This window comes from Astyanax mexicanus, chromosome 2 (assembly GCF_023375975.1).
Source record: "Astyanax mexicanus isolate ESR-SI-001 chromosome 2, AstMex3_surface, whole genome shotgun sequence".
Taxonomy (NCBI): Eukaryota; Metazoa; Chordata; class Actinopteri; order Characiformes; family Acestrorhamphidae; genus Astyanax; species Astyanax mexicanus.
In genome coordinates, this window is record NC_064409.1 from 14,979,754 (window position 1) to 15,123,932 (window position 144,179).

Sequence of the window (144,179 nt, forward strand, 5' to 3'; positions counted from 1 at the left end):
AACTGTTCATAGTTAATTAAAATACTTACTCTGAATTACATAAGAGTGCTAGTAAAATATAAAATAAAATAAAAATATATATATAAACATTTCGGGCACCGTAGCCCCCACACCTAGTTTTGAATGGTCGTGTCTCCCCTGATTCAGTCAGTAAGAACAAGACGGTCGCCCTTTTCTTCGGGGATCTTCAGGGAGTTTGCAGGAGGTGTAATTTATGGGGAACAATCATTAATGTTGGGTTAAATAATCTAGTGTTTTTTCACTCTGGTGCTGAAGGTCCGCTGCGCTGCTTTTTTACTGTGTTTCCCCTTTACTCTGTTTTCATTAAAAGCCCCTCATTCTTAAAACAGCGGCAGTAAAACAGGCGGAGCGGTGGGCCTCCAGCAGTATACAGTATACAGTGATAACCCTGCCGGTGTAGAGTGGAGCAGCGCGAAGGGAGCTCTTTCAGTCCCGGTGAGTAATTTAGCTAGCTGGCTGTTTAAGCTCTCGGTGAAGCGCGGTCTTATTATAATACTAAACTACAGCGTGGTGAGACTATTTAAACTGAAGCGTGTTAATGGCGAATAACGCTGTAAGATAGCTATGGTGCAAACCGAGCTACGGTGGAGCTGGCTAAGCTAATTAGCTTAGCCAGCTCCACCGTAGCTCGCTAGCCTTAGCTTCAGTTAGCTCGATTACCTGCAGCAGCTGCCCGTTCAGAAAAAAAAACACAACCAGCGCTGTTTAAGAGCCGCTTTACGAGCTTGTCTCCCAGCATAGGGTGTGTTTTTCTCAATCAGCAGCTGCTTTTAAACCACGCTGTAGTTTAGTAATAAGATCGCGCTTCACCGAGAGCTGAAACAGCCAGTTAAATTACCTAACAGGACTGAAAGAGCTCCTCCTCGGTTCTCCGGTCTAAATAAACCAAAACACCTTTGGTTTATTTAGATTTAAGTTAGCAGTTTGTTCTCTTTAGACAAAAAACGAAAATAAGAATAAAAAAAAAAAAAATGAAAAAAAAAAAAATAATAATAAATAAAATAATAATAAAATAAGGGGGCGCAGTCTGCGCATGCGCCAGATTTTGCGGCCGCGCGTGCGCAGTAGACCGATTTTTTGCGGTCTTCTGCGCATGCGCGGCCGCGAAATCTGGCGCATGCGCAGAAGACCGCAAAAAAATCGGTCTACTGCGCATGCGCCAGATTTTGCGGCCGCGCATGCGCAGAAGACCGCAAAAAATCGGTCTACTGCGCATGCGCGGCCGCGAAATCTGGCGCATGCGCAGAAGACCGCAAAAAAATCGGTCTTCTGCGCATGCGCGGCCGCGAAATCTGGCGCATGCGCAGAAGACCGCAAAAAAATCGGTCTACTGCGCATGCGCCAGATTTCGCGGCCACGCATGCGCAGACGACCGCAAAAAATCGGTCTACTGCGCACGCGCGGCCGCAAAATCTGGCGCATGCGCAGACTGCGCCCCCTTATTTTATTATTTTTTTTTTTTTTTCATTTTTTTTTTTTTTTATTCTTATTTTCGTTTTTTGTCTAAAGAGAACAAACTGCTAACTTAAATCTAAATAAACCAAAGGTGTTTTGGTTTATTTAGACCGAATTAGACCGGAGAACCGAGGAGGAGCTCTTTCAGTCCTGTTAGGTAATTTAACTGGCTGTTTCAGCTCTCGGTGAAGCGCGATCTTATTACTAAACTACAGCGTGGTTTAAAAGCAGCTGCTGATTGAGAAAAACACACCCTATGCTGGGAGACAAGCTCGTAAAGCGGCTCTTAAACAGCGCTGGTTGTGTTTTTTTTTCTGAACGGGCAGCTGCTGCAGGTAATCGAGCTAACTGAAGCTAAGGCTAGCGAGCTACGGTGGAGCTGGCTAAGCTAATTAGCTTAGCCAGCTCCACCGTAGCTCGGTTTGCACCATAGCTATCTTACAGCGTTATTCGCCATTAACACGCTTCAGTTTAAATAGTCTCACCACGCTGTAGTTTAGTATTATAATAAGACCGCGCTTCACCGAGAGCTTAAACAGCCAGCTAGCTAAATTACTCACCGGGACTGAAAGAGCTCCCTTCGCGCTGCTCCACTCTACACCGGCAGGGTTATCACTGTATACTGTATACTGCTGGAGGCCCACCGCTCCGCCTGTTTTACTGCCGCTGTTTTAAGAATGAGGGGCTTTTAATGAAAACAGAGTAAAGGGGAAACACAGTAAAAAAGCAGCGCAGCGGACCTTCAGCACCAGAGTGAAAAAACACTAGATTATTTAACCCAACATTAATGATTGTTCCCCATAAATTACACCTCCTGCAAACTCCCTGAAGATCCCCGAAGAAAAGGGCGACCGTCTTGTTCTTACTGACTGAATCAGGGGAGACACGACCATTCAAAACTAGGTGTGGGGGCTACGGTGCCCGAAATGTTTATATATATATTTTTATTTTATTTTATATTTTACTAGCACTCTTATGTAATTCAGAGTAAGTATTTTAATTAACTATGAACAGTTATATTAAAATAATATTGTTATATTAAATCTCAGACACCCTCCCCCCCCTCTTTTCCATTGACTTTGGTTTCTTCCAAAAGTCACAGCTGAACTGCTGTGACTGAGATGATGGATGGTAAAGCTTGTCTAACCCATTTCTTAACGTTGGAAATTGAACAGCACACTTAATTTTCTCTCAGCTCAATGAAAGGCTGGGTTTAATGGTTTAAACTATTAGTCTGCTGTATTTTAGATATTTTAGTTATTTTGAGATTATTTATTGCTAACGTTTATTAAAACAACATTTATGTTTTGTTATATTTAAATTTATAAATAAAATTATGCTTAACATTATAATGTTTAAAGCAACTGATATATAAAGATAGTGAGACAAATAAAGCCAAGTTTCTAAAAACACATTTCTACTGCAGTACAAATAAAAACAAAAAAAAAAAATCTCAAGGGCAGTAAAAAAAAAAATACATACAGTATACTGTGAGGCTATCTTGTTAACCAGCTATTGATCAGCAAAGGGACGTCTTAGCAGGACTAACATTACTGGCTTTTAGTATCCTAGTCTTTCAATACTTTATAGTTCAACTATTTTTTTTTTTTTGTTTTTTGTTTTTTTAACCTATGTCTGGATAACTTTTACAAGAAGAGTGTTTATAATTGGGCAAAAAAGGCTGTTGTCCCTGAAATGTCCAATGGAGTACGATGGTGAATAATGGGCTCTGAATGCCAGTGCTGAGACACTGATGTGAAGGCTTAAGAAAACATTAGGAAAATAAAAAAAACAGAGTCAAACCAAGCACTGAAATGTGAGTGTATCATAAAGGTATATATATTATTATTCCATTTTTGGAATTTTTGGTACAAAATAAACATTAAGAAAAATAACCAAAACAGACCTCTTAAGTTAAGTATAAACTTAAGAACTTAAGAAAAAGCATTTTTGTGAATCCCCAGTTTAATATTTTCCCTCTGATTTTTGATCCAGCCATCCATTTGTACTGACAGCAGCAGATAGTGTATATCAATTCTAGAATTAAAGTTTGTGTTTATACAGTTTGTGTTCTACACAATTACATAGTACATTATTTTATTTACTATTATAAGCTGCACATTTGAGATTTGATTGTAAGCCTTTTATATGAGAATGGCACTGACAGCGCCTCTGAAAAAGGTCACCTCTAAAACTGCTGATTCTAAAGAGTTTAGAGTTGCATGCCCACCTGTAAGACCAGACTTTTGGTGACTTTCAAAACAAACAAGTCAATCAGATCTATCCTTAAAACAATTGCAGAAATTCAGCAACCCAGATCAGTTGTTAATTCAAAAAAGTGACAGACAAGTGTTACAGAGACATTAGTATTTATTTCAATACATGTGTACTACAAAAACATGTTTCTGCACACATAACCATTGACCATTTCACAGTGGCAGCCTCGATTGCTTTATTTGATGTACACTCAAGCTTAAAGAGTAAGATTTACATTTTGGAGGCTTAATATGCTAAACTGACACAAACATTTGTCTTCATTTAAAGACAAAAAAATATTTGACAAACAAATGCATAATATTGTGGTGTATGCACGGCTCAGTAAAAAGCTCTTACAGTGAAGATGGGGGATGGACATAAAGTTGAGGTTATATAGCTATAGCTATAGCTTTAGGGGCACAATATGCCCGAATCCAATCCCTAAACATCACTCGCCTTTTATAAGTGTGTGAAAACCTACATTAGAGCAAAGATTTAGACCTTGTGCAGGGCTTAAGGGTTTTAGTTGAGATACACAAGCAAGTGTCGTCTGCTACATAAATGCAGGGTCACTGAAAGACACGGTCACAGCAAAGTCCTCCTTGTAGATGTCCCAGGTTTTGGACTTACGTGGGTTGTCCAGTTCCTCCCTTGACAGATAGAGCCTGTTTTGGGACCAAAGCATTATAGATTGCATTCAAGCAGCAGTCCATATGATTTTTCGTTTTACATTGAAAGCAGTAATGTTACTAAACTGAGAGGGGACAAAATATCAAAATATTCTAATTAATGAATTAAGTGGCCTGGCATTTTTATATATAAAATCTAAAACCTGGTAGGTAAACAAAGCCAGTGTCTGCTTCTGAGGACAATGGACAGCAAAAACCTCACCTGTTGTTCTCTACAAATGAAGTGTTGAACCAGAAATAGAAAGGATAGTCCTCATACCCCTTTGGAAGACCCTGGGCATAGAGAACAATAGAGAAAAAACATTTTGCCAAACAACTGGAAAAAACGATGTCCATAAAATCATTCTTACGTTACAATAGATTGGGAACTTACAGCCCTGGATTCAAACATGACCTTAACATCACCACAAACCACTGGCCCTTCCTGAAAGCTGATCACCACGGCATTGTTTTCAGTATCTGGGAACAGCTGGTAAAATATGAGAACACAGTATATGAGCGAACAGTAAAATAAACACAAAGGAACATAAGACAAACATCTGAAAGACCTTTCCCAACAATTACAATGTGATTTATGTTTTTAGTGGGCTGCTACTGTCTTTAAAGGTTCAATATTATGAGCTTATTGAATATTTAAAAGTTGTTCTTTAGTACATATTTAAAATATGATTTGGGGTTAAGATGATACCGATTCACAAACACTTTCACTAGTGTATGTATGTACAAAATCTTTTAATAGTGTATGTAAGGCTGTTTTTTCACACTATAGTTTGTTTGCTCTGGTCCAAGTCAGGTAATTAATTGATTCTCTTGGAGCATTTCCCTCATGGTTTGTTGTTTTAACAGAGGATAAAATTCAAGCTCACCAAAATGAGTCACAACAATCTTTGTAATCTCTTTGGTTGTTGGTCAGAGCTGTCTTGGCTGGGAGCAAGAAAGTAAACAGATTTCTGTGCAGTTTAACATGGAACAACAGCAGAGGTGGCATGTGTTCATTTGACTGACTCCACATCTTAAAACTGACAGAGTATGCTTGACAGATGGGTTGGATCAAGTTCAGATCATGTTCACATCACAAACCAACCAATTCAGAGTTCAGACCAACAGTTCTCAGCAGTCTCATTGCAGTTGTGATTACTGTACTCATCCATGTCCAAACAAACAGCACTACACGTAAATATGAACAGTTTATTTTGACAAATAAAAAAAAGTAGGTGTGAAATCACCCTAAACTACTAAATCATTTAGGGGTTGTGGGATTAGCCCACTTCACATGTCTGTTCTGGATATGCCATATAGCTCTGGTTTTAATTAGGAAACCACTGTGTTTAAGGTTCACAGTTTTTCACTTTTTTGTACTGAAACTACTCTTGTCATTTGACTATGAGGAAGTAAATACAGTTTTATACTGTAGAAAACCTTTAAAAGTTAGCTTACCCTACAGTTCGTCTGCGTGGCACAGACACACTGGAACACCTGCTCTCTTTTCACTATGATCCGCACCTTCAGATCACTGCCATTGCCCTTTCCCACACCTGCACAACAAACACAGCAATGCCCAGGAGCATTAAATTACATAACCAATATACATAACAGTGCAGTCACTCTGAAAGGAGCAGACTGACTGCAGATTTTAATTGGAACTACACAGGAAACAGCCCCTAAACATACACTGCCCCCCAAAAGTACTTGATAAGTCAGTCTCATTTCTTTATTTCTGCTTTAGACTGAAAACAAATTGGGTTTGACATTAAAAGATGAATAGGAGACAAAAGGTCAACAATTCAGCTTTTGTCCGAACTTACCAATTTGTCTTCAATATTCATCTTTAAATTATATTTTTGTTACACCAAAATGTTTTCACTAGAGCAGAAGAAAAAAAATCAATTGGCCTCAGTGTTTCAATACTTTTGTAGGAGAGTGCAGACATATAGCTCTGGAAAAAAAAAACACTTAAAAATCTCATTGAAAACCTCTGGAATATAATCAAGAGGAAGATGGATAATCTCAAGCCATCAAACCAAACTGAACTGCTTGAATTTTTGCACCAGGAATGGCATAAACTTATCCAAAAGCAGTGTGTAAGACTGGTGGAGGAGAACATGCCATTTTTTCCCCAGAGCTGTATGTTTAACTACTTGGTCTCAGTCTTCAACTGAGCACAGCAGAAACTAAAGGAGCAGTTCTGACACACTGAATATATACATACACATTCACCTCACCTCAGGAGAAATACAGTACCTGCGCACTCTCAAACTAAACGCTGTCAATCAACCATGTACACACCATCGTACCCGTGCGCCCTGTTGCAACAGAAAAAAACAGTTCTCAAGCTGACTTGATTCGAAATGCTCAAGGGCCCTTATCAAATATTACATTATAAACACATTTTCTTTTAACTTAAATTCAGCTGGTCAGCCATTGTGTGTTTGTTTCTTTAGTCTGGCACCCCTGCCGTCTATGAGACTACATACGTAAGAAGAAGAGGACAGCCGGGCATAAGCATAAACAGTGTACAATATGAAAAATAAAATACAGCGTCTACTGTCGAAATTTACTAAACCTCATGCGATTATTAAAAGATCTTAAAATTGTACAACATTCTACATCTATATTTGGTACAAAATATATTTGGCTCATTGTTAAACGGGTTACCAGAGTAACCACTCGACAACCACCTTAAAGACCCTAGCAACCATCTGGAATACAACTGCACAGAAATCAGCTAGGAACACAACACAGTAGCCATGTAGCAGCACCTTAGCAGGAAGTGGGAACCATTTCAGCAGTGAATATTATTAGTACTGTATCTTTAACATTGAATTCCATTTAATTAACTGTGTTCTGTGTCCATGGTTTGGTTTCCCAAACAGAGATTAAGCCTTTCATTTGTAGCAGAGATGGAGAGACAATAAAAACAGAAAGACAGTAAAATTAATCAAAATCTTGATTAAATACTTTTGCTAGTTTTAGTTTCCTCACTGTTTCCCCTGATTGTTGCAGTCACCAGGACAGTCATGTGTGAACTGTATACCTAAAGTCTTACACACCTGCCTAAAACAACTCTCTCAAACAGAATTGCTTTAGGTTTCTTCAGGTTTATGACCCCCCGTGTAACACTTCTCTATAAAAAGTACAGAAGTACAAACTGTAGCTATGCAACAAACCTTTTTCTGCTTTTATGGAGAGTAAAATATTGGTCACACAATTCAAGTCAAGTCAATTCGTAAGCAAATCTATTTGAGACAACTAACTGCAGTTAGAAGTGACTGCATATTGATTTTTGCCCAGGACTAACAAAGTGGCTATAAGTGTCCAGCAGATTTTGGCTGGATCACCCACGGAGTTAAGCTGCAGAGCAAACTTCAGACACCCAACATAAACCCTATTGTGAAGCGATTAGCTTTATCTATGGAGTAATGCATTTTTTCTTCATGACATCAGGAAAATACAGTATTCTTTGCTTAAATGACTCAGGTGGGAGCAGCTAATCATTTTACGTATTGCATTCCCCATCAAAAACATGTGATAAGAATATTATAACCAACTTACAATAAATACAGAAATACAGTAACATGTTCATAACAAACAGCTCTAGAAAAAAATAAAGAGACCACTTTAGTTTCTGAATCAAGTTTCTCAGATTTTGCAATTTATAGGTATATGTTTAAGTAAAATGAATATTGCCGTTTTATTTTATAAACTATGGACAACATTTCTCCCAAATTCCAAATAAAAATATTTTAATTTAGAGCATTTATTTGCAGAAAATTATAAACAGCTGAAATACCAAAAAAAGATGCAGTTCAGCTTTGTTTGTTGTTTGATGGCTTGTGATCATCCATCTTCCTCTTGATTATATTCAATTTGGTAAAAATTGGAAAAATCAAAGAAATTGATCATTTTTAAGTGGTCTCTATTTTTTTCAGAGCTGTATGTAGGCAACAGGCTATGCTACACAATCACTTGCCTTAAGCTGAGAGAAGCTCTGCACCTCTGAGGAGTCATGTGGTTCACCTTCTGAATTTGACTGCTGTATAAAGCATGCACCTGAGATTTGCTATACCCTGACATATCCGTGCCATGAAGGAAGAAAAAAAAAAAAACCTCCTCAGCTAAAATGAATAAGTGAATCCAGTTTGGATATGGCTTTAGACATTCAGCTGAACAATTATGGTGATGGGTTAACCTAAAAATCAAATCAAATACATATAGAAAACATTGATGATGTCTTTAAATCAGTGAAAACGTCAGCATCACCTTTGCCTCCTTTGCAGTGGATGGCAATGACATTCCCTCAAACTGGCAGTGTAGTTCAACATGTCACTGAGAACACAATAACACAAAGTTCAATATGTGAATAAGAGCTTAGGTTCTCTGCCCAAACCCAACCCAAGGTCTGACCTGGCTCGAGATTTCCCACCACTTTCCTCAGGTTCCTCGGGCTAAAGAAAATAATATAGTTATAAGTTATTTTCATTTTATATAAAGCTATGAATCAAAATATAGCAGAAACAAATCAAACTGTTTTTAAAAAAAAGTTGCACAAGTGCAAAGTGCACACTGTCCATATTACGCACTTCACCTGCCGCTGCGCTTTCCTCCAAATGTGCTGGCTGCTTGGCAATGCTGCATCAGCAGCAGCTCGAAAAGAAGCGGTGGCTGACTTCACATGTATCGGAGAAAGAGTGTGCTAGTCTTCATCCTCCTGGTGTGTTGGGGCATTACTAGTGATAGGGGGAGTCCTAACGAGTGGGTTGGCTGTGTAAATTGGGGAGAAAATGGGAAAAAAATATAAATAAAATTATAAAAGAATTTATTTTATTTTCTTTAACCATGTTATATTATACTAGATTAGAGGAAAGTCATTCAGACATTGTTGTAGCCTAATGTTTAGGCCTTTGGATCATTGTTTGCATTGTTCATGTTATAATCTTTTGGAGATCTGTTCCTAATAATTAATAATATTTTTCTTAAATAATAGGTCTTATTCATTCTTCACTCATTCTAAACAGAACGAAAATGTTTTTTAAAAGCTCAGTTTTAATGCTCTACTTACTCAAAAAATGTCAGGTTTAATTCGGGCTTTGGCTCAAAATGACAGTGTATGGGGCAGGTTGGGTCGAGCTCTAATGTGAATCCTTATACTGCATTCCATCTGAAGTAGGAATTCAGAACTGGAAATTTCCAAGTTCTAAGTAGAACATTTTAACTGGAATAAACCCACAAGTTCAGAACGCAAGATGGCTACACCAAACATCAACAGTAGTAAAAGCAGTAGTATTTTACGTTTCATTAGCACGTCTAGCTGTTCATGTTTCCATTGTGTGTGTGAATGTGCGTCTGGTATCGCTGACAATGCAAAAAATTATAACCTGGGACATATAATGTGGGACATTTTTTGGTTACATTTGCTATAAAACACTGGTACATGATTAATAATTAAGTTGTAGTAAACATGAAAGTCTTTAGCTTATTTTATAATTCCCTCTGGAAAAAAAGAAAACAAGGGTAAAATATGTATACACATGTAGATTACAAATAGTGTTAACCTATAAATTTAAATTATTTTCTGTGCCTTTTCTATGCTTTCGCAGCACATTTTAATGACCATAGCGTGTTTAAAACATCAGAGTAGACAAGAATGTATATCAAAACTGATTATAGTAGGCCTATATTTACATTAAATATATTTAAATAATTAAAAAAAACATTTATTTAAGCAATGCTAAGACACAATCTTCAATAATAAAATGTGTCAAATTCTGAGCGCTCCATAATGTAGGGCTAAATTACTTCACTCTGCACTGATGTATTAATCAGCTCAGGCCCATTTTAAACACTGATAAACATTTCTAATGTTTAACCTGTAAACAGTATTTCACACTTTCATCAAACATGATATAGAATCTTCTGTTTAAAACTTTGAACAGAATCAATTTTTAAATAAACTAATTTGGCATATATCTGGCTGTCAGGGAATATGTTTAGGTTGTGTCTATATTGTGTAGATTCTTTATTTTTTAACAGCTTTTAAATGCATCTGTTTAAATGTTGCCTTCTTGTCACCATTACTGGTAATTTACTTGCATATATAACCAATATGCTTCCCAAAGAGTGGAAGAGAGCAAGTGCTTAATTACAGCCTAAACACCTAGATTTTTCTCTGTGAATTTACAGTTATATTCCATCTGAAACTCCAATCAAGTTATCAAATTATTTTTTAAATAGCTTTTCTCAGTCGATAAACAGAGTCGATAAACGGAGTCGATAAACAGAGTCAATAAATGGAAACACAAAGTTCACAAAGAGTAAATTTGACTTTGACTTTGTTTTTTTTTGTTGTTTTTTTTCAAAACTTATCCAGGCCTGAAAATGACTATTTTCAAGTTCCTTTACTTTTCCAGGTTTTTCATGACCCTGTTCCACAGTGCTTCATATACACCTCAATAATAGCTAGTTATGTACAGGTGCAAGTTTCACTTATAGGGTAAGACATTTTTTCGACATATTTTGTACAGTTATTTTAACAGAACGTTGTCGACTCAGGTGTGAAGTTATTCCCAGCTCCAACATCCAACATAAAAGCTAAATGGAACACAACGTTAACGGCAGAAGAAGCATTTGAGTAAAGTGCTGCTCATTACTTACTCTAATGACGGTACGTTATGGTCGTCAATCATCACTCGTTGCACTCTGTAATGGAAGAACAGTGGATCGTAGCCTTTTTGACCTGAAACAAGACCAAAGCTATGCTCAGCACCACTCATTTATTGAGTGTCTCCAGCAATATAATATAATATTATATGATCTAACTTACTGCAGAGATTGTAAACTCTGTAATGATCGGGATGCTTTGTGTCCAGAAATATGGCAGCTTCCTAAATACAGCAAATTGTAACATTGTTACATAAAAATCTGTTTAAATCAATAATTCAGCTAAAATAATTGCCTTCTACAGACTTTTCAGGTTTATTTTATTTTCTTAATTGTTAAGCTTACTTTTATGGGATTTCTGTAGAGTGCCTGCTTTCCAGGTGAGGGAAAAGACACGGCAACAAACATTAACTATTGGATCCCAAACCAAAAGCAGAAAATCTAGATTCAAATAAGATTACATAATTAGGTAAAGCATCCCAACCTGTGACATAGGTGAGATCCAAATCAAATCCATCCTTTTTGTTACCGCCTTTTGTTCTCAGATACCTGCAAGATTCACAAATGCCACATATCAGCATACAAACAGTAACTTGGGTGTATTTTAAAAGGTTTTGATGGATTTTAATAATTTTCCAACCTATTTCTAAATACATCAAAATGTTTAATTTTTTTATTTAATTCTCTCTGAATCATGATGAAATAATCAAACTGTAATTAAGTTTAACATTTCATTAGAATCTATATGAATAATTGATATAATTTAATTAAAATAAAAGAATGATGGCCAGCACCCATTTAGATCCTCACCTTTCTTCTAGTGACCTTCTCCAGATCTTTCTTCTGAGAGGCCAGACGAAAGACACGCACCAGGATAACTATCCTCAAAGCCCTCAGGAAGCTCACCACCCTGTTAATGATAGAGAAAATCACATGAATAGCTAAGAAAGAACAACATGTAGATGAATAGTTTACCACATCATCTGAACACAGCATTTGTTCTTTGCACTGTATGATAATTTAATGATGAATGGACTAATCTGCCTCATGAAGTAGCTCCGTAAGTTAGCAAACTAACTTACATAGCTAAGCTGTTTTGGTTCTACTGTCCCCAAACGCCCATAAACTCGAGCCACGAGACTCATATAGCTTTCATTGCCAAGATTTTACCTGCTATCACTAAAGATTAATAAGATAAATACACGTTAGCCCTGTAAATCCACCTAACGTGCAAATGATCTTAACGCCAGCACAAACGAGTAACGGATTAGTGAACACGCAGGTAACCCTCGCTGTTTCTGAAAGAAAACTTCTCCTCTGTCTCTGTTTATACAGCGATGGTTTGGGTTTAAAGCTGGGTTTGTTGGGCTGGATATTTGCTGCAATATTATGAACTGAGATCAACCAGTGCTAACCAGTGACTTTAAAAAACAAATAAACACAGCTGTTACTGGACTGAAGGGGTTTTAAATATATTGTAGCGTCCGCCTGGACTCTGAAAGAAGGACCAAGTAGGCAGTTTAAGTCGCTTTATTGACTTAACTTAGAACACAGGTTGCTGTAGGCCGCAACCACGCCGAAAAATTAGTGTTGTGTCGTTCATGAACGATTCGTTCGAATGAACGAATCATTTGAGTGAACGAACTGAATCCAATCACTTCCCCGGCTGATTCGTTCATTTCTCAGTTCAGTAGTTAAGCTCAGCAGCGACCCCACAGGCCGGCAGGGGAACTGCTGTGTGGTCTGTGAATCACCGGCGAATCTGGTGGCGGAGACTCTCACTGCGAGGAAACTTGCTCAATGCTCAGTGATTCGGTCACTCACTGAACTGTTATCAGGGCTGGTGCTCTCGTTCACTCAGTGATTCGGTCACTCACTGAACCGTTATCAGGGCTGGCGCTCTCGAGAAAGAAAAACAAGGTTGAGGCCTGGTAATAGTAATAATAACGTATATTGTTATCGTGGTTATTTTTTTATAATATTATTACTATTAGTAATAATAGTTGTATAACAAGCATATTCATAACCAATAGACAAAGTTTCTGAAGTAAAGGGCATAAGGCCACCTTTAGCATGATGATCCTTGGATTTAATTTGTTCTGCACCCACAACAGTGAGCGTATGGATGTGTCTTTGTTTTATTTATATGTATTTATTTTAGTTTCTTGACCTTTTGTTTTGCACTACAGTTACGCTATTTATTTTCAATTTGATTGCACATTGAAGTTGATACTTTCTTCTGAATGTAATTTTTTTTAATGTTAATTTTGCTCTTAATGTAATATCTATGTTGCAGAAGTTCATACTTATTTTTTGTATTATGTTATTTGTAATGTGATTTATATATATAAATCACATTACAAATAGCATAATAAGAAAAGTCTCCCGTTTTTTTTACAAGTGTTGTAAAAATATATATAAATAACAAATATTGAAATATGTAACTAAATGTTGGGTTTATTATACGATATCGACCTTTCCGTCTCCCATCTTTTTAGTGAACTTATTCTAATGGTTCAGTTCATCTAAAAGAGCTGTTATGCACATCACTACGAAAAATAACAAAAGGCTAGTGCTAACTGGTTAACTCTAGCTCTCACTCTCAGCACACACTCACGGGCAGCTCTTCTCTCTCTCTCTCTCTCTCTCTCTCTCCCTTCACACACACACACACACACACACACACACACGCGCTTTCCTGCTCTGCCCCTCCCCCTACCCCAATCACAAGCCCAGCACAGAACAGAACAGTGAATTCACAGTGAACAGAATATAAAAGCAGCTTCGCTACAATATAGCTAATTGTTAAGAATTTAAAGATTAGGCTCCTGAAAGCCAGTAATGTTGACCCTGCTAAAAAGTCCAGCTCAAAATCAGAAGAAAACATTCCCTATACTCCCGATATTTAACGATCTAGCCTCCCAGTATAAAGTAAGTTTTTCTGCTTTTGAGATGGATTATTTAGTAGAGTGTGTAAATCTGTACTGCAGTAAAAGTGTGTAGTTTCATAAACTTGGCTCGACCTAAATTTGGCTCACTATCTTTATAGGTCAGTTGCTTTAAAACAAAGTAATGTTAGCATAATGTAATGGAAGTGTGACTATTTTCACCGGGTAAAAGAAGCTTTTTTTTAACACAGGGGGACTAATTTCATCCCTTAATTTAAAACTTTACAGTGCAGTTTACACTACACTGCAAAAAAAAAAAAAAACTAGACATAAAATATATGCAAATTAAGACAAATATATGTATTATTATCAGAGAAGAAAATAAGATTTATTGCCTTAAATTTAGATAATTTCACTTGCTAAGATTTAGTTTTTTGCAATGTAATGACTGTGAACAACTTATTACAATATAGATAACTAACTACCTATGTAGTTATGTATGCATTAGTATGGTACCTAAGCTGTCAGTCCTCTGCTATTCTGAGCACTTCAGAATAAAGATGAATCATATTTGTCAGCAAGTTCTTAGATTTTAAAATGTTATTTTATTATATACACACACACACACACATATATATATATATCATATACATATATATAATGAGAGTACACCAATTTAGCTGTGAGTAAAGGAGAGATTCTAGTTGAGAAACTGTTAAAATGAAATGTAGTTTTAAGAATGTCAATTAGCAGTATTGCCATTTTATCTCAGTTTTGGTTGTCTTTCATTTTTGCATCATCTGAACCTGGGAGTTGTTCTTTAAATTGTCAATATGTCCATACATACACCTTGTTTTAAATAGCTTGTGCTTAATTTAAATGAAAAAAAAAACTTAAAAGCTGGTGTTTTAATAAATATTAGCAATAAATAATACACATCTAAAACAGTAAAACCATAAATGTAATACATACTTTTTATTTGACTAGACTAGGCTAAAATGTTTTGTTGACTAAATGACTAAAGTGTGACAAACTATTATACGTTTTAGTCAAAGACTAAAACTAAATTAAAGTCACCTGTCAGAATGAATGCTGGACTGTATCTGTACTTAATTTTAAATACTTGTCATTCTTAATTCTCTGTTCTGAACATTTTCATCCAGGCTTGCTTGTTAAAAAAAAATAGTTGTTTTACTAATTCTATTATTTCATCATGATAGTGTGTATCCTGCAGTAAAGTTATTTATTTGGTTACTTTTTTGACATTTCTAGTTTAGTAAATTAATTACAAATACAGGCAGTGTATAAAATGGTATGAGAGAAGTGCTGAATCAGGGGTTTGCCCAGGATCCCATACAAGCTAAAAGCAGTGTATGTTAATGAGACAAATGTATGAAATATGGAGAACTGTAGATCTTCTTATTTGGATAAACTATTACAGGACTACAGTAACTATGTGAAAGTAAATCTACAGATATTTCTCTTCTGTAAATTCAGGCCCAGTCCCCAAAGACCCAGCATCTTCAGTGTCCTGGAGCTCAAGCAGCAGCACTTGCCACTCCACCGTCTCCATCCCCACCCGAAAGAGGAAGATCAGCAGAAGGAGGCTTCCAGGATGTAAAGAGGAGGAGAGGAGAGGGAGAGCAGATCAAAGCTTTGTAAATTGCTTTCTAAATAAGTGTTTTTTTTTCATTGTTATTGCTTGTGTCTGTGTTTTCTATTTATTTGTTACAAAAAATGTAAATGTGGGTTTGAGGGCCTGATTTAAGTGTCTCCCTATTTCTTCCTTTTTTTCTTCTTTCTTTTCCCTTTTCCCCAAGATCTCGTGACCTCTCGCCACAGAAATAACTTTCTGGTCTCAAAAAAGTAAACAGGCACAGTAACATATTTTGATAGTTTGAGGTGCTACACATTTGGTACCTACAGCACATGTGAACCTACAGAAACTCCATGCACAAACAATAAAATAATCCCTGTCAATCATCTTGCATTACTGTTACAGAAATTAAACATCCACAGGGTCTAAAAGTCTAACATTGCCCTCTACTGGAAACTGAAAATACTGGTAGTGCCCTATGATAGTGAATATTAAAGTTGCAATAAAAGAGCAATACATAGAACAATAAAAAGCAAAGAAAACTAAAATTGTTAAAAGTTTTTTATCCAATAGCTTTGATAAATACATTTTATTGAATGAGAAGATAGCAGCGTTTTTGAGTTGTGGTGATGCGTGGCTTTGCATGTTACAGTGTTCACAGATTTATTTCTCTAAGCGTTCCTGAGTCCATACATTGAATTAGTACAGGCTCGTGCTCATGATGTTTTTAATGTAAGGGCATCTGAGGGCAAGAATTTCACCAGCTTCCAATATTGACTGTCAGCTGTTCCACTTGGACACAGGGATTATGTTAAACATCTTTGCACATTTTTTTTTTTAGTTCACAGGCTAGTGAACATCTGCCTCTGTAAAATGCTTTTTTAAGGTATTGCTGCTGTATATATTTTTATTAGTACCACTTACTTTTACAGCTTTTTGTACCTCATCCTAACTTTTTAAGATACATGCCTGCCATCTAATTCTGAATAAGACAATGAAATGAATTGTCATGAAATGGTTATGAAAACGTTCTTACATTCATTAACAAATGCCCAAAGTGTGGCCTTCATGTTCATGTAAAAAAAAAAAAAAAAAAAAAAAAAAAAATTATATATATATATATATATATATATATATATATATATATATATATATATATATATATATATATATATATATATATATATATATATATATATTTTTTTTTTTAATTAAAGACAAAAGTTGTACATTCCTTTTCTCCAGAAATAAAAGTGTCGAAAGCCCAGCATTCCCTTGTAAAAGAAAAGCGCATTCAAGTATATTTTTTTAAAGCATACTTAACATGGAAAAGTTCATACTTTTAACATTAAAATTAATACGTACTTAAATACATACTAAATGTACAATTTTGGAACAACTCCAGACAACTTGAGTATATTTGAATTTGAAACTGTAATTGAGCTATATTTAAAAATACAACATAAACACATTTGATTGTACTTTTGAATGTTTTTTTCATATAACTTGAGTAAACTTTAGTAGATTCAAGTATGTGTTTTTAAACATAATTTTAAATACACTTGAAGGATATTGTAAATTTAGTAATTTGAATATTCATGCAAATATTTTGTACACACTAATGCTACTGGGAAAAAAATATTGTTAAAAATGTATATTCAATTAAAAATGTAATTTTTGTTTCATTTACCTAATTTAAGTATTCTTCCTTTTCACAAGGACTGTCGTGATATTCATGTCTGTAGATCAGACCAGCTGGACTCTAAAAATATATAGCCTGTCCAGTGAAGAGATGTAGGTGGCACTTTCACTGAGGGAGGAACGGACACTGCAGATGAAACTTAATCAGTCTGATAAGAAACTAAAGCTTGAGAGAAGCTTAAAAAGACCATAATCCTGAGTCACCAGGCCAAAGCAGCACTGGAGCTGCTGCAAATCTGCTCCATATATTTTACTCTCAGCATGAAAATGCTGCTCTCAGAGGGGGAGCTGCGGCATATTTACTCCGAAAGACTCTCAGCTGTTTCTGCAAAGCAAGGTGGATATACCAAATACTAATATGTGGAGTTGAATAATTGATTTTTTATATACAAATTTAGCAAAATAATACTAACTGGAAAAAACATTGGCTGCATTCCAAGAGCTGGATTAGGCTTAAACCCAGACTAAGAAAGATGTTTCAGTGCTAAATCAGCATCACTTTGTGTTTCTCAGGAACCATACAAGTTATCAAGCTTTGGATTGGCAAATATCATCTTGGCTTTTGACAGGCTAAACAATTTCCAATCAGGACGTAACTTGTACCCTACATGTATATGAGGGCCAAAACTCTGTCAAAGTTTTTGGCTTGTCAAAAATATTTAAGACACTCATTAAAAGTTACATTTCAAGCACATCTACCAAGTATTAATCAAGTGAGCATTCAGGAGGCTCTACAGTGAAAATTTAACTATTGTGCATTTACAGAATTTATCGCTATTTTTAAACCTAAATGGACACAAGACAGGAACCTTTGACCCTATCAACACAAAAATTTACATACACATATATACAGGCAACATGATCTTGATGGTTGGAAATGTACTGACAGGCATATTTATGCCTTACTACTAGGCTCTCAGCAGGATTTATGTGCTGTATTGCTGCACTCTAAATGTCATTTGGTGAAAAAACTCCGACCCTTAGGTTCTGCTTGATCATGCTGGTCATCCAGCTTGCTCTTAATGGTCATGCTAGTCATCCAAGTAGCTCATTATAGTCATGCTGGTCAACATGTTTTAAGCCTAACTGGCCTCGGATCCCGTAAATCGCCGCTTGCGGCTATATTTATTATTATTATTATTGTAACAATGTAAGAAACAAACCTGCCGCAATGTGTCCAGCAGTGACCTCCATGACATCATCGTAGATCTCCAGCATGTTTTCTAACAAAAATAAAGTGAACATGACTTTTATTAGGGAAGTTTTAGTTGTTAAGATTAGAACTTGCTCACTCATACATTCTCAATTCTCAATGACTGATATTGGTCATTTCATCTGATATCTTTCTCTTTTATATTGCTAGCTTTATACATGGGAAAGTTGAAGAAATATATATATATATTTTTCTGCAGAGATGCAAATAGGCATTAGTGATAGATAAAAAAAAGACAGATAAAAAAAAAGACAGATAAAAAAAAACAGAAGCACACCTGCTGCACTGTCAGGTGTTTGTCCAGCAAAAATGACATCATAACTTAACTGCATTTCCTCAATATCTGCTTTACCTAAAACATATTAGAATAAACTGATAGTACTAATATGTATTTTCAGTTGGCTTTTTATTTCATTTACATATATTTTATTCCTAAAAACATAATTTTATCTTCACATGTGTAAGTGTGTAACATTATTCAGTGGGAAGAAAAGATAAATTGGTGTAATTTATTAACAAAGGAAGAAAATCTACAAAAAAAACACTACTAAAATATAACAATATGAAAAGAGAGTTATCTGACAAGTATTTGATTAACTGCTACATTATTTCTGTAAAGACCAGACATTTCTGCTTTGAGAGAAAAAAAAAACATTTTACTCTTACTTTCAGTTGAGACAGTAATTCTTTTAGGGATGAGCCTGGTGTCAATCTCCTCATAGACAGGCTCAGCTGAAGTCTTCCTCCTCTTAGAGATCACTGTGAGAGAGACAGAGAGAAACATGGAGTCAGTTCAGTAGAAGAGAAGACTGATGACAGATTGAAGTACTAATGATGATTAGAGAAAGTACAGAAAGTGGATTGTAGATGATCTCTGAATCCCCCTACCTCTCCTGAGCACTCTGTTCTGATAAAACAGCACAACCAGAAGCACTAAGGCCAGGAAGAGCACAGATCCCAGAACCAGGAGAGACACTGGATAGATGGAGGGAACAGCTGGTGGAGGAGTTTGTGGAAGTATGATTCTTCTTGTCTGTGGTTGAGAATCTAAAAAACAAATACACAAAATGTATAGACAATTTATACATGAACACAGTCCTTTTATTGGATGTGAATAATTTTGTGATGAATATTATGGAAGATGACATATGAAATGTCTATAAACACAGAATGATCTAGACAGACTGGTGCAAAGCACATACAGACTCTCACTATTGTTACTTTCTATCCTTCCCAAAAACATTACAATTATTAAATGATGGAAACCAAATGTGTGTGACCAACATTATGATCAACAATAGTTACCGAAGTTGCTATCAAGCCTGTTTACAATGGAGAAAAGTGGTCCCTGACCTTGCAAGACAAAATGTCCCATCTGTCCTCTTTTATTATTTAAAGGCAAAGTATGATACAGGAAGCCTAGTGAGTGAGCATAAAATAACAATGTGATGTAAGTATTTTTCTCAAGCATGTGTAAAGTTTCTGTAACAGTTAGGAGGCAAATATATTCAGTTGTGTCTGTTCCTCTGACCTCCACAAGTGACTCCAGCACTGTGGGAGCAGTCAGTGTGGTTCTTCAGGGAATGAGGACAGTCCCACAGGTGAATCTCATTCCCTCTACACTTCACTCCAGATAGTTCCTCCACCAGAACCATCAGCAGCTCTTCTATTAGCACCCAGCGCCGGCCCACAACCCAGCTGCCTGCAGATCACCTGAGCATCCCTGATGTCCCAGAGATCACCACATACATTATTATGATACACCTGCAGCCATCCAGAACAGCTTCCTACTCCTCCCCTCAGCCTCAGAGGAATGTGCTCTACAAACACACCACAGAGGGAAAAAAATGATTATCCATCAAAGTCTTACAAACATTTACAACAGTCGTATATACTGTATGATGAAATATGTTCTTATAGAGATGTGGTAAACCACAAAAAAGCATTGTAAGATGAAAAATATATACAAGCAGAAGAGAGCAGGAGAAAAAAAAACAGAAGTAGCCATAGTAAAAAAAAAAAAGCACTAAAAACTAATATTTTTTTTAAATAAGATATTGCTTCTAATAGAGTGTAGTTTGTCTGTCTTCAGCAAGCTGTCTGTTACACCTGTTATTTCCACCACTAGGGCTGTGCCATATCGTATCAAACGCAAAAAACGATACTATACCGTGAAATATCGTGCCATATCACCCACCCCTAATTATCACTGCAGGGCACCACTGGGGTTGCTGTTTTTATCTGTCCAATATTATTCATTTTACTTTATTATTAATTATATAGATTATATAGAGTGCATTAATAGTATCATGACTTTCTTGATCACTGATGTCTGTTACCATCTGATAAAAAGTCTTGTATTTTTTTATATCGTAGTTTGGGGGGGGGTGCCATATCATATGCAAAAACAGAATGTAATTTTTATTTTGTTTCAGTAGTGCATTTTTAAAATAATATCTTTAATTCAGTGTTTTGTCATATCACCAAGAGTACTGTTATCGCGATAAATGCCATGAAATATCGTGATAGTTTTAGGGCCATATTACCCACCCCCATCCACCACACCTGTCCTGTCTACACCTGAATTCCTCAGACTTACATAGACACTCTGATGGACTCCATTACCCAGAATTCCTCTCTAAACCTTTGTTAAAACTATCACTGTAGAAGTGTTATCTAAAATATGTTAAAGTGCAAAAAAATATGCAAACTACAAATTAAACAGTGCGAGCAAAGACAGTAATTGCTTATTAGTGAAAGCATGCTAGCAGAACATGCAGTCAAAAAGAAAGAAAATGTAGTTTATCAAAGACATGATCATTTTGATAATGATAAGTTTTCTTACTTGAGCACGGTCTCTCATGAGGAGATGAATCACACAGCCAATTTGTCAAATCTAGTGTATTTCCATTCTCTGTGGTAGGACAAAAAATCAAATATGAAATTCCAATTACAAACTACATTAGTTCTAGCATTCTTTAAAGTCTTTAACACCTCATCATATCTGCCTACCTGAGCAGGTAATGCAAGCAACCTCATTGCGATTATCACACCTGTTCTCCCCCCAGGAAGAAGATGGACAGTGCCACAGAATGGAGTCATGTTTCCTACATTTTACATTATCCAGCCAGTTAGGAGCTGATTCCACTCTTGCTTTAGACCAAGACTCACTGCCAGTTCTTCCACAGTTCAGCTCTCGACAGATCAATTTTGCCGTTTCATCAGTCATCCCATTTACACACACATTCCCCCAGGTTCCATTATACAGGTGCTGGTCAACGAATTAGAATAATTTGAAATAGTGCAATCATGAAATTCTTTGAATGCATTTTTTGTGCAGAAAGCAAATCAGGTGTTCACCGCACCTGTCCTACTCGTTAGACTAATCACAGAACTCGTTACCTGGAAAAAAATTTGCTCAGCTGAGCTTTCCAAAAGGCCCATTTAGGCCATATAACTGTGACACTGTTGTTTTATTGAATTAGAATAATGGAGAAACCGTTTCATTGAATTAGAATAATTTTTATTATAATGACAATCATCACTTTCTCAGTATTTTGTGGCTGCCCCCTTGGCTTGTATGACTGCCTGAAGTCTCCGCGGCATCACAGCTTCCCAGGCAGTGGCGATGTTCTGCTTCAGTTGGTCCAGCGTAGTAGGCTTTCTGTCGCGAATTTTCCGCTTGACGATGGCCCAAAGGTTTTCAATGACATTGAGGTCAGGCGAGTTGGCCGGCCATGCCAAAACTTCAAGCTGTTTTTTAGTGAACCAATCTTTGGTCGACTTTGCCGCATGAGCCGGTGCAAGATCCTGTTGAAATATGAAGTCTTCTTCGCCGAACTGTTCCTCAACAGCCGGAATCAGGAACGTTTCCAGAACATCTTGATACACGGCAGCATTGACAGTCTTCTTGAGGAAGCAGAGTTTCCCTACACCTCGAGCGGACATGCATCCCCAGACCATAACGCTCTGGGAAAACTTGACGGATCTTTTCACGCACTCGTGGTTGTAGGTTTCGCCACCACAACGCCAGACACGAGGACCTTGGTCACCGTAGGAGATGCAGATGCGTGATTCGTCACTGAAGACCACTTTCTGCCAGTCTTCAGCAGTCCACTCGCCGTATTCTTTGGCCCACTTCAGCCGCTTCTCCATTTGTTTCTTGTTCAGCATCGGTTTTACTGCTGGAACGCGAGATTTGAAGCCGAGTTCGCGCAGACAACGGTAAGTGGTTGATCTGGAGACGTCAGCGCCGGTCTGCTTGTTCCACAAGTCGGTGAGCTCGGAAGTGGACTTGAACCGGTTGCTGACTGCGATCTTTCTCAGCTGCTTGTTGTCGCGAGCAGAAGTTTTTCGGACGCCGGAACAGTTGGTGCGCTTGCTGCAGTTTTTCTTGAGAGCTTTGCAGACGGAAGACTGGCTGATGCCGAGCTGCTCAGCAATTTTAGTTTGGGTCAAGCCTTGTTGGCGAAGGGCTTGAATTTGAGCCACTATTCCGGTTGAGAGGTCGCGCTGCTTACCCATGATTGATTTTACAACTTAGAAATTCTACTCAACCCTGACTTTATACTGCACAGTGAACACTTCACAGAAAACAAAAATTCGAGCATTTATTCTAATTCAATGAAACGGTTTCTCCATTATTCTAATTCAATAAAACAACAGTGTCACAGTTAAATGGCCTAAATGGGCCTTTTGGAAAGCTCAGCTGAGCAAATTTTTCCAGGTAACGAGTTCTGTGATTAGTCTAATGAGTAGGACCGGTGCGGTGAACACCTGATTTGCTTTCTGCACAAAAAATGCATTCAAAGAATTTCATGATAGCACTATTTCAAATTATTCTAATTCGTTGACCAGCACCTGTAGTACACCTCCAGATTCCCCTCACAGCCCTCAGTCAGTCTGATCTCTTTATACTCTGGCGGGAGAAAGATAGCTAGCTAGTTATGCACATTGATTTAAACGTGCAAAAGTTTCTTCTTTAATTATTCAAAATGTACCTCCAGTTGTACATAGATAGGGCATTGGCACTTGATTACAAGATCATTACAAACTGAGCAATTCAGGATACGAAGTACCTGAGCACACGACTCCTACATCATCCTTGTGTCCACATTCATCCTCTCCACACAGCTGATATCTGCAGTTCCACAGAGACACCTCGTTCCCCTCACACTCCACCTCATTCAGCCAAATGGGTCCAGTTCCAGATCCAAACCGGGCTGGTACTGGTACTGGAGCACTGAGGGCGACTCCACACTGCAGCTGTCTGCAGACCACCTGCGCATCCTCAATATCCCACAATTCATCACTCACTGTCCCCCATGATCCACTGTGGAAAACCTCCAGCCTTCCTGCACAGTCTCCCCCAGAACCAACCAGCCTGATGGAGCTGTGGACTGTGTTAGATGTACCTAAAATTTACACAAATACAAAAGATGTTTTCAAACTCCTTTCACAAGATATGTGTTGTGTATATGTACTCATATTTGCCAAATAATTATTCTCAAATGTTCAAAAATATGGATAATAGAGGCACTTTTGCATGTTATCATACATACAAATAAAATTATACATATATTAACTGTGCAATGCTTACCAGAGCAGGTGATGTAGAGCTGTACTGTGGAGCTGCAGTTAACTGCTTGTGAGCTGCTGCAGTTCCTCAGATGAGCTTCACTCCCAGAGCAGTTGAAACCCGTCACACACATGTAGCTGTGTTCAGGACTGGATGAAGAGGAGCTGGAGATGTTGAGTACAGAACCACAGCCCAGCTGTCTGCAGACCACAGAGGCCTCAGACTCACTCCAGGAGTCCAGCAGAACTCTCCTCCAGTCCTGCCTGAAGAACACCTCCACCTCCCCCTCACACTCCATTCCTCCAGACAACCGCACTCCTCCCTCATGAGACGCCAGAGAAGAACCTGAAGAGAAAAAAATATATTACTTGGCTTAAAATGAGGGAGTAATAAACTTTCAGTTAGTTATTATACATTGATCATCAAAAAACACTGCACCCAGAAGAAAGCATCAGATTACAAGGCTAGTCAGAAGAAAGATGTGCTATGCCATGGCTAAACACATTGACAGGTCAATCCACTAATCCACTAAAAAGTGCTGGATACTGTTGGACCCACGATCAGCACTCTACCACATCGCAAAATCACATTAGTGAAAGCACATTAGGAATGCCACACATCTGACATGTGTGTGTATGTGTAGTTCCTTAAATATTACTCATCTTAGTCTAAATGAAATAATTTATTATTCCTCACACTGCCTGTAAATCAATGGTAGACATTAAAAAAAAACAACAACATACTTGTAGTTTTAAATAAAAAAATAAGACTTTGTAAGTTTCTTTTAAAATGGTCACCAAAAACAATTCAACATAGTCAAAGTCTAAACATTTTTTCATATGTATAAAACTTTTGCTTTTTGACTTCTCTGCAGCACTCCTTGTAAACTTAAAAAGTCTGGTTAGCCCTCAAGGACATAAATGACAAATCAAATTAAAGGTTTCTTAATGTTTTAATGTCTTAATATCTTTTTTCATAATATTGTCTGTTATCTGAATTTGGTGGATGTGTGTTTTTGTCAGTGTTTTGTGTGAAATTGACAAAAGGAAGTGAAATACCTACCAGAACATGCCAGTCCCACATCATTTTCATGGGAGCAGTTGTGTTTGAGTGAAGATGATTTTGGACAGAAGTGAATCTGTGATTCGCTGCCTCTACACTGAAGCTCCTCTGACCACACCTGACCCTCCCCTCTACCAAAAGCAGCTGCTCCCAGAACCTCCACAGGAGAACCACAGCCCAGCTCTCGACACACAACCTCTGCACCCTGCTGGTCAAAGTCAGCATCACACACTGTGACCCAGCTCTCTCCATGAAGAACCTCCACTCTCCCAGAGCAGCGAGATCTGCCCACCAATCTGACCCCTAAATTAGTTTAAGAGAAAGAGAACATGTACATTAACATTAACACACAGCATTAAGTACTTGGAAACCTTAAGAAGTTCCACAGGGTTCTACTGTAGGACCGATGAAACTAATATTAGTGAAGAACTGATGACAGTGAAAAACTGCAGTGTGGGCTTACACATGGAGTCAATTAACAGTTTAAGCACTAAACACAAACAAATGTACTAATTAACTGCTTAAAATATATAAAGATAAAAACTCTGGCCATGTACCACTGAACTAAGGTGTAACTGTAATTAACTAAAAAATATTAACGCCTGTTTCTTTGTGAATGGGACTTCTGCATGGAAATCCATTATTTTCTACCAGAAAGGAAAGATTACAAAAATGTATTTCTCCATCATGCCTACAGCAATAGTCCTTCTATAATTAAGTATTGTCTTATAGTGAAAATCACTTTTCATCTCCATATAATAATTTGACTTAGTATATCAAGTTATTACCTACATTTAAGTACTAGTAAGACCCGGTAAGTATTTTGAATGTGCTAGTTCATACAGAGAAATCACACTGTAAGTTATGGGAACTTAAGCTCTAAAACACAGGCTGTATTATAAGTGTTAACTAGGTTTATTACAGCTTATAGTTTTCTTCTATACAGTAATTTGCCACATTATTTTTTAAACGCAAAACCAGGTCTGAGATTGAGCAAACAGTGACTGATCTAGTGGTCTTAACCAAATAAAAGTGGGTTAATATAGGTGAAAGTAGGTCATGATTATGGCAGATTAGGAAGAAATGCTATAATAAATAAATTGTGCACAACTGATATACATTCCAACGACAAGTATTTTAGGATTTAGGAGAGCTCACCTGAACAGATGACTCCAGCAAGTCGATTACAAATTTGTTCCACCCATCCAGCTGATCTACAGTGCTTCACTGAAGACTCTGATCCACTACAGTTCACATCATCCATCCAGGCTGATCTTGGTCCAAACTGAACATTTTTAAATACAGCCTGCCCACAGCCCAGCTCTCTACACACCACTGCAGCATCTCTTATATCCCAGTTTTTACCACACACTGATCTCCATGTTCTGTTATAAAAAACCTCCACTCTCCCAGCACAGCGATGGCCACCATCCACCAACCTCACACTGTCTGTACAACAGAGAGAGAAAGAGAGAGAGGAAAAGATGTAGAAATCTGAAAAATCAGACTGAATCTCAAAATTAATACATAAGCCATTTAGCTCTTACCAGCACACACCAGTCCCACATCATTATCATGGGAGCAGTTGTGTTTGAGTGAAGATGATTATGGACAGAAGTGAATCTGTGATTCGCTGCCTCTACACTGAAGCTCCTCTGACCACACCTGACCCTCCCCTCTACCAAAAGCAGCTGCTCCCAGAACCTCCACAGGAGAACCACAGCCCAGCTCTCGACACACAACCTCTGCATCCTGCTGGTCAAAGTCAGCATCACACACTGTGACCCAGCTCTCTCCATGAAGAACCTCCACTCTCCCTGAGCAGTGAGATCTGCCCACCAGTCTGACTTCTACAATGTGTTTATAAGAGCAAAGAGAACATGTACGTTAATATTAACACACAGCATTGGGAGGGCTGGGAGGTTAATTTGAATAGAAGGGAATTAAATTATATGGGGCAGTGATTTTTATATTTTGCACTTTTCATTAACTGAAATACAAGGATTTTAAATATATATATATATATATATTATTTCTTAGTTGCTAATTCTAAACCAAAGCATTCAAAACCACCTCTGTAATAATCCATTTATTAAGTGTATGAAAGTGAATTTAGGTTCAGGCTTAAACTTTTCATGTTACAAAGACGTTTTTTTTTACAGGGGTGTATATAAAACAATAATAATTAATTCAGTACATTCCAACACAGGCCTCATCACATTTGTTTACATCTCTGTGTAATATGTTTTATTTTTTTGCATCTTACCTGCACAAACAGCACCAGCGTCTTCATCATGATTAGGTACATCTCTGTCTACCCCAATCATACGACCTACAGTTCTTCAGTGAAGACTCTGATCCAGCACAGTTAGCATATTCCACCCAGATCGGTCCTGATCCTGATCCAAAGCGAGCTCTCCGTGGTGCCTCTATGGCTTCCCCACAGCCCAGCTCTCTACACACCACTGCAGCATCTCTCATATCCCAGTAATCATCACACACTGTTCCCCAATGTCCTCTATGAAGAACTTCCACTCTCCCAGCACAGCGGCTCCCACCATCCACCAACCTCATACTGTCTGTGTGGAGAAAAAAACAAACACACTGATAATCAGAGAATAATTACACTTATACTCAAATAATAATACTCAAACAAGGCTGAAATACATTTAAACCAAATCATGGACATCAAAAGCTCCCATTTAGAGATCATAAGAAATCAGTTCACTAATTTATACTTCTATAGCAATACTAAAATGGGTTGACTGGATGATAGCAAAGTGTAAATCACATGAATGTAAGATCAAAAAGTAAATATATACCCCCCCCCGGTCTCTCCTGAAGTTCTGCGCCAGCAACACACCACCCACCCCCCCCAGTCTCTCCTGAAGTTCTGCGCCAGCACCCCCCCCCCCCCGTTCTCAACCTGAAGTACTGCGCCAGCACCCCCCCACCCCTGTTCTCACCTGAAGTAATGCGCCAGCGCCCCCTCCCCCTTAACTGGGGTGACGTGACATCTCGCATATATTTAAAGGGTGTCGTGATAGAAAAAAGGTTGAGAAACGCTGTGTTAGACAATAGTACCCTGCCTGCTCTTATGTATTGAGATGAAATCCTTGAACCCATTGTAAAACCCTACGCTGGCGCAGTGAGTCCGTGGTTTCTCACGGTGCACGACAATCCCCGGCCCGATGTGGAGAAAGTAGTTAAGTTCTTCGAGGATAAAGGAATTTATACCATTCACTGCCTTTCCAAGAACATCCTAACAGAAAAAGAGGCCAGTATACATACAGTCCACAAAGTTAGTTTAAACATGCTGTGTATATATATATATATAAAAAAAACTCCCACACACCAAAGGATATTAACTCACCTCAACATGCCTTTTGCAATCCTTTAGTTACCCCTGGGCAATCCTAAAATCACTATTACAAACTGTACAGTAGGCAAGACATTGTTTTTAACTTGTGCCAGACATGGATATACTGGAGTAGTCAAAGATAAATTGAATTTAGCATTAGCATTACCCGCTAACCACGCTCACTATTTTCCCGTTCAGGGGTGAGTCTTATCGGCCTGAAGCCTGATGCTAACTGCTAAAACACTTCAGAACCCTACACATATTGCATGGAACTTTTTTCTGTAAAACAAAATATATATATATGTTTTTTCTTCTGCATTAAAAATTCTAACACACATTCAGTATATGTCAACTTACCTGAGAGAAGCTCCTCATCTACGTCCTCATATCCTGAATGCTGATCTTCAGAGATAAAACTTCCTGTTAAAGGAGATCAGAACAGTCAGAATGCCAAAGTTCAATTATTTAATCAAAATCTACAGCAAAAAAAATGTATTTGTAAGTCTGAAAATGAGATGAGGCTTTAAGCCCAATCCCATTTCACTCCATGGCCCTACCACTTACCCCAACCATTCTTTGAGTGTAAAGGGTGAAATCCTCCCCATAAGAATTGGGACAACACTTCATGCACCAGATACGTCATCAGAAGCACTAAGGTTCAGTAACCTAGCTAATTTTATGGCATTGTATGTCTTCAGAAAGGTTGGTGATTAAGGAACAATTGTCAATTTCTTAATTCCTGTTATGGGGAGCTTGGATTAGCTTTCATTTTATTTAATTGTTCTGTTCCGCCTTAAATGATGCAGCCTCTGCTGTCTCTTGCACCATTTAAGGTGAAATGGGAAAGTTGGCTAACAAACCCCATCCCTTTCCTCTGCTTTTTAACAGCAGTACAGGCCTGAATTGATAGTAACAGATATGTAATTCTTCCTATTATAGTCAGTGGAGTAACACATATTATTTTGAACCTGTAAGATAAGGTAACAATGCTACAATTGATTTACTGCATGTAGTTTTTTCATTTATAGTCATTTAAACACTCAGAATTGCTATTTGATATCTGACCTTAGATCCACTTTACATACTGTGTGAAACTATAGACTGCCTTCAGTGAAACTCTCTACATATAATTTACCTCTTTCAGTATATCTGTTAGTGACACATTTATGGTTAACCTCTTCATAGACTGCCTCAAGCAGAGTCTTCCTCCTCGCCTTAGAAATCACTGTGAGAGAGAAAGAAAGAAACATGGAGTCAGTTCAGTAGAAGAGAAGACTGATGACAGATTGAAGGACTAATGATGATTATAGAAAGTACAGAAAGTGGATTTTAGATGATCTCTAAATCTCCCTACCTCTCCTGAGCACTCTGTTCTGATAAAACAGCACAACCAGAAGCACTAAGGCCAGGAAGAGCACAGATCCCAGAACCAGGAGAGACACTGGATAGATTTATGGAAAATTAGATGATGGATTTTTTGAAGGAGGGACTGTCTTTTTCTCTGTTAGCTGTGCTGGTACTGAAAACACAGAATAAAAACACTGTTGAACACTGCATAGTGTTGTTTAAACTTAAAAAAAAATCACACAGGAACTAATTAAAAGAGTACCTGTGGTGTAAGTTGTAGTTGTTTCAGATGAAAAAGGTAATGTGACAAATATGTCTGAAAGAAATATCATAAAAATGGTCAAGAAAAAGAGGTTACAGAAGGAGAAAGAGATTAGAGCAGCATTATTTAAGAAATGGTATTTATTGTTTTTGTGTTTATTGTCTTTGAAACAAAAGAAGTATATGGCTGACATGGTAATATTGTAGGTATTTTCAAAAATATTGTTGCATTATTGTCTGCCAATGTTACTTAGTGTATTTATCAGTGTTGTGAGCCTAAATCAGCCATAATATAAATGCTATTCTCCCTTTTACAGGTCAGAGGAGCACAATAATAATAATATTGAACCTGACTGAAATACAGAGTACACTGCTTAACATAACCATAGTTATCTTAAGAGAAGTTAATACTAGATTAAAAAATGTTCTCGCACACCTGCACAGGTGACTCCAGCACTGTGGGAGCAGCCAGTGTGGATCTTCAGGGAATGAGGACAGTCCCACAGGTGAATCTCATTCCCTCTACACTTCACTCTGTCCACCAGAACCATCAACAGCTCTTCTATTAGCACTCAGCGCCGGCCCACAACCCAGCTGCCTGCAGACCACCTGAGCATCCCTGATGTCCCACAGATCAGCACATATAGACCCCCACTCAGCATTATGATACACCTCCAACCTCCCAGAACAGATTTCCTCTCCTCCTCTCAACCTAATAGGCATGTAATCTACATCACACATGAACAGACACATGAATAATATTACATTTTTATAACAAAACTACAGCAAACTGCATTAGTGTTTTTATTTAATCAGTTTTCACTCAAATCAAAGATCAACTGATGAAAAGGGAAGTTTAGAATTATTTGACAAAACAAGTTAGAATGTAGGCACGAACAAATCTGATTAATATGTATACTTATTCAAGTAGTGAATGGAGTGGTAGTCAAATATTCGTACTTGAGCACTGACCCTGGTTTGGAAATAAGAAGAATTTTTGAAGGTTTTCAAATGCAAGCTGTTTCTTCTCTCCTAGAAATGGAGACACATGCTATAAATACTACAAAAATCAAATCAATACTACTAAACTCATTACTAAAATAATGATCTCAGCAATAACAAATGAGAGTTTCAATTGAGCGGCAAACCCCCTCATTTCACACCAACGCACAGAATTAAAAGTCAGTCTGGTTGTGCTGATTCTCAAATAACACCAGGCATTCTAACAGGGCGCACAGGAAACTTCAAGCTGCACCAGACTGCTCTTTTTCTCTAACCCCACCGAACTATTCCAGCAATGACAAAAACAATTTTTCAGTGCGATTTTCGGACAGAACAGGCTCCTATTAGTAATTTGTAAGTCACTTTGGACAAAAGCATCTGCCAAATGTAATGTAATTCAATGGAAAATATCTTATTATTTCACTCACAAATGTAATTTTTTCTGATACACTTTACACTTTTTATTAAAATGTGTTCCCAGCATGACCAGATGAGTGTAAAAAGCACAGCAAGGTGTAGCTTGTAGTCCCAAAAAAACTCAAGCAATGCTGCACACATACATTGCCATGAAGAAGTATTTGCCGCCTACAGATATACTGATATTTTTCTGATTATTAAAATAACTTTAACATCAGACAAAGATAACCCGAGTAAACATAAAAAAGCTAATTTTAAATGATCAGGAATAAAGGAATTTAAAGAATTTCTTGATTCTACAGGTCTGGCAGTAATCAGGCCTGGTTGAGTTAAGTGAAATTGAATACTCATCTATCCAAAAAGTGTAATTAATCACATTTTATTTTTTAGGGGGTGTTTGGATATTTTTTTTTCCCTTAATAAATAAAATTATTATTTTTTATATTTACTCAGGTTGTATACACTTACACAGGGAAAGAGGATGAGGAAAAGTGAGGGTGATCTGGTCACCACAACACTTTCTTTCAACACAACTTTCCATGAAAAACTGTTTTTACTCATGCTCATCTACTACAAAGAAAAACAACATACCGGAGCAGGTAATGTGAGTCACCTCACTGCTTCTATCACAATTGTTCTGACTCCAGGATGAAGATGGACAGTGAAACAGAGTAGAGTCATGTTTCCTACATTTTACATCATCCAGCCAGTTAGGAGCTGATTCCACTCGTGCTTTGGTAGCTCTCTCAGTCTTAAATCTTCCACAGTTCAGCTCCCGACAGATGAGACCCATTGTTTCTACATCCATCCCATTGTTACACACATTCCCCCAGGTTCCATTATAGAACACCTCCAGATTCCCCTCACAGCCCTCAGTCAGTCTGATCTCTTTATACTCTGATGAGAGAAAATGCTGTATGTTAGACCCTGGAGTTTTCATGTAGTTTAAAACAAACTTAATGAATCTACACTATTAGTTAAAAGTTTTAGAACACCCCCATTTTTTGCCATTTAAGCTCTCCAGTGCAGTTAATAAACTGAAATGGTACAAAATCCAGTGTGCTCAAATGGTACAAAAGTTAGCAGTGCCAGGGCCTTTAAACAGAAAAGGACCCCCAAAAAGTGTATATTGTATAAAAAAAAAAAAAAAAAAAAAAAAAAAAAAAAACTGAATATATTTGTTTTAAAGAAAGCTTTGGAAATTGGCGCAAAAATAAGAATAAATTAAGTCTTAGTCTGTAGTAAAGTTAGAAGAGAATGTGTTACTGCACTCTACTGCTGACTTTGTAGTAAACTGCACTTTTATCATAATACCTAAAAAAAGACACCAAAATACAGATCAATTTGAAACAATTTAGTTTGCCCTTTAGATACCGTACATTCTGACACATTCAAAAAAACAAGAAAAAAAAAGGTACAGGAAGAGGTCTGGCTGACCCACATGGCAACAACTTTAGATTGGTTTAACAAGTCTTATTTTAACAGTTTAACTAAGTCTCACTTTCAGCACTGAAGAGAAAATTTAGAGGTCTGACAGGTGAAGTGTTCAATGTAAGAACACCAGCAATCAGCACACTGTACCTGAGCAGACGACTCCTACATCATCCTTGTGTCCACATTCATCCTCTCCACACAGCTGATATCTGCAGTTCCACAGAGATGCCTCGTTCCCCTCACACTCCACCTCATTCAGCCATATGGGTCCAGTTCCAGATCCAAACCGGGCTGGTACTGGTACTGGAGCACTGAGGGCGACTCCACACTGCAGCTGTCTGCAGACCACCTGCGCATCCTCAATATCCCAAAATTCATCACTCACTGTCCCCCATGATCCACTGTGGAAAACCTCCAGCCTTCCTGCACAGTCTCCCCCAGAACCAACCAGCCTGATGAAGCTGTAGCCTAAAATTAAGAGAAACCAGTTCAAAGTATGATTTCTTAGTTCACCCGTAGTCACATGATGATTGGTTCAGTTCAGATTCATAATAATTATAATAACCCTTACAATAAAACAAAATAAAAAAATTCCCCCTAACAACAGGCATTATTCACTACAACTCCAAATAATTTGAATTAATGTACCAGAGCAGGTGATGTAGAGCTGTTCTGTGGAGCTGCAGTTAACTGCTTGTGAGCTGCTGCAGTTCCTCAGATGAGCTTCACTCCCAGAGCAGTTGAAACCCATCAGGACTGGATGAAGAGGAGCTGGAGGTGTTGAGTACAGAACCACAGCCCAGCTGTCTGCAGACCACAGAGGCCTCAGACTCACTCCAGGAGTCCAGCAGAACTCTCCTCCACTCCTGCCTGAAGAAAACCTCTACCTCCCCCTCACACTCCATCCCTCCAGTCAATCTCAATACACCCACACGAGACGCCAGAGAAGAACCTGAAAGTACCACAAATATATTTTAGATTTTACAGGCTTAATAAGATTGTTTTTACAGCACTTGAAATAAATCAGATTTAGAAATTAAACACATTGTTTTTTTACAGGTACTGCTGCATTAGCTGAGCTATATATGGAGCAAAATTAGAAATTGATTTTCAGAAATCAAAATTGTCTATGGAAATGTATATTCATGTTCAAAACTGAGATACATTAGTAAATTAATTGAAGTGAAGTAAAAAAAATATATATATATAAGAACATTATAAGGGCACTTCCTCCTAAAATCACTTTACAGCCCATTGATAAGAATGTTTAAGATTCTTAAAAGCTTACCACTGCAGATGAGTCCAACATCCTGTTTATGAGAGCATGCAGTTCGACTCCATGATGAAATGGGACATTTTAACAGGCGTGTTTCGTTCCCCTGACAATCAAACACATCCGCCCAGATCCGGCCACTCCCCTCCCCAAACCAGTCTGACCCCAACACAGCCACAGCACTCCCACACTTCAGCTGAGCACAGAGGACACTGGCAGCTCTCATATCCCAGCTTACATCACACACTGTACCCCACTCACTGAGGTACTGGAGCTCCACTTGACCAGAACAGGAGTCTGAGCCGTTCATCAGCCGAGCCTGAGTATGACCTGAATTTACAACCAAGAGACTCGTAAAAAAGCAAGTTCTCTCCTATACTGTATATTACATAAAGAAATGTTAGACAACAATATCACATATTATACTGTACCAGAACATACAAGTACCACATCATTACCATGAGAGCAGTTGTATTTGTGTGAAGAGGTTATTGGACAGAGAGTAATCTCAGATTCATCTCCTCTACACTGAAGCTCCTCGGACCACACCTGACCCTTCCCTTTAGCAAAAGCAGCGGCTCCCAGAACCTCCACAGGAGAACCACAGCCCAGCTCTCGACACACAACCTCTGCATCCTGCTGGTCAAAGTCAGCATCACACACTGTGAACCAAGACGCTCCATGAAAAACCTCCACTCCCCCAGAGCAAACATGAGGACCATCAGCAAGTCTGGATGTCCTGTGATCTGTGTGTAATGCAAAAATGTTTAATCTCTCTCTCTCACAATCAGATTAAATAAAGACTTGTATAATAGACAAATGCTAAACAAAACAGAAGGCTAGTAATGAGATGAAAAAATACTAGAGTTGTCAAATTAACATGTTCACTTCATTAATGAATAAAAAAAATGAACACAAATAACAAAAATACTGCTCATTAATTACCCTACTTTGTGCCCTCTGATCTCCGACGCTAGATCCCAGTTCACAGATCAAACCACATAATCTATCCAATTCATCCATGTTAATAATACAGATTAATTTAGCTAGGAAAACAGTTGGCATCGCCAAATAGCCATAGTGGCTAATCCGCCATTTTGAAAATCATAACAAAAGATTTATAGAAAAACAATAAAAAAAAAATAAAAAAAAAAAAAAACATTTTTTTTTATTCTGACTTTTTTTGTTGGTCAAAATATAATTAAATATCTAAATTCTGTCCATATTTGCATATTATTCTTAATCATTTTAAGCAGGGCTGGTATATTTTATTATTACACAGCAAAGCATTTAAACTGTTATTGTATATGTTTATACGAATAAAGGAGCATCAATTTATAACATTTTTTTAAAGATATGTACAGTATTTACAGCATCTTTACTGACTAATTTTTTTTAAGTGAAACAGCAGAGTAGTCTGGCAATCTCAGTGTGTGATAATGTACACATCAGGAAGTTGTTCAGTTGAGCTGTACACATTTATATCAAAACGATAACACATCGACTAAAATTAATATATTGTGACATAAGTTTTGTCATATCGTCCAGCACTAAATTGTTAAGCTGGAAATGGCACTATGTTTCTAATTACAGTGTGTTGACTGGTTTTGTTTTGGCACATAAAGTGTTTGAGAAGTTGTCTGGAAGTGGAAAGGACTAATGCATTTTGTTTCATTCAGGTTATAATTTTGAAAACAAATGTTGTGCTCTAGCAAATCAGTACTGCAGACCCTTTTTTATTAAATTAAATTTTATCAAACAAAATGAAACTGACTAGACAATATCTTGGGTTAATATTTTCAGCAATTAAATAAAAGTCAAAGCAAATGTTAAAAAAAACATCACTGCTTCTCACATTAGCTGTAACTGTCAGAATTTACTATGTAATAGAATATTTAATACGGAATAGGTATACAAAACAGTGACATTCCATCATATGATCTCTGATTTGATTTTGTCTATGATGTGTCGAAACATTCTCAGGAAGTTCACAAATGTAATACATGTAATACGTACGTATTACAGTTTTTGTCTAATTAAAACATACCTGAACAGGTAAGCTCAATATCCATATTATGATTACAGCTGTGTTCACCCCACCCTAATGATCCACAGTGTTTCAGTGTAGACTCTGATCCAGTACACTTCACGTGACTCATCCAGATCGGTGCAGATCCTGGAACAGCTGCATCAGTCCTAAACGGCTCTCCACAGCCCAACTCTTTACACATGACAAAACCCGCTATGAAATTTGCACCAGCACCACAAATTGTTCCCCACTGTCCTCTGTGAAAAACCTCTGCTCTTCCAGCACAGCGACTGCCACCATCCGCCAACCTCACACTGTCTGTGTAAGAGAAAATAAGAACAAGAAAAATTTACCGAATTATGAACTAGTAAGAGTAAAAATGGGAAACATTTTTTTGAAAAACACTTACCTGCACACACCAGTCCCACATCATTATCATGGGAGCAGTTGTGTTTGAGTGAAGATGATTTTGGCAGAAGTGAATCTGAGATTCAGTTCCTCTACACCGAAGCTTCTCTGACCACACCTGACCCTCCACTCTACCAAAAGCAGCTGCTCCCAGAACCTCCACAAGAGAACCACAGCCCAGCTCTCGACACACAACCTCTGCATCCTGCTGGTTAAAGTCAGCATCACACACTGTGACCCAGCTCTCTCCATGAAGAACCTCCACTCTCCCAGAACAGTGAGAACCACCAACCACCCGGACTCCTAAAAATTGTGAACATAAAGCTGAATTTAAACATATGTGAGTCACTGCTTCAACATGAAAATGTCTTTCCATGTCATTGAATCTCTGACATGAACACAGCAAGAATGGTCAAAATAGATATGGCATTTAACCTTCAGTGGAAAAGTTGACTAAATGAACGCTATCTGTTTCCTTACAAACAGTACTACTACGCTTAAATGGACCCTAAGCCTCTAAAATGGGTCCTTTCCCACCACTTACAAGACTTTGTTTTACATGTATGATATATTATGAACAGTTTCCTGTTCCTAGTTAACAGAAGGGAACATAAAATAATTTACTGATACAATTTACCTGAACAGATGACTCCAGCATCTTTAGAATGATCACAGTTATGTTTACCCCATCCTGCTGATTCACAGTTCCTCAGTGTAGACTCAGAGCCGCTGCAGTGCACATTATCCATCCAGATTGGTCCTGATCCTGATCCAAAGTAAGACTCATGATATGTATCTACAGCTTCTCCACAGCCCAGCTCTCTACACACCACTGCAGCATCTCTCATATCCCAGTTATTACCACACACTGATCCCCACTGTCCTCTATAAAGAACCTCCACTCTCCCAGCACAGCGACTGTCACCATCTACCAACCTTACACTGCCTGTACAACAGTGAGTAAGACAGACCAAGACATTGAGAAAGAATGGAAAAAAACATGTATTTTCACCACTATAAATGATGTAAAGTAGAATTGTGGCTGAAAACTGAAATAATAGCAAGACATTTGCATTTTTGACAGAATTACAAAAAGTTTACATAAACATTGAGCTAATCTTAATGACATTAATCACAAACATGCAGCTCTTACCAGAACACACCAGTCCCACATCATTATCATGGGAGCAGTTGTGTTTGAGTGAAGATGATTTTGGACAGAAGTGAATCTGCGATTCGTTTCCTCTACACTGAAGCTCCTCTGACCACACCGGACCCTCCCCTCTACCAAACGCAGCTGCTCCCAGAACCTTCACAGGAGAACCACAGCCCAGCTCTCGACACACAACCTCTGCATCCTGCTGGTTAAAGTCAGCATCACACACTGTGGCCCAGCTCTCTCCATGAAGAACCTCCACTCTCCCAGAGCAGTGAGAACCTAAAACCAGCCTGGCTCCTAAAATATCACAAGAGCATAAACAATGAGATAACAACAGGGTTTAATAAATGAAAGTCAGACAGCACAGACACACAATGTAACTATTCAATACAGTGCACATATTATATGAACATAGTGTAGCTTGCCTGAACAGATGACTCCAGAATTGTGGGTTTCATTGCAGTCATGTTTACCCCATACTGGTGATCTACAGTTCTTCAGTCTAGACTCTGATCCACTACAGTTCACATCGTCCATCCAGATTGGTCCTGATCCTGATCCAAAATGAGATTTGCCCAGTGCATCTACAGCTTCTCCACAGCCCAGCTCTCTACACACCACTGCAGCATCACTCATATCCCAGTCATCACCACACACTGTTCCCCACTGCCCTCTATGAAGAACCTCCACTCTCCCAGCACAGCGACTGCCACCATCCACCAACCTCACACTGCCTGTACAACAGACAAGGAATAAAGAAAGAAAGAAGCGAATAAAAAAAGAAATAATAATAGGTCTATGCTTCTTCAGCGTCGCAAGGTTATTTAACATAATTCTTAACAGATTTCGCTAATTCAAACAGCCCGAAAATGTTTTAAATAGCTCAATTTTAACGCTCTAATTACTAAAAAATGGCTCGGGTTCAGAATGACAGTTTATGGGTCAGGTCGGGTCTGGCTCGGGCAGAAAGTGCATGGATTTGGGCCGGGTCGGGCTGGATTTTTGGGCCCGATCTAAGCTCTAACGTTACCGCTCCACACACTGCAGGCTTTTTGCAGCGGGGGAGCCATACACTTTTACAAAAACACAGTTAACTCTGGACTGGAAATATTCCGCTGTTTTAATCTTTCCAGACCTTGTCTCACCCCTAGGCTATTTTAATTAAGTTTTTCCAATAGCAAACTATTTAAAGTTGGCTTATTTAACGTTATATAATATTTACATTCTTCATGCTGATGCTAAGCTAATGGTGGGAATACACATTCATTGAACTCTAGACGAGAAATATGTGCAGTTTTAATCTTGCAAGGTTTTTTTTTAATCGCTAGGCTTTTTTATTGAATTTTTCCAACAACAAACTATTTAAAATTGGCTTATTTACATAATATTTACATGTAAGTTACTTAACGTTACTTCTAATGCTAATATAATGCGAGGATACACTTTTAACCCCTGACCAGAAATATGTGCAGTATTTTAACAAAACAATTTCAACAACAAGTTGGCTTATTTATATGAAATTTACATATAACGTTAACTTTATTCTTCACACGAACACTGAGCTAATGCTAAGCTAACAGCGCTAAGCTTACACCTGAGGAAAAATATTGTGCTGTTTTAATTTTCTCACACTTCGTCATTAAGCTATTTTATCTAGGTTTTTCCCACAAAAAAACTATTTCAAATTAGCTTATTCATAAGACAAGTTTTAAAAATCTGCTCATTTTCAAATGCAATTCATATTACATTTAAACTATGGCAATGTTTAGCTATCCTTAGACAAACTAACGTTAGCTAACTACCTAGAAAGAGAGGCAAGGCCAGCACGTGCAGGTGGTGTAAGACACTACAAATACATACATGATCATAAAATAAAGGACCTGGTCGAACTTACCTTATATCTTAGTAGCACAACAAGTCCTGAGGTGAGCTGAGCTGAGCCTAAATGAGCTGTGCTTCCGCAGCAACTAAAAATGTGCTGCTTGGCGCGTTGTGGAGTTTGGGTTGTGATTATTGACTGTATAAAAGTATGGACTGGACGGTCCCAATTTACTCTCATTAAGGCGTTTTAAAGCCAAAATATGGCCGAAATGGAAGCTGCCATCTTGCCTGCGCTTGCAGAGGCAGTAGAGGCTAGAGGTGTTCGGATCGATCCAAATATCGATAATATCGATACCAACGCTGGTATTGGTATTGAGCAATACTCGTGTAAAAATATCGATATTCAAGCTTTTTTTCTCTGCCGCACGCACTGACTGCTTCGCACGAGATTCACCACAGTCTACTCTCTGGTCTCTTGTTGTTGCACATGCGTCACATGGCTCAGCAAAGCCAGCCAAACCGCCATGCAGGTAGGCTCAGCCTGGCCCCGCCCACTCAGCGCTCTCCTCGAGTCGACACGCCTCTACCTCAGGAGATTTGTGTTGAGTGATATTTTTTTACACTCTGTTTATTTAAGAAAAACTTGCATTTGAATTGCACTGAAAGGAAGACAATTCCTTATTTTTTATTGTTTTTCCAAATGACAATTCTATTAAAAAAAGAAACAAAGAACTAGAAAAGATGTCTAGTGAGGGGAGAATTTTTATTTTATTTTTTTATTTTATATTTAAACTTTGTTTTGTTACTGTTCCATTGTTTCTAAACAAAAAATGTTGATTGTGATACTAAAGTATTTTGTTATCACTTACAATGTTTGGTGAAATTATATCCTAGGTTTTTGGATCATTTGGATCTATAAAGCTTAAATATTAAAAAGTATTGGTATCAGTATCGATATCGGCAATACTGGCCCTGCGTTTACTTGGTATCGGATCGATACCAAAATTCCCGGTATCGCCCACCTCTAGTAGTAGTAGCAGTAGTATTCTGAATTTTCTGGGCTTACACCATTTCCTGTTTTTTGTGCGTAGAGTTTTATAAATGCGGCACTACACCAAGTGTTTATGCAGTACACAGAGTTTTAAAAATGTACTCTGTACACAGAGTTTTATAATGAGGCCCCTGGACCTGACCACTAAAAAAAAAATCCTGTATGGTGAACCTGGCATTAGAAACACTCAATGGTTTGGCACTTAGGGGGGCGGGTTCCAGCAGGAATGTGAAACTCTATTCCAGCTGCTTGACCGAGTACAGAACAATGAATCATCATAAAACCTAAAGTCCACACTAAAAGTCAACACCACTGAGCCAAATATTGAAGTTTCACACAAGACAACAGAACAGTGTTAAAATACCAACCAGTGCTCTTCTCTAGGCAGGGGCCTCATAGCAGCATATAGCCCTGGTCCTACATCCTATTGTTTGTGCTTATCTTCAATATTCTTCATTCTAGTGTTCGTTCTGTAGCTGCAATTCAGTCCTTTTATTACATGCATCACCGAGTATACGGTGCAGTGTCATATTCCAGTGTCAGTTGAAAAATGGACATCTCATAACATTCCCAGTATTCCCGAGATTTTCACCAGCAGTAGAACGCTTCACTCCAGTATCAGCTCCACTGATCCAGGACTGCCAGGAAGGGAAGGTCAGTGTTGCCCAGATAGTAGATCCCCCTCTGCTGGAAGACGTCACTAATAGCCCAGGTCAGAGTGCCTGTGGGGTCGTGCAGGCTGTCCAGCAGCTGTCCGTCGGGCCCCAGCTCCAGAACCAGGCCATAGGAGGGCAGCAGAGCATCATACCAGCCCAGAGGAATTACCTAACAGTTTTTAATAGATACAAAAATTATAGATTTCACATCAAGTTAAATTAAAAATGAACACTATGGAGAAATATACTTTTTTAAAGGATTTTGTGCAACAAATCGGGTATTACACAAGCTTAGTTAAGAAAAAGCTACAGGCCTTATTCACCAAATGCTCATAAAACCTCCCTACACAGTTTTCAGCAAGATTCTGACATTTTCCAGTGTTTCTTATTTGGGATTTGTTCAATTTACAAGGACAGTGGAATCCATTAGAATAAGAGCAGAGCTGTGCCTAATTCTGTGCCTAAAAACACATTACAAATCTGAGATAGACAATTTGTTCAGATTTACCTTAAGTTCCTCAAATATTCTTACATTTAAGAAAATTCCTAGAAAGATATTGGTAAAAAAGGCCCAGTCCAAATCTTGGCAGACACCTGGTTCTAAAACTAAAAAGGAATACACAGCTCTGGAAAAAATTGAGAGACCACTTCAGTTTCTAAATCAGTTTCTCTGATTTTGCTATTTATAGGTTTATATTTGAGTAAAATGAACATTGTTGTTTTATTCTATAAACTATGGACAACATTTCTTCCAAATTCATTTAGAGCATTTATTTGCAGAAAATGAGAAATGGCTGAAATAACATAAAAAATGCAAAGCTTTCAGACCTCAAATAGTGCAAAGAAAACAAATTCATTTTTATCATTATTTGGTGGAATAACTCTGGTTTTTAATCACAATTGTCATGCATCTTGGCATGTTCTCCTCCACCAGTCTTACACACTGCTTTTGGATAAATTCAAGCGGTTCAGCTTGATTTGATGGCTTGTGATCATCAATTTTCCTCTTGATTATATTCCAGAGGTTTTCAACTGGGTAAAATCAAAGAAACTCATTTTTAAGTGGTCTCATTTGTTCTAGAAAGGTAAGTATAATAATGTAAAAAGGTACTGTTTGGAGCTCCATCACTCCATAGGACAACTGTTCCATATCACAGTTTGATACTGGGAGCTTTGTACCCCTGTAACTGATATTTGGTACTGGGTATAATGACCTTAGGCTCAACTTTGTCTCCTATGGAGCATTCTATTAGAAAGATGTTACTACAGAGATCATAAGAAACAGTTAGTGCACACTGAGTATCTCTACATAAGATGACATAGCTGACCTTGACCACAAAGCGCTTGAGAGCTGGATAGGGTGCGAGCAGGTCCAGGAAAGGTGGGAGGAGTCGACCACGGAAACGGACAGTGTTAATGCCCACTAGAAATGTGCCATGGTCACTGATGCGGATGTTGTCCGGATAGCCAACCATATTGTTCATGGCAGTCTCCTTTGTTCCAGCTTTATGTCCTTTTAGCCAGAACCTAGTTGAAAAAAAAAACATTTAATTTAATAATAAATGTAATTAAACCACAACTGATTTCTTGAAGCAATTTTCTAAAAATAAATATAAAAAGTAAACAATAAAACCAGTGAAAAACCTACTTTGTTTTAAAATCTGCTTGATGCTCCATCAAAGGAGTGAAAAGTATTCACATTCATTACTCAGGAACTCAATTATTGATACTAGGTTTTAAAATACTTCTATAGAAGTTAAAGTATCAACTCAAGCTTTTCACTCTTTAAGTAAAAGTGCAAAAGTACTGCTTTCAAAACTACTTAAAGTATAAAAGTAAAAGTAATGTAAGGGGAAAAATTACTTTAAGTACAAAAGCTTAGGCCACACCACAGGAGCCTATTGTGCACTACCAACTCTTACCATCTGGGTTTGGTAAAGATTTTAAGTTTGGTCAGGTGGTCAGGACAATGCTCAAGAAACCTGTATAACGCTCTGTAGCTTGAGCAATATTAATGTAAAATCCTGTAATATTACTCTACCATCTCAGACCACAGGCTTCATTCACTTTGAGTTATTTTTCTGTATCTCTCAGCTTGTCCAGAAATGCATGATTTAGAAATGGCCCAACTTATGAATTACACTTTCTGACCAATTCTCATCCAGAACAATGCTGCTTTAAGCATATAATATATGTGGCGCATACATTACAGCTCTTATTTACAGCTCTGACTCGTTACCTGCTGATATGGCCGATGCTGGTCTCAGCCAGCAGCAGAAAGTCTTCATCAGCTGAGAAGGCAAAGCCGTTAGGCATGTAGAGAGAGTCCAGCAGGGTCCGAACGCTCCCAGACTCAGGATCATAAGACAGCAGGCGACCCAGACGGTTAGTCTCCAGGACCTAGTGGAGATACTGGGCATCAATAAAAAATTGTGCTCTTTGTGTTTGTTTTTCCATAATTTAAATATCTAAAATTGCATTAAATAAAAAAAAAACAAATATTTATATCCCAATAAAAAACTAAAAAAATGGAACAAAAAAAAAAGAAATAGGAAAATTAAATTTGGGAGAAATAAAATAACGTTTTATTTTTTCTTGCCAAGTGAATCAAATGGCTGAAATGTGTTTTATTAACCACTGTGTGGTGCTGTACTACTTTGTACACCACTTTGTATTCAAAGCAGCATTTAAAATTTAGTCTACAGCATAGCACTAATGTCAAAAAATGCTTTTTCTTTTATGTTTGCCATAAAATACTGGATTTGAGATTACAATCTACACTCATAGCAGAAAGGGTTCTAGACAGCACTAAACAGTGTGAAATTGCTATAGCAGTCTAAAAACATTGTGGTTAAATCAATCCAGAAACACTACACTATTCTCATAATGCAAGGTACAATTTTTGGTTGTCAAATTCGTCATTTTTTCTCACCATACTGGGGTAGTTTCTAAATTAACCAAAAAGATTTGATTACAGACTGTAGAAAATTAAAATGTGAGGTCGCATTAGTGAGTATTGATTCTGGTGGTAATGATCTGGCAAACTAATGACAGAGAGGTGCATATAATGTCAAAGAATGAAACTGGAAATTTGAAAGGCATCTTAAGGAAGACCCATTTTTAGGACTGTTTGCACTAAGTGGAACAAAACATTACAATTATATCTAATGAACCACATAAAGAGAGGTGTCAGTGTTGTCAGTGTTTATCAGGGATGGGTGATTTGGCTCAAAAAAAAAATCACAATATTTCAGTTTTTTTTCTTTTTTTACCTACTTTTAAATTTTTTTTCTTGACCTGCTCTCTCTACCCTTTTTACTCTTTCTTACTTACCTCATAACGAACGTGCCGCCGACCCCATCTACTGCTGGAGTCCGTAAAGAACACAGTTCCATTTTTAGAGATCTCCAGCCCATTCAGAAAGCCAAAAGGGATTCCATCAGCACCTTGTCAAATAATAAAAAAAGAATACATTGTCAAATTTCATTATCATTAAAAAACAGAAAAGGTTGGCAAATTTAAACAGTTTAAAGTTTAGACCCTTTGCAATACTTGAACATGCCCAAATTTTACACAGGCTACTCTGATAATTTTTATGTTTTATATATTTTAACATAATGACAAAATTTGTAAATAATAAATCTAAAAAAAAAAAATCAAAATGGGCTCTGAGTGCTGCCACTATGATCAGGAGATCGCCGATTTGAATCCTGTTCATGTAGCTTGCCATCAGCTGCCGGAGCCCTGAGAGAGCACAGTTGGTCTTGTTCTCTCTGGGTGGGTACAGTAGATGGCACTCTCTCCCCACCCACAACGTGTGATGTCGATCAGCACAAGGCATCTGTGAGCTGACGTATCAGAACAAAGCCTCTGCGTTTTCCTCTAAACGCGATGTGATGCTACTCGGCAATGCTCCATCAGCAGCAGTTGGAAAAGAGGTGGTGGATCACTTCACATGTATCGGAGGAGGCATGTGCTAATCTTCACCCTCCTGGTGTGTTGGGGCATCACTAGTGATAGGGGGAGTCCTAATGAGTGGGTTGGGTAAATGGCCGTGTAAATTGGGGAGAAAATGGGAAAAAATTATAAATAAAATTATATATAAAACAAATCTCAAAATGTGACCTTGTAATATCAGACCAATAGTAAATTACAAAGATATGTTCCCAAATATTTTAAGTCACATTTTGGGAACGTTTATTATATTTATGCATTACTCATTTTGTTCATAATATTTCCTATAGTCTCTAAAGTGCAGGGTGGTAGAATTGTGCCTCAATCATAGTCAAATATAATCATACAATGGTTCAGTTCTGTGAAATAAAAGCTCAGTTCAGTAAAGATGGTGGTTATACGTAGTTTATAGTCGTATAGTCATCATCACTCTTGTGACTTCCACACACTATGTTTTTATATTCTTAAACCAACTAACTGTAACATTATGATTAGCTAAAATTATAGTGTTAATCTGGGTCTGTGTTTTTTACTACATTTTCTTCAAGGCTTGGCTGACTTTGTGTGACTTAGAGGAAGCATCTGGTAACATTGTGTGATTTGGTCGCCCTGACTGCTGTGTGGAAAAAAATGTATACAAATCTAATAAGAAAATGAAAGAAAAACAAAAAATAAAGCAAACCTTCTTTGCTGGAATGAAGCAGCGTCTTCTGTCCTGTCCAGGGATCCACCTTAAACAGGCCGAAGTACGAGTCGGCCACTATAAGCTGTCCGTGACGGTCCAGCCGCAGCCCATGAGGTCGACCACACACAGGCTCGTAGTCTGTACTGGTGCCTGCAGGAGTCAGCATGCAACAGAGAGGAGTAACTATTTTATATACAGCTACACACACTTAACAAGCTGGTGAAAAAAATATTCAACCAAAAAGGTGTAGGTCTGAGTGTGTGTGTGTGTGTGTGTGTGTGTGGTCACTTCTTCAAAGTGCATGTAAAAAGTTATCCTGGAAAAATAAACTTAAAGGCTGATAAATCTGAATAGTTCAAAATCAGAGACAACACCACCCTTTAATGAACTACCAAAATTAATTGTAAATAAAAGATGCTGTAAACAATATTTTATTTATATATTTTTATTAAAACATTATGTAAAGATTATCATATAACATGTAAGACTCTATTTTAGACATAACACTATTCATCTGCATAAAAAGAGAAGAATTAATGCAAACAAGTGAAATAAATAGTTTGAAATAGATAGAAAAATAAAAATGGGATCCCTAACAACCATACACGACCCTATAAACTACACTTTCACTAATAATTAAGGCAAAGATACAGACACAGCAGAACTCACATTTCGAGCTCTGCATTTGGTGGACAAGCACCCTGTTCTCTACAGAGAGCTGAGAAGTGATACTACAGTTGTTATAGGTATCGAAATCAATTTTTTTCTTTTTTTTTTTAATAATTTTATTTCAATTTTTTTTCCCATTTTCTCCCTAATTTACATGGCCAATTACCCAACCCACTCATTAGGACTCCCCCTATCACTAGTAATGCCCCAACCCACCAGGAGGGTGAAGACTAACACATTCTTCCACCGATACATGTGAATCCAGCCACCGCTCCTTTTCAAGCTGCTGCTGATGCAGCATTGCTGAGCAGCCTCACAGCGCACTCGGAGGAAAGCGCAGCGACCCGGTTCCAATACAACAGCTCACAGACGCCCTGTGTTGTGGACATCACCCTAGGAGTGATGTGGGGAGAGAGCACCATCTACCCACCCGGAGGGAGCAGGGCCAATTGTGCTCCCTCTGAGCGCCGGCAGCTTGATGGCAAAGCTGCATGAGTGGGGATTCGAACCAAAAAGTCAAAATTGTGGTATTGTGACAACCCTACACCTGACAGGGTTGCTCCCTTTCGTCTTCTTATTAGCAGGTAATATATTCGTATCAAATGTTTCAGTTTACAGTAGAAATAGACTAAACTCACTGCTGATTGGTTTGTTGTGAGTTTTAAGTTTGCATGTCTTCGGTTCTTTTCTATTCACAGAGAATCAAAAATAATTAAAACTGAGATCAGTTTAAAAATGCAGGAGTATTACTTTAAGCTGTAGTAAAGACATCCCCACTGGAGTCTCTATTCCGCCGCCAAGCCTCTCAAATAACAACTGAATCTTTGTGAATCACATGGCCATGTCTAATGTACTTTGGCAGGGGCACACAGAGGCTTTCGCGATTTAATACACGACACTCCTTTACCCTGGATCCAGCACACACCCTGACGACAAAACAAGCAGCGCTGCACACAAAAGAGCAGCTAAACCCAGTCCTAGCTCCAGCTCCAGCTCAGATCCTCTGTCTCTTAATGTAAAGACTCTATTAAGATTACAGCGAGTGAGGGTTGTGTGGTAGAGGGATTGTTCTGCCGGAGAACTTGATTTCTCACCACATTCTGGAAGATTCTGGCCCATCTGAGTGATGAACGTCAGGGTTTCATTATTGATCCTCCAAAGCTTCCCATCCACTGTGCCCGTGTACACGTTCCCTGAAGAAAGAGATAAGTAGGCCAAATAGAGAAGTATAATGTATCACATGTTTATGCTTTTCAGTTTTCATTGACAACAATGTAATTAAAACAAATATTTTGCTATTTATAGGTATTTGTTAAGAGTAAAATGAACATTGTTGTTTTATTCTAAAAACCACGGACAACTTTTCTCCCAAATTCCAAAAAAAAAAAAAAAAATGTCATTTAGATCATTTATTTGCAGAAAATAAGAAATGACTGATTTAACAAAAAAGATGCAGAGCTACTTTCAGACCTCAAATAATGCAAAGAAAACAATTTCATATTCATAAAGTTTTAAGAGTTCAGAAATCAATATTTGGTTAAATAAACCTGTTTTTTAATCCCAGTTGTTATGCATCTTGGCATGTTTTCCTCCACCAGTCTTACACACTGATTTTGAATAACTTTATGCCTGCACTCCTGGTGCAAAAATTCAAGCAGTTCAGTTTGGTTTGATGGCTTGTGATCATCCATCTTCCTCTTGATTATATCCAGAGGTTTTCAATTTGGTAAAATCAAAGTAAAATTAAATTAAATTAAATTCAGTGTGATGAAAGTTATATTAACTCTTTTTATCTGACTGTTCAGATTGTTTCATAGGATTTAGAAGATGCTTTTGTATTTAATAAATGACTGAAGCTGAGCACCACAAGCTGAGCATCTCTGTCTGTGTGTGTGTATGTCTTTCTCTGTCTCTCTGTATCTCTTACACACACACACATTAATTACCATTCTGATCTGCAGTAAAAGACTCCGGGCCTTTGAGCTGTCCAGCAAACAGTCTTCGTCCTCTCTGTAACCTCGTGTTGACCGCCAGAGGACCTTCCAGAGCCGGCGGTGGCCCCTCAAATCTAAAGAGAAAACATACAGAGCACGACAAAGGAATTCACCACACCAAGCACACTAAACTGGGGTCAGTAATTCAGATCTGTTTGGACATACAGAGTGTATATGTGTACATATGTATATGTTGCGTTGTGTAAGACTGGTGGAGGAGAATATACCAAGATGCATGAAAACAGGATAAATAAAATTATGATGTGATGTAAATTTGAAATATTTGAAATATTGATTTCTGAACTCTTAAAACTTGATGAGTATTAACTTGTTTTCTTTTTGTCTGAAGTCTGAAAGCTTTTTTTTTTCCTTTTTTTGTTATTTTAGCAATTTCTCATTTTCTGCAAATAAATGCTCTAAATGATAATATTTTATTTAGAATTTGGAATAAATGTTGTCCGAATTTATAAAATAAAACAACAATGTTCATTTTGCTTGAACATATACCTATAAATAGCAAAATCAGAAAAATATCAGTTTAAAGGCACTGTAACAAAATGCTCTGTCTAATTGTATGTAATATTAAGAAATGTACTAAAAAAATAAAATAATAAAATAAATAAAATCCGGATGAATCAACTTTTAAATGAATTTTAAAATATCATATTTCACATTACTTACATAAATGGTTCAGGGTCTATTGGTGAGGGGATAAAATAGACCCCCACTGCAACAGCCAGTACCAGGACCCACACACACTGCTGTACAGTCCTGAGCAAAAACACACCGAAATTAGTGGCATTAAAACGTGATTTACACCACAAACCTGTAAAATATCAATTAAATATCACTGTAACTATTAACTAGTCGACAAAGTGAACCACTGGAGGTGATTAAATTACTGTCCCACGCTGTCTGTCTGCCTGCCTGTCTGTCTGCCTGCCTGTCTGTCACTCCTAACACTAATACTGTACTTCTGCTGCAGCTCCATAAATATATAATAATAACACGCATTAATTCAGCTCCTAATTCAGAGTTTACGGAGCTCCGGTACTCACATGGCGGGAGCCGCGGAGATCAGAGCCGAGCTGCGGAGCTGCAGAGCGGTGGAAACTCCAGACGCTTCCCGTCGCCTCAACCACAGAGCGGATCTACACCAGCGGGGGCGCTGTGGAGTAAATACACACGCTTCCACCAAACTCACCCCACTTCAGATTTTAATTCTGTTTTATGTTATAAAACATTTTATTTCACTAAAATTACATTTATTTTTGTATACTGTTTATATTCGAATTATACGTATAAATATACATCTTTATTTTTTTTCCTTTTCATATTAATATCTAAGCATTTAAAGCCGAATTTACATTGTTATTTTTTATTTATTTATTTTTTTTATGTTTATCGTAAATTTGAATTTAAGAATTAACGATAGAAAAGCATTTTAAAATCTCAATTTCACTAAAGAAAATTTTTCTTCTGTAAAGTTACAAAGGTTTTTTGTTGTTTCTTTTTTGTGGCAGCAAATATAAATATGCTGTATAATTAACGATTTTTTTCATTAATTGCATATTTTTTTATTATAATCTTTATTAGTTGTATATATTTTATATGAATATACTGTTATTCTACAGTTCTATAGTACTATACTGATCACTCCTTATTTTTAAAGTTTGCTAATAAAACTTAAACTTATAAGTGTCTTGCGGTCAGAGGCGGTGCAGGTCCCAAATCACTGGCTGGTTTGGGACCTGCACCGTCTCTGACCGCAAGACCCTCCAGCGTATTGTGAGGACAGCTGAGAGGATCTCGGCGTCTCTCTCCCCTCCATCACGGACATTTTCACCACGCGCAGCATCCGCAAAGCAACCAGCATTGTGAATGACCGCACCCATCCTTCACACAAACTGTTCTCCCTCCTGCCTTCGGGAAGAAGGTACCGCAGCATCCGGTCCAGCACGACCAGATTCTGCAACAGCTTCTACCCCCAAGCCATCAGACTCCTCAACTTCAGAGACTGAACTGATGGTTTTTCTGTACATGCACACACACTCTTACCCCACTTACCCCAGAAAATGGAAAGCACTAAAAACCCTACTACCTCACTGGACTCTATTGCACACTGTGTAATAGAGGTAATTACTACACCACTGGTCTTTTTTGCATACTTTTTGCACACTGTCTTGTTATTTATTATTCTTTGTCTGTATTGTGTTGTATTGTCTGTCTGCACTTTTGTACTGTTGCACTATTGTTCTGTCTACACTGTGTTTATGTGCACCATGGTCCCTGGAGGAACGTTGTTTCGTTTCACTGTGTACTCTGTATATAGCTGAAATGACAATAAAAAACACTTTGACTTTGACTTTGTATTTTTTTTATCCTATGAAAGTAAACAAGCTATTACAGCACCTGACCAGAAGGTGTCCCCACATGACCACACAGTTTTAAAATTTTAGTGGAGAGGTTATTTATGTCTTGCAAAATTGAAAACTGAAAGCCATCAAGCTTTTCAGCTGGTAGACATTTTAGTTTAATTGCAAAAGCCCTAATTGTGGGCTCATTCATTTATTGGACTGCCGTGCTCATAATAAAGTATACAGTATGTATACAGCACTGAGGTGTGCCATATTGTATTGCACTCAATATATTGTGGCACAGTAATTGTGTAACAGTTATAAAGGGAGACCTTTTTAATGAATTGATTGTTTGCAGTTCATATGCATGCACTCGATATTCTGTTCTTTTTTCAATCTTGGTAAGTTATTGTTTACAAAATGGACAAAAGATTACAGTTTTTTTTTGTTTCTGTTGAATGTTATATCCTGCAACAGTACTATCCTGAAATTGATAAAATATTATTATTTTTTTTTTTCATATCACCAAGAATATGGTTACTGCAAAAATACCCTAAAATTTTGTAATATTATTATTATTATTTCAGGGCCATGTTGCCCACTCCTCAAGTATATCACAATCAGAAACAGACCACACACCAGAACACGTGAGAGACGGTGAAAAATGACAAACACATTTGACAAAATTGAGAAACAATTTCAACTTTATTCAATGAAACCAAATCTTTCACCAGAAAGGCCTCGAATGGTAACAATTTAATGCTGAAACAGTTCCTGACAACAATTAACCTGCATAAGACAACATAACACAGACACAAAGAGCACAGTGTCTATGAGACTTGCTGCATGAGGGGACAGTGTACTTTTCTGTTCTTTATAATAATAAAAAAACTGTCCACTTCACAGTACTGACCCTTCTGAGCAATCCAGCAAAACATCATCTCTGCAAAGCTCCCAGCACACCCAGGGTCATGGACAGACGAGTGCAGGCCACAGGCCAGATTTAATCAGATGTAAGATTTTAGACTGAATGAAATCCTGAAATGACAAATGTGAAACGATAAATAGTCCAGATTTCTGGATTTAGAGCCCTGACGACGCATAAAGTTAATCAGTAATTGGCAAGTAGACGCCAGTATCCCAGTTAACCCTTATGGTCCATCACATGGGCATGTTATCTGTCATGTTCTAGCACAGTCTGTATGAGGGGGAAACCCTGTAAACACAGAATGAAGCTCTGCTGAGATCTGCTTACTGTTTAAAAAGAATATTCTTTTTTTTTGGCAACTTAAGAGTATGTAGGTTAATGATAAAGATAAAGATCAGTCGTGTGCTGCTAAAACACAAAATCATATAAATCATTTTAACAGCACTGGCCAGTGACGTCCTTCACAGCCAAGAGGAATATGCATGGATTAATATAATGCATGCATTTACGTAAGAAATCACGTTAAGTAAAGAACTTCCTTTAGTAGTAGTACTCACACAAACATAGCCATAGCCTTTAAAGGAGACTTGAATAACAGGCTAATAAAACGTGATGCAGTTGGAACATTCACAGTCTTGCTTTTAAAACAAATGGGCTATGGAAGCTTTTTTTGCTCTTAAAAAAAAAATCAAGTTTAGGATAAAATCCTCTTAAATCCTCAGAACATGCCTAAGATTTATTTTACTAAATAAAATATATATTTACTGTTATAGAATAAAGAAAGATAATATTTAAGAGACAAAAATAAAGAAAAAAAGATATTCCCTGAATTACAATGTGTAAAGTGCCCAAAATGCTTTTCAACTCTTATCTAAATTCTCATGTCTAAAACTACTGCCCTGTGTGACCCCTCAGTCATAAGCTAATAATACTGGAGTAACAGAGCGTTTAAAGGGACTGTCATATATATAAATGGCTTATCGATAAAACAACCAATTCTAAATCATACTCAACCCAGTGTTCACAAGTAAATGTTGCCCTAGTGAAGTTTCTAGATTTCTAACAGGTTATAGACATCGTTTAACCCAAGTGAGGTGTATAAGCTGATTGCACCAGGCAAACTTCTACTTCCTAAACTTACTAAATTTCAAATTAAATTATAAACTTTTTAATTAAATCTTTGGTTATAAAAGACACAAAAAAGACCAAAAATGAGCTTCAGGACTCAAAAGTAACAAAGTAACGATGTAAAGGCGCTATTACAGCAGATAACAACAGGTGTCTCCCCGTCACACACAAATCTGCTTCAATCGCCAAAAAACAACATTATGCAGTACCCATCAGAAAACCATCATGCAGTACTAGCAAAAACATGAAATGATAAAATATGCATACATATAAACCAAAATAAAATAAAACACAATCAACCACTGATACACAAGTATCATTAAACAAACGTATTTAACATGGTGTAAATGTTAACCTTAACACGACAGCACAGGACGATAGCTCAGCGACAGTGCATCCGCTTACAAGACACTGCTAAATTCTGCATAGACAAACTACACCATGTTTAACAGCATTAGAAACAAGGTGTTGTGTTTGGAGCTCCACATATGCGAGATACGGGTATATATATATATATATATATCATAAGATCTGTCTGTTCAGATTAAGAAAGAAAGGTATTGGTGAACATTCTGGATGTCTGTGCTCACATCATTTCAAAGCGGTCACTTCTTCAAAGCAGGATTTCTCAGATCAGATGGTTAACTCAACCCTTTACGCTCCTAGACTGTTATCACACCCTGGAGATCACTAATCAGATTACTCGTGAATGCAAAGAAATGCAGAACAAAATGTCTGAGATGCTCTTAAGTTTTAACAATGAGAAAAAGCCAGAAAAAGCAAGTGGTGTTGAGAAGTTTAAGAGGTTGAAGTAGAAGTAGTAGTTGTCCAGCATTCATTAATTCATTAAGCTGTATCTACAGATTTGTCAAGTTCAGGTCTTGGGGGAGATTAGTACTGTCTGGACCCAGATTTGATATAGTTGTCAATCTGTGAATCTTTTAAATTAGCTTAAAAAGTAACAGAAATACTGTAACTAATAACTAAAGGTGGGTAATAGGCCTGTCACGATAATTTATGTCCGCGATTTATCGTACAATATATGGACATGACTATATTGATTTTTTCTAACCTCAATGTTGTCTATTTTTTTTTTTTGTAAGCAAAACCGAGTAAAATCTAATGTGATTGATCTGGTATGTTCACTGTTTAAAATCAGTGCTTTTATTGGACATATGTTTTACTCATTAGACATTTATTCCAGAAAATTCTCAACAATGTACGTGTCATTGCTGTTTAAAAATGTAGTATGCTATTACATTATCATTCTAATGTGGAATGAAATGGCCATAAAGTGACAAGAATATCAATTATCGCAATTATTTCTGGGATTATATATTGTCCAAACTAAAGTAGCTATACTAACAGGCCAAGTATTTGAAGAGCAGTTTTTAAGAATCAGCATGTATCATAAAAAAGAAATGCCAAACAATTTATTTTTATGATATCACCAACCCCTACTACTAATACATTTTTAATAAAAGCTAATGGGCTGATTTATTTTTAAGCACATTTTTTGTTTTTAGTGGTAGACAACCATAAGCTTAAAATTAACAAACATACAAATTAATACAACTTTTGGCCCCAAATATCTCTCTAACTGAGAAATACTGCTTTGTGAAGTCCCTCAAATGTGGTATATATAATGTATAATACCAGATACAGTTTAGACAGCCAGCACACATGTACAGTACTGAACAGACAGCTCTGAACAGACAGCTCTGAACAGACAGCTGCTTATGAAATGTAAGCCAAACTGCCCAAACTTTCATCCCCACTTCCTCAGCCTATACCTTTCCACAGTCATAGATCCTCCACCAAACAACTTAAAGTCCATTTTCTCTTTCTCTCTGTAGTGTCTTTTATTCTTTAGAGCTCCACTAATTAAGTCCCTCCCTGAAGCCAGTGGCCAACAACAGTGCTGGCTTTGTTTCAAATGCTTATCTCTGCTAAAGGCTCCGATCACAAGAGGATATTTAACTTAACGACCCGCAGTGGAAGCAGTCTGTCATTAGTTTTAAACGGACGCCTGCAGCTAACAAAGACGAGTGCAGGCCTGGAGATAGCAGTGGTCAGCTCCAACACAGCTTGTGTGTGAGACATTTCCTCTAAATGGGTTTCAGACTTCCTCAATACCAACATGTCAACTTCCTGCAATCATTTCTGCTCCAGTGACAATGTTCCCCATGTTCCCTACTTTATTGTTCTCTCTCTCTTTCGCTTTCTCTGTTCTGAAAGCTTCTCAAAAAAGCTCCAGAGTTAAAGTCTGATCAACATACTTCTGATCCTTCTCTCTTAAAGCAAAAGCTATTGCCAAGCTTTGCATTTAATAGTCGCCTCAGGCATGTTCTCATGCTTCTGACTGGGCTTTCACCTACACATTACATTCATATCCATATCCCGTCTTCCTTCTCTATCACTTTTCTACATGTCGCAATTTCCGTTAAGAGCTTTACTGGTACTTAAAATGGAAAATATTCAGTTTAGTCCTCTGTATGTTCCTCTGAATTGGGCATAACTTGGAGCTTCAGTTCTGTAGCTCTTAGTTCCAGCTCTAGAACCAGATCTACAACTTCTCTACGCCTAAACAGACATTAGACCACTCACTTAACCACGTCCAACTTGGTCTCAGACCAACAGCTAAAGCTCTTTTCCCTCCAACAAGATCTGGGCCAGCCTTGCCGACTGCACATCAAAGGCCAGCTCTTGTTTTTCTCTTTGGTACATTGCATCTCCATTCATCCGGCCATCAATTTGGGCTGTCGCTATGCCTTTAACAAAATAAAATAAGACTCTTAATCTCTCAAATAAAGATTCATAAAAATAAAAAACTAAAAGAACAAAAGAAGCTTCACCCACATAAATTAAAAACAATGAACAAAAATATGTACAAACCATAGTTTCCACCAATTAAATAAAATTAAACAAAAAAAAAAACAGATAAGATTCTCAAGCTTGCATCATTCACAAGTTCAAGAGGTAACTAGACTGAAAAAATAAAATATATACTACAATAAACCACAGATCAATCTGTGAAAACAAACATATCTGTGAGAAAAAAAAAGCGCAAAAGCGCAGAGTTGGGATCTTGGCACTAAGGGTGCATCCTGGAAAAGCGTGTAAGTGAGAGTCCTGTGTGCTCTCTGGAGGTCTTTTTGAGAGAGTTTTTGAGAGAGATCTGCTGCCTCTTTCTGGAGTCCGCTGTTGAATGCGTGTGTGTGTGTGTGTGTGTGCGTCTCTAGAGGGAGGAGTATTCCTGCAGTCCTCTAAAGCAAAACGAGTTTTCTCTCTCTCTGTTAGAGGATGGTGTTAATCAGGGCTGCTGACTGCTCGAATCGCCGCCTCCAGCTTCTCTCTGTAGATGTTGTAGCGGGTGGTTATCACATGGACCTGATCCTGCTCCTCTTTATCCAGGATGCGCAGGAAGTTGTGCAGCTCGGGGATGGAGAATGCGTCCCACTAGAAAGAGAGGAGAGATGGAAGGGGGAGTTGATTATAAGGGGGGTGTATTATATTCTTATATAGCAATCTGTAAGAAAAAGGGCTTGTGTGGTGGTGTAAAATCAATAAGCTTGATATAGTATTGCATATTTTTCCCATTGTGCATGTGATCAGGAACAGAACTGTCCATCATTAAAATAGTCGTTCATTGATCATAATCCAGGTAAAATCTTTATTTTAATTTGGGATTCAATGTATCATGATGTATTGCAATACTGTAAGCAAGGCGATATATTTTTTTTATTTAAAAGTCATAGTATAATAAGACACCATTATATTTATAAAATCTAAACTACAACACAAAATGAACCTCTGTCTGCCACCAATCTTGCATCTGAACCTGAAGTCATTTGAAATCGATGCAATGTTTTAAGAATACAAACATAATATCTTAATACCTTGATATATATGTTTTTATTTATATTTTCTTATACCCATATTTGTCTATGTGCTTTGCCAATTTAGAGCGAGAGTGAAGAGGAAAAGCTGGCAAAACAAAACAATTCTAGGACGTTAGTTTTTTGCAGTAAAGTTTTCAGTATTCATAAGGACAAATGTAGGGGAGTGACGGTAGTAGGGGCGGGGCCAGAGGGGCAAAGCAAGTCTGACTGACCCCTGAAGTGCCTCTGTCCTGTTGCTCATCTGTCCTTTGCCCAGGAGTGATTTTCAGAATATAGGTGCAATTGCATGTCCAAACACTAGTAGCGCTAATGAGACAAATAGGAATGTCCAGAATGATTAAAGCTTGTTTTGATTGGACAGTGTTTGTGAAAAAGATAAACGTTTTAAAAATGAATAAAATGCTGGATTTTCTCACATGCTGTGTGTTTCAGAGGTTAATTTTGTGTCAAACATTTTACACAAACATATAAAATCTGCAATCAAAATTGATTATTGATTATTATACAGATCATAGACATATAGAAGCAAAACAGTTAAGCAGAATCTATGATTCCAGAAGCAAAATTGATTAAAGCAAAAACTGGCAAAATCCAAACACACAATTTTCAATTAACTGCAAAAAAAAATATATATATATATATATTTTATATATTTTTGGTTCTGTTTTAAATTTGCAACATATACCTTTCCTTTTGATTCTAAAAATGTTTACTGCTGATTACATTTTTTTGTGTAAAACTTTTGGCTAAAAATTAAATCCATATATTTTACTGTGTAAGTTTTTAAACATGGTGTGACTGGTAAAATAATACTCTTTATGAATACTGTGCCCCTTTGATGCTCCCATCACCACTGTGCTGGTTGCATATTCCTTTGTTTACTGAAACTTTCATGGTAAGTATGAACACTTTTACTACTATTTAAGGGCTGCATGTGTGAATGGCACAAGCCACAATTTTACTGTCTGAAGCATCGTGATAACGACTGCTAAAAGGGCTTCACAAGTAATACATCTGTATGAGAAATGGTCACATAACCAGGTCATTACTATATACAATTCCACAGCTTGAAACATTTTTTAATGACTCACCATGACTTCCCCAGTCTGCTGCTCTCTCAGTACGAAGCTGAGCGTGTCAGTGCTGGGCCCGGCCAGCAGACGCAGGAGCAGAGGGTGCTCTCCTTCTGCCAGCTTACAGATACACACTGCAGGAGACACACACAAACACAAACACTCATTAGGCACAATCAACTCTGATGAAATGAAAGGACACTTTCACACAGATACACAGAGAGGCAACTCTGGGGGTACATGACTCAATAAGAAAACAAGGCAGTTATGAAATCCTGACAGAAAAGCGTGTTGAAACAGTGAGTGTGAGAGAGAGATAAAAACAGTAAATCATCATGGGAATATGGATGTACGAAAATGACTCCAATACATTGCACAAGCTCAAAGTAACACTTCAGTGGTAGAATTCTGTGGCACTGAGAACTTTAAGAGTGCACAGGTAGTTTACTAGAAAGGACTTCGCCCTCCTGGTGTTGGGGCATTACTAGTGATAGGGGAGTCCTAATGAGTGGGTTGGGCAATTGGCCGTGTAAATTGGGGAGAAAATTGGAAAAATTTGAAATAAAATTATAAAAAAAAAAAAAAAAAGGACTGTTACAAAACACAGGTAGTTCAGGTAGTTTTCCGGGCACCATCTTGGAATTAAGTCACGATAGGCTGACTGATGAGCATGAATGAATAGGTTAGATAAAAAAAACAGATTGCAAAATGAATTCTTTTTAAATTAATGAATACTATAGAGATATAATCAGCAGAATTTCCACATAATTAATTTTGCCCTGTCCTACCTACTTTTAAAATAATTTGCTGCTTTTGGTGGAAACCACAATCAGTGATAAAGTGATAAAAATATATATATATATATCCGTCTGGGTTCATCCTATTTTAGGGTAAAGTGGGTGGCAGACAGGGAGGGGCTATAGCTATGCATACACCTACATTTTTTTTTTATTTCCTCTAAGTTGCTTATACATTATTTTTAAGGGTGAAATAATACAGACATTCTGGGCAGATGCTGATATTTACCTTTTTTGTGTGAATATCTGTATGGATTACTATTACAGAGAATATTTATTTACTACATACACTAAATACATTGAAGCAATAATACACAAGAGGGAGTGCAGCCTTGTGCCTTAGCATGAACCCTGAGTGTAATATTGCAATGATACCACAGTTCCATTATCGCTGTTTATTGAAAGAGTGAAGTTAGTTTTTAGTTAAAGAGGATGAGAAAATATATCAAATAGTTCAATCCATTGCTGCTCTGTTTGTAGCTGTGCTGTTTGGCTTGTAAGCGCTGCATTGTTGGTAGGTTACCTGAATGTGGCGGAGTAATACAAGGAGAGCTTCGGTTACAGTGCATTACCGACTGATACTGGCACGCATAGAACGCCTCTCAGCCAATCACATTGCAGGGTTGGAACTAACTGTGGTATAATTGTTTTTTACTGTTTTTTTTTTTTTTTTCACCTTATAACAATATTCCGATAGCATCATGCATCTCTGATTATTTTTGATAGAGGGAAGGTATCTAATTTTATTTATGAGCCAAACAAATCAGTGTAGCATTTAATTTTACATAGAAAAATAGAAAATCAATTACATTTCTGACCTCGGATTTGAAAAGACTGAAAATGTGGTGTATTTCTACAAGCCTAACATAGTAGTTAAAAAAACAGCTGATGGTTCACAAGAGAAAAAAGGAATAGCTCAGTGTTTTTCAACCTAGTCTTTATCTGTAGCATCTGTATAGTTTATGCTCAATTACAGCAGAAGTTTCAGTTCATTTCTCTGAACAGAAAACCTGTTCTCTTAGAAAACTCTCACAACCCAAGCCAGTTGTGTTACCAGCATAATGGAGCCAGTTTGGTGTTCAACAGCACAACAAGTTGCTGTTGCGTCTCCAGCAGCACGTCTCGGGTGTGTTATGAATGATGTGGACTGAAACGAGCGCTCCTCTGGTCTCTGTAATGAGCTCTGCAGCAGCATTTTATCAGCATTTAATAGTTATCACTCCACACGAAGCTGATCATCAGGTCTAGACGGGTCATTTAATTAGAAGATCTCAAAGCCTCACTATACCATGTTTAACAACAGTAAACGCGTTCACGTGGATGAGGGGGGGATTCAGGCATGTGATTTCCCCACATACTATATAACACACATTCTGTGTGCTTGGATCGGAACACAGTGGGGATTTTGCCCAGCAGTGAGACGTATGGAGGCAGGTCTGTCTCGTTCCTGTCTCTGTGGGAGAGAAACGTCTGAGATATCCAGACAGCAGCGTCAGCACATTCTCCCCTTTCTGGCAACACCTCGTTAGCTCAGGCTCCCCTTTACTCATTTCAATTTACTTTGAGAGCATAATCCCTTTCCCATGTGGGACAGCACAAGATAAATGGTTCATCTGCTGAGACTGAGATATACAGACCCTTTTTACATCCAGTTGTATCCAACCAGACAGCACAAGATCAGAATACCAAGTGACTACTTTAAGTGTGCTGAGGGATCCGAGTACTTAGAAAAGCATTATGTAGCATTTTTACCATAAAACAATGGCTTCAAACTCATTGATAGAATAGCATTTCTGAGTTCCAAGTGGTCCAGCAGACTAAGGCGCTGCCACTATGATCGGGAGATTGCTGGTTTAAATCCCGTTTACGTAGCTTGCCATCAGCTGCCGGAGCCCTGAGAGGGCACAGTTGTCCTTGTTCTTTCTAGGTGGGTAAGTGCCGCTCTCTCCCCTCATCACTCCAAAGGGTGATGTCACTCATAACAAGGCGTCTGTGAGCTGATGTATTGAAATGAGTCGTTGCGTTTCCTCAAAGAGCGCTGTGATGCTACTCGGCCATGCTACATCAGCAGCAGTTCGAAAAGAGGCGATGGCTGACTTCACATGTATCAGAGGAGGCATGAGCTAGTCTTCACCCTCCTGGTGTTGGGGCTTTACTTGTAATAGGGGGAGTCCTAATAAGTGGGTTGGGTATTTGGCTTTGTAAATTGTGGAGAAAACTGGGGGATACAAATCTGGGAAAAAAATTAAAAAAAGAATAGCATTTCTATTGTTGCATGACAACACTTTTAGAGACGTCTGAGCTTGTCCAAAACTGTGTGTCCATCAATAGTGGCAATAATGCTGCTTGTAATGTGCTTGGGAGCAAATGTTTGTATTAGAGTGAATTGTGAGCTGGCTTAGTGGGTGAGAGGATAGATGCATGGATGAATATGTAACAAACCAGGGATTTAGTGTGATTCACGTCTATTAACCAAGTTGATTTCTATTCCAACCAAAAAACAATCAATAGGGGGTTGCAGAAAGAGGGAACAATAAGTGCTGATGTTAAAACATATGATGACTACAATAATGAAGTCTAACTGTCTTACAGTTAAAAATTTAAGCAACATTATGTAGAAATATTTTTTACTATTTTTTTACTATTTGTGCCGGTCATTGCCACTTGGGAGCTTCTAAAGTGTACCTTAGCATGCTTCTCTTTTTTAGCTACCACTTCTGTATCACTCAATTTATCATCAAATGCCTGTGTATTAGGGGTGGGTGATATAGACCTAAAATAATATTAGGATATTTCATGGTATTTTCGCAATAACGATACTTTTGACAATAAGACAAAACACTGAATTGAAAAAAAATGTAAAGAATACACTACTGCAACTACATAAATAAAATTTTACTACTGCATATGATATGATATTGCACACCCTAACTGAGTTATTAAAATATACAAGAATTTCATCAGATTTGTTACAGAAGTCAATGATCCAGAATTTCATGATATTAATAATGCTCTCCAAATATCTGCTTATATCCAGGATTAAAGTAAAATGAATGACACTGGACAGTTTTAATCTGTATACATGAAATGAGAACAGTGTGATTTTTTTTCTTTTGCTAAAAACAGCAAAAAAGTAGTACCCTGATGTGATAATTAGGGGTGGGTGATATGGCACGATATTTCAGGGTATAATATCATTCTCGATATTTAAAAATTTTGCCGATATTATTGAGTACGATACGATATGGCACACCCCTACTGTGTTTAGCTTTCTATAACGCTATATAGTTCAAAGCATCATTTGTATTTATGACAGTGGAGTCAAAGTGTGTGCAAAAAAACAAAAACAAATATATATATATATATATATATATATATATATATATATATATATATATATATATATATATATATATATATATAAATATAAATATAACACTCCCCACCTATAGGAGGCACTCCTATACAATACCAATAATACCAATAATACCAATTCTTGCATAATGCTGCTTTAAACCTATTTGCTTTTTTCAATTCTGCGTGTTACACTGTTGCAGCACTGCAGTCCAAACAGCCTTAGTGCATTCCAGCCAAGAGCTGGAAAAGCAGGTACTAAACTACTGGCCATATGTGCGGTCTGGCACCCCACTGAGCCTGTGACATCAGGAATACCTCCAGCAGCCAAAGATCTGAGCGATATGTGGGGAAAGACGGATGGGATGGTCCCCGAAGGAGGAGGGAATTGTTCCAATGCATGTTTCCACTGGATGAGGAAAATAATACTTCACACTGCAGTCTGGAGGCCTGTAAACTGAGCCAGACAGTGTATGAGTGTGTGTGTGTGTGTGTGTGTCAGTGTGTGTGGTGTGGAGGGTGATCCCTGTGTGCATATCTGTGTTTGTAGGGAAAGAGGCTGACTGGCATCAGCCAGCGTACCAGCTGTCAACAAGCTGGCGTGGACAGCAGCTGGTCTAACTGTGCTGAGTCTAAATGTGTGTGTGTTAATGTGTGTGTACGTGCGTGCACTGGCATGGAAAACTCTTGGCTCAGTAGTAGAAATGGTATACAGGCGTAGTAGCAGAACTATCTACTGACACTGGGAGGCAGGAGGGCAGCGAGTCCATAAATACTCGAGCGTGTTCACCAAGATAATCTCACTGCAGCGTGCCTGAGATCTTCACACCCACATACATACACTGCATTCACTGACTACTGTAAACTACTACACTCCCCTTTCACCCTGTTCTTTAATGATCACCACCCCAAAGGCCCTCCACAGAGCAGGTATTATTTGAGAGATAGCGTCATTGCTATGCAGAAAATGAATTGTGGTGGCACGTTACTCTGCATACAAAATGGCAGACATTTCATTGACAAATTCTATACATGTTTACAATATTTTATTGACATTATTAAGTAACATTCTTGCATTGTGTTTTTCGCACTATAAGGCACACTTAAAATCCTTTCATTTTTCCCAAAATTTTCAGTACGCCTTTTAATCAGGTGCGCCTTATACATAAATTTTACCAGTCAGGTTGTAAGGAGCAGTAAAGCCAATCCACTGAAGTGCAGCGTAACAGGAGTTTCATTTTAGTTCAGCACCAGGGCTGGAGTAGCATTAGCCGCTTACCGCTATTTCCCTGTTCAGAGGTGAGCATTATTGGCCTGTAGCCTGCTGCTAACCCAGGCTTGCACTGCTGGAGCAGCATTAGCATTACCCGCTAACTGCGCTAGCACTTCCACTGTTCAAAGGTGAGCATTATAGGACTGTAGCCTGCATGTTTACTGTGTTAAAACAAGCTACGTGGGACAAACCGCTAGCTTAAATCACCCTGGCTTACTAGAGTAGCGTTATCGGGCAGCATTATCAGCTAACCAATTGTTAGCCGCTAAAAAATCTGTGTAGATTAACATTCAGCGCTCGTTTGAGAAAGTCTTTTTTAAATACAGTTTTGTTTACTTAGTCTAGCTTTACTTAATTTAGTTAACCTAGCTACCCCCCACCACCACCCAGCGACGAGACCTGCTAAATTAGAAGTTCTTTATAGTGTCTCTTAAAATGCGTAAATAGACCAGAAAAATAAACATTCATTGACAGTGCGCCTTATAATCGGCTGTATAATCTGCATATATAAAAGTATGTAGAAAATATGTAGAAAAATTACAAAGATGCATTAAACAAAACAGGAACAAACTGTGATTATTATCCGCTTTTCTAGGTTTAGCACTGCACTATTTTATTAATTAAATGCTGGTAGAAACAAAAAGGGGTCTGGGGACCTGTTGCACAGTAAAAGAGATTACAAAAGAGATGGAATAGTAATGCTACCCTCTGTCTATAAACCAAAATATAGCTGTAGAAATTATCATGATGTGCAACCGTATCAAAAAAACAGTTCCACTCACCATGGTCTTCACGGCGGGAGCGTTTGTAGAGGGCGAACTTGGCCGGGTTGTCAGCCACGGTGAACTTGCGCAGCAAAGCCTCAATCACCTGCCGGACAGTGTTGGAGCTGCTGATGTGCAGAGTGTTGACACAGCCGCGCGGCAAATAAAACGCTTCCTGGCCTCCACCTCCTCCACCTGTCACAGTGATGGGCCGTCGCAGCTCCAGCTGCACCTTTATGAAGCCCGTGTAGAGGCCATCAGCATTCTAACATCAGAGCGAGAGAGAGAGAGAGAGAGAGAGAGAGAAGCAGTCAATTTCATGTTAACTGCTAGAAAAACTTTTTTCTGCTTGCTCTGCATGTCTTATTCTATACAAATATGTTGCTGTTCTCATGTCAACTCAAAAAGGTGTATAACCCTGGATTCTCTCCATGTATAATAGGATAAGTGATGGGGTGACTGAAAGAGTAAAAGTGTGCATCTGCCAAAGCAGTGCCAGGTGTCCAGATGGGCCACCGATTGGAGGCAACACAATCTCTCTAAGCTTGTTAGCCCAAATGTCAGTGCTGAGTGTAGAGCAGGCTAAAGGGAAGACCCCGTGGGTGTAATTATAGGTCAGAAAGCAGGACTGAAACGCTACACTCCATGCGTTCACTGACTGAAAGGTAAGAATAGCGCTGTAATACGGACTTACACACAATAAGCCAAAACCCAGACGCCTAACAGTGACCCCCATCTCATAAACACTCACACAGAATGTAATACACCTTTCTCTTTTTCAAACGATGAGACCAGTTACAATTAAACAATTACAAAATGACACAGAGCTTAATCAAAACATCTATAAATATAAATGTGTATAGTTACACACAAACTAAACACAGTTTATAAACAAAGTTTTTATTACTGCACTTATGTGTCTGGAATTTTTTTTCTGGAGTTTAAACACTAGCTTTGGGAAGAAAAGTGATCAAATAATAATGCAACAATTTAAATTTGTACAATTTGTTCTCAATGATTTTGGTTGGTTGCAATGTTCTTTTTATCAAGACACCCATAGGCAATTGAGAGAGTTGAACACCTTTTTGTAAGAGCATGAAATTTACAGATTAAAAATCATTCAGATATGTATCTGTATCAAACAAGATTGGTTAATTAATTATCCGATCCTGTATAATCCTTGGTTTGTCAGATGCTGCAGCGTGGCATGAAGACACAACATGCTGCAGTTTCTTATTCCAACACTAAATGGCAACATGGACTGAAGAACATCATAAACGTTAGTGTGGAAATTGGAATCGGCCCTAAAAACTGATCAGTCCATCATTTTTTACTCCAATATTGTGGAGCCCTAGTTAGAACTAGGAACTCAATACAAATAAAAATGATCCTTTTTTATATAAATAAAAAAATTACACAATTACAACATTCATTATTTAAAATTTCCATCTTTCCCCTCCTGATATACATCAGATTATTAAATCAGCTGGCTGCAGCCTGTGAGAAAAAGCCTGACTGCAATGAATGGAAGACGCTGTAGGTCTCACATGGGGTGCTTTGCATTCGGTAATTCTGCAGACAATAATTATTTGTCTAAATTGACCTTATCAGGCAAGCCTGCTGCACACTGAAGTCATTTAAAATGTAATAAGATGGACCGTTATTGAGACAAGTGGAAGCGTATGACTGCCTCCGGCTAAAAGAGACAAAGAACAAGAACACGACTGTTTGATAGAAATATCTAGAAAAGAAGACAAAGGGAGATCCTTTGAGTGTTTTACTAAACTGTACCGTATACACTGCGAGTGCACTGGTTATCTCACAGCAGATGCTGCGTTGAAAGCAGCGCATTCCTCTCTGGCCTATTCATAGCTCACTGTCACACACAGGGCCTGCTCTGAGATAACAGCCCCCATCCACATGTGAACCCAGTGGCAGCCCAAACAAATGTGCCTCATCTGACATCATGGGCCTTATCATCATGAAACAAAGGGTTAAGGTTGAATGGCAATCCAAGGCTGGCAGTATGAGTAATGTCTCTCTGAAGAAGAAAGACAAAGATGCCACCACAAAAAAAGCTGTGTGCACAGCCAGTGCAGTTCAGCTACATTACGAGTCTTCCATTACACAGAGCAATATACAGCAAGAAAGGGGCTTTATTAGGTGGTGCTGAATATACCTGTCAACACACACACACACACATGCACACACACTGGGCTGTCACAAATCCAGAATGTTGATTTCAATAGTCATTCCAAAGAAACATAGTTCTCAAAACTAAGGGATACTACTGCAATACATTTAAAGTGGCAGTCTGTATTATTTTGTTTCTTAACTGAAAGCAGAAGCATTTCTCAGTGGAGAAGAGACAAAACATTGTGTTTAATGGTACCAGTGTGCTGGAACGAACATCCCTGCTAAGCCTAATATATTTATTCTAAAACCTGGAGTGTCGGGTCGCTTTTCGCAGGAGTTCCTCTGGCCACGTCACAAGTTTTTACGTACTTAGGTCACATGTGCAGCCTCTAAAAGAGGATCCGATTCAGTTTTACTGAACGTGAGTGGCTGGTGGAGCAATGGAGACTTCAGAAGGTGAAACTCAGAGCTCAGTAGCTTATTCACTCATAGTGAAACCAAAGTGTGTAGTTGAAGTAATGTTTCTGACTGAGCTCTCTATCTCTCTGTCTCTCTCTCTGACTGAACATAACCTGGAATCAGATTAATCTGCTCTGAAAGGAGAACACATCACACCCGCCCAGTTTAAAATGATTCTTCCACATGCTCGCCAGAGAGGGCCCTAAATCACAAAACTTACAGACATTAGCTTTAAAATACACTCAGCACAGACCTTTTCACATTATTTTAATCTCTCAGATTTGTCTTGACATAGTATCAAAATGTTATGATAAATGGAACAATGGAAATGCAGCAAAATATATTGGAATACAATGTTTTTACACTGACTTTCACTGAAAGTTTTTTTCTCTCCCTAAAATTGTTTATAGTAAAGAAAAAAAAATACAAACTACAAAACTCTTGTTAACAAAGAAGCAAATAAGAGCATTACAGTTTTTGCTGAACACTGTGACTTTAAAAAAAAGAATGATTTAAAAAGTGCATTATACGTACTGTACAGTTAGGACTGCACAATTTAAGGAAAAACTGACATTTTAACAGTGAATCTTCTCAACTTTGCTAAAAGAAAGTAGTTGGAATTCTCACCAGTGTCATTTTGAGGTGATCTCGACTGGCAGAGTTGTACAGCTCGACCTTCTGCCTGATCTCCTCGTAACTGAGATGAGTGCGCAGTTCTCTCTCCTTCTCCACATCCTGTACAGAAAGAAAGAGAGAGAGAGTTAGCCACAGAAAATAAACACCTACAAGTTAAAAAAAAAGGGAAAACTGGAACAGTTAGAGGGTACAGAACGTCACTTCAGGACAGCTGCACTCAGTGTCCAAAACCCCCTCAAACACAGTACTTACTACATGTAAAGCCACAGACCTGGCAACCTCTTAAATTAATTAAGGGTATGGTACATGAGACAAAGCCCAACATTGCATCTAAGTACAGCTCACCTAGTGGAAGTGTCTAAGCTTTATGAAAAATTAAATTTAAACCTTACAGCAGTTAGAAAGAAGTCATTCTTGAAATGTTAAGGCGAACTTATTTTACTCAGCCACACCAGCTGATGATCTTAAAGGTTGCAGAAAACAATACAGGCTAGGAACACACAGTACACACTGTACAGGATGATGATCAAGATTATTATGAGGCAGAACAATGGTTAACCTCATGCAGTAATGAACAGGAGAGCCGCTGTGCCCAAGGCCATGCGTAACTGAAACATTATAACCTCCACAAAATTAAAGGTTTTCTTTCGCAGCTGAAATTACCAAGACTAATTTATTTATTTAGTCTAATTTAAGACTACCGTATTTTTTGCAATATAAGGTGCACCTAAAATCCTTTAATTTTCCCCAAATTTTGAGTGTGCCTTTTAATCCAGTGCGTCTTATGTATGAGTTTTAACAGTCAGGTTGTAAAGAGCAGTAAAGCCACTTGCTAAAGTACAGCGTTACACAGGAGTTTCAGTTTAGTTCTTCAGCACCAGGGCTGGAGCAGAATTAGCATTAGCCACTTACCGCACTAGCTCTTTTGCCATTTAGAGGTGAGTATTGTCAGACTGTAGTTTGAGCATTTACCGTGGTTAAACAAGCTACGTGGGATGAACTGCTAGCCAACATCGCCCTGGCTTACCGGAGTACTCAGGGTTCCTCAGTGTAACTCTGTCGGGCGTAAATATCCACTAACCTCTAGTGGTTAGCTGTTAATGCTAATGCTCCAGCCTTAGTGCTGGAGAAATTTTGGAATCTAAACTTAATGTACACAAATAGAAGCACTTTACTCACCCAAATAAATGGTTTTCAGGAGAGAAATCTGTGTAGATTAACATCCAGCGCTCATTTGACATATAGTGTGAAAAACACATATAGGTATTCCTTAAATTGATTTTAATTTAAGACTCAAGTATGTGCTGGTATGTCTGATTGGATGTTGGATAAATATTTTTAGATTTTAATTTTTTATGGGTTTATTTGTTTGTCCTTTTTTATTGAGATCCAAGGCACAAGTTTAGGCTATTTAGACTAATTAATGCAATATTAAAATAATTTTTTACAATTATCAAAAAGCTGCAAAAAAAAAAAAAAAATTGACAAAAATACTTTTTTTAGTGCATCCTAATCAGCATTGAACATTTTTGTTTTATTTATATGAACGATATCTAAAAATGTATTCAAACAGAATAAATAATAAGAACAAATAATTACTGTAACACCTAAACATTGTATCTTTAAATGTATGTGAATAGATGAATAGATTTTTTAGCTTTTTTACACTGTACCCACTGCTGACCCAGATGTGGAAATGCCACAAACAGCTTGTCTGGTCCCTGTAGAGACATACTGCCATTATAATAGGAGCCTCCAGAGCAGATACAAACGTGTAGATGTGGATTGTGTTCTCTGCTATGATGGCGCTCCATACAGTACTTTTGGGATGGGTTGCAAAGCTGGGGATAAAGTGACATATTGAACATCCAACATTATGCTGAACTATTTAGACCAACATTTTTTTCTACACTTAATAAATAAAGGATTCCCCAAAACTTTAGATTAACAGGCATCAGCATCAACCAATAATTCCCAAAGAGGTGTATCCCTAGAATAGATCCTATCTACACTTATCTACAGGCCTTTCTAAGTTCTAGCAGTAACTCTCAGCAGCCTTAAGTGCCGTCTGGTCTTACATGGTCATAAGACGGCACACAGGAGAAGGTCTGCTTTCACGAGCTCTGCTGCTCAAAACAAAGCAGAAAAGGCCTGCAGCAGGGCCGAGCCGGGGAGGCACGGAGACCCTTATATGGCCAAGCTCCACTCTCAGGCCCGAATGCCAACACATGGACAGAGAAGGACTGTCCCAGTGTACGCAGTGCAGGCTAAATACCACACCAGTCTTAAGAGGGGAGTTCTGTTTCAAGCACAACGAAATCCCCCTCATGCAAAGGCCAAAAGTACCGAGAAGCGAGAGAGGTTTGTTAACAACGACAGGTGGGTTTGGGCTTCCTAAATGTCGTTATGCGTTGTTACACTTCAGGCCTGAGAGTTGAAAGGTAATCCCCTTGTGGTGTGAGCTGCACATCTGCTGAGTCTCATCCATAAATAAACCTCTAAAGCTGTGAAGATTAGCATACTGCAACTTCAGTTAGCATGTAACAGTCTGCAATAGGATCAGGATCAGGTCTGGTGTAGTCTCACCAGGGAAGGATTTGCCGGGTTCCGGGTATGGACTCCGTTTGACCTCACCTGCTCACAGGCTGATTCACAGGTGGATTAGCCTAACAACAGGTGCTATTCTGGTGCAACACTCTAGTGCTGCAAGTGCAAGTGCTTTTTTAGCAACAGAGAAGGATAATAGGAACAAGGTCTTCAGGCCAAAACTGATTCAAATAACAGACACTAGGTCAAAATGGTCTACATACCTCAAATCACCACGTATATTACTATTCAAAAGGTTGGGTCTCAGTCACAGTATCAATAACATACAATCCAATTTCACTACAAAACAAAATAGTAATACAATTGTGGTAATGCAATGTTAAAAATGTATATACACCAATTAAACACTGCTTTCCATGTGCCTCAGAATTCATGTCAGACTTAACAGCATTCCAGTTCTTCCAACAAAATATTTCAAAATATTTACAGAAATCATTTAGCTGAAGAGTTTGAAGTTTACTGCAAATGGCTTGGCAAGCTTTTAACAGTTTGTTACGGTAAATCCAACCAAAATATGTCCCACTTTTTATGTGCCAGGCTAGCATTCATAGCCAGGATTAAATATAAAAATGACCAATGATTTTATCTGTATAGTCTCAAACACTATAGAAACATAACCGCAGGTAGAAGTTGGACAGCAGTGAACGCATGACTGATGTAATGATGCTGAACTTGGGGTTGGTGAGGTTTTCCCAACTTGTGGGATATTCCAGAAACTGCGAGTGTGATTGCAGTGCTGATTTGTGGTTGGCTGATATGGTCTTAAGTAGTAGCTAAGGTGTTGCTAACCGGTTGCTAAGGTGTTGCTATTGTATCTGTGGTGGTTGCTATGGTGTTGCTAAGCAGTTGCTATGTGGTTGCTATGGTGTTGCTATGGTATCCATGGTGGTTGCTATGGTGTTGCTAAGCTGTTGCTAGGTGGTTGCTATGGTATTTGTGGTGGTTGTTATGGTGTTGCTAAGCTGTTGCTAGGTGGTTTCTAATATGTTGCTATGGTACTGTGGTGGTTGCTATGGTGTTGCTAATTGGTTGCTAGGTGGTTGCTAATATGTTGCTATGGTGCTGTGGTGGTTGCTATGGTGTTGCTTGAAAACTTAATATTTAAAACATTTCAAGCAAAGCATCATATTTTAAGCATTCCAAGTACTCAAAAATAGAGCTTTTAAAAAAAATGTAATAATGCTGAATGCTTTTAAAAGCTGAACAGAATGGACATGTGTTTTATTTTAAGCTTTAATTATTTAGATGCATTGCAAAATGCACTGAATCGAAACACCCCTGTATCTTTTTAAACCATACATAAAAGTTTGTGACAAGCCTAATGACTGCGGTACATTAATTATGATTGACAGCTTGTTGTGTCCAAACTTTCAAACAACAGAGTTAATCATTGCTTATCTATCTCCTTGGCTGCACCATCAGCTTAATAATATACAGTCAGCATAATAACTAACAAGCTCTTCTCTCATGCACCCGTACCCCAGCTTTAAACAGCTCAAACCATCAACTTCCAAACAAGCAATGGAAAAACAAGCACAAAATGACAAATCCGAACCACAGGCCTTTATAACGAACACAGTACAGCACACATACGCTCACCAGGCCCAATTAACTCCACCACATGCTTTCTGTTGAGGTCAAAACTACAACCAAGGCGCCCACGATTCCCTCTTCTGTCTCGACCAACCAACAAAAGATGGTAAGAGAGCTGTATAAACAAGGGACCTCGGCCCCTTTCAGTGGCTTTAAGAGTGTGAAAAAAAGCTGCTGTACATGATGGCTGTGGGTCAAATTATCGGGAGACAATGTTGTGTTGATTATTACTAGCGACACAGAGCACCATTATGCTGATCTGGTGGGCTTTATGATGTGACCGCCTCCCTGAGGGCAGCTGCTGGTTTCTCAGGCTGCATTGTAAACACTATGTGTAAACTGTGTCTGGTGGATGCATGGTTCACAGTGAGACAGTATGTCGCTGTCCATAAAAACTCATTACAGGACCTTTGAGATGGTGCCAGTTCTCAAATACCTTGCTCAATCCATGGCTACACTGTATAACCACACCCTCTAACCCCTGAGAAGATAAGTTACTGCGTTTCTAGGGCATGCATGTTTTGAAGAGAAGTGAAAGTAATGTGCTGCACTTTGAGAAAAAAACTGCTCCTATAGCCAAACTGGGAACCAGAAAGTTTTGTTGACTCCACATATGGATGCCAAACAAGGACAGTGATTGAACCAAAAAGGAGACACATGGACCCATCTGAATTGTAACCTGCACATGAGGCCTAGATAGGACCATGTGCGATTAAGATGGAGCCCATTTGGGAAGAACAACTCATGTACAAACCCACTCAGACCACATGTCCAACAGGAACCTACATTTTCTGGGTGGTACCCAGCTTCCCAAAATTCAAAGATCTCTTTTGGCTATGTTCACATTACCAGGCTGAAGTGACTCAAATCTGATTTTCTGCCCAATATGGCTCAGATCTGATTATTTCATGGCTGTGTAAAGGTCCCAAATCAGATTTGGGTCATTTTCATATGTGGTCCTATATCGGTTCCATGGACATGCGACATGAATGTGAACGGTCAAATCAGAATTCATGCATCTTTTTGCTTTTACACGTGTGCTACGTGCTTCTCTCTCATACCCACACATCTCTTGGTGCAGCTGCTGCAAAAACAGCAAAAGCAAACCGACTGGCCTTTTTTCGCCTCCTCGACCTGAGCATGTACTTCAGATGAGCTGTTTGCTGTTTCTCCAATTCATATGCTGAAGTTTTTTGTTGTTGGTGAAGAAGGCAACATTTTTGTACATATTAATGTAGCTTGTAATATGAACGTAGCCTCCAAGGCCTTTAGAAAAAAGTTTCATATAGATCCTTATGAGCCTGGGCCTGGGGAAGGGTTTTAAAGCATAAAAAGAAAAATCATAATGACAAAAAAACTCCCAAAAGACAAGTCATTGTGAGGTCAGAGTGTTACACCCTGATAACTGTTGAGCAACAGCAGTTCAAATGACTTTTCATCAGTGTAACTTTACACTCACTCGAAGTTGTATGCAGAAAGTTAAGGGTTAAGATAGACGGTACTGCACGGCTGAGCGTGACAAAGACAAAACAAACACGTTCCCGATGAGGTAATGGCTCAAAAAAAGCAGCCCAGCCTCCCACACTGTGAGGGACAGTATCCTCCCTCCCTCTCCTACACACCAAACACAGGCTTAGCGAGAAGAGCGGAAGGGCAGGGGAACTAGACGGACGAGTAGGTGTCCTTGAGACCCATCTGTCAACCCTAAACCTCCCTCTTTACCCCCAACCAGGCTAATTACTTTAAGAAGGATCTAAACATTAGATGTGGCCTGCTGTCAGCTACAGTCAGAAAAGAGGCCTCGATGTCCTTGGAGGGCTGATGAGTGAGGGGTTAGCATGTTAGCATGTAGCATGGGGTGAAAGATACTACTCTATATGTCCAAACGCTTAGACATATTAATTCATTATTGCCAATTAAAAAGGACTAGCAGGAGAAAATGATGCAGATGAACCTGTTGGTACCATGTCTAATGCCAGGCGTGGGTAGAGAAGATTAAAGCCCTTCAGCATTGAGCTGTGGAGAAGTGAAACTGTGTTTTCTGGAAAGATTGAGCTCGGGAGTTAAAGATGAGGTAGAGTAGTGATTAAAAATTCTAACATCACTAACCCTTGTGTTCACACGCAACCAGTGACTTTCTAAGGGAGTACACAATATGGCAACATGGGGGTCTGAAGTCCCAGCTTCCGTTCTCTGAATACACAGCTGGCCACCAACGTCAATAGACGTTAATAGATGTTAATTTAATGTTAAATGTTGGTCATGTTGTCAGTTGAAAAAAAATTTAAGTGAGGATAACGGCTAACACTGTTATGTGCCTGCAGGGTAGTTCCTAATGCATTATGTTCCTGTTCTCAACAGTGTGATTCTGAACATGGAAAAGAGGCTGGTAACTGCTGGTTCTTCTTTTTTCTGTTTGGAAATCAGAGAACAGCACGGCAGGTAGCTTGCTAGGTTACTCAGCATGCTAATGAACCACACTGGCATACGCTTAACCAAGCCAATGCAAGTGGTCTTAAACATAACCACAGCAGACGAACTTTAGGCCATGTAAGTTGGGTAAAGCTCTTGGAACACTCTAAATGCAATTAGATCCTAACACCAATGCTTTAAAACCTAGCATAATCTTCCCTGGACAGTAGAGACAAAGATACTCCAACTAAAAAGGGTAAATTAAGTTTTAATAACCTCTAATTCTTAAGAAACAATGAATGAGCAGTTGTCATAATACTTTTCCCATAAAGTATACTATTTCTTTGAACAGGGAAGATCATGTTTTCGGTCATACGGTCATGCACTTCCCTCTAATGTAGTCAGTCTTCAATGGAACAGGATCTGTGATGTGTGGTTAGACAGGTTTTTGGGACGCTCCCATCTGACTCCTAGTGATGAAAACACCTGATGTCATCTCTGTGGCTAGGAGTCATGTCACAGAAAAGCATGAGCATCAGTTCTACTAAAACCAAAAAATGATTCTTCAGGAGGGGGATGTAGAATATGCTTTCTTAAAGATTAATTCTGAATTCTATATTTAACTAACAGTGAAATCTGATGTGAATGCTCAGTCTGTGTGTAGCAGAAGTGGCCCTCTCCACACTCTTCTTTCCTGTCCTGCTGGCTCAGGAAGTCCACAGCCACCACACCTTTCCTCCCAAACACATTCTTCTGCTAATTACATTTCTTCATAACCAGCCTAGCTGTTGCTGCTGAAAGTGTGCCCTCTAAACCAAAGCCAGCTTAGTCTGCTGGTTTCACTTGATCTTTCATAAGAAATGTGGCAACTGATTGGATTGGCAAGAAAAGAAAAGATTTCTTACAGCCAGAAGCAGCTAAAGCTGACTTCCTGATCAACTGGGGACGGATGGACAGCAGAGAGCAGTCTGAGTAGCTTCCTGTGGTGCTGGATTGTTCCATGAATGGCAGGATCGTTTATGTGAACAATACAAGAGAAAGAGAAATGGAAACTACTGCATAGAGAGAGAACGACCCCCAGCAGACTGGCTGAAAACTGTTTTTGTAGAGTGAACAAATGTGGATTGCCACAGAGTGTGAAAATAAACAGTTTTGGAATTTCATTCTGCATTGCTGTAGAGTCAGGAAAAAGACCCCTATGATGTGGGCAAATACGAGACTTGAGTAACTTCCAGATGTGATAAACACTCATTCATCCCTGTCAGAAAATAGGTCATCTAAGATTGCATCTTCTTCAGGGCTTTTGAGGGCGGAAAAAAGCAAGTATTTGGAAAATTCCAAAGTTTGGAATCAGTCATTTTCAGTCATATAAAACAATTCTATTTCACACACAGATATACAATCACTCGCAAGACCCAACAGAGGATAGTGAGGACAGCTGAGAAGATCATCAGAGTCTCTCTCCTTCATCACCGAGATCTACACCACACAAAGCATTGTGGACGTCCCCACGCATCCCTCACACGGACTCTTCGCTTTGATGCCTTCCGGCAGAAGATACAGGAACATCCGAGCCTCCACTGCACACCAGACTCTGCAACAGCTTCTTCCACCAGGCAGTCAGACTTCTCAACACACGGACGGAGTTACCTTACCACCTCCACACAACCAACACAGAAATTAACTGAACCACAACCTCCCCCCCCCCACCACCACTACTTTTCACACACACACACACACACACACACACACACACACACACACACACACACACACACACACACACACACACACACACAAACACACACACACACAAACACACACACACAGTACTGAACCCACCCATCACTCTACAAACACTCTCAGCACACAGAGACCAAAATGTCTCTGTCCCTAGCAGCAATATTTGCTGCTTTATTCTATAAACTATAAACTCTCTACACCTCAGTAACTGCTGTGATCATGTATGTTCTATATGTTACACTATGTTACATATCTCTGCACCTCATTCTCACTAGAACATTTCATTGTACCGTATCGATACTGCACTGTCCTGTCTGTTACATTGTCTCGTCTACTGTATTATTATTGTATTTACTGTAGTGTTACAGTTTTATGTTGCACTTTTTTCTATTGTATTGCTGTTCCATATTGCACCATGGTTCCAGAGGAACATGATTTTGTGGCACTGTGCACCTGTACGCAGATGTAATGACAATAAAACCCTCTTGACTTGATTTGTTGATTGAGCTGTTTTGGTCACATATTATGTAGGCTGTCTTAGTGCTTTGGCTCAACAATGCAATGCTACTCTCTAACGTGAAAAACTTCAGGTAACTTCAAAATAACAATTGGAAATTGGAAACTCCCAGATCTAGTTCCTTTAAACATTCCTTTACTTTTGCTTTAAAACTGCAGCTTATAGCTGTTTCAATTTCAATCATACTGTGCTAAACTTATCACACTGTGTTCTCCTGAAGTACACGGAAGTCACACTGAGTCACTAAAAATATTCCGTTTATGTTTACCTACGTTCTGACTGCACAGTGCAACAATAATTTATGAGCTAATCAGTGACATGTTCGATCATGTGACAGTCAGGCTGAAGGTTTTACTGCATCGTGTAGCACATGATTACTCCACAAGGGAAAATCCTCACAGGCCCAGTCACACCCACCAATGTGTGACCTTCAACCTTGAACCACCCACCCTCCCCAGTCCATATATATCTTCTTTATGATTCTTCCATGATTTCTTCCTAGCTTTTCATAACTTTGTTTGTAGCGGCCGGTCATTTGCTCTGGCTTACAGAGCAGGTTATACAAGCCAGACCTCCAAGACCTGGGCGTGTAAGATAAGTGACCCATTACAACAGAACAATTCATTTGCCTGAGCTCAGCAACATTGGAAAGACCCAGAGGACTGGCCAACAACAACGCAGACTTCCCCGTGATGATTTTTATGAGCCGCCAACACTGGAAACCCAGACCTATCAAGTACCTTGCAGACATTTCCTTTTAGAAAGGGCCTGTTTCTGAGGTAAACACTTCTAGCTAGGGCTGTGAATCTTTGGGAATCCCACAATTTGTTTCAGAGTCGATTCTTGGGGTCACAAATCTGTTGGATTTCTTTTTCTTCATCCTCCATATTTTAGCGGCGCGACAACAAACACTGTAACACTACACTACACTACAAAAACTTCCCTGTCCTGTTGTTGCTGTCTTGCGACACTCACCTACTGTCCCGTGGAGCTCAGCTAATATCGCATGGAGCAAAACATTTATTTATTTGAAAATGAGAATTCTGAATTGTATAATGTTAGTAACGTGATTCGAGCTCGAGTCTATTTTTTCCTGCACCCCTACATCTAGCCTCAAGTCCTTAAAAACATTATTCAAATACTATCCCATACTTAGTGCACTGATTTTTAGTCTTCTAATTCAGCAGGACTAATTACAGTCTCTGCAATTAAATGTACAGTTCAGTAGGTGTTATTTAAGAACTGATGACTTTCTCAATATGCTTTAAAAATGTATTTTAAATATGATCAATTATAACGTCATAAATAAGTAAGCACAGATGAACTGTTCTGTTCAGATATAAACACTTAAATAAATAATGCTTTGTGTACTAATCAATACCCAATACCAATCCAATATTATTGTTAAATTAATAAACTGTATACCTCCCCATGTGAAAAAGACTAGGGCATCAATATTTATTTAAACTTTATTAACATGATATCCCTAAAAAAAAAAGAATAATCTATGCTATGGGACTGAGCCTAATTTATGAAAAAAAAAAGGGGTTTTAGTATTTTTTCTGAGCTGGATTACTTACTGATAGTTGAGGACAAGTTGAGGACACTAGTTAACCAGGGACAAGCAAGTTAAACAAGTCTTTAGCATTTAGCTATCACAACAGTACAGGCATTGGGTTCAATGAATGGAATGGTCCCTGGGATCAGACTAGTTATCTGATCCCTGATCCAGACTATTTTATTCTAGCTAATATCAGGACCGACATCCAATGAAAATATCACATTATAGTGGATTTCTACATATAAGAACACTTACAATGGCCTTATTGTTGCATCTTTTTTGCTATGAATATGTTTTAAGACAACAAAAACATTGTGAGTAATAAACAAAGACAATGAGTTCCTCTTCAAAATATTACAGATAACATGAGCACATAAGACTGGACTAGTTTAAAGAGGGTGTGTTATAGGCTTGAATCATCTGTAAAGAACTCAAAATGCAAGCCAATACAACTGTCATTGCTCTACTGGGAGATTAAACTAGACCCCATAAGGGGAATGAGGCTCTTCCCAGCCAACATGCTCTCCCTCTCTCTGAAAGAAGAACAGAATTTGATCCTTCTGCTGGCTCACTACCAGGGGATATGAAGCACCATGACTTACCAGAACATCATAATCGAATAACACACAATTTGGGACAGATCCAAGAGGAACAGAGAGTAGTCAGAGCTCCAAACGTTTAGACTGGCTAAACGAATTACCCACAGTGGTGGGTGGACAGATGGCCATGGAGGGCTTTGGACAGTCTACTCATCTCTAACAGCATATAAAAGTTGTAATATTTACAGAGAGTTTGGACCTTTTTGTTACACAGTGCACAGTTTCCCACACAAATAGCAAGCAGTGGGTGAAGTGTGAAAGCTAGCTGTTCACAGCAAATGTGTTACATTATGCCCAGTCCAAAAATACCCAAAAAGAACAGGAGCTTCTGTGACAAGTTTATCAGTAGATCAAAAAAGAAACATTTACACATCTGTGAGCCTCAACCAAACTGATGCCCGGACAAATCAAACTCTAAGAGGTGCTAAGAGGAGTTATTTGGAGGGATATTGCAGTAGGACCAATTTTATATGCCTAAATAACCTTTCAGTGGATGGTTCTTTAATTGACTTTTAATGTGGGTCCATTACATATTATACATGTTTTACCTTTTTTAACTATACATAAAATATAAAATATCAATATCATTGTTGAATTATTAAACTGTTTACCTCCCCATGTGAGAAAGACTAAGGCATCAAGATTTATTTAAACTTTACTAACCTGATATGCTTAAACTGAGTTTAATTTATGAAAACAAGAGGATTTTGTATTCTTTCTGAGCTGGATTACTTACTGATAATTGAGGACAGGTTGAGGACACTAGTTAACCAGGGACAAGAACCAATTTTGTATGCCTAAAGAACCTTCTTTAATTGACTTTGAATGTGGGTCAATTATACATGTATTTTTTTACCTTCTTTAACTATACATAAAATATACTAAATCAGGCATAACATTAACACCACTGATTAGGTAAAAAAACACTGATTATCTTTATCCACAATTGCACCAGTAAACGACTGGAATATATTGGTTTGCAAGTGAATAGTTAGTTCTTGAAGGTAATGTGTTAAAAGCATCATAAAAAATCTGAGCCATTTTGGCAGCAGGGTCATGGGCAACTAAACCCCAGTTGAGTTTACACATGGTCATTTCATCTAAACTATATCCTGATAAGATTTGAGTCACATGCATTTACACACTTACAGTCTATAGTCAGTCAAACTGAAATCAGACTACTGTATAGGATGGAATATGCAAATTCGTTCATTGCCCAGCATCATTTCTAGTGTTTCAATTTATCTAGGAGGAGTTCTGGTTGTTAAATGTGTTTTGGAGAGATGTTTGCACTGCTATAACATGACATAAATGTGTTTCAGACCACCCTGTGTAATTTTTTCACGAATCAGATTCAGATCCATTTTTGAATGTGTCTTGGGTGTGTTTACACTTGTATTTTTATCATGCAGATAAAATCCTGATACTCAAGATGCATAAAGTGCCCAGATGTAAACAAAGACTAAAGTTCATTGATGTGATTAATAAAGACACAACTTCATGATTTAAACCAGAAAAGGATCTTGTGCAAATATATCTTGGCGCTAAATACCATGGCACAAATGCTCAGATCTTCTGTGGTGGCTCGAGGGGGGGGGAACAACTCAGTTTTGGTGGGAGGTGCTAATAATATGAATGATCTAAAGGTTTTCCCAGAACTACAGGTTCAAGCCAAGGGCAATGAGTGAATAATATAAATATGCTTCTACAATTTTACTATGATTCACAGTCCTACATTTCCAAAAAACTCATTATAAAACTTACTTAGAAAAGGAACTACTGGTAAGACTTTGATTTAGACATACTGAAGATGTCAACACATGGCTTTGAGCTTTTATTAATTTATTGTATGTACACTATAACCTGAACTGCAGCCGGGTAAAAGCTCACATGTGGATTCAGTAAGAGAAGGTTAAATATTAATCCACAAGATCTTTCAGGTGAGTTGAGATCAGGGCCAACAGCAGACTAGCTCAAGTGCGACTGTGGTACTAACAACAGAAACTTCTCCATTTATCATTAACAGGATGTCCTCTCTCTGGGCAGCGCATGAAAATGATTAACCCAGTGCAGGCCTTTCATCCTTCCACAGAACCGGAGAAAGGCACAGCCATCACTGTCCATCTCTAAAAACATCTTTAAAGCATTAAAAGTGATTTAAACTGCCCTTCCAAACACACCAACTGACATGATTCAGGGTTTGTGGAGGATCTAGCTGCAAACAGAGAACTTTCCTAATGCTATGCCAGAACACGATTTCTACTGTACGCCGATATCACGGTGAGTTATAGCTGAGGAGATAAGAAGAATGAGGGAGACCTTTGTTCACTTGGATATTTGAGCGAGGTAAGCAACTCACATCTACTGCGATACTGAGCTATGAGGTCACTCAGTGAGAGAACTGTGGGTTAGAAGAAAGATTTCAAAGCCCAGGGCTGAATGAAGCAGCTCAAGATCTGATGAGACATACGCCAGGTGCTGCAACGTAACCCCTACTCTCATCATTCACTAGAGTGATCCTATTTCAAAGTCACATTTACCAAACTGTCCACACTTTGGTATGGTCATTTGAGAATATACACTCTTAAATAACACTGTCCCCGCAGCTGAGAAAAGCGTCCATTCTATATTCTAAAATCTGATGCAAACAGCGCCAGCTTTGACTGGTGTTCTGTCGAGTTGTGCAGTAAAACGCAGAATCAACCGGATATCCAATTTAAACCTACAGTTACTTACATAAGATAGCTAACACTAACTAGCTGCTGTTAACAGAAGCGGATTTTGGCAGAAGGAGACCTTTAAAATGTTCTGAAATTGTGCCCTGTTTAATTTATAGTGCACTGCTATGGGGTTTAACACATTTGTATTGGTGTTCAAGATGCACTACCAAATCTGACATTTAAATTTACGGCACTTAGCTGACACTCTTATTCAGAGCAACTTACAAGGTCGTGTTAAGAGTCTTGCCCAATGACTCTCATTGATGTAGCACAGCACAGTTACCAAGACCTGGAATTTGAACCACAGTCTCCCAAATGGCAGCTCACTGGCAGGCGGTGGCATTATCCACTACACTACACCACACCATTTTCTTTATAATTTTATTTCAATTTTTTTCCAATTTTCTCCCCAATTTACAAGGCCAATTACCCAACCCAACCCTAGTGATGCCCCAACACCAGGAGGGTGAAGACTAGCACATGCCTGATCTGATACATGTGAAGTCAGCCACCACCTTTTTTCGATCTGCTGCTGATGCAGCATTGCCAAGTGGCATCACAGTGCACTCGGAGGAAAGCGTAGACATTTGATTACGCTACCTACACACCCACCGAGAGCAAAGCCAATTGTGCTCTTTCAGGGCTCCAGTAGCCGATGGCAACCTACAATCATAGTGATCATAGTGGCAGCGCCTTAGCAATGGAACTCCGAGTGGTCCAGCGGACTAACATTTAAAGATGAATATTCCATAAAGGAAAAAAACGATACACATCTACAGTTTTTGAAGTTTGGAAGTTGAATGAAGCCATATTTAAGATACATATTTTACGGTTCTCGTCCTCAATAGCAGCAGAGATAGACATTGTCAGTAGAGACAAGTGTTCTGTTAGATTAGAAGCTCTGGACAAAGCTTCCCCATGTCTGTGCACTTCCATGAAACTCTGAAGACCAAAGCTTATTTTAAACTTTCATAAGCAAGGAAGCGATAAGATCCAACAAAGCCTGAAGCCCAGAGCACCAGCTCACCATCTCTTGCTGGCATCTCAAAACACCACAATGACAAACCATTAAAGCCCCAGGGAAAATAAAACTGAGCTAAATATAGTTTCCAGCTAACACGCAATTCAATTGGAGTTTTATTATATAAAACACACTCCTGACACAAGGCCACTGAACCGCTGCGTGATACTTCACTTGTTTTGCACAGTGATAACCCAACACACAGCGAAACTTCATCTGGTCCCACTTCTGCATCTTCTTTTGTCCCCAGTAACTTCAAAGGCCTGCTGAGACACGATCTGAGGGCTCTACATGGTTCACTTGATAGCGGTAATTAGAGCTCTGCTCAGGAAAACTGTGTCCAGATGCTACATCAGGCTGTGTGGCTCAACACATCACCACTGCTTTGATATCCCTGCCCGAGGAGCCCAATACAGGGGCCACTGCAGGATTAGGGTGGGCCAGCAGATGTCTACTGTGGATCCCCAGTTAAAAACTGGACTTTCTACAAGTCTAACCACAAAACATGTTGTATAATGATGGTGGTTTTCTATTTTAAACAGTTCGTAAGAAGGCAAGCTGTGGAATTACCCCAAGAGTGCGACTGCAGGACTTGTAGTCATTAATCTGCAATCATTTGCAATCGCCGGTTCGAACCCTGTTCATATAGGTTGCCATCAGCTGCCAGAGCTCTGAGAGAGCACAATTGGCCTTGCTCTCTCTGGGTAGGTAGGGTGGGTGATGTCGCTTAGCACAAGGCGTCTGTGAGCTGATGTATCAGAACAAAGAAGCTGCAATGCTTCATCAGCAGCAGTTTGAAAAGAGGCGGTGGCTAACTTGTATCGGGTGACATGTATCGGAGGAGGCATGTGCTAGTCTTCACTCTCCTTGTGTTGGGGCATAACCAGTGATATGAGTGATAATGAGTGGGTAGGGTAGTAATTGGCCATGTAAATTGAAATAAAAAAAAAATTAACACATTTGCAATTGTTTGAGTATCAAACTACACAAAGTGTTGAGAACAGAAACAAAAGTGGCATAGTGGGCTTATTCACAGTCATGTGAATTTTAAATTTATTTATATAAATTTATTTATTATAACACAATTTTCACAGTTAAAGGCTTAAATTCAGACATACACACTCAACTATTTCAAAGTACATGTTTCATCAAGAAACATATAACTTGTCCAGAGGTATCCAAAACTTTCCATGAGTATATATCTTAAATCTAATCTTTAGTCTTAATTCTTCTGCTCTGCAAACCAACATGCATGACATTTTAATGGAGATAAGACGTTTTCAATGCATGCCTCCCATGAAAGCACACTCTACTGATGTAATTCTACACGCATACACACACCTGGCCCATCATCACACAGTTCATCTGCTCCATGACGCACAAGGCTGCTTTACAGGCTAATCATGTTAACCTGCTGCCTTCTCCTGACCAGCGATCAAAACAAGGCTTGGGGCCAGCCTCAGAGATGATACAATCAAATTCAAGAACAACAAAGGGTTCCCTTATGCAACTATTCTATTGTGTAACCTCCTCTTAGACTGTCTGGTTCCATGAAGTTTCCATCAAATTAACTCAGGCCTTTCAGAGACACGAGGTGCTGTAAATGCATGTAAAATCAAATCTGACTGGTGAAAGAACTGAAGTGATCCAGGATTCCAGTTCAGGGTTTCTATTTATAATTCCTTGATGATTTAGTTTGGAATACTGCCGGATTTGGAGCTGGAACTGTCCAGTGTTAAAGCAAGTCAGCTGCTACCAACAGAGCCAAGAAGGTTAGGCCAGGGAATTTCTATTCTTAAAGAACAAAACTGCAAACCAGAACAAATAATAAGAAAAGGATGTGGATTTTTTGGACACAGAAAACAGGACACTCCGTAGAGTTTAGTGTGCTTAGGGCTAGCTTTGTGTTCCACCCCGTGACCATTGTAAATGTAAACCTATGAACGCTTCAGGGCTCTTCTCTAAACAGCATCAGTCACGTGACTGGCAGCTCCTTTTGCCCCGGTCCCTCTCCATGTATGAGAATGACGTCAGTGTGTAATGTTAAATGTAGCAACAGACGAACCAAAAGGTTTAACAAGCTCTGCTATACTGCTGTAGCTCACAGTTCTAAGAAAGAAATGTAAAGCTTTTAATTAGGCCTTCAAACGGCAAAGCATCCCAGTAAAGACTGCTCATAAATTTCACGAGACTGTGCCAAGTTTTTTTTTTTCAGCAATATTATCTTTCTATTCTGGGCTTTAGCCTATATACTGTGGGTTTATGGCACTTGAGGTTTAATTGTAAAAGGCATTTTTTATATTGACGTATATTAAAATACATAATACATAAATACATAAATTTGATCAGATTTTTATAAGAAGTCAATGATCCAGAATGTCATGATACTAATAATGCACTTCAAATATCTCATTAAAACCAGGATTGAAATAAAATAAATGATACTGGACAAATGTAATCTCTAGACTATATCTCTAGTCAGATGCAGTTTCTAGTAGATATATAACGGGAAATGAGAACTTGTGATTTTTTTTTTTTTTTTGTTTTACTAAAAACAGTGAAAAAGTAGTACCCTGATGTGATAAATAAAATAATATTTTGTTTATTCCCCACTCAGAAATGCTTCTGCTTTCAGTTTGGAAACAAAACAAATACGGACTGCTACTTTAAAAAGAATGGAGCTGTAAAGTGGAGTTGTTAGTTTTGTTTCTACAAGATAAGAGAGTGTTTGAGTAAAAAATATGGTCTGTCTTGATGTTCAAATGTTCATCTTAAAGGAAGTGATTCAATTTAAACAGCTCAGTTTTTTAAAAGAAATATATTTGGAATTAATTCTGACATTAGTGCTAAAAGAATAGTCTTAAAAATGATATTTAGTGTTTCTGCTGTTAATGCAAACATTGGTTAAAAAAACAATTTAATCTTTAACCGATGTTCTGCACAACTTAGACCTTTAGGATGCCACCAGTGCTGGGAGAGTAAATGCTTATATATGACCTATGATCTTCTGAGCTTCGTGAAGCACAACTGGACATCACTGAACAGATAAAGGTTGCTTTTCTCATACTGTTGGCTAACATGCCATTGAGGGATGTTTGGAGGAAAGGAAGTAAGATCATTCTTCCTATCCAGAGAGAGCAGGCCCAGTTATGCTGTCTTGTTATCTTGGCCACAGATGGCTGAGGCATCATAGGGTCAAAAACCTGCCAATGATGAGGCCAAAAATCTCCCAATGATAAGGATAACATCTATCTTACAAGCTTCTCCTATCAATCTGATTTGCGTCATCCATGCTCTTTTCTATTGTATATTTACGGTCAGTAAGTGGTGAGCCTTTAGTGAACAGTAACACCATAAACAAACCAGCGTTAAGCTTTGTGTACAAAACTTTCCAGTGATGAATGAGGGTTTTGGCTGCTGGACTCGGGCTACTTACGCATATCTTGCAGCACAACACTGGACTGGAGAATACAGGATAAACCTGGAAAACATTCCGGAAACCTCCACACAATGGACCAGAAGGCCTTTCGAGGGGGCGGCTATGAAGGCAGCGGTTAAAGTTCAACGTTTGTCCAGTGCTGTGTTTTTATATGTTTCAGTTGGATGAATTTGATAAATCTAAAGGACAGTGAGCTCATGCATCATGCATCCTGTACCAAAGTGAGTGTTGGCACGTGAGGCTTCACTGACACTCACAAAGTGAAGCTCTGGCAAGAGCCAAAGTACTGTTTGCACAAAATAATCTGCTTCTTGGCTTCTGTACAGCTTTCCTGAGTGAAACATAGGCTATCACACGCACTGTAATCAAACATCTGAGTCAGGGCCACTAGGACAGTCAGGACAGACAGCGAGGTCCTGTGGCAGAGCGTAAAGGAGCGTGGGCCGGTGCTTCACACTGCTGCTGTTTTGAATTCAGGCATCTGCAGATGTTTCCCAGGGTCACTCTATTTAAATCAACACCAGTGAGGTGACCAAGCAGATTGAGCAGAGGCCATATCTGCTGAGACTGAAAGAGAAACACACTCCACAAAAACACTCACTGACCATTAAAAACAACCTCCCTACTACACTACACCAAATATACAAAACATCTGCACTCATTATGGAGACTCATCTTATTGTCCAGACTATATTCGAGATATTATATATGTATTTCTGTACAATATAGCCAATTACAGCAGGAAGTGATTAGGTCAGGTATCACAGAAAAAAGAGGCATCCATGGCCAGATAAGCAGGTTAGATAAGCAGGCTTGGAACTGAAACTTGAACTTCTAGATTGTATACATTGACTGAGACTAACAGTCTGCTTTTAAATGCAAATTTAAAAGCAACTTTTACTTAATTTTACTTTAAAAATGACCTGAATATCATTTCAATGCTTGTCAAGGTTTTATATTAAATAGAACAATAAGAAAATTCACAAATTGCTTGTTTAGGCTATTGTTTATGCTAAATTCACATTACCACACTAAAATTGCTCCCTTGTAAACTTCTAATTTTGGAGATAAAGATTTCTGTGACATGAACGTAATGAAAATTCACATGGGTTAACTTTTGGAAGAAACTGAAATAAGGAACTTTCCAGAAACTACTAATGTTAGCAAAACAAATAAACAGAAACTAATTATGAAACCAAATAAACATGTTCAACCTTCTGATAAAAGAAAACAGCAAAACACATAGATTTAAATATTAGGCTCTCCTGTGAGCTCTTTGTTTTAACTTGAACAATGATGAAATGAAATGGTGGTATCGGGAGGGGGGTGGGGCAGCCTAAGGGTACAGTGAAGCAACAGGAAGTGAGATGTGGTAATTCTGCTGCTGATGGAACTAAAGAAGCTGACTTGTGACTTTTTTAAGCTGTCCATCTCCAGCCCTGAGCTTACTGGACAGATAAGCCACATATATACAACACATAGCCTGTTGGACTGGATCAATATTCTAGGATACCTTAACTGCAACCTGGATAATTAATATATAAATCACAATATGCACATTTTCAATTTAATTCATATTGTGTAGCCTGTAATAAGGGGAAAAATATGGTAACATAGCTCTGTCTATTGCAGGAGAGTTCCATGACAACTCCGTGACATTTCTCACATAATAGGAGTGAGTGAGAAGTGTGGGGGTGAGATTATGAATGCCTGCTGGCCTGTAACACACACTCACACACATGGCTGTGGAAAAAAGCTGCGCAAAGGCCATATTCAAATCACACGAGGACAGACGGTCCACAGAGCTTCACTAGAGACACGGACGCAGGATAAATCTGCCTGATGAATAGCGTTCAGTTGTCTTGGAGGAGGGAATGCTGATGTCAGCCAGCGAGTATATGGGTTAGACTGGGGATGGGGGGCTTCTGTAGTCGAACCACGCAAACTGGGAGCATTTTGGAACAAAACAGCATTGAGGAGAAGAAACTGACCTACTTTATAATACAATATAAACTCCAGGACATGCAGGCAAGCTGCAGGTTCATGTACATTAATAAGATTAGGGGCTGGTCAAGGACTTCTTTGTGAAGGTCAAGGAGGTTCATCTCCAGTTGAAGGATCACTTTCAATTAGGGCTGGACAATTTTAATAATGTTTTAATAATGGTGATATGAATTTAAACATTTCTAATATGTGCAATAAATATTATTAATAGAATCTGTCACTAACTGACATTCATTAGAGAGTGCATGACTTGACTGGGCAGAAATCTGCTGTGGGAGTTTTCAGTTGTTTTTCTTGTTCATGTCTATATTAGAATTATACTTCATCTACCAAAATGTAAAAATATAACTACAATACATATTTTGCCCTAATTCTAGTTTATAGTATTGTGATACACAATATTCTGTACTTTTCTGAGCATATTGTGGAGAACATCAGTGCATAAAAGACTGTGTAATCATTCCTGTGTACCTGGATGCAATGCACTACTGGTACTTTTTAATCTACAGGTCAAAATATTGTGATATATATAGTGTATAATGAAAATGTCTATAATAATATCCCAATATAACATTTTAACCATATCACCCACACGTATTATATTACTTAGTATGCATTTTACACGTTATTATACTGACCCGTGGCAATGTTTAAAATATGTGGACTTATTGTTTGTGCAGGTTACTGGTGTCAGCCTTTCCACAAGATCATTTGACTTTAGTTGACCGTAAACCGGTTAAAATGGCATAAATCAGAAGATCCAAATTCAAATCCTAGAGAACACCTCTGCTCTGTACATTGTGATAGTTTCCTGAGAACTCAGGAAAGACTTAATAATTAGCTGTTTATGTGGATCAGGTGTGTTGGCAGCAGGGAAACACTAAAATGTGAATGGCAGGGGGTCTTCCTGAACTACGGTGGGAAACCACTGCCATAAATGGATTAAATAAGGCACATTCTGACCTGTATATATTTTAAAAACCACAGTATCAGTGTTTAACCATTGGTTTACATGTATAGATAGGCAGAAAACTGTCAGAATGTGGTTTGTTTTGTATTGCGTTTAAATTCTGTCGTTATATCCCACCATTATAAAAGGATTAGCTAAAAAGTAAGCTTTAATTTCTCATATTTTAGAAACATGATAGTATGGACTTTAGGTCCAATTAGATTTTTTTTCTAGATTTAAACAACTGAAATATATTACCTCGCTAATTGTAACTTAAACCCCTGTATCATGATACACAGGTTAAGTCCAAGTTCATGCCAATACACAGCCTTCTTAAATACAGGTAAAATAAATAAAATAAAAAGAAAATAGTGTACATTCATTACCTATTAGTTAGTTACTTAGCTAAACTACCTAGGTGGGAAGAAAAACAAAAGGGGTCAGAATTTAGGTTGGTTGTTAGCTAAACAAGCTAAGTTAGCTAACTAGTTAGTTAGCTTACAGCAGAGTGAACTGACGTGTAAACCCTGTAAGAAATAAAACATTAACCTTCACTGTGCTGCAGTAGTACACTCTTGAAATTTGTTAAAAAAAACTATTTTTAAGACTGTAAGTGGTTTGTCATATCGCCAAGAAATATTATAGTAGTATTTCAGGAGCACTCCTAGTAGAAACATCACAATTGAAGGAGGGCATGACAACAAACTAACATTTCAGTCAGAAATACATACAGCACCAGTCAAAAGTTTGGACACACATTCTATTTATTTTCCTAGGATTTATTTAGGATTTATTTATTGTAGATTAATATTAAAAATACATCAAAGCAATTAAACCTGATCAACTGAGATGGGATTTGGGATGAGCTGGAGCTTCACAGCATGAAGGTAAAGCAGCAACTACTATTCATCACATCCATAAACTCCTTCAAGATGCTGAGAAAACTATTCCAGGTGACTCTCCCTCATGAAGACCCTGAGATTAAAATACCAATTGTGTGCACATCTGTCCTCAAAGATAAATATGGTAACTTAGTTAGAAGAGTCTAAATATGAGTTCCTGTATATGTGCAATGTCTTTAATATTAAATTTACAATGTAAAACAATGAGAAAAGATGTGTCGAAACGTTTGACTAGTAACTTACTGTAGCTAGCTAGAAACACAGTGAGATATTTAGAATGAACGTTTCTATTTATAATTTTTACGTTTCTATCCTTTTTTATTTATTTATTCACTTTATACTTTTTGTTTAGGTGTCATAATTCCGTGTTTTACTGTATACCTCCATGTCCTTGAAACGTAACTACAGGTATATTAGTTTTTACTTATACTCGCCAGACCTGCTCTGAACTTAGTTAAATTAGCTAATTTAGGTTAGCTAACCTAGTGTTAAGCTAATAATGAGGTTAGTTAGCTTAGCTACAAACCTGTAGGACACCATGTGGGCTCACTCATACACATACATTCACACAGTTCAAGACTCACAGTTCAGTCACAATTTGTAAGGTATCTAGGTTAGGTTAGGTATGGTTAAATGTGTTTTAAAACGTATTTAAATCCGTTCAGACCTTTTTCTCTGTGAGTTTTCCTGCAGGTTTCTTGAAAAAGGAGGTTCTGGCTGTGAAAAAGTACTCCTCGGAATCTTCTTCCAAACTACTGTAACCACTGCTCATGGTGCTCGTCCACGTCATTTGAAACGGGGAAAAATCCGATTTTCAAGCTGTGCCACATCAAAAAACACCAATAAAGGACTCCATAAACATCCACAGCGGGGTTAACATCCAGTAAACGGCGCCGGGTCAGCGCTCTGACAGCGGTAAAGTTCAGAAACTCAGCGTTAGCTAACCCGCGTTACCAGCGCCTCACTGCAGCCCCGCAGATCACTGATCCAGGAACTGTCGCTAACGCTGATTATTAACCACTTAGCTTTAGCGGAAAAGCGATAAAAACACGTTAATCTAAACTCTTATTTCAGTCTGTCTGAGGTGTATAAAAGATAAAACGCTAGAAACGAATTATTCTAAACCCTAAAAACACGCCTTAAACTACCTCACAGACCGGCTCATTCTCACAGCTTCTCCACCTCACTACTGCCCGCCAGCCCGTCCCCTGCTCTCCGCTCTCCGCGTACAGTACAGGACACACCCACCCAGGGAAACACACACACACACGCCTCGGTTCGTTTAACTGGATTTGTGAGGACCACATTTCACTAAATGTGGCTGAAGAAAAGCAGAATTTCTGCCTTCATAAAAGTTAGTCCTTAATCTTAATCTATGTAACTACTCTATAATCTAAGTGCTGGTTTTGTCATGTGTTATAAAAGCAAAATGCCTAATTTTTCTTTCCAGGACCAAATAAATTCCATATCACGAGCAGTTTTGGTCCTTATAATAGTTAAATACAGACAAATACAGGAAATTATGGCCTTTAAATATAGCTTAAAATAACAATGAAAATGCCAGTCTAGCTATGTTATAAAAATACTGGTGAAATAAAATGTTAAAAACTAGTTAAAAAGTTAGAAGTACTAATAATGTGCCTACAATTTGTTGTCAATGTTAAGGTGTCCCGCTCCATGTGTGTGTGCTCATAACAGGGGACAGTATTTTACAAAGACTGATTTCTTTCTTTCTTTCTTCACTTCAGCTAAATGTTGCTGTGCTATGTCTATCCTTTGGGCTCTTGTATATTTTTTTTATTAAGTCTGGAAAAGGCAATTTTTTCATCTGGCAAAGACCAACCAAATGTTAAAAATGCACGTACCTAGGCACATAATACTTCTACAAAGAGTTTAATACATGGACGCACTCACATACACACATTTGTAAATGGGCACCTGTAGCTTTGTAAGCTGACCTGCAGTTTCAACTGTGTTTTTGTAGAAAACTTTACCATGAACAGTTTACTGCATATTAGCTAACATGCCTAGGCAAGGCCTTGCTTGCAGCTTGCAACCTTGCTTGCAACCATGGTGGCAGTAATGAGGAATGGGCATGTAGTGCCAGTTTTACAGCCTCATCCTATTTCAGGTCAAAGGAAAAGGGGTAGAACTGACCACTGGCCCACCTGGAACTGTAGAGCGTCCTGTGGATAAGGGCTTCCATACACAAGCTGTTGACCCTCCAGCCAGTGGCTAATTACAAACCATGTTTATGGTGGCTTTCTGGATGCCTGTAGGCCTGGTTTTGATTCAGCTCCAAGAGTAAACCACTCAGTTGTGGGGTTAGCCACACTGGCACAGTTACTAATCATTTCGAGAACATGTTGGGTGCCTCTCTTTTTAAAATTATATAAGAGCAATAGAAAAAAAAGAGGCAAAAAAGAGCAGCAGCATCTATTGCAGAACTGTAAATAAATAAAATACACATTTGAGGGTAATTTTAGGGGCAAGCATTGTTGTAGACTAGATTTTCTTTTCAATGGAAGATCTTCATTCAAAATGTTGTGTAGTTAAAGACTTAATCCTTCACAACAATCTGTTTGGTTTAGACCTTCAGACTTTTATTTTGGTCCAAACCAAAATATGGTAGTTGATGTGAAAGGTGCCATGAACCACAGTCTAGACCAAAAAAACAAGATTTGTTCAGTCTAGATCAGCTGAACCATGGTCTGTTTTTTTTGCAGGCTCTTGGAACGAATATAAGAAGACGGGGCAAGCTATTATTACCCATTAAACGAAAGAAGAAGATAAAGAACTGATATTATGCTGAAATCTGACTGTTCTTCTCAGTCATACCGCAGATAGAATGACAAATTGACCTGAGCTCAGCCAACGTATGGCACGTGCAGCTCAGGCTGACTGCCGTATTATACTCAGCAAACAATTGGTTGGCACATGCGGCACTCAGCCTGGATGTGAGATGGCAGCGAGGCAGAATTTGGCACAACACAGAGAAAGGCTACTCAATGAATTGACAACAGGCAACGTCCAACGCACCAACTTCTACAAACCATTCGGTGGCAATATAGGTGATGACGACAGATGTAACCAAGTCTTTAAGCCACTCTACAAACTGCAGTGTGAAACCAAAAACAATCTGTACCAAATGTATAGAATGCAACAAACATATGACAAATTAAGAACCCAGCTTTTAAATAACTTGAAAGCATTCAGCTTTAATGACATTCCAGCCGCCCTAAGGCTTTCTTAATTTTTAGGCTTTTCATTTTTGAGTCTCTTGTTACCAGTATGACACTACAGCAGCCCACCCAAACTCCTAAAAGCATGTACACCATAACTCAGCACAGCTTCAGGGTCAGACGCAGGCAACATCTGCAGTGGATAAGGACAGAGTTAACCATGCCCCACAAACAGCAGCTTTCAAGAGGTTTGTGGGGGAACAGAGCTTTTTATAAAGCCAAAGAGCACTGAGAGGCCCTAAAAATAACCCTGCAGCCGAGAGAACAGCCAAACCACACAAACCCTGTAAACCCAACAAAAGACTGACCCCCAGTTAATCCGGGGTCATCACAACTGTCCAGTAGCATTTTTGTAGATTTTGTCGATTTTTTTATAGCAAACATAAATTTCCTACGTGTTTTATTATTTAACTGAAACATAAATCAACTTATGTTGACACCAGCTGTTAATAAGTAAGGTAATAAGTAGGTTCCCCAGACATTTAAAGTACAGTTTATAGTTTTTAATAATTCAATTACATTTTATTTATTAATAAAGTTTTTTTTTCTTTTTTCATTTGGAAATATGTACTAGGCAACTGTAAAAAAAATGCTACATAATTAAAATACTAAATACATACACTGAAATCACTGGATTTTGCATTTTAATTCGTAAGTTAGGACCTAATGTCAAGACAGGTAACCTGACAAATAACTATATACAGTATAGACAAATAAATAAAACATCTAGACATGATCATTTTATGCTGTCTTCCAAATTACGTGAGTTCACTTGAGTTGACAGCACTCCATTTAAACATTTAGATAATTTTACAGTTTTTAAAACATTTTTGATAAGGATTGATAAGGATTTTGGTTTTACCACAACTGATTTAATAATCATTTACTGATTTACTGGTTATGACAATTCCAAACAATATACGACCCACTTTTTTGTCCAAGGTCACTACTATTAATCTTTTTTTCCAGGCTAGAATGATTAGCGACATAAGTTGATAACAATGTGTTGTCCACAGACAGAAGTCGGACTGTACTTCATGTACGAATGATTTAATGAGACACAAATAGACAGAAGTGTTAATAAACTGTATAATATAGCTTTAACTACCTTATGGGCAGAACAATCTGACAGGGGCTGGTCCAGTTTAAAAAACAAAAAGCAACACTACCTGAGAAAAAGCCATCATCCCATTTAGGAGAGCGGGGTTCAATTCCCAGTCTGAGTGACTATGCTATGCTACACCAGTAAGAGCCCTAGGGCAAGACTCCAATTACTGCACTTACCCACCTATTACCACTCCTGTAACCCACGCCTGTTATATCAGTAACCTTGTAAGTCCCTCTGGGCAAGGGTCTCAGCTACTGCTCTGCTGTAAATGTATATATAATTATTGACCTAAACACATTAATATGAGAAGTATCCTAGACTTTAAGCTTACATTTACTTGCATACACACTTTTATATCAAAATAGCTAAGATGTTTTATTGAACTAAAATAATTGTTGAATTTTCCAAAGTGTGTTTGTTTAAATAAGGGATGCACAACAATCTCGGTAGTTGGTGTTAGGGTTGGGCGGTATGACGGTATTTCGGTATACCACGGTATTTAAATATGGTGACGGTATTGTAAAATAGTGACGGTATATTAACCACGTGATGTGCCAAACCTGGACTTTGAAAAACGGACGTTTAAGACTCTGCGCATCCACAATGAAAGAGCAGTAGGAGGGGTAAGCAGTTGGAGCTCCCTGGTTGGTTATGGGGTGGGGATTCTCACTGAGGAGATCATACAGCAAAAACTCAATAAACTCTACAGGTTTCACTAATTTTCACCAAAATTATCGCCACAAATAGCCACATTTGTGCTGAAGTGACAACAAATCCCTAACAACCAACCAACCACCGAAATGATCAGATTTATCAGTTTATCCTGCAGCATGGGGTGTTCAGTGTGAGTTACTCAAAGTTACAGCTGTTTCCTTAAATATTCTTCATCTCCTGTTTCTCTACAAAACAGTTTTTTATGTCACTCGCGCTCATATTCTAATGCCATACAGAATTCTGCAGTTTCCTCAGAGTTTTCTGTCAATATTTCGCAGCTAGCTCGAGCTCTGTAAATCTAAGCAATTCCGCGGACCGCGCGCTGCCGACATCTGAACCCCGGCTCCCCTTCGCGAGCAGAAACGGCAACTGCTAAGCTGCTGTAGTCGATACAGCGCTAATAAATAAATTAACAAACACAAAAATTAGGGTATTCAATCTGTAATTTCAGTTCGTTTTATTTTTTCTTTTAATTACCGTTTTTATTAGTTTCAGTTAAGGGGAACTTTAACTTTCAGTTTTCGTTATTTCGTTCGTTTTCGTTAACAGTAATACTGTAATACAGTTATATGGCATACCTGTCAAGTTTTAGATTTAAGAATAAGGGATATTTTCCTCTGTACTACTAAAGCCGTCCCACCAGCCCAACGAAGGTTCAGTATCCCTTACATTTTAAGACGGGTTTACAAAAAATCTAAAATAACCACAAGTGAACCACTTACACACTACAATTAGATTATCAGAATCTGAAATGTTGTGGACATTCCTACATATGTCATTCTTTTAATACAGCCAAATTAAATACCCTTTTCTATATATTTAAAAAAAAAAGATTTCATGTCTTTTTGTAATAAATGCACTCTTTTATATGATATATTTTTTATTTATTTAATGGATTTAAAATTGAACAAAGGGTGCAAAAATTCTGCAAAATGACTGTAGGTGAACTAAAAATAGTATCATGAGCTTTTACTAAAAGGACATGGACCAGATATGTTCCATCAGTAAAAATTAGTCCTAAGGGGCCTACACAATAATTTTTAATTAATACTTCTTTCTTTTGATCACTCCACCCCTGATCAGTTCAGATAATTTCGGTCCTCTCCACATTTCTAGTTCTAGAGTCACAAGCTGTATTTTTTTCTAAAGTCACAAGCTGTATTTTTAAGCAGCTATCAGAAAAATCTCATCACAGTTTACATGATTAGCCTACCGTTACCTTTCTTTTAGAAAAATTGCTGTATATCCATGTATGTTTTAACATCAGCTGCTCTGCCTGAACTCACAGCGACGGGGGGCTTTCCCACACTGACCCTCCTTTGCAAGCTGATTGGCTGTTTCTCCTGAAAGGCGGGACTTTCTCCTTGAATCGGCTCCACGATTGGTTAAGAGAGCGGTCAGTGCCCTGTCTCCTCAATAATATATATTTTTTTATTTTAGTATAATACGGGAAATTTACGGGAAAATACTAATACGGGAGGACGGCGGGAAAGAGGAGTAAAATACGGTAGTTTCCCGGCCAAAACGGGAGACTTGACAGGTATGTTATATGGTGATTATCAGGCCGTAGCTTTATATAAAATCAAAGTAGTATTAAAAAACAGATGACTATTTCCTGGAGCCTGGACTGACCCGAGATTTTCCATTACTTTCCTCGGGCCGGGTCTCGTCCGGGCTGAGAAATAAAAATCAAAGTATCCTGCTATTTAAAAGAATGGAAAATTTAATAACAATAATAATATAGTTCTGCATACTAGAGTTTAGATTGTCTGCCTGAACCCGAGCGTGAACGCGAGACTGAACCCGAGCGTGAACGCGAGACTGAACGCGAGCTCATCCGCGCGTTTAAAGCTCCGCAGCATTTAATAAAAACAGATTAATAAATATAAAATAGGAAAATAACTAACTAAACTTAGCTCAAAATGGTAAAATAAATATCATCTAACGAATTCTAAAATAACGAAAAATAAATAGTGTACACACAGGTACAAAGCTAAAAAAAAATACATAAAAAAATAAATCATCCGCGCGTTTAAAGCTCCGCAGCATTTAATAAAAACAGAAATATATAGGTATGAAATAGGAAAATAGTAACTAAACTTAGCTCAAAATGCTAAAATAAATATAATCTAACGAATTCTAAAATAACAAAAAAATAGTCTACACACAGGTACAAAAATAAAATAATATACATAAAAAAATCATCCGCGCGTTTAAAGCTCTGCAGCATTTAATAAAAACAGAAAAATAGATATGAAATAGCTCAAAATGCTAAAGGAAATATAATCTAACGAATTCTAAAATATCAAAACACACAGGTACAAAAATAAAATAATATAACACCCCCCCCTCCGCCGGTAATACCGTATACCGCCATATAATCTGACGACGGTATGATGGTATGAAAAACTTCAATACCGCCCAACCCTAGTTGGTGTGAAAGGTGCCATGAGCCACATTCTTGACCAAAGAACCAAGATTTGTTTCCGACCTTAAGAGGAGGTCTTAGTCCAGATCAGTGGAACCATGTTCTGTTTTTTCTGCAGTTTAAAGACCTTTTCTGATGCTTTGGATTTTTAAAACAAATACAAGAAGAGAAGGCAAGCTACTATCACCCATTAAACACAAGAAGAAGAAAAAATAAATGGTATTATGGTACAACTGGTATTTTGACCACCTTTGCCCACACTCTGGGCAAGCATACATGTAAATATAAGTAGTAATTGGAGTTAAAATACATTAATATGACAAGGATCCAATACTCCAAACTTACTTGCTTACTTACTTGCATACATACATTTATATCACAATAACTAAGTTTTATTGCACTAAAATAATTGTTGGATTTTCCAAAGTGTGTTTGTTTAAATCAGGGAAGCTCCAAGCTGGAAGGAAAGTGGAAACTGAACTGTCCAGTGGATACAGTGCATGTGAAAAGGATGTCTCACCCAGCCTCTAGCTCTTTCCCAGCAATTCCTCAGGCTGGGCTGAAACAATAGGGTCTGGGAAGCCTTCAAAGACTGTGTGTGCGTGTGAGGGGAGGGGCAGCGAGGGAAAGACTGACCTCTGGCCACTGGCCTTTCTGGCTCTGGGCCAAAGCCTCCTTTACCCATTACCCACATTCCTTTGCTGGGGTAGAGTGAGTGTGTGTAAGTCTTCTACTGCTCAGCAATTCACTGCATGAGCGATGGCATTTACAGGGGTGTATGTGGAATGTCTCATGCAGCCAAATTAATACATCCCGACAAAGAAACCCCAGAGGCTGGTCAGAGAACACAGCTCTGCTAATGACCCCTCAGGTCTCAGAACAGTGGTTTCCCCACAGTACGGCTGGTCAGACACACTACAGACTGGGATTCGATTCTTTGTCTGGGCTGACACACTACGGCCTAACAATAGGAATCCTTGGGCAAAACTCCCAACACTACATTTACAGACCTCTGTAACATTCTCTAACTATAAGTCAGATGGCAATTACTGTAAATGCACTCACAAAGTCCAGTTCTAACTTATGCCAAGAAAACGTCATACAATTGTACCTTAAAGTTTAAATATTATAATTCAAAGTGGCCATGCATAACTATACCTTTTTTAATATAATTGTGTCACTAATGTCTTTGTCAAAGAAGAACTACATTAAAGATGGAAAGATCAATTAGCGATAATTTAGTAATTTATCTGGAGAGCTGGGCGGATTATGTACTGTCCTGTGTGCTACAGGTCCTCATTCAGTCATTTGACACCCTGTACCATTATTAGCAATTTGTCGATAATAATAAAAGGCAATCATTCTTAAAATATTATGTTATTGAACATAATATGCATGAAGACACAATAAATGTAACCTATTTTCTTATTAAACATATAATGGAATTAAATAATTAACCATTAATAAAATAATTAAAGAATAAACCATAAATAAAAACAATAACAATGTACAGTGAAAATACTAATGTATTATTTGTGGGTAATGAGTACTGTATCGTGACAACCCTGTTTTTTTTCTACAAAACTGACACAGATACTGTATATTACCTAGAGGTAAAGAAGTTATATACAATAGAAAGTCTTATCTAACTCATGAAATTAACCCATCTCAGATGACTTATCCACCCTTCTCTGCCCCCTTTCCCCAGGCACTGGTATCTAGTGTTCATTTACAGTCAGGCATCACTACAGCCATATTATAATGGCCTCAAAGCACAGTGATGAAGTGCACATCAGAAAGAGAGCATAAACTTCATGATCGAACTCTGCAGGATGGTGTAATATTACTATACCACCATATCTCATATTTCACTATGGATTGCTATTGTCAGCTAATTCTAAGAATAACTGTGTGTGGATGCACAGAGAAGCTTTATTAGTGCATTTCCTGGAAACATAGAAAGTGCAGACAGGTAGGAGGGTTAAAACAAAGGCTGGCTAGAAAATGTGGAAAATAACGCTCTGTAAGGTTAAAAGATATACATTTTGGGGGGGAAAATATTTATATGTTTGTAAATACATAAGAAACATGAAAAACAGCTTGTAGTAAAAAAAAGTTGGTAACTAATCTTAAATAAATTCTTAATTCAAATGTACTCATTTGTTTTTGATTTCATTTAATTTTATATCTCTTTATATCTTTATAACGTTATATCTATAAAGTTGTTTAGCTAAACCTGTTATAGCAGAGGAAGTCCTTACTTTGGCATATTTTCGTATATTGCAGTAGCCTATGTCTTACACTTACAGAAAGCATGTAAGCTTTTTATTTTGGTAAAAACAAAATTGTACATCTCTTTAAATAAAATGACTTTAAATAAAATATTATTTGAGAGTTTTTTTGGTAAAAAAAAAAAAAAAAAGTTTATACATGAAACAAAATTGCATTGGTTTAGAGATTATTTTAATTCCATCAGCACACAGACATACCACCATGGTCCTACTTAACTTAACTACTAGAAACTCACCAGCCACAGCATAATAACCACGTGCAATATCTGTTTGTACCCAGTGTCCGGTTTTTGGAAATCCACGTTATAGTCACCCTACCAAACACTGAACAGTAGCTCACTGCCAATAAACTTCCTCAAACTGAGTCCAAAATTCATGATTCGATAGATTCGATAGATTTTCTTGTGTGAGGAGCAAAGGAAAATCTGAGTAAATTTGATGTTCACAGAACCATTGCTTCAACAAAAGCCCTGTGAGAAACAAACAAGGCCTTGGAAGAAGAGTCATGCAGTACTGCACGTATACAGTTAACCTTGGTCAATGTATAACAAGGTTAAACTCACTCTGTGATGGAAGGTAAAGAATAATGTTGCCTAAGAGGTATATAACGGATTGAACAACGGTGTCTGGATTCAACACGTTTGTGAGGTGGCCCCCAAAGAATGACCTTCACAAAGTTCTCCTCAAAATCATCCATGTTTGTTTAATGGCACAGCTCTTATTTACTGCACAATCACAGGTTTTGCCAAAAAGTGTCTTTAAATATAAAGTTTTCCATCTGCCACAAGTGCAACAACCTCTGTGGTTTGTCATTGTCTTCACAATTATATCACATTGTTCATCAAATCCATGTAAATGTCAGCTTTGTTGCTTTTAGGAGGCTAAATTTTTTAGACTTTAGTGTAATTCTGACTAGTTACAAAGCAAATTAGTGTTCTCCTCCTAGGTGCACATTGAATTCTGCCATGATTTGAGCAACCGTTGTTTTATGGTTTTTGGATACAATCCGGGTAAGCACCCGAACATCCCTTTCAGACAGCTTCCTCTTACAGCGTCCACAGTTAATCCTGTTGGATGTGGTTAGTCCTTTTTTGTCCTTTTACCGTGGCTCTTGATACATCACAAAGGCTTGCTGTCTTGGTCACAGATGCGCCAGCGAGATGTGCACCAACAATTTGTACTCTTTTGAACTCTGGTATGTCACCCATAATGTTGTGTGCATTGCAATATTTTGAGTAAAACTGTGCTCTTACCCTGCTAATTGAACCTTCACACTCTGCTCTTACTGGTGCAATGTGCAATTAATGAAGATTGGCCACCAGACTGGTCCAATTTAGCCATGAAACCTCCCACACTAAATTTACATGTGTTTCAGTTTCATTGACCAACCCCTGTATGAAGAAAAGCAATGAAAAAAAGCTATCCATTGTAGTTTCCTAATGTAACTTCCTATCCAGATGCTTATATAATAATAATACACTTTATTTATATAGCACTTTTCAAAATGATATGCTTGTCACAGTACAATATTGTACAATACAATACAATACAATACAAAGGTGTATATTGCTACAAAACTTAATACAATACTGAACTTTACACAATTTTACACCAACCATTGTTTATCAAACTCTATTTGAACTCGTCTTCAAGGTTCCTCTCTGTGTCTCCTCTCAAAATTCTATTATCTCAAGAGTCTATCAAAGGTCTACATTGTTTTATATTGCCCTCCTTCTTTTTAAAAGATGCATTCACAAGATCATTGTCTAAGTTATGATGACCTAAGCCTTTAGTACCCAAGCCCCCATCAACCTTTCCTGAAAATAAACACACAAGCACACAGAGCTCAGTGTGTTCAGACCTAGAAGGCTCTCGAGATGGAAATCACAGCTCCTACAGCCAAACTCCAGAGACCCAGACAGTCAGCAAAGACTAAATATAAGGTAAGTAAACCACAGCTGCTGTTAACACAAAGACAAATGGAGTCCGGGACACGTTCCATCCTGCCCTGTGGTGAACACACACAGGATCATTGGGGTATTGTAGCCTTTGAAAACTACCTGTCTGTCCATCTAAACTCTGTAATCAGCGGCACTGCAGGCGCATTAAAATGCCTGTGGGATGCTCCTGAGCCCACACAGTCCAAAAGCGGGGTGAAGAAAATGCAAACACGCTCTTCAGGTTCAGCCCTGGCCTGAAAACATAAACACAGAGTGAGAGATTTCTTGCCAGTGCAGATGGGTTTATGGTGGCTTCCGTAAACATTTGGCTTCATTCAGACTCCACAGATTACATATACAATACTGTCCTGATTTGAGGGGAAGTGTAAGATGAAGATGTAAGATAATAGAATCAAGGCTGTCAGGATTACCTGATGATCCTCGATTAAGCAATATTAAAATCCTGTGATTCAAATTACCTTCTTAGAAAGACCAATCAACAATTTACTTTAGTTGGTAAAAAATTATATTTTAAATTCACATATTGGTCACACTTTAAGCACACTTATACATAGTTGTAATTGTGTCTCTGAGTACAATCTCAATGGATTTAAATTTAATTTAAATGAAGCACTCAACATGTGATTCAAGTGTAGTGTCCATTCAATACATACTTCAATACATACTTCAGAAACCCTCCTGCCACGTCTATCATTCAGTGCTTTCTTCCAGTGAGTATTGTAAAGTATGTTTAATTCGCTGTCATTTTCCGACATCACCAGGCAGTTATTTACTATTATAATTAATTCAAGAACAGGCTCTGATTTCTATGAATGGATCACAATATTCTAACTGAAGGTAACTTACCACTGAAGATTTACTACTGAAGACCACTCTAAGAATTATAGCAATTGGATCATAAAAGCACAAACATTGGGATTTTCTTTAATCTGGCCACTGCGCTTGAGCCCATCTTAATATCAAGTCGGTCTTTCCAACAGATGACATAAATTAAGAGGAAATTTGGTCACTGATTAAATTATGGGAATTCTTGTCAATTTCAACATGGCATCTGTTTACCCTCTACGCAAAACATAGCAAAAGGCTTTTTGCTATCTTACATAAAATAGCATAGCCGCTTGTGAATATATCTACACCGAAGGAACATGGGGTGTGCTCAGGTACATTTCTGGCGTATTGCTATCTTGGTCATGAAAAATGCAGGTGCTCCACTGACTTAGGCTTTTATTGCTATCTTGGCTACACAGGTTGGCTACAAAGGTTGACGGCTCACCTTTAGATCGCTTAAATAGTGCTAAAGTCCCATTCTCCAGCAAAACGAGCCTATCAGACTGCTTGTTAAACCACAAGCAGGGAAATTACTAATCACATCATCAGTAAACACCAGTGACCATTGCAGTTCCACTTGCAGCCATGCAAGCCCATCCCAAAACAGTCCCTTTACCATGCTTGACAGATGATATACTTTGAATTATGACCCATTCCTATCTTTTCAAAAATAATTATAGACCTTTTTTTAATCTATGCCATTTTTAAAATTCTTTTCCATTGTTAACATTAGTTCATGTTAGTATTTCATGTTTTTCATTCTAATTCTTTAATATATAAATAACTAAGATTTATATGACTTCGTGTAACCAATTATGACATAAATGAACTTTGTTTGAGAATTTAACTTGAAACTAAGCCATTTCACATTTATAAGCCTTTTAAAAATAGCATCAGCTGTCTTGAAATGTTCTATTTCTGTATTTTTATGATGAAAATCATGATTATAAGTATTAACCTCTACTTCCTAGACGCATGCTTAATATGATGCTTTTAGATAAGCTGGATTAGCAGCATGGCTGGATTAGTTGGATAAGCAGCCCTAGATTCCAGACATATTCAGAGAAGTGCTGCGTGTAGTTTTATGATTATTCCATATGTACAGTATGTACATAGTAACAGTTCAGTTCAGCTGGTAGCTGGTTTTAGATGGACTAAACTGGCATTTGACGGTCAGGGTGGTTTAATAGTACACCCGGTCATCCGGGCAAAAACAAAACCAATACTGGCAAACTATCTGGTCAACCAGCTCTTGGCCAGTATGATTCTGGTCGTGCTTGGCCATTGTGGATGGCCACACACTAACGATTTATTGTTATCTGGTCTGAAATACATGAAATAGTGTCAGTACCACCATCTCTACAGCGCAGCAGATTGGCTGAGGTCGTTCTCTTTGATGTGTTCTGCTGGCTGCTGAGTTACACTTCTGTAAGTATAAAGGTGAGGAGGTAAAAGAGAGGTAAAGTATCTTAAATTGCATGAGGGCTGTTATTACACCGGCAGATTTAAGGGTACAGCGTAACATGTTTCCAAGCCAAACCCACTGCAGAAACAGTACTGAACTTTCCGATTCTGGAGTGGAGACAGCTGGGCTTAATTCAGACCTTCAGATTGTGGCTGAGGCTGGTAGCAATTAAACAGTACTCACTCATTCACACACAGTGTGGCTCAGCTCGATTTTCCATGGAGCAGCATTTTTTATTAGTTTGATCAAAGAGCTGCTACAGCAACAGTCAGCTAATTCACCTGTCAGTCACTTTCCATACTACAGCGTTCTGTGGTTGCAGTGTTTGTCCAAAAAGCTGTTTCTCATGCTCCTGACACTTTTAAACCACTATCCTGTTTTTTTCACCAACAGTGAAGCCAAATGGGCAGTATTATGATATTTTATAGTAAAAAAAAACACACACTCACATGCCAGATCCAACCAGTATTGTGTCCTATGACTTTGTTCCAGGCCATGTTTCATAGAAATTGAAGAACATTACACAGACGTATGTGGATGCGGATGTCAGTGATTTCTGTCAATTTCTGACAATTCTAGACAGATGCCACCAGGAACGATCATTACCATCCACTGCTCTGTCCACTTTGAGTGGTATTATTCTCATTCTATGACATATTCTCAGTACACATTACATTGTGGTTCAAGAAATTGAATATCCCCACAACTGGGTACCCACTATCACACCTCACTCTAAACCAAAAGATAATTCATGTGGCCTTGCCATGAGCAGGCTGGCCAGTAGTCAGTCTTTTTTTTCTTCTTGATCAATTTACATACTTCTTCTATCCCATGACTTTTGTCATGTCAATGTAGTCAAAAGTTTGGACATACCATGTAGTGTTTTTTTTTTTCATTATTTTAAAATGTTTTGCGTTAAAGTCATCTGAACTAGGAAGAAAAACGTATTGAATTATTTAGTAAAAAAGTGTTAAACAAACAGAATATGTTTTTTTTTTATCAAAGTAAACATCTTGGCATTTTTATGAGTCAGATTTATGAGATAGAGTCACCTGGAACGACTTTCAGTTAACAGCTTTGAAACTATTCTCAAGTGCAGTCACAAAGACCCTCATAAACCTTATGATGAAACTGGCTCTTATCAGGACTGCTCCAGAAAAGGAAGACCAAAAGTTATCTCTGTTGCACAGAACAAGTTAATCTGAGTTACCAGCCTCAGAAACCACAAGTTAAAAGCACCCAACAAAAGATCCCATCTAAATGCTTCACAGATTATTTTGGTTTGTTTAACACATGAAGTTTATGATTATTGATTTAAGCTTACAACATGATTCCTTTTGTGTTCATTTAAAGTCTGGGTGACTTTAGTATTAATTAAGAATGTAGAAACTTTTGACTGGTACGCTACACAAACACTAAAATTTGAATGCTGTTTTTCTTATTAGATGCTGCTTTGCTGAGCCACTGGGTGTAATTCATCTGGTCAGGGTTTGTATTGATTTTGCGGTCTGGCACTAATACTGGACCGGGTATATTTACACCAGCGGCACCTGTTGATGAACAGCAGTGGCAGTTAGATGAAGTGCTTACACTGTAGCACCCTGCTGTGTATAATTCTTACCCAGTTTATTGGATGAGGAGAAGACAAAGATGTGTGATTAGTCCAGAACACAGACAGACAGACAGTGTCTAATCTGCACTCAGGAAGAGAGGATATGGGCCTGCTTATATTCCAGGGTTTCCATAGTAACATAAGAAGGAAAGTTATTAGGCTCACTTTTACACCCACTCATGGACAGCTGTTTTTTCACATTCTGAGAGATACAGAACTGGCATCTGACAAGGGGTCTTGTGCAGCTCCACCAAAGTTCCATAGTGTAGTAGCACTGCTTTTGCTCAAAGGGGCAAAGACAGACAGTTCTGTAGTTAATATTTTAAGAAAGAAATTTCTGAATATTTTTTCTTGATTTTACCAAATTGAAAACCTCTGTAATATAATATAATGATAACAAGCCATCAAACCAAGCTGAACTGCTTGAGTTTTTGCACCAGGAGTGGTATAAATGTATCCAAAAGCAGTGTGTAAGACTGGTGGAGGAGAACATGCCAAGATGAATGAAAACTGTAAAAAAAAAAAAAAAGACCAGGGTTATTCCATCAAATATTGATTTCTGAACTCCTAAACCTTTATGAATATGAACTTGTTTTCTTTGCATTATTTGAGGTCTGAAAGCTCTGCATTTTTTGTTATTTCAGCCATTTCTCACTTTTTAAATGCTCTATATTACAATATTTTTATTTGGGAGAAATGTTGTCTGTAGTTTAAAACAACAGTGTTCATTTTACACAAACATATACCTATAAATAGCAAAATCAGAAATCAAACACTGATTGATTCTTGATGCAGGTGGAACCGATGCACACAAGTAAATCAGTTAATATTAGTTAATAGTTATTAGTTGAAAGTGTGTTTTATATGTAAACTACTGTGTGAAATACAATATTAGAACATTAGAAACAAGTCGGCAGTTGTAACCTTATCAGACCGTGCAGGATGTCAGCACTGATTGGGTAAATAGAGTGTCACAGGGCAATTTATGGAGCCTGACTGAACACGACAAGACGAACAGAACTGAGAACATCAATGACACCCAGGTCAATACTGTACGTCTCTCTTAATATCGGTTATTTTATTCCCAGAGTAGAGACAGCAGCTCTTTTGGGTGTATCAATCACGAGTGTAGTGCAGATGTCAGCCACAGAGACGACCTCCAGATCTAATAAGAACCAGAGCCAAATACAATCAGCCTAATTCAATCAGCCAATCAGTACATCACTGACGCACATGATAGAAACTGACTTACAGTAAACACTGAAAATAAAATTAAACAGACAAAAATATATATAAAAACAAGCACTTGCACACATTTAAATGCTTGGTGTTATCAATCCCTTTTTTCATTTCTATCTATCTATCTATCTATCTATCTATCTATCTATCTATCTATCTATCTATCTATCTATCTATCTATCTATCTATCTATTTATTTATTTATCTAATAGTAATCACACTATTACTCTACATTCTTTTTTATCAGCCTGAAAAATGACACACATCACAAGGAATATTCAGCATTAATATAAAATAAAGGATTTGATGTTGGTGGCCTGTATTTTACTCTCAAATTCTCTGAATTTGCTTCTTCTGAACATATAAAAAGCCTCTAGGCCAAGGCTGCTCCCAGTATGATGCGACAGAAAAACTAGCTCCCTAGAGCTAGAACAGATTTCATTAAGAGACATCAACTGATCTAAATTAAATGTAAGTTGGCAGTTTATTAGTGTATCAAATTCTGTGGGATTTTGTATGAAATTTTACTACAGACTGCCACAAAGAAAACTCATTTAGATGGAGACACATGCAGTTACACAATCATTCGCCCGGTCTGTGTTCCTTCTGAGTGTCTGAGAGTCAAATAACTGTGTGGTGGTGGTGTGGTCAAATTTACACAGGGCCTCCTAGAGTCTGGAGCAGAATCCCTGCCTAAACCATTCCCAGCAGGCCTGCCAAAAATCAACTGCACTTCTACACAAAGATAAAACTCTCAGCTACACGAAGCTCTAACTCATTTTTTTTCTTTGTGTAAACGAGCCCTTAGAAGAAGAAGAGCTTAATAAGGTCATGCCACTGTGAAAAACAGCCGGGGTATTTGCTGGGTATTTATTATTATTTCATTTCTAGCTTGCTATCTTTAATTATTTTCAATGCAAACATTTGTGTGTCTCACCACAGACCACCTGGAGAGTTTATGACAGTGTGTGAATATGTATGTGAGTATGTGTGTATACACATGGCAGTGCCAGCACCAGGCTCTGCTGTGCCTGCAGGCATCCTGTGGTTTCTTCCTGAAGGGAAACTTTTTCTTTCCTGCATCTGTTCATTCCTTCCTCTGTTCTGAATCATATTTACTCTCATCAATTGTAAAAAAAAAAAACTGTAAAAGAAAGCCCCCCACAACTGTCTGCTTGAGAACAAGTTTTGGAGAAATAAAATCAGAAATCCAATTTTTACTCAGGCTTGCATCATACTGTGCTGTTTTTTTATTTGGTTTTGCATGACTTTCATGCATGTTTGTTTGTCTAAAAGCTTTAGATGCAGAACCCTAAACACTTTGATTGCTCTGATTACAGTTTTATGTTTACAGAATCAAACAGCAGGAGGAAACAGAAGGAAAAATCCTCTATTTGATTTAAAATGAACTTCATCCAAAAAAAAAATCTATATTTAAACTAATCAAGCATGGCCTGATTGTGATACAGATTGTGCCTGGCACTTCCTCTCGCCTAAATACTGCTACCATCAAAGAAATAATTTGTTTTCTACTGTCTTTCTTATTTGATCACTGCCATTTCCCATCCAGTGCCTTGGACTCCCGCATCACATTATGCTACAAGCAATGGCATGGCATCTTTTTTGACCGTTGAACGCACAAAACACTTGGAGGAGAACACTAATACCTCTTTTCCACCAACAAAGTTCTGGTGCCAGAGCCGGTTCCTGCGAACCTTTTAAGAACCGGCCCGTGTTTCCACTGCTCTAAGGAGTCCCTCACTACGTATGTGAATGTGGGCGTAAACAGAAGTCGGGGGACATTTTGAAAACAACATGGCGGAACCCGAGCGCCTCGGTGGAGCACTGTTGATTAATTTTCATTCATTTAGCTGCTTCTGCTCTTAGCTGTGAATGGAGGTGAGGTTTGTAAACAACTTTAAATTTTTTCAAAGAGGAAATTATGCTCACATTTGAGGGTTGAAGCAAAGATTGACCTTTCCAGTTTCTGACTCTCTCTATCAAACGAACACGTAGGGGAGTTGTACCCCGGACGAGAGGTGGGGGTAGCCCACCTTTCATTTTCTTTTCTACAACACAGTGTAGAAGGGTAGGGTAACCATTTATTATTATTATTATTATTATTATTATTATAACAGAAAGATCATTTATTTGTACAGCAGCTTTGAAACATAGACACACAGTCTTCTACAGTCACAGCACTGTGCCACAGTACTACGGTTAGAAGGACACACACAGCTGAAGCCTCACCCTGTTCTGATGGGAATGTTTGGACCTCACCCATACTTACCCCTAAATTACAAACTGTCTATATGCCCCACTGCACCACCTTCTCCAAGCTCAATAACAGCTTCATAAGCAAAAACAATAAATCACATGGAGATATTATTAGCAAAAGTACTAAACCAAAATATAAATATAAATACTAAAACTGCAATCACAACTGAAATAACAAATAAAGAACCATATTTAATTCTAATCTTTTTATTCTCTCATTAGTAATAGTATATTATATACATATTAGTATATTTGACTTAAGGAAAATTCTAACAGTTACATAAGGAACAACTAAGACTATGTAAATCAGAATGTCCAGCGAAACGTAAATATCATCGCTGTCCAATGCAAACAAATATATCTCCATAACAACAACTTTACAGGAGAGAGAAAAAAACTTTCAATGAAAAGCAATGTAAAAAGAGTTTAAAGTAATTTGGGACCATTTATATTGGTCCGTTCATTAGGAAATTTTAACAATGTGTAAGTAACAGTTTGTGTGTTCAAATGGAGAAAAAATTGGAGATACTTGTATGTTCTCCATATATACTAGAAACTGAAGATCTAAATTAAAATATTATTATTTTTGAATGATGACATTAAACAAGCAGTAATAAACATCTTTCAACATTCATGTATTGTGCAATTCATGAAATTATGTTTTTTATTTATAAGTTCCAGAACAAGGAACTATATTTTCCTTTCAATGGAAAAACTACATTCAAAATGCCTTGTTGTCCAAGACTAGATTTAATCCCTGTCTGGGAAACTGCCCCACAGTTTGCTATATAGGGATTAGGGAGGTATTTGAGATTAGCCAGAAACATGTATGTGTTGTGACGTCAATGTTCTTCTTACAAATCTCTTTTTTAGTGACAAAATTTGTGTTTTATATAGACATATGAAAATATCTGGATACATATAAACAAGGCCTAAACTACATACGTGCTGAAATCCAGCATTTATACACTACATTTCAATTTATTTGGTTTTCCCACACTAAGACCCTGCTAACCAGAGCAGGTTTAGCATGAATGCCACACATACCACACCAGGCAGCCAGCCGACAGGCTTACACACACACATACAGCTACTCCTCCACAGTGGGAGATATTTACAGCCCGATAACGCACAGGCCTTTACCGACCATCTATGTGTTTGCCACACTAGTGTCATGTCCCTCAACTTTTATGGGGTCAGTTTCACACACACATGGATTAAGACTACCATGCTAGTAAACTACTACTACTATACTTCTATAGTATATCCAGAGATCTGAAATGGGAGAGGAACACCATCTCCATAATCAAGAAAGCACAGCAAAGAACGTTCTTCTTAAGACAGCTCAAGAAATTTGACCTCCCGCAGACCCAAATGATCCAGTTCTACACTGCAAAAAATCAATTGGCAAAAACTAGACAAAATATATGCAAATAAAGACAAATATCCCAGCAAAAAGCTACACATCGGCCCTTCGTGGGCTAAGTGTGGGCACTGTGGGCAGGGGCTAGCCCATTAAAATTCCAAACAGGCCCAACATGGGTTTTCTGTGGGCAGCCTGTTCATTGGCTGGCCCACTCAAATCCTATAAAAGGCCGCTGTGGGCTAGCCTGAACTGGTCCAGTGCATTAATGCCCCTGTAGGCCCAGTGTGGGAATTATTTGGACAGCCAACACTTTGATGCGCCCACACAAATCCCAGGCAGGCCCACTGTGGGTCAGCCCACATTCAGCCTGCACCATTTCACACCCTGAAGGGCCAGTGTGGGTTATATGTGGGCAACCCGCACTCTGGCATGCCCACACAAATCCCAGGCAGGCCCACTGTGGGTCAGCCCACATTCAGCCTGCACCATTTCACACCCTGAAGGGCCAGTGTGGGTTATATGTGGGCAACCCGCACTCTGGCATGCCCACACAAATCCCATGCAGAGCCAGTGTGGGTCAGCCCAAATTCAGCCTGCACCATTTCACACCCTGAAGGGCCAGTGTGGGTTATATGTGGGCAACCCGCACTCTGGCATGCCCACACAAATCCCATGCAGAGCCAGTGTGGGTCAGCCCAAATTCAGCCTGCACTATTTCACACCCTGAAGGGCCAGTGTGGGTTATATGTGGGCAACCCGCACTCTGGCATGCCCACACAAATCCCATGCAGAGCCAGTGTGGGTCAGCCCACATTCAGCCTGCACTATTTCACACCCTGAAGGGCCAGTGTGGGTTATATGTGGGCAACCCGCACTCTGGCATGCCCACACAAATCCCATGCAGAGTCAGTGTGGGTCAGCCCAAATTCAGCCTGCACTATTTCACACCCTGAAGGGCCAGTGTGGGTTATATGTGGGCAACCCGCACTCTGGCATGCCCACACAAATCCCAGGCAGGCCCACTGTGGGTCAGCCCACATTCAGCCTGCACCATTTCACACCCTGAAGGGCCAGTGTGGGTTATATGTGGGCAACCCGCACTCTGGCATGCCCACACAAATCCCATGCAGAGCCAGTGTGGGTCAGCCCAAATTCAGCCTGCACCATTTTACACCCTGAAGGGCCAGTGTGGGATATATGTAGGCAACCTGCACTTTAGCATGCCTACACAAATCCCATGCAGAGCCAGTGTGGGTCAGCCCAAATTCAGCCTGCACTATTTCACACCCTGAAGGGCCAGTGTGGGTTAAATGTGGGCAACCCACACTCTGGCATGCCCACACAAATCCCATGCAGAGCCAGTGCACTGCACCATTTCACACCCTGAAGGGCCAGTGTAGGATATATGTGGGCAAAACACTTTAGCATGCCTACACAAATCCCATGCAGAGCCAGTGTGGGTCAGCCCAAATTCAGCCTGCACCATTTTACATCCTGAAGGGCCAGTGTAGGATATATGTGGGCAAAGCACAGTTTAGCATGCCCATACAATTCCCATGCAGAGCCAGTGTGGTCAGCCCAAATTCAGCCTGCACCATTTCATACCCTGAAGGGCCGGTATGGGTTATATGTCTGCAACCTGCACTTTGGCATGTGCACACAAATGTCATGCAGGGACACTGTGGGTCAGCCCAAATTCAGCCTGCACCATTTACACACTGTAGGCATTGTGGGTTATATGTGGGCAGCACGCACACATATGTGAGCATGCCCACACAAATCCTATGCTAGGTTACTCTGGGTCAGCCCAAATTTACCATTCAATATTTTACAATCTGAAAGTTTGTGTCATAACAAGTTCATATGAAGGGTTTCTGAATATTTTTTATTGTTTTTGTCTGTGAGAGCTAGGTAGATTAGCTAGCTTAGTGGATAGGAGCAACACTGTGTGAAATGTAGCATCAGCTCTGAAATATTTTCTAAACCAAAAGTGGAGAAAAATCAAGGTACCACAGCAGAGTTGTGCAGAGACCTTTGGAGGGGCAGGTGCTCAAAGTCAAAAGGGTGCACATGGAGCAAAAATTTGAAACACCTGTAATATCATTGATAAACTCTGATGCACATAAAACACACACACACACACACACAGTAACATCTCATATTTGTCAAGACATATACTGTATAGCTATACATTTTTATTTATAAAAATATTTTTATTTAATATTTTGGATAGCTACGAATTTGCTCCATGGTGCTGATTCATAATCTCACCTTTATTATTGGTAGTGCTGATAATAAATAAATAAAAATATTAAATTATAAATGTATTTGTGCTTGACTATACACTTTGTGTAAGCCAGCAAGCAAGGTTATAAAAGTTACATATTTTTTTATTTTTGCATGTGATATTTAATTTGTGTGTATTCGTGTGGGCGCGACAGGGCAGTGAGGGCATGTCAATGTGGATCATGTGACCGAAGAATCCACCCCCCTCCCCCTCCCCCCTCCCTGCACGTGCCTTTACCACAGAGCAACGATCAAGCTTAAAGGCAAAGTCAGTGAGTGACTTTGGTCTGTCAAAGTGACTGAAAGGTAAGTTATAATTTCTGTTCTACTATCCGCTTTTCTATTTTTTGCTAATGTATGCTAATGTGGTGCTAATGCAGTTACCACTCTCAGGTTATTGTAGCATTATAAGGGTAGCTATGTCGAAGTTAGCATTGTGCTAAAAAAAGTTAGCATTGTGCTAAGTTAGAATGAGAATTTACCTCACATTTAAATAACACAAGGGGCTCCCAAGTTGGCAGCTTATCTCGGCTCTTGGAGAAAGACTGCTGTTAAGTAAGTTAACTTTATATCCAAGTATGTCAACAATAACCAGCTAAGGGAACAATGGCTTGCTAAGGGAAATATTAAGGGAAATGGAAAATGGAAAGATATCCACTTAAGCTAAGGGAAAGATAGCCAGTTAAGCTAAGGGAAAGATAGCCAGTTAAGCTAACGGAAAGCTAGCCAGCTAAGCTAACGAAAATATAGCCAGTTAAGCTAAGGGAAAGATATCCAGCTAAGCTAAGGGAAAGATAGCCAGTTAAGCTAAGGGAAAGATATCATTTTAAAAAGTTTTGGTATTTTTGTGAACCTGATATCCTGATATCGGCCACCTCACATGTTTATAGAATGTAACTACCAGTCACACACAGTGACTGTAAAGGCTATTTATGTTTCACCATGAATAGCCTGAAGAAATTCAAATTCAAATTCAAACTATCACTATATAAGAATCACTGTAATCAAATACAGTCTGCAAATTTCTCTAAAATTAAGCATTGTACATGAAAAGACACTAACAGATGTAGTATTTACCTGACTGCATTCTCATATCTCTATATTATTATTTTAAGAGGCCGTGAGAAGATCAATCATGCCACCACCAAAGGATGCAGAGATCGAGCAGGTTGCAAAGGTTTGGCTTTGGAATGCACGGGACCGTTCAGGTGGACGGAAGCATCGTCTCATGCAGTCTCTTCAAAAAAATAGTTAATTTATGATCTATGCCAGTGGTTCCCAACCTATGGGTCGCGACCCAACCTATGGGTCGCCAAAGATCCACGATGGGTCGCGAAGCCCTCTTGATTTTAAGGGGTTTAATTTTAATACTATACAGTATATAGTCTAGGGTAAGCAAAATTCGCCGCGCTGCGCTGCGCTCTCTCTGTCTCTCTCTCTCTCTCTGGCGCGCGCGGAGCTGAATTCAGCGCGAGGCTGAATATAATAATATAAGAATATAAAACTCAGTTTAGTTTTTTTTTTTTTTGGCCCAACCACCACCCCCCCTCTTCGGAGGACAATTAATACTTTATTTTTATTTATTTATTTTATTTTTTATTATTATTATTTTTTTTTTTTTTATTTTTTTTTTTATTTTTTTTTTATCAGTTTAGTTAAATAAATGAAAATGAGTGAGGGCCTGTAAAGTTAATCAATTATTGTCCAATATTTGGACAGGTTGAGGTTTTGGTGAGCTGTTTTACTGATTTGAAACTGAAACTGAAACTGATATTATTCTTTTTTTTTGTTGTTTGTTTTTATTTTATATAAATTATTTTTTATTCATTTTAAATAGTTGTATTATTTTATTGATCTAATTATTTTTTCTTCATAAGATAAAAATTCCTTATGTTTTATGTATCAAGTTTTCCTTTTTTACGTGTTTATTTTATTCATCTATAGTAAATGTCAGTTTTTATTCGTCATTTCTAACCACCCCCCCCCCCAACCCAATTATACACTTACATCTTTTACATTTGGGGGGGGGGGGGGGGGGGGGGGGTGTTATGTTGGGTCACCAAAGCTTACAATGGTAAAAATATGGGTCCCTGAAGAAAAAGGTTGGGAACCACTGATCTATGCTATATTAATGCATAAACAATATTCATTTTTGATATTATGATTAACTATATCTGTTCTATTTATGTAAAATACATGTGTCTACTTTCTCCTTCATTATTATTGCTGTGAGATAAAAAACTTAATGCAAAAACTAATGTTATATTCAATTAGAATTTTTTTTTACTGGTTTGATTGGGATGACATTTTGGTTCCAAGTCTACAAGCAAGAGGAATAAAATTAATAATAGAGATCAGGGGTGGGTTTCCTGAAAGCTTCGTAACGCTAAGAACTTTGTTAACTCGTACTTAAGATTGATCGTTAATTAAAGAGTGTTTCCCAAACCCGTGCGTAACTAAAGTACTACGTAAACTCGCTCGCAGATTAACGAGTGCCCTCACCCAGTCGTTATTCTTAAGAGCTTCTTTAAGGGATCTCTACTTGCAGTTCAGCACCTTAAACACCAGGGACCGCCAATTTTGAGGGAGAAAAATTATAATTTCCCTTGTTGAAGCAATTATATTTTGTTACTATTAATTATAACAAATTATTTATATATATATATATATATATATATATATATATATATATATATATATATATATATATATATATATATAATTATTATAATAATTAATATATTATATTATATTATATTATATTATATTATATTATTTGACGTGTCTGCGGGTGCTCCGGTTTCCTCCCACAGTCCAAAGCTAATTGGATGTCGGATAAAAATTGCCCCTTAGGTGTGAGTGGATGTGTCTGTGTGTCTGTCTGCCCTGCGATGGATTGGCGGCCTGTCCAGGGTGTATTCTGCCTTCAGCCCGATCCCGGCTGGTATAGACTCCAGCCAGTGAGTGAATGAGTTATATTATATTATATTATATTATATTATAATGCCAACTTTGTCTGTGGCTTGTAGTCTGACTGGGCATACTGGAATTGACCAATCAAACCCATAAATTATTAAAATACAGATTCCTGTAGATGATGCTCACGGTCTAAGCAAAGCTGCAAAGTCACCAAGTCCGTGGATTCTGTAATCAGGCTGTTACTGTGGAATACACACTTATATACACTTCCCACCAGCCCGGGAATTACAGCACAATACAATATATTTCCATGCTATTGGGAAAATCCCTGGTACTGTAGGTCCGGTGCAGGGGACGCCTGCGGTGTCTTTAATCACACCTACACGTATTGTAAAGGGTATCGGTGAATGTGCACGTAATATTTAATATTATTCTTTATTTAGATGCTTCTAACCAACATTGTGGCCGTTCATCTGGGCAAACTCTGGGGTGTGTCAGCTCGCAAATATATAAATACCAGTCAGTTGACACGTCTCATTTAATGTTTTTTTTTTTTTACATTGTCGATTAATATTAAAACTATGAAAATAATTAATTGACGCATATGGAATTAACAAAAGTTAACAAAAAGGTGCATGGCCTTTACAATCCCCTGACCTAAACCCAACTGAGATGGTGATTTAGGATGAGCTGGAGCTTTACAGAGTGTGTGTGTGTGTGTGTGTGTGTGTGTGTGTGTGTGTGTGTGTGTGTGTGTGTGTGTGTGTATATATATATATATATACACACACACCGGAACATACGTATATGTATTATTATATTATTTTTATATTATTAATAATTATAATAATAATAAATTAATATTATCAATATTACTATTAATAATATTAGTACAATATCTATTAATATAATATATATATATTAACAATAATAGTTTTAAAAAGTAAAAAAAGTTTAATTTTTATTAAACATTTATATATAAACATATGACTTATTTATTTAGTCATATGTATCTTTAGGAGTATTTTATTAATGCCAAAGTACATCCTTTTGTAATTTAAATTTCAAAATATGTATAATATTGATGATTACAACACTTTTTTTACATTTTTATGGTGTAATACTGAATAAATACTGCATAATAATCGATATTTGTGGATCGATTGAGCGCGCTGTTTCGGGGGAGGAGTCAACAAAGATGTTCTTTAACCTCCTTTGTTAATTTTCACGTTGCGAAGCTCTTTGGGAAACACTCGCAGAACTGGCTCATTCTTTACTCACGTCATTTGTTATTGGCTAAGGTTGACTGTTTTCGGGAAACCCACCCCAGAGGCTTTGTTCCAGTAGCAATAATAGTATCAGTTTATTATTCCATCTACTACATCAGTCTAGTGCATTTAAGTATTTATTCAAGAATATGATTTGCTGTTTTTATTGATGTTTATATATATATATATATATATATATATATATAGATATATATATATTAATTTAAGTTGTATAATTCTTTGTTATTTTGTATTATGTTTGATATTTATATCATACTGTTTATTATAAATACTGTTTTTGCAAATGGAGATATTTATGCAGTACATGTTTATCTACATGCTAAAATATAAATTTGGGATTTATTATTAAGTAATTTACTTAAATAATGTTGTGTGTTGTTTATATTTCATACATGATACTTTGTAATAAATTAATTAATTTACTATACACTTTAAATTGTGTTATTTATTTAATTGTTTTACAGCCAGTTGCAAAAAATGTCAAAGTGCCAATAGCACAGCTTTAAATTTTCTTCCTTGAAAAGTGTTCTCTGTTCAATATTGCACAGTTCTAAAAATTTGGGGCCACAATTGGTTTTCCACTGAGGGCATGAGTCAGTGTGTGTGTGTGTGTGTGTGTGTTAGAGCTCTGCAAATCAATGCTTTGGTGTTGATTTTGTATAGAGGAGTAAATCTTCGCTGGCCAAATGTGGGCTGCCTGAAAAGGGCCCACGCCGTGGGGCCGACGCTATACTGGTGAGCAAATCTCCATTGGCCCAATGTGGGCTGCCTGAAATGGGCCGACGCCATGGTGCTGGTGCCGTCCCGATGAGCAAATCTCCGTTGGCCCTAAGTGGGCTGCCCATATGGGGGCGATACGGCACCGACGTGCAAATCCCCAATGGTCCGATTTGGGCTGCCCATATGGGGCCGATGGCGTGGGGCCGATACCGCACCGATGTGCAAATCCCCAATGGCCCGATGTGGGCTGCCCATATGGGGCCGATGGCGTGGGGCCGATACCGCACCAACGTGCAAGTCCCCAATGGCCCGATGTGGGCTGCCCATATGGGGCCGATGGCGTGGGGCCGATACCGCACCGATGTACAAATCCCCAATGGCCCGATGTGGGCTGCCCATATGGGGCCGATGGCGTGGGGCCGATACCGCACCGATGTGCAAATCCCCAATGGCCCGATGTGGGCTGCCCATACGGGGCCGATGTGTTGGCCCACATTGGGCCCTCATTGGCCCAGTGTGGGCATGTTTGCTGGGATATGTATATTAAGCAAACAAATCTGCCAATGGGGTAAGCAAAATTTTCTTAGTAAGATTTCTTACAAGAAGCAATGGCAAAGTCTCAAGCAAAAAAGTCACTATTTTTGGACACAAGAATCAATTAAATAAATAAGTAAAATTTAGCTGTGAACATGTTTTTAATCTAGAACCAATCCAGGCACTGTCCCTGTTTCAGGCTTTGCGGTCACATAAATTACACACACTGGTCACTGGTTTATACTGATTACAACACACCTGATCCAACTAATCAACTAACAACTAGCTTATCAACTTACTATCTGCCCTCGCTAAGGCGAGCTGAGTGATACAGCAGTAAAACTAGCTGAAACTGAAAAACAGTCTAAAACACTTAACTCACATGAATTTGCTATCCCTCCGTAAATGCTGCTAATTTACCATTTCACCTTAAATGCTGCAGTCGCAGCACACAGGCTTCAGGCTGTATATATTATTTTTGGCGCTTTTAAGGTGGAACGGAACATTCAAATGGGTATCCACGTTCTGTTTTATATATATACTGTTTGTAATATTTTTGCACACCCTGAGCAGAAATTTGTAAAACTCTTAAAACACTTTATCATCTACTACAGTCAGAAAAAAGGAACTGTGTTTTAACGTAGAAAAATGGGTTTAATGCAGAAAAACGGTTAAGGTGGAATGGAAATGTTTTTTTAAAGGCAGAAGGGAAACGAGAACAAGAAAATAAAAGCTTCATACGCTAGTGAGGAATTAGTTTCACAGATGAGTACTTTTTCAGTAAACTGGTGTATTACAATTTTTAAAGGTAAGACTTATTTTCTATCTTTTTATTAGGCTACTTTAAAAATTAACAATAGCCAAGCTTTTTAAAAGGCATTAGCCAAGCTATATAAAAAATTGCATTCCTACACCTCCAAATAACATTTAACATTGTAGTCCCAGTTTCAAAATATGTGGATGAGATGGACAAAAGCCTTATCTACAGGGATTTTCAGTTACATTGTTATTTTTTATTTATTTAGAATTAAATAACAAATGATTCCTGTGGGAGAGATCCTGTAGAATATATATTACAATATATTGATGAGAAAGCTTATATAAGATAGCAGCCAATAGCATTGTGTGTGTTTTGCAGGATTAACTGTGGATTCTTCTGTATAATATATTATTTATGACTACAAAAGGTTATTGTGTGGTATGTACCACATTAGTTGATGTAATGGATTTATCTTTTATGTGCTGTAGACATTACAGTAAGAATGCGAGACACTGTAAATAAGACTTCAGTTTAGTAAAGCCTATACTGTTTTTTATTTGAACCCCAAAGAAACACTGGACCCCCAAATAATTATTGTATAATTCGCACCCTGCCTGAAGTGTTTTAGAGTGATTAACTGGCCTAGACCAGCCTAACCAAGTTATTGTTATTGAGAATATATACTGGAGCAAGTGTGTAAGAGCATGCGTGTGTGAAATGTGTCTGTATATGGCACTAAATAACAGGTCATCATGGTTGAGCTGAAGCGGTTACCGCATACACATTACAGGGAGCAGTTAACTGCAGGCTTCAGCAGGGACAGTAATTGCTATGGTCAGACCTAAGGATGAGCCCCAGCCCATACACACCCATACAAGGCGAACTGCATGTTCAGTGTTCCTAATTTTGAGGAAAAGTGCTAAAAGCTTTCTGTGAGATTAGTGTGAACATGATTCCTGCCAATAAAAGATAAAATAAGACCTACTCTGTAATTCCTCATTTAGTGTAGACTTTAAATCAATATTAATTAGGATGCATCATTGATTACAGTGAATAAAGCAGAAACATACAGTGATACACAGTGGTACTGTATAGTTAAGTTGCAGTAATAGTTGGAGTGTTCCCTCTACTGGCCATTCTTGGTTACTACAGGTATTAATTCACATTTCCGAAAGCAAGCCATAATACAATGCTACACACTTACTGGTACCAAATGTTGTATAATGAAGCAGACATCACCTATATGTGATACATCCAAACAAGCACACACACAAACACATTAAACTCACGCTGTTTGAAGACTTGTTGTTGTTGTTGAGGTGGTCTTGGCTGAGTGGGTTGAGTGGACTAAGTGGACTGTCATTAGGGGATCCGTTCTGCTGGCAGTCGAGTGTGACCAGGTCTCGACAGTGAGCGTGACACGTGTACTTACAACCTGCAGAAGAGAAGAAAGAAGGTGAGATATTAGAAGAGAAGAAAGAAAAAAGAAGAAAGAGAACAAAACAGATGATAAAAGAACAAATGATAAAAATGAGGAAGAGGAGTAAAAAATATAGAAAAGTACAGGAAGCAAACAACAAAAATAAATACAAAATTATGCAAAAGAAAATAAATAAAAATAAAACAGGAAAAAAAGAAAAGAAACAAGATACAACAACAGAAAGGAAGAGATAAGAGGAAAGGAGATAATAATTCATTAACAGAAGAAAATAGATAATAAGAGAAGAAAGAGAACAAAACAGATGATAATGGACAAATAAGAAAAGAGGAAGCGGAGTGAACAATATAGAATATAGAAGTACAAGACGCAAACAACAGTTGTAAAGACAAAATGATAGAAAAGAATAGAAATAAAAATAAAACAAGAAAAAAGAGAAGGGAAAAAACAAAAAGGAAGAGATAAGAAGAGAGGAGAAAAGCATTGATGATCAGAAGAAAATAGATAATGGGAGAAGAGAAGAGAAAAAGTCAAGGAATGACAAACAGAGATAATAAGCCTATACAAGAAATAAAGAAGAACAGAGAAGAGAAAAGACAAGTGAAAGTAAAAACCAAAGAGAAGAATTTTTACAAAGTGATAAGAAGAGGCAAGAAGTGGGGAGCAAAGTGGATGAAAAGAGAAGATCAATGAAAAGAAGAGTCATAAAGAAAAGAGACAAGCAAAGTAGAAATATAAATTATTTGAAAAGAGAATGACGACCAAACAGAGTGATTTTGTGGTGTGGGGACCATGTGGATACAGATGGAGAATCGCTGGGTAGATATACAGCTGTATTAGATACTGATTTCACTGTGTGGTTTGCATGATATGCAAATTCTGCAACGAAAGCACAGCTCGCTTTTAGGCAGTCTCAGCTTCTAAACAAAAAGACACAGGCACAAACCAGCCTTGGAGACTTTCCCATTACTGAACGATATCTAAAAAACGCTAGACTTATAAAACTGAATATCTATCCCGAGGCACAGATTTGCTCACATCTCTCTTCCACGAGCGCCAAACTCTAAACTCTCAAACTAATACCAACAGAATGCTTAAATATATAATGCATTTATTGTATTTTTGAAGGGAAGGCAACTGCGTATATGTCTAAGGAGCATGTTGTGAACTGGGTTTTCTTCACTAAGGAAACTATTTCTGTGATCATTTGCTGTCTTGTGTTCCTCAGGCCTTATAGTGTGTTAACAGTGCATTTATCTGTTTAAGGATGTAACATGTACCATATTGTTGATTTGTGCTGTTACTACAGTTTTAGCATACACATTGAGAGTTCTCATGATCTGCAAATGCAAATTTAACAGTTAATAAAAGGAATTAACTAGCTGGTACGAGTGGATCAGACACAGCAGTGCTGCTGAAGTTTCTAAACACCTCAGCGAGTCCTGTAGGCAGCATCCTTTGGGCAGTACAGATGAAGGACTAGAGAATGACCAACTCAAAATGTAAAGCAACAAATGAGCATTTGATCCTGACTTTACTTCATCTACAACGTGGAACCCGGTGAGTGATTAAACACAGTGTTTAAAAACTCCAGCAGCACTGCTGTATCTGATGCACTTATACCAGCACAAAGTACACTATCATCCCACACACCACCACCATGCCATTACAGTCACTGCAGTGTTGAGAATTCAGTGACCCAATACCCAAATTAATAGCTGCTCTAGAGGTCCTGTGGGGTCCTGTTCATGGATGAACAGGATAAAAATAAAGGAAGATAATAAAATATACAGAGAAACAGATACAAGACTACAGTCTGTAATTATACTGTAGAACCACAAAGCATTCCTATACGCTCTGCGGCGCTGATCGATGTTTATACCCTGCTGTATGTGCAGATAGAACAGCATCATGGATGTAATGATGTCACTCTTGTGGCATATACAGATTTAACATTATATACAGAATGCTACACAAACTGCACACCCAGCAGCACTCAGCAACACACACTCTATATATATGTAATATAATACAATTACACACACAGTGTTAATATACTATTATCCTACCTGAAGACTTGTGCTTGACCTGCTGCGTGATTTTTCCAGAAAGTTTACACATAGCTGCTCCCATTCCAGCCAAGTCTACCAATGAGACTCCCCCTCGCTTTCTCTCTCTCTCTCTCTCTCTTTGCTCTCTCTTTCTCTTTCTACTTAGCTCCGTCCCAGCTGATAGAAGTCCATCAGGCAAAGCTTTTGCACACACACTTACATACACACACACACACACACACACAAACACACAGCAGAAGATGCTATTAACCATGCACAATCTCAGAGCATTCCCTCGTCCATCCTGCCCCTACAATTCAGTTTCATCTCATTTGCCTCTCTCTCTCTCTCACTCCTATTCTCTCTCTCTCTCTCTCTCTCTCTCTCTGTCATTCTTTCTTTCTCTCTCTTTCTCTCTGGGCTTGATGTGCTGAGTGTGGTGATTTGACTATCAAATGTCTGGCTCTCTGGGCAGCAGTGATGGACACTGAGAAATGACAGGGGCAGGTGACTGTGTGTGTTTATTTGCTAATCAGCCATAACATTACAACCAATAACAGGTGAAGTGAATTGCACTCTTTGTCGGGTAACAATTTACATTTACAAGTAAAGAGCCTTCAGATTTATTCAAGGCGATTTTTTGAAAGCAGAAAAAAAGAGCAAGCATAGGAATCTGAGAGACTCGACATGAGACAAACTTTGGTGTCTGGATGACTGAAAGGTTTTGCAGGGTGTCCTGGTGTGCAGTGGTCTGCATCGACCAAAGGTGGTACCGAATAGGGAAGGAGAGCCAGCATCAGGGAGATGGGCATCTATTACAGGACTTTAAACATCTGCTGCAAATGTCTTTGCACGAGATACCACAGAACACCTTCAGAGGTCGTATGTAGTCCATGACTCAACATGTCAGTCACACTTACACAGTATTAGGCAGGTGGTTTTAATGTTTTGGCTAATTAATGTATATAAATACCAACTAACAAACAGTATCAAAGCCCTGTTCCCGTCTGTCCCTCCAGCTTCCTGCCTCCTAAACCCCCTCACTACACTCTCCTAAAGCCTGCACATTGTCTCGCTCTCCTCTGAGTGCCATCAGCCTTAAACCTGACCCCCCGGCCCCTGAACACACACAGCCTGATGGGATTTCCGAGTGGAAAAGCTTTCCAAGATCCATGGGGTGTATTTAGGAGCCAGTGTTGTCACAGTACGTCAGTGGACCAATAAGAGTGCTACATGCTGGATTGTCTGCTGAGTGTTTTGTCTTTTGTCCAGGCACACACACACACTGTAGATTTTCAGTAGAGCTGCAACAGCCTCAATATGCTTAAATGCAAATGTCAACGAACAATAGTCAAGACCCCAGAGGATCACCACATAGCAGATATAACTTGTGTGGTGGGTCATTCTGAGCACTGCTGTGACACTGACATGGGGGAGGTGTGTTAGTGCGCGTTGTGCTAGTGGTACAAATAGATCAGATACAGCAGTGCTGCCGGAGGTTTTTAACACCTCAGTGTCACTGCTGGACTGAGAATAGTCCAACAACCAGTATTGTCAAGCCAACAGCGTCCTGTGGGCACTGATGAACAACTATAGGATAACAAAACAAAACTGTGCAGCAACAGATTTAGAGCTTTTGTCTCTGTCTTCTGTTCTGTGACTTTACATCTACAAGTTTGAGCAGCTATTGGTGGGAGTATCTAATAGAGTGGAGGACAGTGAGTCAACACAGTCTTGACTCACTTCAGCAGCACTGCTGTGTCTCATCCACTTGTACTTTGAGAAAAAACTGTATTTATATATTCTCACCCACACATTTTTTTTATGAAAACCAAAACTAAATTAGCATCATAGCATATGCTTTGGCAGACTGTCTATACATGTGCAAAAATGAATTTATTTATATCTTTTGCTTTAAACAGACACTCGCACATTCTGTGCTCGGGTCCCGAGGGCTTTTGAAAAGTGCTGCTTAGTCCAGGCAGTAATTGGTCTTCCCGTAATGAGAGAGAGACAGACAGCTCTATCGATTATGCTCAGCGTGAGAACAGACCTCAGCACTCACTCATACAACACACTATCATACACATCAAGACTGTCATCATTTTTTAAAAGATCAAAAATCCATGTTGTGATAATTGTGGTATTTTATTTGTCTATGGTCAATTTTTGTCCTGTTTCTTTGAAGCTTTAAGGGTATCTTTTGTAAAATTGTTTTTGTTTGCAATTTAAATGTATGCATTTTCTGGGCTTAATATTGTTGTTAATGTTTTTGTTAGATTACTTTATTTATTATGTTACATTTATTACAAGTCTTACCAAGTATCCTAGTAAGTTATTATTGTTTATAAAATAGATGAATGATTTTTAGTTTTGACTGAATGAATGAACTGTTATACTAAATAAAACTTCAATTTTGTTCCAGTAGTATATTCCTTTTTTTTTATTATAATTTTATTTCTATTATTTTTTTTTTTACATTTTCTCCCAATTTACATGGCCAATAACCCAAATCATTTATTAGGACTCCTCCTATCATCAGCAATGGCCCAACACACCAGGAGGGTGAAGACTAACACATGCTTCCTCCGTTACATGTAAATCCAGCCACTGCTTCTTTTCGAGTTGCTGCTGATGCAGCATTGCCGAGTAGCATCACAGCGTGCTTGGAGGAAAGCGAAGCGACTCGGTTCTGATACAATAGCTCACAGACGCCCTGTGCTGCTGGCATTACTCTAGGAGTGATGTGGGGAGAGAGCGCCATCTACCCACCCGGAGGGAGCAGACCCAATTGTGCTCCCTCTAAGCACCGGCAGCTTGATGGCAAAGCTGCATGAGCGGGGGTTTGAACCTGCAACCTCCCGCTCATAGTAGCAGCGCTTTAAACCGCTGGACCACTCTGCGCCTCTCAGTAGTATATTCTTAAAGGTAATTACATATATTGTTTAGTCTTTCTTTATTCTAACAAGAATATTATTGCCAAAATACCCTGAAATATTGTGATATTATTTTTTGGGACATATTGCCCACTAGGGGTGTGCCATACAGTATGCAATGCGTACTCAATAATATTGCCAACATTTTTGAATATCATGAACAATATTATATCCTGAAATATCATCCACCCCTAATTATTATGTGAGGGTACCACTTCTGCTATTTTTAAGAAAGGGTAATTCAGACTGTTCTCATTTCCCATGATATATCTACTAGATAAATAATATCTGTTCAGTGTAATTAAGTCCATGATGTAAGGATCTGGATCATTTATTTCTGTTACAAATTTGATCAAATTATTGTATTTTTAAAATCTCAGTTAGGGGTTTGCCATATCATATCTAATGCAATAATATAATTACATTTTTATTTTGTTGTAGTGTATTCTTTAAATATTTTTTGAAATTCATTTTTTTGTCATATCACCAAGAGTATCTTTTTCGCAAAAATACATGAAATCAAATATCAGGATATTATTTTAGGGCTGTATCGCCCACCCCCATTGCCCACCCCTAAAACACACACATAAAAACAAACACAAGATACTGTCTGCCTCACAGGGGGTTGTGTCTGAATGAGACAGACAACTTTTCACCCAGTGAAGATGAAAAGCATAACGCAGGCACACGCAAATCGCCGTCTACAATTAAGCAAAAATGTTGCTTCTGATGGAATGCAGAGTTCTTTCATTTCGACTATACTTCTCATAACTGACATGCCTGTTTGTGTGTGTGTGTGTGTGTGTGTGTGTGTGTGTGTGTGTGTGTGTGTGTGTGTGTAGGTAGGTCGTTTAATTAACCAGAAGAATTAAACCAATAAGGCAAAAGATTATACCTAGTTAGTTTACATATAAACTGTGTGCCTACATTATACAAACAACAGGTCTAATGCCAGGTGTTAGCTATAGGGGTTTAAACTGTGTTCTTTGAAATGATGGTGTTATGCAGCACATTTTGGATGAGCTGGGGAATTGAGGATATCCCACATCCTGATCTCACTAAAGCTTTTGTAACTTAATGCAATCAAATCCTTACAGCAATGTTTGACAAACAAATATAGTATAAGAAAGCCCTCCCTGCACAGTAGAGATTTATAATAACCCCCACTCATTCAGCACTCGTCTATCCAGCATATTGTTAGTCAGGAATCTCACAAACTCTGGCTGTCGTTTCTAACGGCTCCACAATGGCTGGCATGCTGGATTTCTTACAAGCTTCCGAAACAAAAACAAGCTTCCAGGAGGCCTGCCACACAAAGAGCAGGGATATTATATATCACACTTCACTCACAATAACTCCAGATGAATGCTTCTCTAAATTCAGTTAAACTTTACGTCAGAAACTACAGAATACTGCAGATGCTAGCTAATCTCCTAACAATTTAAGCTCATGTCTAGTTGTGGTCTCTAGTATGAATGGATTTTGTAAAAAAAAAAAAAAAAAAAAAAAGAATCTTAGTCCCCTGGTATTTTTAACTAGTGTAAACAGAACTGTTATTAACATTCACCACCTATCTCAATTTTACTTTTCTGGTGGTGTTCCATAGACAAATTCTAACCATTTGTTCCTTAGCTCTGAATTACTGGGCAAAGCATAAAACACTGATCTGATGTGTTATTTGCTCAAATAACACAGGAACAAACTGCCATGCTATTCCTAGCGCTGTTAGCTCCTGTCTGACGAGACGTGTCGGCTTCAGCTCTGTCTGTGGGCGGTCACGAGCCAAGATGGGCGAGGCCATGACTACTAAAGTGGATTTCAGCTAAATAACACCCCCTTAAATTTTTTCCCAATTAAAGATATAGTTTTATATAGTTTCAGATATTATGTCATGTCTTCATTCTCCACTATAAAACCGTTTCGATTCTAACTAAACTTCTGAGAACTCTCCTCAATGCTGATGTCTGGACAATTATGTCAGTTAATGGCACCTTGAGGACACCAGATGGCGCTCTTAACACAATGATCAAAACAAAGACCTGGAACTCGGTTAGCAATAAAATACCCGATGCCCCATCCAATGCATTAGTTAAAAAGGACTTGTGTGGTATGCATGGTAATGACATATTCTGCTACAATACACATATTAGCCACATATATTTACACTGTATCTTCTTTAACTTCTCAGTTAAAGTCAAGTATACTTCAGTATAATTTTGGTTAGTATATCTCTGCGAAGTATGTCAAAAATTATCCTGAAATCACTTGTTTTTAGTTTAAAATAAACCTCTTTTTGTAAAGGTCACAGACTCTTCCTTAACCAGATTTTGACAGGCTACTATCGGCTCATTCACACACTGTTGTTAGTCACACAAGCACCATTAAACTCTGCAGTCTCCCTCATCATCCAGTACTGAGAAACTGCTCATGTTTACACTGCTCTGGGCTGCTTAGGCACACTGTGACTACTGGAGCTATTAGATACACCACTCCACCACTGTCTGAAAGCAGCATGCAGGTCAGTCGGATAAGCTGAGGCAGCTACGCATCCAACCGCAACAATACAGAGTCCACACACAATACCAAAACAAACCCAACACCAGCCACTCAGCTGCTGTAGAGTCCCTCACACAGGTGAGGAACGCGTGGCCTTGCTAATGAGAGCGGAAGCCTCAGTCTCACCATGCTGACTTATTCATAGGCTGAGTAATGGGGGGGAGAAGCTCAATCTCTTTAGCTCTCTCTCTCACTCTCTCTTTCTTTTTCTTTGCCTAGACTTGATCCCAGACTGATAAATGACCAAAGCTGGATTTGACCTTGAAAATGACGAGGGATGCAGTTAACTTGCGGTTTCTGAGGCTGGTAACTCTGATGAAATTATCCTGTACAACAGAGAGAACTCTTGGTCTTCCTTTCTGGGGCAGTACTAATGAGAGCCAGTTTCATCATAATGTTTTTTAGGATACTTTTAAAGTTCTTGAAATTTTTTTCTTTGCTTAGTTAAGTAGGTCTTGCCATAATATGGATTAGAACATTACTCAAATTGGACTATTTATTGTATACCAACTCTTGACAAGTTCAGCACAGCTGTTAACTCAAAGCCATTCCAGGTGACTACCTCATAAAGCTGACTGAGAAAATGCCAAGACGTGCAAAGCCGCCATCTAAACAAGAGGTTCTTACTTTTAAGAATCGAAAATCTAAATCATATTTTGTTTTAATTGTTTTTTGTTTGCTGATTAATAATTCCATATGTTGTTTTTTTATAGTTTTGATGACAAAATTAGTAAGGTCAAAATAATCTTCTGTTGATGTAAAGTTCTCTGTTGTCTGTGGAATCCCTGTCTACAGTAATAAATCCATTTTGGGCATACTGCAATGTGGGTAACAGAGGACTGCAAACAGTACATCAGATGCATTCTCCAATTTTTTTTTATGTCAACTGCTTTTATTGGTTGTATATGAATGGTCCTTCTTTTTGGAACAGCGTTCTATGATGTAGTTGCAGAGAAATTCAGCCCACTTCGGCTGCAGCCTAGGCTCTTGAACTATACTTTATATATATATATATATATATATATATATATATATATATATATATATATATATATATATATATATATATAGAGTAGTTTTTAGTAACTTGGGATCCTCAAAAAACAAACACAACATAGTCAACACAGTGAAACCACATAGCTTTAGAACAAGCTTGGACCAAAATGGTAACTTTTAGCTCATTAGCTCCAAACTCAGCACACTGGACTCACCAGAGGTCTTCCACAGCAGGTTGAGCTCCATTCGGCCTGAACGCCACATCGCTTTGGGGAAGCAGTAGAAGAGTGTGGTCAGTCTCCTCAGTGTCCGACCGAAGCTCCGGCCCAGGCCCATCACTTACCCTACACACACTGCACCACACGCACTCACTCCTGCCAAACTCCAAACACTCCTGCTTCTCCCATGCGTATGATAACCCAACTCTCTATCCATAGAGATCTGCTGTCTTCTAAAACTTGCTCTACTGCAGACCTGTGCCCATTCAGGCCTGGCTGAGCTCTGGGTAATGACTGTCTGCTGCCTGTGGCCTCCCTTCAGTGAGCCCCCAAGCTCAGCTATGTGTGTGTGTGTATATGTGTGTTTAGCGACAGCACAGTTGTCTGCTTCCCCGTTACGTTCAGAGTCAGCTGGCCCAAAGGCAGACTATAGCGGCCTGTCATTACGCTGTCGCAGACCGGTGTGTCTTCTCTAGGCACACCGTCAATCCTGCTACACAAACAAGCAGATGGACATTAGGGGAGCCAACAGGTGGGTGTCAAATAGCAGCAGACAATACAGAGAGGCCTGAGGAAACCCAAAACTATGAGAACCCTGCAGCACCAATGGACAAAGTAAACCAAAAAAGCCTTCCTTAGCTCGTCTTTGAAGGACAGGGATGTGTAGTCAAGGGAAGTGTTCGACCAGTTTAAGCCAGTGGTAAATGTAAATTGAGCATGGGGATTAAATGTGTATTTTTGTACACTTGGTATTTTAAATCAGTTTGTCCTTCTTTGTTGGACCAACTGGTTCAGTTTACACCAGTATCTGGATTGTTTCCGCCACATGCTTTTAGACATGATAGCCAAATTTGTCTTTGGTTAGTCTCATCCCCATTTCATCATCCTCTTTACTGTTTTTTCACTAGAGCCAGGAAGTATAATCCCATGAATTTTGCCACGTCCTATAGAGGCTAATGGATACTGCACCCTCCAGCAGGGTATACACATGTAGCCTCCTGCATTGAATATGAATGTGATTCCTGCTTGAGTCATTTGTCATTTGCACAAACAATTCTAGCCAGACACGATTACCACTCACTGTGCTGTTTACTTGGGTTTGTGTTAATGCTGTGGCCAGTGTTCAGCCTCACTTACAAGATAACAGGGATTTCCAATCCCTAATAAACCATATCAACCACAATGTAACAAATATCTACCACCAAGAAACACCTTGCCAATCACTAATGCCATAAGAACCAACACTTAAGGTAATTAATACTACTGTAACCACAAAGCAACACTTTAGCATCCAAGCAGCCAAGCAACCAGCTTGAAACTACTTTGCAAAACACTACAGCAACCCCCTAGGCTACCATAGCAACAAGTGAGGGCAACTTTTGCTGTGCAACCATCCTACATTTCCTTCAGAAAAAGGACTCGTCTTGTTCATATACTGCTTTTTCATGGGTTTTGCTAAGTCAGTGTATGTGAACGTTGTAGAGTATTGGTCCAGTTGACTAAGACACAGTCACTATGATCCGAGAGAGCTGAAAACCCAGTGATGTTGCATCAGCAGCAAAAAAAGAGGTGGTGGCTGACTTTACATGTATGGGAGCATGTGCTGGTTTTCATTTGAACTGGAATTGGGTAATTGGTCTTCCAAATTGGGGAGAAAATAGGGTAAAAATATAAACAAATTTATTCAAAAATTATAGATGCATATGCATCAGAACTGTTCATTAGGAACACTTATCTCAGAATGCCAAGTGCTAGTGTGAATTACAGTGTACTGAAAGCAAAGGAATGTTCTGTATGTCCAAACAAGAACCCTCAACAGAAAGAAACCCTCTTACTGTGTCACATTAGCAAAACAGCAGGTCTAAGAGGATATGATAAAAAATAGATGTTGCTGCTGTAGCGCAGGGCAGGCTATTATCTTAATCACTCGATCCACTGAGCGTCTCACTCATTCACCTAATTATTTGATCACTTGAGTGCGGTATCACATGAAAGCCAAGGAGGAGAAAAGGAGGCTCAGTGAAAGTCACCTTTGTCCAGATGTTCCATTCGAGTGAACACGGTCAGCTCTACTTGTGAATGAACAACCACTTACAGCAAAACAACACACCAGAGTGTGTAGGCAGCCATTTTGGAAATAGATACTGAGGGAAAGATTTAATGAGTTTGTGGCTTTTTGTTAAAATGGCTGAAAATGTTTTTATACTGGTCCTGCAGCGTGGATGATTTGTGTCATCTGATAAACGACATTAGACAGTAGCAGAAAAACAAGATTCCGAGTTACTGGCATTCATGCATAGCTGTTCCTGATGTTTAGATCACGTTGCTGACATTGCACTTAAGCGAAATGGCTGATAGAATTAATGCAAAAATGGTAATGCAGTCACTTAAATCTCTGCAGAACTGTTTTTGTGCATGGATGTGTGCGACAATGTGTCACAGTGCATTTCATTATGCAATTCAAGCACAGATTGTATTCTGAGTGTTGGTGCAAGTGGGCTACAGCAATAGAGACATTGTCTTTTTCTTCTGCCATACTTTTTTCAGTCAACTGTAATGGCAATAGCCCTATTTTGTTTACACATGCTATAGAGCTGTCCTGTATCACTTTCTAGGTACTGTTTTGACATGATCTGGTGCAAATATAATTCTGGATATTATGCTTTTTCACCAAAATCTCAACTATACTCAAAAATACAAAAGGGAATTATTTGCTTAACTTCCCATCCATCACTATCTGTTACATAACTGTACATTTTGCATTCTGCTTTATAATGCTGCATTAGCAAGACCGGTGGCAAATTTTGTTTGTCCCTGGTGGGTCTTAATAGCTTTCTCCCATTTTCTAACACACTAGATACTGGCTAATATAGTACTAATGATTCAGTGATGTAATACAAAATGCTATTATACAGTTCAACACTATTTACTAGTAATAGTACATTCTGCTTTTGTTAGCATTAGTTTAAACAGGATGATTGGATAATCACCACCACACCTCATCCCCAACTCGTGAAAGCATTGGATGGAGCAGTGTCAATCCAGAGAACACACTTCCAATGTACACCTCAATGCTTGGGGGCTGTATACAGTCCTCCTGTATCTCACACCTGCCACACCGGCCATTAGGCATGGTACCAATAGGTTCATGCTTATTTATCTGCTCCACTTTAATTCTATTGCCAATAATGCATTATAGGGACTAGACTAAGCTTTGTGTGTGCATTTGTACATCTGTTTCAGCAAAGGATGCAACTCAAAGTAGCTTAATGCATTGATTATTTTTAACATACAGTGTATCATTTATTTGGTTGTATATACAGTACACCGCATAAAGCTAAAGCAATTAGGCCAAAATGTCTTCCAGAACTGGTTTTCTTTAATCATTTCCGTGGAATGCTGGCAGTGACGTTTCATGGAAAACCAGGCAACCAGAAAACCCGTCTGTCCACATGCCAGTAATGCATGTAAGTGAGTTTGTGAGTGTGAATGTGCACACCTGTCTCTTGTGTGCATTCTTTCAGGTATGATGAGTGAAATGTGGTCTGTATGTCTATATATGAGGGCTATATGTTTAAATATATTTTGATCTACTTTAGAACTACTAAACTATTCAGAGTTTAGAACCCTCTCCACCACCGACCTGATTTTTTTTAAGATTTGTATAAGAAGCATTTTTAAATGTAATTTAGCCAATTTAGCCATTAAACCTCCCACACTAAAATTACAGGTGTTTCAGTTTTAGTTTCCAACCATTGTATATAGTTGATGTAAATATGGTAAACATAGACCTCAAAATATAAGTCCTATGAGTTCCTATCAACACCAGGTACTGAAGAGAGCTTACTGGAGAATGAGTGATCAAACTGTGCAACTGTGTATAAGTATCAAAGATCTCACCTGCACACACCAGACCATCCTGGATGATGTTTTTGAAGCACACATCACACCACTCCAATAATGTGCAGTTCAAAAAGGTGTGTCCTTCTCCTTTCTCCTCTTTAACCCGGGGGTCTTTGGTTCGCGCCTCAAAGATGGTCCTTACATCTGGAGGTTTGTAGCTTTTCTTTCTGGCTCTGGGTGCAGCTTCCTTCTCTCCCTCCGCTGAATCCTGAGGCCGGGGAGAATGTGCTTTCCTCTGACCCTTCACTTTAGCCCTCAACCCGGGTTTGGGGGCTGGAGAACCCCAACCAGGTCCGGAACCATCCCGTACGAGTGAGTTGGGGTACTTATTCAGGAAAAGCAAGGATAAAGGTGGTGTGACTTGATGAGTCTGGCGTGGAGGTGAGAACTTCCTACTGACAGGCATGGAGACAGGTAGACGTGTGCTGGGGTAAAAGAGAAAAAAAAAATCAAAAATCAAAATCCATTGATCTTCATTACTTTCGATGACCATAGTGAGTCTTCACACAGATTTGTTGGACCTGTCACTGAATATGACCCACTGCCAAAGCTCTGAGGTCAGTTGAATAGCTAATAATAAGACTATTAGTACAAAGATGCCCACATGTTACAGAATGACAGAAAACACAGGAAACTAGGTTTAGCTTAATCAGGAAACAAAAGTAAATTTTGAAAATATATTATCATTCTAAATGCCCTGGAATATAAAACTATGTAACTATGTGTGAATGTTATTTAAATGGAGGTATTTGTTGAGAGTACATGACTGGAACTGAAGTGAAAGTAGATAAGAGCAAACAGAGAATAAGTAAACAACTATATGCAAAATATGGGAACATAAAATGTCAACATAAAATGAACTCATATGAGCCTGTAATCTTTTTTTTTTGTACGTTAGTTCTAAAATAAGAAGATGAGCCCAAAAAAAGAGGTTTTGCAATAGCAAAGAATTACAAAAGCTATTTACTGTAGCAAAATATATACTGTATATAAGTACACAAATTAATAATATAATTTTAATGATTAAAAGAGAAAAACACATTTTAGTTATAGCATATGTAAATTCATTACTTTTTTGCAAAATGCAATAAAGTAAAAGAGAAGGAAAAATGGCTTGCTTTCAAAGTGATCCTAGTAAACAACTACAAACAAAAACAGTTCACTTCTCCACAGAAATAAAGAGGAACTTCTCAGAAAATCCAGCACCTGTCAGCATTAGTATAGAAGTTGGCTAAACCATATTCTTCTCTTTTTGATTGATGGGCTTGGGCTAAAAAAGGTGATAAACCTCAAAAGTGAAATGTTAGACCTACAAGAAAAGAGTACAGATGCAACTGTAACATAATGAAATTAAAGAAAATAAATCACTGAGCAAATTAAACTTGAGTAAACAACTGTAAACAAATAAACTTCTGTTTTATGCAGAATTTAAGGGGAACTTCCTAAAACATTCAAAATCTGTTGGCATGAGAAGTTGGTAGAACCATGTTCTTCTCTCTTTGATGAAGTTTTGGTTTAAAAAAAAAAAACGATGATATACCTCACATAATGAACAAGAATAAACATTATTAACTTCAGTACAGGTAATATTTTGGGTGAAGAGTTAATAAAACAAACATTAATCAGAACAGAAGGCTTGCTAGCAAAGAAGTAACTTGCTAGCAAAGTGACCCGTGACCCCGGTAAACAACTATAAACAAAAACAATTCACAGAAACAACCCTAAATTCAGCTATAAGCGTCAGAACTGAAGGTTAGGCCACAGGCAGAATTAAACCACTGTATAATTAAGCCAAAATGGAAGTAAACAGAAATGTTTGAGTTAATAACTGTAAAATGTGTTGTTAGTAACTAAATTAGATTTCCATAGAATAACATAGAATGTCTTTAAAGTAGCTAGCTAGGATACTTCGCTTTTATAAAGGGACCCTGACTAAACAAATACAAACACAAGAAAATCAGTTCTCCACAGCATAGGAATGGAGGTTGGTAAGTCCATATTCTTCTCTTTTTAAAGTACTTTTGCTCTAAAATAAGATGATGCCCCTTAAAAGTGAGGTGTATTTATCTAGTTAGCTTTATAAATACTGTATATTCTGATGCTAACTACTTTAGCAGAATAAATGTAAAGAAAAAAACATGAATTAGTAACTAAATGCTAAAAGTATTAGCTAGCATTAAATATAACATTTACAAATGTGAAATGAGTACAATCACTTGCTAGCTAGCTAGTTATATAACAGGTTAGATTTTTTAGCTAGCAGTTCCCCACAGAACTGCAGGCGAACGTCTCAGTACACCCAGAATCTAAGAACTGAATTTCTAAAGCTGGATGATAAGCATAACCTTAACAACTGAAAGATTAGCCAAAGGAAAGCAGCTCAGATATTAGCCACTGTAGGTTAGCGGAGTTAACGTTAGCCATAGCTAGCAAAGTGACCCTGACTATAAACAAACACAGATAATTTTCCCACTGAACTTTAGGGAAACTTCCCAGAATGTCTAGAATCCCTCTAGACATACTGAAGTTCATTATATCATATCCAGCATTCATTCTTATAGGGGCACCATGTGGGTGGAATGTGGGCTATGTGGGTTCCAGGTGGGCATGTATGTGTTGCTACTGAGACACAGTTGGTCTTCCCAAATGTACCGCATCTAGCCCTGTGATAATAACTATTAATGTTTATTTATATAACTGTAATTATAATGGCAGTGATATATTGATAATATAATTGCACAATGTTTTTATAATAGCTGTTTTGAAGAACAGTAAACCTTTAATTATCAATAATACTGGAATTAGAATATAACATTAGAATATAACACTGGAATAAGAATATAACATTTTGAAATTTTCATAAAACAAATATAAAAACAAATCTTTGTTTTTAAACAAAGGCAGCATATCAGCACATTAGTGTTCAATTAGTGTTCAATATTTGCCATTTTTGCAAGTAAGCAAAAATTAAGTTGAGGTCACGTCCATTTTTTGTAAAGCCCTATCCGGACGGGATTAGTTTCTCAGGGGGACGTCTGTAAAAAATATTTCAAACTTCTACTCAGTGATAAAACTCTTGCATCCAGAAAAATAGAAGGACAAGTGAGTTTTTGATTTTCACAGTCACATGACATCGCGTTCAGTAGCTCCTCCATTTCCACTCGCTGTTGTGTTTACGTGGATCTCGGTGGAAATGCACATCCAAAGTGTAATTTCTGTGCGTGGCAGTGGACAAATATCTATTTTATTAAATGTAAGGTGAGAAAACTCAGAGGTGTGCGTCCGGACGGAGTTCAGCAAAAAACAGTAGGTAATTCAGCCTATAATTGTCTCAGAGGACATCAAAATACATACATGGTAGTTCCGGATGGGAATAAAATCACAGAGAAAATTATGCTTTATGGTTACAGCCCAATTTTTTCATAGGTCCCATCAAGGACGTATGTGCAGTGTATAATCCAAATGCGTCCCAATTTAACCCCTCCTCACGCTACGGACCCTGGTCAGCATCCATACTGTATGTTGGACTAATACAGAGCCCATGTACAAACCCCTCTGTTTGGGCTACTTATACAGGCCCCATATGGGCATGTTATTTGGGACTATACTCTTTTTAATGTCTCTTTAATCTAAAAAGCAGTTTATATCAATAATGATAATTAATATTGTTCATCATGAACTTAAAAAAATAGAGGTTACACCTACAGCAAAACAGTACAGAAAACTAGAAAACTAGTCCAGTAGAAAAACTAAACCTAAACAGAAAATTAAACAGAAAAAAATCAATGAAATACTAATGGATAATGGTGAAAATGTTAGTAAGAAAAATGAACACGTTTGAGGTGTAAATATATTATCATCTGCAAATACCATCAGGTATTAATTATACAGTGTGACAGTACAGTACAGTAGAACTACAGTACTAAAACTACTATCGACAAAAACAGAAAAATACAGAAGCCAAGCTAAAATACTTTAGTACATCCAGCATAAAGTGTAGTTTGCTACACAGGGATTAATCTTAGTCTTGAAAGAAAATACATTTTGAATAGACATTTTCAAGTGAAAGGAAAATACAGCCTACGATATGAACTAAGTTATGAAAGTGATTTAGAAGCACAACAAATCAGTTTGTATTATCTCGGCTCTCAAGAAACAGTTCCTAAAAGGAATTAGGAAGTAAGATTAACTGACTGAGGTCTACAGTGTATGTAAGTGAGCAAGACGGAGGTTCATATTCTTAGTGTAATTAAAGTTAAGTAATGTTATCATTATCAATCCATCAAATGTTTATGTCCACAGCAGTGAGAGAGCGTAAATAGTTCCTACCCACCTGTGGAGCTGTGCTGTAGGCATGCAGAGTGTGTGGTGGATAAAGTGTGTGAGACAGCCTGCATGTCTCGCTCGGGTTTGGTTGGCTGGTTGGTTGGTGACTGTGAGCAGGTAGGGCAGGTGCACACTAAGGGGTTGGGTTGCAGCCTGTAGAGGCGTGTGAGAGAGAGAGAGAGAGAGAGAGAGAGAGAGAGAGAGAGAGAGAGAGACAAGCTCAGACAAGCTAATATTACAAACTATCAAATTGACAAATTGATGATGCATGTAGTAATTTTATTATACTGATTTTAACAACAAATAAATTCATTTCCAAATGTATTAAAAATAATATTCTTAAACGTGTAACTGTTGATATATAGTCATTATTTTTAAGAGTGTATTAATAACTGACATGCCAAAAGTCATGAGTCAGTGTGTAACAGTGTGTGTTGATCACAAGGTGTTACCTCAGGGGACAGCATAGAAACGCTTACGCATGTATAAGTTGTGAGGTGTTATCTTGTAAGCGAGGCTGAACACTGGCCAGTGTGCTTATGGTAACGTGAATTATCGGAGGTCTGATAGGTGGTTCTGGTAGGTGGTAATGATGGTGACTGGCAGTGTCTGTCTAGAATTGTCTATGCAAACAGTTATGTGACTCTGGCACAAATTTACAACACATTGTTTTGTTTATTATAATATATATAATTTGCTTAAAGCAGTATCTGAATAAAATACATTTCTGTAACAAACTTAAGATTTACATAGCCACCCCCTAGCAAATAAAAAAAATGGAACATAAGAACAATATCCTAAATTAGTTTTTATTTTAATTCAATACATTTACAGCACATTTTCTAGTTATTTATATTTGTCACACTCTAATAAACACCTGGGACAATCATCTCAACATCAATTTAAAATAATTATTTAACCCATTTTTTAAATGTGCTGCATATAAAATGATATGCTGCATATAAAAACTAAATGGAGGCTATAAAGCTAGCCTGGATGGCTTTCACTGTGTGTTATTAAAATGTAATGCTGTATTATGTCCACCAAGATCAACGAACTTTGACAGTATGTTTAATGTAAAATTACATTTATTGTAAATTAAAAATGACACATTACATACTTTCATATAATCAGACAGATTTGAATAAGCACACACACAAACCACCTTCTTCTGTACAATATTAATATGTATGAGTATTACAATAAGTAGTATTCACTACCCTGAAAACACCTAAATAAAAAGACAGACCAAAACAGTTTTTTAAAACATTTTTTGGCAAAAGTTGTTAAAATAAACATAAATCATATTCAGTATGTTGTAAAGTAAAATGTACCAAACGTACTCTTTTTGTATAAAGCTTTATATGTACACAGTCTAAATTGTTTGACTTGTTTAAAACATCATATGGCTGCACAATAATGGAATATAATTCAGCAACACAATTTTTGTCCTATGATTAAAAAAACCCTGAAGACAGAACTTGGTGTATGTAATTTGCAAAAAAAAAATATATATATATAGTTTAATTTGTGTGCAAACCTGCAACATATTTGACACATAATGATACCAGCAGCTCTTCAAAGAAGTACAAACAGGCATACATTGATTTTCTAAAGTGACGTAATCCCTGAGATGAATTTTAAGACTTGCTGATGAAATTAAAGCTTGAATGAATCACAGGCAGAGAGTGAAAGTCCACAGTTCTTCTGGTTCACTCGTCCTCCTTCTCATCGTCTGAGCTAAAAACTTTACCCTGAGAAGATAAACCCAAAATACAATTGACTTTAGATTCATAGTTAATGAGCAACATGAAATGTTAAATAAATGAATATTAAATAAAGCATCATCATAATATTGCAATGTTTACCTAAAAATGTATTAAACAGAGGTGTCTTGGGCATAATTCAGTGAAACGGTTAATAAGGGAGGTGCTTTAGGGGAACTGTGTTGGGATTAGTTGTTCAGTGCAGGATTTTTATCTTATTCTGTATTATTTTATGTAGGGCTGGATAATATGGGCAAAATTTACATCACAATATACCTCTTAATATCTGTCAATGTGATCTAATTCCAATATTGAAATGAACAGTATAAAAGTCACTACTTGTGGTGTACATAATCACTCACTGACAGAGCTGGGCCATATGGTAAAATATTCTATAGTGATATTTAAATACATTTTTACAACACAGAATTTATCTTTTTTTTTTTTTTACTTGCAGATAAAATGCATCAGAAGTGGCAGATGCTTAAAAAAGGTTATAAAAGTATAAGACATAGTACAGTGATATGATAAAATATTGTCATATTGCTTGGGTCTATTTTCATGTCAAACAGCTAAATGTTCAATTAATAATCGAATCATAAACGGCAACACAGAGGTCACGATAACTATCACGGTAACTATTTCGTCTCTAAGATAATTGTGGTACAGGTAACCTAGCAATGATGCAGTGCTTACAAGCCAAATAGAGCAGCTACAAACGGAGCAGCAATAGAACTAACTCGTGGAGTTTTTTAAACCAAACAGATTGTATTTTCTCGTCCTCTTTAAGTAAACATCTTTTAATGAACAGCAATAATGGAACTGTGGTATGATTGCAATAATACACTTGAGGTTCGTGCTATAACGTGTGATATTGGCACTGCCTATGACCGCAGCACAGCAGTGCCAATATTACACATTATAGCACAAACCTTGAGTGTGTTATTGTGATTATACCGCAGTTTCATTATCACTGTTTATTGAAAGATTTTGACTTAAAGAGGACAAGAAAATATAATCTGTTTGGTTAAAATAGTTCTATTGCTGTTCCGTTTGTAGCTGTGCTGTTTGGCTTGTAAGCGCTGCATCGTTGCTAGGTTACCTGTATATGGCAGAGTAATACATGGAGAGCTATGGTTACAGTACATTACTGGCTGATAACAACACTCATAGAATGCCTCTCCCCCAGTCACATTGCAGGCTCAGACTAATTGTGGTATAATAAAGCCATTACACACTTTTAAGAGCAATGAACATTTATTTATTATTTTTATGCAGGTATGGGAATTGGAATATCATTTTTAAAATATCCTAAATAAATAAAACACTGTTTTTAAGGAATTGATAAAATTACTTTTTTAATTTCTTAAAGTATTAGAAATCAGGGACCTGTTTCTCAAAAGCATGGAGAGATAGTGCTTAGTTTGAAGCTCATTCAACCATCCAAGAATCACCTCAGTGCTAAGAACCTTTTGGGAAACCCATTGCAGCTCAGTTGATGTGTGCAGTGACTGTAACTAAAGTATACTCACATAGCCCCCCTGTTGGTTGACCCAGGCAGTGTAATTTTCCTGGAGGTATTTGGCACCGAATCCCAGCACTCTGTTCATTGGGTGGCGGTCCATGACTGTCAGACGGCTGGTGAGTTCACAGATAAGAGCGATGTGGGCTTCCTTTGGGTGTTTTACAGGAGGTGCCTCTTCTGGGGTTACTCTCTGAATAAAGAACCTGGTCAGTTTCTTAAAGAAACTGTACGAGAGAATTCCCTGCAGCTGCTGCATCAACTCACGGTTGTTTTTTATCTATAGATAGAGAAAATACAGCAGACAATTAATGACATCATAGTAGTAAAAGACATCAGGGCAGTAAAATACTGAAATGTTATATCTCCCTCTGTAGATTCCCCCCTGACTGGTAGTGAAGGAAGTGATCATCTGTCAGACTGACTCATCTTTTAAGAGTTCCAGGAACAAACTTAAAATAGTCAGTCATATTAAACGCTGCAGGGTTCTGGAAGGTTTTTATATTTTGCTATGTCAATCTTCTTGTATTACCACGGAAGTGTGAATCATAAAGATAAGAGGAAATTAAAGCAAAATATGTTTTTACATTATCCTATATCGCTGCTGATACACAAAAACCTTGTATCTCCAACTTCACAGTCAATTTAAAAAAAACCTCTTCACTTTTATTGGAAGTAAATGTAAAAAAAATCATAAATTTTTTAAACAATGTAAAAACAGCTGACAGATTCACATTATGCAAAACGTGGAAAACAGTAAAATTATTCATCAACATAATAGAGTATACAGACCATCCTAGTGGAGTTTCTTGTCACTCTCACATAGATATTTGATGATTAAATTAGATTAAACTTGTTACACAATTTATTTGTATTGTAAAATATCTATTATTAAATATAAATATATATATATATATATATATATATATATATATATATATATATATATATATATATATATGAATATTTAAACAAATATTAATAAAAATACATTTGTAATTACATAAATATATTTACACAGATAAAATATATAGATAAACAAAAATAATTTTACTAATTTTACATTCAAATCTAAACATGTATAATAAAAAAGGCATAAAAAATATTAATGTTCTAGAATAAATTTTGTCATAAACTAACAAAACTATGTTTTTTATTGTTTTTGGTGCCACCTTGTGGAATAAACGTTGTAATCAAACTCTTTACAGGGATCTGTTTCTCTGAATCTGACTTTACAGTACAATCTGAGTTAATTAAAAAAAAAAAGGTGAATAGTGAATAAATAAATGCGCTCTACATCTATACACTAACAAGACCTTACAGCACTACACACTTACCTCCTCATCGAGTTTGTCTCCATGCTCTCTGAGGATCTCCACTATTTTATCAACTACATCTGTGAACAGAAGACAGAAGATCACACTGTAAACTCTTACAACAGTAACAACAGTATTAGTATATGTTCATCTCAGATTCATAACAGGCAATCATAAAAAAATATTTTTTATATTATGGCACTAATAATTAAAAATCAAGTCAACTAACTGACTTTAAGTGAAGACATTACAATTCCTTTTAATTAGCTTCGTTAACATTTAATTAATGTAAACCTTATATTATAATCCAAACCCACAGCTAAACTTCCCTAACGTTCCAGCAGAACTTGTATCCGTAACTGTACTTAACAACATTTCCAAAAGCCCCTGAGGAAACTAGTAAAATGAGGCTGCTCCTGACTCAACTCTGAGCTATTCGTTTAGCCAAACTACCAAATCATGAGTTTACAATCTTGTTTGTAGCAGATAGTGTTTGTTTTATTCTATTGTATATAATATTTTTATTAACATTAACATTAAGCACAGAGGACAAGTTTCCTCAAAACCTTTAATTTAAGTGAGTAACAAACCTACAAACAAAGCATAAGAAAAGATTTAGTAATTGAAGACCAAAACTTAACAACTGGCGTCAAAGAACATCTTAACTGCAGGAAAAACAAAAATTATATTTAATAACAATGAATAGATGAATAATGAATATTTTTTTCAAGTGCCCTTTCCCCCACTACAGCCTTGTTTGTTTTCTCTGTATTTCTTGCATTGTTATTATCAATTCTTTTCCCAATAGCACCACAAAACCTTCCACAATGTCCCTTTGTCAGCAATAATAAAGGGAAATGCTAAATAGGTGTGTTTCTTTTTGTATCATGCAAAATCTGATTGAAATTAAACAGGATGGGAACTACAAAGTATTTTTTCGAGACTGCATATTAGTGCTCAGTTAACCAAATAAACTTAACACATGTTATTACTCAAGTTGAACTTTTCACAAGGATGTAACAGATACTGTCAAAAGCTGTGATGAAAGTGTTCGCAAAACAAACAAAGGCAATTGGAATAGTTACCAGTTTTAATCACTGTTTTTACTTGTTACTTGTGTAATGAACTTGTTATTGGTTCAGCAACATATGAGAACTGTTACCTTGTAATATTTGTCAATAAAATATATTGTAACTTTGAAAAGTTTATTTCGAATTAATAATGTTAGAATTTTTTTTTCTACAATTTAAACTTTGCAAAAGATCCTTCATGTGAACTAATGATTTTAGGTAAAGACTTCTAATATAAAATTGATTGTACTAGATCCAGTTAAGAGTCTATGTTAATACATTTTGTCTTCTTTTTTCATTTTGTCTTAATAATTTAAGGCAACCAGTTTCCACACAAATTTCTAGTCATTAAAGTTATTTTAATGCAGGTAATGCAGCTCCTATAAAGATTAAATCAAATCTAATATCAATATTTAACTAGACATGAATATCGATAAGAAAATCACAGTAAGCAAGGAGTGTTTAATGTAAATATGTTAGTAATCACACATTTTAATAATATATCAATAGTCTAATTGTTGCCTTTTTTCTTTGTAGGAGTTCTTTTCTCATTATATATCTACTAGAGACTAGACAAGAGAAATTTTGTCTGTCCAGTATCATTTATTTTACTTTAATCCTGGATATATAGAGATATTTAGAGTGCATTATTAGTATCATGACATTCTGGGTCATCAACTTCTGTTACATATCTGAGTAAATTCTTGTTTTTTTTAGTATCTCAGTTAGGGGTGTGCCATATCTTATTGTATGCAATAATGACATTTTATTTTCATTTTGTTGCAGTGGTATATTCTTAAAATACTTTTTGTAATTCAGTGTTTTGTCATATCATAAAATATCGTGATATTATTTTAGGGTCTATATCGCCCACCCCTAGTTTCTGTTGTATGCTTGAAATAGTTATATTTGTCCTTAATAAAACTTTGTTGCAGTAGTATATTCTTATAATTATGAATCAGATTTTTTTTGTTGTTTGTCATATTGCCAAGAATTTCGTTATCGCGAAAGTACCCTGACATACTCTGATATTATTTAAGGGCTATTTCACCCACCCTTTTACACCTGTACTACACACAGATGCGAACAAAATGTTAATGACAGGTGAGACCAAAGATAAAAAGAGAAGAGAAGATACAATGAGTAATGACTCACCATCACTGTCAGTTTCAAGATCAGAAGGCTGGAAATGCACAGAATCAGAGATCTTGGTCAACTTGTTGACAATGTCGTCTACTTCCGTGTCTGGGCCAGCTGAAAAAAACAACAACAAAGTGACAGTTTCAGTTCTCTGTCTTGACAATACAGTAAAAATACAGGATTCCATGCTAGATTCCAAGAAAAAAACATAGTTACCAATTCTTACAAACAGATATTACACACATATTACAGATTATCATAAGACAGTAGGGCTGTGTATCTGAACATGACGATACAATATGTATCACAATATATGGGTTACAATTTAATATAATCTAAATAGTATGCAATTCTGTAAGCAAGGCAATATAGTGCTTTTTTATTTTATTT

The 144,179-nt window shown here is 37.9% G+C and overlaps 6 protein-coding genes across 7 annotated transcripts in view; all 6 read right to left on the reverse strand.

The window, feature by feature from the left end:
- Positions 1-3,828: 3,828 nt before the first annotated feature.
- LOC125793887 (scavenger receptor cysteine-rich type 1 protein M130-like) lies at positions 3,829-36,871 on the reverse strand. The gene is made up of 23 exons (XM_049473425.1): positions 36,807-36,871; positions 26,665-26,821; positions 26,276-26,566; positions 25,118-25,420; positions 24,077-24,400; positions 23,556-23,891; positions 21,323-21,391; positions 19,366-19,524; positions 19,144-19,236; positions 18,428-18,487; positions 17,254-17,373; positions 11,889-11,988; positions 11,563-11,627; positions 11,424-11,447; positions 11,242-11,302; positions 11,073-11,154; positions 8,826-9,182; positions 8,682-8,747; positions 6,663-6,724; positions 5,859-5,956; positions 4,795-4,890; positions 4,624-4,694; positions 3,829-4,397 (listed from the first exon to the last, which is right to left on the reverse strand). Exons 3-11 carry the CDS (start codon positions 26,379-26,381, stop codon positions 17,297-17,299), a joined length of 1,527 nt encoding a protein of 508 aa, XP_049329382.1. The 5' UTR covers positions 26,382-26,566; positions 26,665-26,821; positions 36,807-36,871; the 3' UTR covers positions 3,829-4,397; positions 4,624-4,694; positions 4,795-4,890; positions 5,859-5,956; positions 6,663-6,724; positions 8,682-8,747; positions 8,826-9,182; positions 11,073-11,154; positions 11,242-11,302; positions 11,424-11,447; positions 11,563-11,627; positions 11,889-11,988; positions 17,254-17,296.
- Positions 28,458-33,866, reverse strand: LOC111190920 (scavenger receptor cysteine-rich type 1 protein M130-like). Of its 2 annotated transcripts, XM_049473428.1 has the most exons (9): positions 33,588-33,862; positions 33,087-33,407; positions 32,097-32,402; positions 31,047-31,118; positions 30,523-30,814; positions 30,088-30,141; positions 29,833-29,997; positions 29,614-29,703; positions 28,458-28,898 (listed from the first exon to the last, which is right to left on the reverse strand). In XM_049473428.1, the coding sequence occupies exons 1-5, from the start codon at positions 33,688-33,690 to the stop codon at positions 30,609-30,611; spliced, it is 1,008 nt and encodes a 335-aa protein (XP_049329385.1). In that variant the 5' UTR covers positions 33,691-33,862; the 3' UTR covers positions 28,458-28,898; positions 29,614-29,703; positions 29,833-29,997; positions 30,088-30,141; positions 30,523-30,608. The 2 variants fall into 2 exon arrangements, with proteins under 2 accessions (XP_049329385.1, XP_049329386.1); XM_049473429.1 differs by lacking the exons at positions 28,458-28,898; positions 29,614-29,703; positions 29,833-29,997; positions 30,088-30,141 and having other exon boundaries at positions 30,672-30,814; positions 31,047-31,059; positions 33,588-33,866.
- zgc:194209 (strictosidine synthase family protein) lies at positions 35,862-49,785 on the reverse strand. Its single transcript, XM_049473427.1, has 12 exons — positions 49,697-49,785; positions 49,320-49,409; positions 48,591-48,712; positions 47,739-47,837; positions 45,973-46,125; positions 44,670-44,782; positions 43,576-43,736; positions 42,665-42,863; positions 39,703-41,505; positions 37,803-38,542; positions 36,651-36,952; positions 35,862-36,559 (listed from the first exon to the last, which is right to left on the reverse strand). Coding segments are annotated over exons 1-9 (1,146 nt in total). The 5' UTR covers positions 49,699-49,785; the 3' UTR covers positions 35,862-36,559; positions 36,651-36,952; positions 37,803-38,542; positions 39,703-41,298.
- Positions 49,786-51,681: 1,896 nt separating this feature from the next.
- On the reverse strand, positions 51,682-90,719 carry rassf3 (Ras association domain family member 3). The gene is made up of 5 exons (XM_022671297.2): positions 90,180-90,719; positions 67,437-67,544; positions 64,233-64,479; positions 58,045-58,160; positions 51,682-56,510 (listed from the first exon to the last, which is right to left on the reverse strand). The coding sequence occupies exons 1-5, from the start codon at positions 90,300-90,302 to the stop codon at positions 56,361-56,363; spliced, it is 744 nt and encodes a 247-aa protein (XP_022527018.2). The 5' UTR covers positions 90,303-90,719; the 3' UTR covers positions 51,682-56,360.
- A 10,196-nt stretch (positions 90,720-100,915) lies between these two features.
- LOC103043012 (ras association domain-containing protein 5-like) lies at positions 100,916-137,188 on the reverse strand. The gene is made up of 4 exons (XM_049473431.1): positions 136,983-137,188; positions 132,647-133,074; positions 119,841-119,986; positions 100,916-101,489 (listed from the first exon to the last, which is right to left on the reverse strand). Exons 1-4 carry the CDS (start codon positions 137,003-137,005, stop codon positions 101,352-101,354), a joined length of 735 nt encoding a protein of 244 aa, XP_049329388.1. The 5' UTR covers positions 137,006-137,188; the 3' UTR covers positions 100,916-101,351.
- Positions 137,189-138,045: 857 nt separating this feature from the next.
- Positions 138,046-144,179, reverse strand: part of LOC111192944 (uncharacterized) — a 10,060-nt gene continuing 3,926 nt past the window's right edge. Inside the window, exons 3-6 of the mRNA XM_022671298.2 lie at positions 143,805-143,903; positions 141,601-141,659; positions 140,274-140,543; positions 138,046-138,729 (exon numbers count right to left, since the gene is read on the reverse strand). Coding sequence (XP_022527019.2) covers positions 138,688-138,729; positions 140,274-140,543; positions 141,601-141,659; positions 143,805-143,903 — 470 coding nt within the window. The 3' untranslated portion in view covers positions 138,046-138,687. The remainder of the gene's footprint in view (positions 138,730-140,273; positions 140,544-141,600; positions 141,660-143,804; positions 143,904-144,179) is intronic.

What these genes read in the sequence shown, in the direction of transcription:
- zgc:194209 (XM_049473427.1), bottom strand. An exon ending in TTTTACTGCAGATCAGAATG is followed by an intron (nt 47,838 to 48,590) that starts GTAATTAATGTG and finishes CTCTTTCTTCAG; the next exon opens with GGAACGTGTACACGGGCACA. An exon ending in TCAAGCGCTTTGTGGTCAAG is followed by an intron (nt 41,506 to 42,664) that starts GTCAGCTATGTC and finishes AAAAACTGTTAG; the next exon opens with GTAATTCCTCTGGGCTGGTA.
- LOC125793887 (XM_049473425.1), bottom strand. Translation starts at nt 26,381, where the DNA reads ATGGATGATGTGAACTGTAGTGGATCAGAGTCTTCAGTGAAGCACTGT. An exon ending in TGTGGGACTGGCATGTTCTG is followed by an intron (nt 24,401 to 25,117) that starts GTAGGTATTTCA and finishes TTTTCTCTTCAG; the next exon opens with GTTCTTCTCTGGCGTCTCAT. An exon ending in TGTAGGAGTCGTGTGCTCAG is followed by an intron (nt 21,392 to 23,555) that starts GTACTTCGTATC and finishes GTCCTACCACAG; the next exon opens with AGAATGGAAATACACTAGAT.
- rassf3 (XM_022671297.2), bottom strand. Translation starts at nt 90,302, where the DNA reads ATGACGTGGACGAGCACCATGAGCAGTGGTTACAGTAGTTTGGAAGAA. An exon ending in GAAAACTCACAGAGAAAAAG is followed by an intron (nt 67,545 to 90,179) that starts GTCTGAACGGAT and finishes CTTTCTGTACAG; the next exon opens with GATGTGGAGAAGGAGAGAGA. An exon ending in AGCAGACTGGGGAAGTCATG is followed by an intron (nt 56,511 to 58,044) that starts GTGAGTCATTAA and finishes CTCTCTTTCTAG; the next exon opens with TGGGACGCATTCTCCATCCC.
- LOC111190920 (XM_049473428.1), bottom strand. Translation starts at nt 33,690, where the DNA reads ATGGGTTTCAACTGCTCTGGGAGTGAAGCTCATCTGAGGAACTGCAGC. An exon ending in GCTCTACATCACCTGCTCTG is followed by an intron (nt 33,408 to 33,587) that starts GTACATTAATTC and finishes TCTTAATTTTAG; the next exon opens with GCTACAGCTTCATCAGGCTG. An exon ending in GACTCACATTACCTGCTCCG is followed by an intron (nt 31,119 to 32,096) that starts GTATGTTGTTTT and finishes CTCCATTTCTAG; the next exon opens with GAGAGAAGAAACAGCTTGCA.
- LOC103043012 (XM_049473431.1), bottom strand. Translation starts at nt 137,005, where the DNA reads ATGCCTACAGCACAGCTCCACAG. An exon ending in GGATGGTCTGGTGTGTGCAG is followed by an intron (nt 119,987 to 132,646) that starts GTGAGATCTTTG and finishes TCTCTTCTGCAG; the next exon opens with GTTGTAAGTACACGTGTCAC. An exon ending in ACAACAAGTCTTCAAACAGC is followed by an intron (nt 101,490 to 119,840) that starts GTGAGTTTAATG and finishes TTATGTTTTCAG; the next exon opens with GCCAGGGCTGAACCTGAAGA.